Source organism: Schistocerca serialis, chromosome 2 (genome assembly GCF_023864345.2).
Source record: "Schistocerca serialis cubense isolate TAMUIC-IGC-003099 chromosome 2, iqSchSeri2.2, whole genome shotgun sequence".
NCBI classification, from domain to species: Eukaryota; Metazoa; Arthropoda; class Insecta; order Orthoptera; family Acrididae; genus Schistocerca; species Schistocerca serialis.
Window position 1 is genome coordinate 27,010,030 of NC_064639.1, and position 144,179 is coordinate 27,154,208.

Consider the following 144,179-nt stretch of genomic DNA (forward strand, 5'->3'; position numbering starts at 1 on the left):
TCTCCCAGGAAAGGATCAATGCACAGACTCTAAGAAGACTCACTCTTCTTGCACTTAAGTCGGCATTGTGCCTTATGTATTTAATTCCGATGCGATTTCTGTGTTTCATCGTCAATGTGAAGGTCCAAGGAATACATTGAACCTGCAGTGGTGTATCGGAAACTAGTACTGGTCTCACAGGAAAGGATCAAAGCACAGACTCTAAGAAGTCTCACTTTTCTTGCACTTAAGTCGGCATTGTGCCTTTTGTATTTAATTCCGATGCGATTTCTGTGTTTCATCGTCAATGTGAAGGTCCAAGGAATACATTGAACCTGCAGTGGTGTATCGGAAACTAATACTGGTCTCACAGGAAAGGATCAATGCACAGACTCTAACAAGTCTCACTTTTCTTGCACTTAAGTCGGCATTGTGCCTTTTGTATTTAATTCCTATGCGATTTCTGTGTTTCATCGTCAATGTGAAGGTCCAAGGAATACATTGAACCTGCAGTGGTGTATCGGAAACTAATACTGGTCTCACAGGAAAAGATCAATGCACAGACTCTAAGAAGTCTCACTTTTCTTGCACTTAAGTCGGCATTGTGCCTTTTGTATTTAATTCCTATGCGATTTCTGTGTTTCATCGTCAATGTGAAGGTCCAAGGAATACATTGAACCTGCAGTGGTGTATCGAAAACTAGTACTGGTCTCACAGGAAAGGATCAATGCACAGACTCTAAGAAGACTCACTCTTCTTGCACTTAAGTCGGCATTGTGCCTTTTGTATTTAATTCCTATGCGATTTCTGTGTTTCATCGTCAATGTGAAGGTCCAAGGAATACATTGAACCTGCAGTGGTGTATCGGAAACTAATACTGGTCTCACAGGAAAAGATCAATGCACAGACTCTAAGAAGTCTCACTTTTCTTGCACTTAAGTCGGCATTGTGCCTTTTGTATTTAATTCCGATGCGATTTCTGTGTTTCATCGTCAATGTGAAGGTCCAAGGAATACATTGAACCTGCAGTGGTGTATCGTAAACTAGTACTGGTCTCACAGGAAAGGATCAATGCACAGACTCTAACAAGTCTCACTTTTCTTGCACTTAAGTCGGCATTGTGCCTTTTGTATTTAATTCCTATGCGATTTCTGTGTTTCATCGTCAATGTGATGGTCCAAGGAATACATTGAACCTGCAGTGGTGTATCGGAAACTAATACTGGTCTCACAGGAAAAGATCAATGCACAGACTCTAAGAAGTCTCACTTTTCTTGCACTTAAGTCGGCATTGTGCCTTTTGTATTTAATTCCGATGCGATTTCTGTGTTTCATCGTCAATGTGAAGGTCCAAGGAATACATTGAACCTGCAGTGGTGTATCGGAAACTAATACTGGTCTCACAGGAAAGGTTCAATGCACAGACTCTAACAAGTCTCACTTTTCTTGCACTTAAGTCGGCATTGTGCCTTTTGTATTTAATTCCTATGCGATTTCTGTGTTTCATCGTCAATGTGAAGGTCCAAGGAATACATTGAACCTGCAGTGGTGTATCGGAAACTAATACTGGTCTCACAGGAAAAGATCAATGCACAGACTCTAAGAAGTCTCACTTTTCTTGCACTTAAGTCGGCATTGTGCCTTTTGTATTTAATTCCTATGCGATTTCTGTGTTTCATCGTCAATGTGAAGGTCCAAGGAATACATTGAACCTGCAGTGGTGCATCGAAAACTAGTACTGGTCTCACAGGAAAGGATCAATGCACAGACTCTAAGAAGACTCACTCTTCTTGCACTTAAGTCGGCATTGTGCCTTTTGTATTTAATTCCTATGCGATTTCTGTGTTTCATCGTCAATGTGAAGGTCCAAGGAATACATTGAACCTGCAGTGGTGTATCGGAAACTAATACTGGTCTCACAGGAAAAGATCAATGCACAGACTCTAAGAAGTCTCACTTTTCTTGCACTTAAGTCGGCATTGTGCCTTTTGTATTTAATTCCTATGCGATTTCTGTGTTTCATCCTCAATGTGAAGGTCCAAGGAATACATTGAACCTGCAGTGGTGTATCGAAAACTAGTACTGGTCTCACAGGAAAGGATCAATGCACACACTCTAACAAGTCTCACTCTTCTTGCACTTAAGTCGGCATTGTGCCTTTTGTATTTAATTCCTATGCGATTTCTGTGTTTGATCGTCAATGTGAAGGGGTAAGGAATACATTGAACCTGCAGTAGTGTATCGGAAACTAATACTGGTCTCACAGGAAAGGATCAATGCACAAACTCTAAGATGTCTCACTCTTCTTGCACTTAAGTCGGCATTGTGCCTTTTGTATTTCATTCCGATTCGATATCTGTGTTTCATCGTCAATGTGAAGGTCCAAGGAATACATTGAACCTGCAGTGGTGTATCGCAAACTAATACTGGTCTCACAGGAAAAGATCAATGCACAGACTCTAAGAAGTCTCACTTTTCTTGCACTTAAGTCGGCATTGTGCCTTTTGTATTTAATTCCTATGCGATTTCTGTGTTTCATCGTCAATGTGAAGGTCCAAGGAATACATTGAACCTGCAGTGGTGTATCGGAAACTAATACTGGTCTCACAGGAAAAGATCAATGCACAGACTCTAAGAAGTCTCACTTTTCTTGCACTTAAGTCGGCATTGTGCCTTTTGTATTTAATTCCTATGCGATTTCTGTGTTTCATCGTCAATGTGAAGGTCCAAGGAATACATTGAACCTGCAGTGGTGTATCGAAAACTAGTACTGGTCTCACAGGAAAGGATCAATGCACAGACTCTAAGAAGACTCACTCTTCTTGCACTTAAGTCGGCATTTTGCCTTATGTATTTAATTCCGATGCGATTTCTGTGTTTCATCGTCAATGTGAAGGTCCAAGGAATACATTGAACCTGCAGTGGTGTATCGGAAACTAGTACTGGTCTCACAGGAAAGGATCAAAGCACAGACTCTAAGAAGTCTCACTTTTCTTGCACTTAAGTCGGCATTGTGCCTTTTGTATTTAATTCCGATGCGATTTCTGTGTTTCATCGTCAATGTGAAGGTCCAAGGAATACATTGAACCTGCAGTGGTGTATCGGAAACTAATACTGGTCTCACAGGAAAGGATCAATGCACAGACTCTAAGAAGACTCACTCTTCTTGCACTTAAGTCGGCATTGTGCCTTATGTATTTAATTCCGATGCGATTTCTGTGTTTCATCGTCAATGTGAAGGTCCAAGGAATACATTGAACCTGCAGTGGTGTATCGAAAACAAGTACTGGTCTCACAGGAAAGGATCAATGCACAGACTCTAAGAAGACTCACTCTTCTTGCACTTAAGTCGGCATTGTGCCTTATGTATTTAATTCCGATGCGATTTCTGTGTTTCATCGTCAATGTGAAGATCCAAGGAATACATTGAACCTGCAGTGGTGTATCGGAAACTAATACTGATCTCACAGGAAAGGATCAATGCACAGACTCTAACAAGTCTCACTTTTCTTGCACTTAAGTCGGCATTGTGCCTTTTGTATTTAATTCCTATGCGATTTCTGTGTTTCATCGTCAATGTGAAGGTCCAAGGAATCTATTGAACCTGCAGTGGTGTATCGGAAACTAATACTGGTCTCACAGGAAAAGATCAATGCACAGACTCTAAGAAGTCTCACTTTTCTTGCACTTAAGTCGGCATTGTGCCTTTTGTATTTAATTCCTATGCGATTTCTGTGTTTCATCGTCAATGTGAAGGTCCAAGGAATACATTGAACCTGCAGTGGTGTATCGAAAACTAGTACTGGTCTCACAGGAAAGGATCAATGCACAGACTCTAAGAAGACTCACTCTTCTTGCACTTAAGTCGGCAATGTGCCTCATGTATTTAATTCCGATGCGATTTCTGTGTTTCATCGTCAATGTGAAGGTCCAAGGAATACATTAAACCTGCAGTGGTGTATCGGAAACTAGTACTGGTCTCACAGGAAAGGATCAAAGCACAGACTCTAAGAAGTCTCACTTTTCTTGCACTTAAGTCGGCATTGTGCCTTTTGTATTTAATTCCGATGCGATTTCTGTGTTTCATCGTCAATGAGAAGGTCCAAGGAATACATTGAACCTGCAGTGGTGTATCGGAAACTAATACTGGTCTCACAGGAAAGGATCAATGCACAGACTCTAAGAAGACTCACTCTTCTTGCACTTAAGTCGGCATTGTGCCTTTTGTATTTAATTCCGATGCGATTTCTGTGTTTCATCGTCAATGTGAAGGTCCAAGGAATACATTGAACCTGCAGTGGTGTATCGGAAACTAATACTGGTCTCACAGGAAAAGATCAATGCACAGACTCTAAGAAGTCTCACTTTTCTTGCACTTAAGTCGGCATTGTGCCTTTTGTATTTAATTCCTATGCGATTTCTGTGTTTCATCGTCAATGTGAAGGTCCAAGGAATACATTGAACCTGCAGTGGTGTATCGGAAACTAATACTGGTCTCACAGGAAAAGATCAATGCACAGACTCTAAGAAGTCTCACTTTTCTTGCACTTAAGTCGGCATTGTGCCTTATGTATTTAATTCCGATGCGATTTCTGTGTTTCATCGTCAATGTGAAGGTCCAAGGAATACATTGAACCTGCAGTGGTGTATCGGAAACTAGTACTGGTCTCACAGGAAAAGATCAATGCACAGACTCTAAGAAGTCTCACTTTTCTTGCACTTAAGTCGGCATTGTGCCTTTTGTATTTAATTCCGATGCGATTTCTGTGTTTCATCGTCAATGTGAAGGTCCAAGGAATACATTGAACCTGCAGTGGTGTATCGAAAACTAGTACTGGTCTCACAGGAAAGGATCAATGCACAGACTCTAAGAAGACTCACTCTTCTTGCACTTAAGTCGGAATTGTGCCTTATGTATTTAATTCCGATGCGATTTCTGTGTTTCATCGTCAATGTGAAGGTCCAAGGAATACATTGAACCTGCAGTGGTGTATCGGAAACTAGTACTGGTCTCACAGGAAATTATCAAAGCACAGACTCTAAGAAGTCTCACTTTTCTTGCACTTAAGTCGGCATTGTGCCTTTTGTATTTAATTCCGATGCGATTTCTGTGTTTCATCGTCAATGTGAAGGTCCAAGGAATACATTGAACCTGCAGTGGTGTATCGAAAACTAGTACTGGTCTCACAGGAAAGGATCAATGCACAGACTCTTAGAAGACTCACTCTTCTTGCACTTAAGTCGGCATTGTGCCTTATGTATTTAATTCCGATGCGATTTCTGTGTTTCATCGTCAATGTGAAGGTCCAAGGAATACATTGAACCTGCAGTGGTGTATCGGAAACTAGTACTGGTCTCACAGGAAAAGATCAATGCACAGACTCTAAGAAGTCTCACTTTTCTTGCACTTAAGTCGGCATTGTGCCTTTTGTATTTAATTCCTATGCGATTTCTGTGTTTCATCGTCAATGTGAAGGTCCAAGGAATACATTGAACCTGCAGTGGTGTATCGAAAACTAGTACTGGTCTCACAGGAAAGGATCAATGCACAGACTCTAAGAAGACTCACTCTTCTTGCACTTAAGTCGGCATTGTGCCTTTTGTATTTAATTCCTATGCGATTTCTGTGTTTCATCGTCAATGTGAAGGTCCAAGGAATACCTTGAACCTGCAGTGGTGTATCGGAAACTAATACTGGTCTCACAGGAAAAGATCAATGCACAGACTCTAAGAAGTCTCACTTTTCTTGCACTTAAGTCGGCATTGTGCCTTTTGTATTTAATTCCTATGCGATTTCTGTGTTTCATCGTCAATGTGAAGGTCCAAGGAATACATTGAACCTGCAGTGGTGTATCGAAAACTAGTACTGGTCTCACAGGAAAGGATCAATGCACAGACTCTAAGAAGACTCACTCTTCTTGCACTTAAGTCGGCATTGTGCCTTATGTATTTAATTCCGATGCGATTTCTGTGTTTCATCGTCAATGTGAAGGTCCAAGGAATACATTGAACCTGCAGTGGTGTATCGGAAACTAATACTGGTCTCACAGGAAAGGTTCAATGCACAGACTCTAAGAAGTCTCACTCTTCTTGCACTTAAGTCGGCATTGTGCCTTTTGTATTTAATTCCGATGCGATTTCTATGTTTCATCGTCAATGTGAAGGTTCAAGGAATTCATTGAACCTGCAGTGGTATATCGGAAACTAATTCTGGTCTCACAGGAAAGGATCAAAGCACAGACTCTAAGAAGTCTCACTCTTCTTACACTTAAGGCGGCATTGAGCCTTTTTTATTTAATTCCGATCTAATTTCAGTGTTTCATCGTCAATGTGTATGTCCAAGGATTGCATTGAACCTGCAGTGGTGTATCGCAAACTAATACTGGTCTCACAGGGAGTGCACAAAACACCGACTGTAAGATGAGTCTCTATTCTTGTACATATGGAGGCATTGTGCCTTTTGTATTTAATTCCGATGCGATTTCTGTGTTTCATCGTCAATGTGAAGGTCCAAGGAATACATTGAACCTGCAGTGGTGTATCGGAAACTAATACTGGTCTGACAGGAAAGGATCAATGCACAGACTCTAAGAAGTCTCACTCTTCTCGCACTTAAGTCGGCATTGTGACTTTTGTATTTAATTCCGATGCGATTTCTGTGTTTCATCGTCAATGTGAAGGTCCAAGGAATACATTGAACCTGCAGTGGTGTATCGCAAACTAATACTTTTCTCACAGTTAGTGCTCAAAACACCGACTGTAAGAAGAGTCTCTATTCTTGTACTTATGGAGGCATTGTGCCTTTTGTATTTAATTCCGATGCGATTTCTGTGTTTCATCGTCAATGTGAAGGTCCAAGGAATTCATTGAACCTGCACGGGTGTATCGCAAACTAATACTGGTCTCACAGGGAGTGCTCAAAACACCGACGGTAAGAAGAGTCTCTATTCTTGTACTTATGGAGGCATTCTGCCTTTTGTATTTAATTCCGATGCGATTTCTGTGTTTCATCGTCAATGTGAAGGTCCAAGGAATACATTGAACCTGAAGTGGTGTATCGGAAACTAATACTGGTCTGACAGGAAAGGATCAATGCACAGACTCTAAGATGTCTCACTCCTCTTGCACTTAAGGCGGCATTGAGCCTTTTTTATTTAATTCCGATCTAATTTCAGTGTTTCATCGTCAATGTGTATGTCAAAGCAATACATTGAACCTGCAGTGGTGTATCGAAACTAATACTGCTCTCACAGGGAGTGCTCAAACAACCGACTGTAAGAAGAGTCTCTATTCTTGTACTAATGGAGGCACTGGGCCTTTTGTATTTAGTTCCGATGCGATTTCTGTGTTTCATCGTCAATGTGAAGGTCCAAGGAATACATTGAACCTGCTGTGGTGTATCGCAATCTAATACTGGTCTTACAGGGAGTGCTCAAAACACCGACTGTAAGAAGAGTCTCCATTCTTGTACTTATGGAGGCATTGTGCCTTTTGTTTTTAATTCCGATGCGATTTCTGTGTTTCATCGCTAATGTGAAGGTCCAAGGAATACATTGAACCTGCAGTGGTGTATCGGAAACTAATACTGGTTTCACAGGAAAGGATCAATGCACAGACTCTAGGAAGTCTCACTCTTCTTGCAATTAAGTCGGCATTGTGCCTTTTGTATTTAATTCCTATGCGATTTCTGTGTTTCATCGTCAATGTGAAGGTCCAAGGAATACATTGAACCTGCAGTGGTGTATCGGAAACTAAAACTGGTCTCACAGGAATGGATCAATGCACAGACTCTAAGAAGTCTCACTCTTCTTGCACTTAAGTCGGCATTGTGCCTTTTGTATTTAATTCCGATGCGATATCTGTGTTTCATGGTCAATGTAAAGGTCCAAGGAATACATTGAACCTGCAGTGGTGTATTGGAAACTAATACTGGTCTCACAGGAAAGGATCAATGCACAGACTCTAAGAAGTCTCACTCTTCTTGCACTTAAGTCGGCATTGTGCCTTTTGTATTTAATTCCGATGCGATTTCTGTGTTTCATCGTCAATGTGAAGGTCCAAGGAATTAATTGAACCTGCAGCGGTGTATCGCAAGCTAATTCTGGTCTCACATTAAAGGATCAATGCACAGACTCTAAGAAGTCTCACTCTTCTAGCACTTAAGTCGGCATTGTGCCTTTTGTACTTAATTCCTATGCGATTTCTGTGTTTCATCGTCAATGTGAAGGTCCAAGGAATACATTGAACCTGCAGTGGTGTATCGGAAACTAATACTGGTCTCACAGGAAAAGATCAATGCACAGACTCTAAGAAGTCTCACTTTTCTTGCACTTAAGTCGGCATTGTGCCTTTTGTATTTAATTCCTATGCGATTTCTGTGTTTCATCGTCAATGTGAAGGTCCAAGGAATACATTGAACCTGCAGTGGTGTATCGAAAACTAGTACTGGTCTCACAGGAAAGGATCAATTCACAGACTCTAAGAAGTCTCACTCTTCTTGCACTTAAGTCGGCATTGTGCCTTATGTATTTAATTCCGATGCGATTTCTGTGTTTCATCGTCAATGTGAAGGTCCAAGGAATACATAGAACCAGCAGTGGTGTATCGCAAACTAATACTGGTCTCACAGGAAAGGATCAAAGCACAGACTCTAAGAAGTCTCACTCCTCTTGCACTTATGGCGGGATTGTGCCTTTTTTATTTAATTCCGATGCGATTTCTGTGTTTCATCGTCAATGTGAAGGTCCAAGGAATACATTGAACCTGCAGTGGTGTATCGAAACTAATACTGCTCTCACAGGGAGTGCTCAAACAACCGACTGTAAGAAGAGTCTCTATTCTTGTACTAATGGAGGCATTGGGCCTTTTGTATTTAGTTCCGATGCGATTTCTGTGTTTCATCGTCAATGTGAAGGTCCAAGGAATACATTGAACCTGCAGTGGTGTATCGGAAACTAATACTGGTCTCACAGGAAAGGATCAAAGCACAGACTCTAAGAAGTCTCACTCTTCTTGCACTTAAGTGGGCATTGTGCCTTTTTTATTTAATTCCGATGCGATTTCTGTGTTTCATCGTCAATGTGAAGGTCCAAGGAACACATTGTACCTGCAGTGGTGTATCGGAAACTAATACTGGTCTCACAGGAAAAGATCAAAGCACAGACTCTAAGAAGTCTCACTCTTCTTGCACTTAAGGCGGCATTATGTCTTTTTTATTTAATTCCGATCTAATTTCAGTGTTTCATCGTCAATGTGTATGTCCAAGGAATACATTGAACCTGCAGTGGTGTATCGCAAATTAATACTGGTCTTACAGGGAGTGCTCAGAACACCGACTGTAAGAAGAGTCTCTATTCTTGTACTTATGGAGGCATTGTGCTTTTTGTTTTTAATTCCGATGCGATTTCTGTGTTTCATCGCTAATGTGAAGGTCCAAGGAATACATTGAACTTGCAGTGGTGTATCGGAAACTAATACTGGTCTCACAGGAAAGGATCAATGCACAGACTCTAGGAAGTCTCACTCTTCTTGCAATTAAGTCGGCATTGTGCCTTTTGTATTTAATTCCTATGCGATTTCTGTGTTTCATCGTCAATGTGAAGGTCCAAGGAATACATTGAACCTGCAGTGGTGTATCGGAAACTAAAACTGGTCTCACAGGAATGGATCAATGCACAGACTCTAAGAAGTCTCACTCTTCTTACACTTAAGGCGGAATAGAGCCTTTTTTATTTAATTCCGATCTAATTTCAGTGTTTCATCGTCAATGTGTATGTCCAAGGAATACATTGAACCTGCAGTGGTGTATCGCAAACTAATACTGGTCTCACAGGGAGTGCACAAAACACCGACTGTAAGATGAGTCTCTATTCTTGTACTTATGGAGGCATTGTGCCTTTTGTATTTAATTCCGATGCGATTTCTGTGTTTCATCGTCAATGTGAAGGTCCAAGGAATACATTGAACCTGCAGTGGTGTATCGGAAACTAATACTGGTCTGACAGGAAAGGATCAATGCACAGACTGTAAGAAGTCTCACTCTTCTTGCACTTAAGTCGGCATTGTGACTTTTGTATTTAATTCCGATGCGATTTCTGTGTTTCATCGTCAATGTGAAGGTCCAAGGAATACATTGAACCTGCAGTGGTGTATCGCAAACTAATACTTTTCTCACAGGGAGTGCTCAAAACACCGACTGTAAGAAGAGTCTCTATTCTTGTACTTATGGAGGCATTGTGCCTTTTGTATTTAATTCCGATGCGATTTCTGTGTTTCATCGTCAATGTGAAGGTCCAAGGAATTCATTGAACCTGCAGTGGTGTATCGCAAACTAATACTGGTCTCACAGGGAGTGCTCAAAACACCGACTGTAAGAAGAGTCTCTATTCTTGTACTTATGGAGGCATTGTGCCTTTTGTATTTAATTCCGATGCGATCTCTGTGTTTCATCGTCAATGTGAAGGTCCAAGGATTACATTGAAATAGCAGTGGTGTATCGGAAACTAATACTGGTCTCACAGGAAAGACTCAAAGCACAGACTATAAGAAGTCTCACTCTTCTTGCACTTAAGGCGGCATTGAGCCTTTTTTATTTAATTCCGATCTAATTGCAGTGTTTCATCGTCAATGTGTATGTCCAAGGAATACATTGAACCTGCAGTGGTGTATCGCAAACTAATACTGGTCTCACAGGAAAGGATCAATGCACATACTCTAAGAAGTCTCACTCTTCTTGCACTTATGGCGGGATTGGGACTTTTGTATTTATCTCCGATGTGATTTCTGTGTTTCATCGTCAATGTGAAGGTTCAAAGAATACATTGAACCTGCTGTGGTGTATCGGAAACTAATACTGGTCTCACAGGAAAGGATCAAAGCACAGACTCTAAGAAGTCTAACTCTTCTTGCACTTAAGGCGGCATTGAGCCTTTTTTATTTAAATCCGAACTAATTTCAGTGTTTCATCGTCAATGTGTATGTCCAAGCAATACATTGAACCTGCAGTGGTGTATCGAAACTAATACTGCTCTCACAGGGAGTGCTCAAACAACCGACTGTAAGAAGAGTCTCTATTCTTGTACTAATGGAGGCATTGGGGCGTTTGTATTTAATTCCGATGCGATTTCTGTGTTTCATCGTCAATGTGAAGGTCCAAGGAATACATAGAACCAGCAGTGGTGTATCGGAAACTAATACTGGTCTCACAGGAAAGGATCAATGCACAGACTCTAAGAAGTCTCACTCTTCTTGCACTTAAGTGGGCATTGTGCCTTTTTTATTTAATTCCGATGCGATTTCTGTGTTTCATCGTCAATGTGAAGGTCCAAGGAATACATTGTACCTGCAGTGGTGAATCGGAATCTAATACTGGTCTCACAGGAAAAGATCAAAGCACAGACTCTAAGAAGTCTCACTCTCCTTGCACTTAAGTGGGCATTGTGCCTTTTTTATTTAATTCCGATGCGATTTCTGTGTTTCATCGTCAATGTGAAGGTCCAAGAAATACATTGTACCTGCAGTGGTGAATCGGAAACTAATACTGGTCTCACAGGAAAAGATCAAAGCACAGACTCTAAGAAGTCTCACTCTTCTTGCACTTAAGTGGGCATTGTGCCTTTTTTATTTAACTCCGATGCGATTTCTGTGTTTCATCGTCAATGTGAAGGTCCAAGGAACACATTGTACCTGCAGTGGTGAATCGGAAACTAATACTGGTCTCACAGGAAAAGATCAAAGCACAGACTCTAAGAAGTCTCACTCTTCTTGCACTTAAGGCGGCATTATGTCTTTTTTATTTAATTCCGATCTAATTTCAGTGTTTCATCGTCAATGTGTATGTCCAAGGAATACATCGAACCTGCAGTGGTGTATCGCAAACTAATACTGGTCTTACAGGGAGTGCTCAAAACACCGACTGTAAGAAGAGTCCCTATTCTTGTACTTATGGAGGCATTGGGCTTTTTGTTTTTAATTCCGATGCGATTTCTGTGTTTCATCGCTAATGTGAAGGTCCAAGGAATACATTGAACCTGCAGTGGTGTATCGGAAACTAATACTGGTCTCACAGGAAAGGATCAATGCACAGACTCTAAGAAGTCTCACTCTTCTTGCACTTAAGTCGGCATTGTGCCTTTTGTATTTAATTCCGATTCGATATCTGTGTTTCATCGTCAATGTGAAGGTCCAAGGAATACATTGAACCTGCAGTGGTGTATCGCAAACTAATACTGGTCTCACAGGGAGTGCTCAAAACACCGACTGTAAGAAGAGTCTCTATTCTTGTACTTATGGAGGCATTGTGCCTTTTCTATTTAATTCCGATGCGATTTCTGTGTTTCATCGTCAATGTGAAGGTCCAAGGAATTCATTGAACCTGCAGTGGTGTATCGCAAACTAATACTGGTCTCACAGGGAGTGCTCAAAACACCGACTGTAAGAAGAGTCTCTATTCTTGTACTTATGGAGGCATTGTGCCTTTTGTATTTAATTCCGATGCGATCTCTGTGTTTCATCGTCAATGTGAAGGTCCAAGGTTTACATTGAAATTGCAGTGGTGTATCGGAAACTAATACTGGTCTCACAGGAAAGGATCAATGCACAGACTCTAGGAAGTCTCACTCTTCTTGCAATTAAGTCGGCATTGTGCCTTTTGTATTTAATTCCTATGCGATTTCTGTGTTTCATCGTCAATGTGAAGGTCCAAGGAATACATTGAACCTGCAGTGGTGTATCGGAAACTAAAACTGGTCTCACAGGAATGGATCAATGCACAGACTCTAAGAAGTCTCACTCTTCTTGCACTTAAGTCGGCATTGTTCCTTTTGTATTTAATTCCGATGCGATATCTGTGTTTCATTGTCAATGTAAAGGTCCAAGGAATACATTGAACCTGCAGTGCTGTATCGGAAACTAATTCTGGTCTCACAGGTAAGGATCAAAGCACAGACTCTAAGAAGTCTCACTCTTCTTACACTTAAGGCGGCATAGAGCCTTTTTTATTTAATTCCGATCTAATTTCAGTGTTTCATCGTCAATGTGTATGTCCAAGGAATACATTGAACCTGCAGTGGTGTATCGCAAACTAATACTGGTCTCACAGGGAGTGCACAAAACACCGACTGTAAGATGAGTCTCTATTCTTGTACTTATGGAGGCATTGTGCCTTTTGTATTTAATTCCGATGCGATTTCTGTGTTTCATCGTCAATGTGAAGTTCCAAGGAATACATTGAACCTGCAGTGGTGTATCGGAAACTAATACTGGTCTGACAGGAAAGGATCAATGCACAGACTGTAAGAAGTCTCACTCTTCTTGCACTTAAGTCGGCATTGTGACTTTTGTATTTAATTCCGATGCGATTTCTGTGTTTCATCGTCAATGTGAAGGTCCAAGGAATACATTGAACCTGCAGTGGTGTATCGCAAACTAATACTTTTCTCACAGGGAGTGCTCAAACAACCGACTGTAAGAAGAGTCTCTATTCTTGTACTAATGGAGGCATTGGGGCGTTTGTATTTAATTCCGATGCGATTTCTGTGTTTCATCGTCAATGTGAAGGTCCAAGGAATACATAGAACCAGCAGTGGTGTATCGGAAACTAATACTGGTCTCACAGGAAAGGATCAATGCACAGACTCTAAGAAGTCTCACTCTTCTTGCACTTAAGTGGGCATTGTGCCTTTTTTATTTAATTCCGATGCGATTTCTGTGTTTCATCGTCAATGTGAAGGTCCAAGGAATACATTGTACCTGCAGTGGTGAATCGGAATCTAATACTGGTCTCACAGGAAAAGATCAAAGCACAGACTCTAAGAAGTCTCACTCTTCTTGCACTTAAGTGGGCATTGTGCTTTTTTATTTAATTCCGATGCGATTTCTGTGTTTCATCGTCAATGTGAAGGTCCAAGAAATACATTGTACCTGCAGTGGTGAATCGGAAACTAATACTGGTCTCACAGGAAAAGATCAAAGCACAGACTCTAAGAAGTCTCACTCTTCTTGCACTTAAGTGGGCATTGTGCCTTTTTTATTTAATTCCGATGCGATTTCTGTGTTTCATCGTCAATGTGAAGGTCCAAGGAACACATTGTACCTGCAGTGGTGAATCGGAAACTAATACTGGTCTCACAGGAAAAGATCAAAGCACAGACTCTAAGAAGTCTCACTCTTCTTGCACTTAAGGCGGCATTATGTCTTTTTTATTTAATTCCGATCTAATTTCAGTGTTTCATCGTCAATGTGTATGTCCAAGGAATACATCGAACCTGCAGTGGTGTATCGCAAACTAATACTGGTCTTACAGGGAGTGCTCAAAACACCGACTGTAAGAAGAGTCTCTATTCTTGTACTTATGGAGGCATTGGGCTTTTTGTTTTTAATTCCGATGCGATTTCTGTGTTTCATCGCTAATGTGAAGGTCCAAGGAATACATTGAACCTGCAGTGGTGTATCGGAAACTAATACTGGTCTCACAGGAAAGGATCAATGCACAGACTCTAAGAAGTCTCACTCTTCTTGCACTTAAGTCGGCATTGTGCCTTTTGTATTTAATTCCGATTCGATATCTGTGTTTCATCGTCAATGTGAAGGTCCAAGGAATACATTGAACCTGCAGTGGTGTATCGCAAACTAATACTGGTCTCACAGGGAGTGCTCAAAACACCGACTGTAAGAAGAGTCTCTATTCTTGTACTTATGGAGGCATTGTGCCTTTTCTATTTAATTCCGATGCGATTTCTGTGTTTCATCGTCAATGTGAAGGTCCAAGGAATTCATTGAACCTGCAGTGGTGTATCGCAAACTAATACTGGTCTCACAGGGAGTGCTCAAAACACCGACTGTAAGAAGAGTCTCTATTCTTGTACTTATGGAGGCATTGTGCCTTTTGTATTTAATTCCGATGCGATCTCTGTGTTTCATCGTCAATGTGAAGGTCCAAGGTTTACATTGAAATTGCAGTGGTGTATCGGAAACTAATACTGGTCTCACAGGAAAGAATCAAAGCACAGACTATAAGAAGTCTCACTCTTCTTGCACTTAAGGCGGCATTGAGACTTTTTTATTTAATTCCGATCTAATGTCAGTGTTTCATCGTCAATGTGTATGTCCAAGGAATACATTGAACCTGCAGTGGTGTATCGCAAACCAATACTGGTCTCACAGGGAGTGCTCAAAACACCGACTGTAAGAAGAGTCTCTATTCTTGTACTTATGGAGGCATTGTGCCTTTTGTATTTAATTCCGATGCGATTTCTGGGTTTCATCGTCAATGTGAAGGTCCAAGGATAACATTGAAATTGCAGTGGTGTATCGGAAACTAATACTGGTCTCACAGGAAAGAATCAAAGCACAGACAATAAGAAGTCTCACTCTTCTTGCACTTAAGGCGGCATTGAGCCTTTTTTATTTAATTCCGATCTAATTTCAGTGTTTCATCGTCAATGTGTATGTCCAAGGAATACATTGAACCTGCAGTGGTGTATCGCAAACTAATACTGGTCTCACAGGGAGTGCTCAAAACACCGACTGTAAGAAGAGTCTCTATTCTTGTACTTATGGAGGCATTGTGCCTTTTGTATTTAATTCCGATGCGATCTCTGTGTTTCATCGTCAATGTGAAGGTCCAAGGTTTACATTGAAATTGCAGTGGTGTATCGGACACTAATACTGGTCTCACAGGAAAGGATCAAAGCACAGACTATAAGAAGTCTCACTCTTCTTGCACTTAAGGCGGCATTGAGACTTTTTTATTTAATTCCGATCTAATGTCAGTGTTTCATCGTCAATGTGTATGTCCAAGGAATACATTGAACCTGCAGTGGTGTATCGCAAACCAATACTGGTCTCACAGGGAGTGCTCAAAACACCGACTGTAAGAAGAGTCTCTATTCTTGTACTTATGGAGGCATTGTGCCTTTTGTATTTAATTCCGATGCGATTTCTGGGTTTCATCGTCAATGTGAAGGTCCAAGGATAACATTGAAATTGCAGTGGTGTATCGGAAACTAATACTGGTCTCACAGGAAAGAATCAAAGCACAGACAATAAGAAGTCTCACTCTTCTTGCACTTAAGGCGGCATTGAGCCTTTTTTATTTAATTCCGATCTAATTTCAGTGTTTCATCGTCAATGTGTATGTCCAAGGAATACATTGAACCTGCAGTGGTGTATCGCAAACTAATACTGGTCTCACAGGGAGTGCTCAAAACACCGACTGTAAGAAGAGTCTCTATTCTTGTACTTATGGAGGCATTGTGCCTTTTGTATTTAATTCCGATGCGATCTCTGTGTTTCATCGTCAATGTGAAGGTCCAAGGTTTACATTGAAATTGCAGTGGTGTATCGGACACTAATACTGGTCTCACAGGAAAGGATCAAAGCACAGACTATAAGAAGTCTCACTCTTCTTGCACTTAAGGCGGCATTGAGACTTTTTTATTTAATTCCGATCTAATGTCAGTGTTTCATCGTCAATGTGTATGTCCAAGGAATACATTGAACCTGCAGTGGTGTATCGCAAACCAATACTGGTCTCACAGGGAGTGCTCAAAACACCGACTGTAAGAAGAGTCTCTATTCTTGTACTTATGGAGGCATTGTGCCTTTTGTATTTAATTCCGATGCGATTTCTGGGTTTCATCGTCAATGTGAAGGTCCAAGGATAACATTGAAATTGCAGTGGTGTATCGGAAACTAATACTGGTCTCACAGGAAAGGATCAATGCACAGACTCTAAGAAGTCTCACTCTTCTTGCACTTAAGTCGGCATTGTGCCTTTTGTATTTAATTCCGATTCGATATCTGTGTTTCATCGTCAATGTGAAGGTCCAAGGAATACATTGAACCTGCAGTGGTGTATCGCAAACTAATACTGGTCTCACAGGGAGTGCTCAAAACACCGACTGTAAGAAGAGTCTCTATTCTTGTACTTATGGAGGCATTGCGCCTTTTCTATTTAATTCCGATGCGATTTCTGTGTTTCATCGTCAATGTGAAGGTCCAAGGAATTCATTGAACCTGCAGTGGTGTATCGCAAACTAATACTGGTCTCACAGGGAGTGCTCAAAACACCGACTGTAAGAAGAGTCTCTATTCTTGTACTTATGGAGGCATTGTGCCTTTTGTATTTAATTCCGATGCGATCTCTGTGTTTCATCGTCAATGTGAAGGTCCAAGGTTTACATTGAAATTGCAGTGGTGTATCGGAAACTAATACTGGTCTCACAGGAAAGAATCAAAGCACAGACTATAAGAAGTCTCACTCTTCTTGCACTTAAGGCGGCATTGAGACTTTTTTATTTAATTCCGATCTAATGTCAGTGTTTCATCGTCAATGTGTATGTCCAAGGAATACATTGAACCTGCAGTGGTGTATCGCAAACCAATACTGGTCTCACAGGGAGTGCTCAAAACACCGACTGTAAGAAGAGTCTCTATTCTTGTACTTATGGAGGCATTGTGCCTTTTGTATTTAATTCCGATGCGATTTCTGGGTTTCATCGTCAATGTGAAGGTCCAAGGATAACATTGAAATTGCAGTGGTGTATCGGAAACTAATACTGGTCTCACAGGAAAGAATAAAAGCACAGACAATAAGAAGTCTCACTCTTCTTGCACTTAAGGCGGCATTGAGCCTTTTTTATTTAATTCCGATCTAATTTCAGTGTTTCATCGTCAATGTGTATGTCCAAGGAATACATTGAACCTGCAGTGGTGTATCGCAAACTAATACTGGTCTCACAGGGAGTGCTCAAAACACCGACTGTAAGAAGAGTCTCTATTCTTGTACTTATGGAGGCATTGTGCCTTTTGTATTTAATTCCGATGCGATCTCTGTGTTTCATCGTCAATGTGAAGGTCCAAGGTTTACATTGAAATTGCAGTGGTGTATCGGAAACTAATACTGGTCTCACAGGAAAGGATCAATGCACAGACTCTAAGAAGTCTCACTCTTCTTGCACTTAAGTCGGCATTGTGCCTTTTGTATTTAATTCCGATTCGATATCTGTGTTTCATCGTCAATGTGAAGGTCCAAGGAATACATTGAACCTGCAGTGGTGTATCGCAAACCAATACTGGTCTCACAGGGAGTGCTCAAAACACCGACTGTAAGAAGAGTCTCTATTCTTGTACTTATGGAGGCATTGTGCCTTTTCTATTTAATTCCGATGCGATTTCTGTGTTTCATCGTCAATGTGAAGGTCCAAGGAATTCATTGAACCTGCAGTGGTGTATCGCAAACTAATACTGGTCTCACAGGGAGTGCTCAAAACACCGACTGTAAGAAGAGTCTCTATTCTTGTACTTATGGAGGCATTGTGCCTTTTGTATTTAATTCCGATGCGATCTCTGTGTTTCATCGTCAATGTGAAGGTCCAAGGTTTACATTGAAATTGCAGTGGTGTATCGGAAACTAATACTGGTCTCACAGGAAAGAATCAAAGCACAGACTATAAGAAGTCTCACTCTTCTTGCACTTAAGGCGGCATTGAGACTTTTTTATTTAATTCCGATCTAATGTCAGTGTTTCATCGTCAATGTGTATGTCCAAGGAATACATTGAACCTGCAGTGGTGTATCGCAAACCAATACTGGTCTCACAGGGAGTGCTCAAAACACCGACTGTAAGAAGAGTCTCTATTCTTGTACTTATGGAGGCATTGTGCCTTTTGTATTTAATTCCGATGCGATTTCTGGGTTTCATCGTCAATGTGAAGGTCCAAGGATAACATTGAAATTGCAGTGGTGTATCGGAAACTAATACTGGTCTCACAGGAAAGAATCAAAGCACAGACAATAAGAAGTCTCACTCTTCTTGCACTTAAGGCGGCATTGAGCCTTTTTTATTTAATTCCGATCTAATTTCAGTGTTTCATCGTCAATGTGTATGTCCAAGGAATACATTGAACCTGCAGTGGTGTATCGCAAACTAATACTGGTCTCACAGGGAGTGCTCAAAACACCGACTGTAAGAAGAGTCTCTATTCTTGTACTTATGGAGGCATTGTGCCTTTTGTATTTAATTCCGATGCGATCTCTGTGTTTCATCGTCAATGTGAAGGTCCAAGGTTTACATTGAAATTGCAGTGGTGTATCGGAAACTAATACTGGTCTCACAGGAAAGGATCAAAGCACAGACTATAAGAAGTCTCACTCTTCTTGCACTTAAGGCGGCATTGAGACTTTTTTATTTAATTCCGATCTAATGTCAGTGTTTCATCGTCAATGTGTATGTCCAAGGAATACATTGAACCTGCAGTGGTGTATCGCAAACCAATACTGGTCTCACAGGGAGTGCTCAAAACACCGACTGTAAGAAGAGTCTCTATTCTTGTACTTATGGAGGCATTGTGCCTTTTGTATTTAATTCCGATGCGATTTCTGGGTTTCATCGTCAATGTGAAGGTCCAAGGATAACATTGAAATTGCAGTGGTGTATCGGAAACTAATACTGGTCTCACAGGGAGTGCTCAAAACAGCGACTGTAAGAATAGTCTCTATTCTTGTACTTATGGAGGCATTGTGCCTTTCGTATTTAATTCCGATGCGATCTCTGTGTTTCATCGTCAATGTGAAGGTCCACGGATTACATTGAAATTGCAGTGGTGTATCGGAAACTAATACTGGTCTCACAGGAAAAGATCAAAGCACAGACTCTAAGAAGTCTCACTCTTCTAGCACTTAAGGCGGCATTGAGCCTTTATTATTTAATTCCGATCTAATGTCAGTGTTTCATCGTCAATGTGTATGTCCAAGGAATACATTGAACCTGCAGTGGTGTATCGCAAACCAATACTGGTCACACAGGGAGTGCTCAAAACACCGACTGTAAGAAGAGTCTCTATTCTTGTACTTATGGAGGCATTGTGCCTTTTGTATTTAATTCCGATGCGATTTCTGTGTTTCATCGTCAATGTGAAGGTCCAAGGAAAACATACAACCAGCAGTGGTGTATCGAAAACTAATACTGGTCTCACAGAAAAGGATCAATGCACATACTCTAAGAAGTCTAACTCTTCTTGCACTTATGGCGGGATTGGGCCTTTTGTATTTATCTCCGATGTGATTTCTGTGTTTCATCGTCAATGTGAAGGTACAAGGAATACATTGAACCTCCAGTGGTGTATCGAAAACTAGTACTGGTCTCACAGGAAAGGATCAATGCACAGACTCTAAGAAGTCTCACTCTTCTTGTACTTAAGTCGGCATTGTGCCTTATGTATTTAATTCCGATGCGATTTCGGTGTTTCATCGTCAATGTGAAGGTCCAAGGAATACATTGAACCTGCAGTGGTGTATCGGAAACTAATACTGGTCTCAAAGGAAAGGTTCAATGCACAGACTCTAAGAAGTCTCACTCTTCTTGCACTTAAGGCGGCATTGTGCCTTTTGTATTTAATTCCGATGCGATTTCTGGGTTTCATCGTCAATGTGAAGGTCCAAGGATAACATTGAAATTGCAGTGGTGTATCGGAAACTAATACTGGTCTCACAGGGAGTGCTCAAAACAGCGACTGTAAGAAGAGTCTCTATTCTTGTACTTATGGAGGCATTGTGCCTTTTGTATTTAATTCCGATGCGATCTCTGTGTTTCATCGTCAATGTGAAGGTCCACGGATTACATTGGAAATTGCAGTGGTGTATCGGAAACTAATACTGGTCTCACAGGAAAAGATCAAAGCACAGACTCTAAGAAGTCTCACTCTTCTAGCACTTAAAACGGCATGGAGCCTTTATTATTTAATTCCGATCTAATGTCAGTGTTTCATCGTCAATGTGTATGTCCAAGCAATACATTGAACCTGCAGTGGTGTATCGAAACTAATACTGCTCTCACAGGGAGTGCTCAAACAACCGACTGTAAGAAGAGTCTCTATTCTTGTACTTATGGAGGCATTGTGCCTTTTGTATTTAATTCCGATGCTATTTCTGTGTTTCATCGTCAATGTGAAGGTCCAAGGAATACATAGAACCAGCAGTGGTGTATCGGAAACTAATACTGGTCTCGCAGGAAAGGATCAATGCACAGACTCTAGGAAGTCTCACTCTTCTTGCAATTAAGTCGGCATTGTGCCTTTTGTATTTAATTGCTATGCGATTTCTGTGTTTCATCGTCAATGTGCAGGTCCAAAGAATACATTGAACCTGCAGTGGTGTATCGGAAACTAAAACTGGTCTCACAGTAATGGATCAATGCACAGACTCTAAGAAGTCTCACTCTTCTTGCACTTAAGTCGGCATTGTGCCTTTTGTATTTATTTCCGATGCGATATCTGTGTTTCATCGTCAATGTAAAGGTCCATGGAATACATTGAACCTGCAGTGGTGTATTGGAAACTAATACTGGTCTCACAGGAAAGGATCAATGCACAGACTCTAAGAAGTCTCACTCTTCTTGCACTTAAGTCGGCATTGTGCATTTTGTATTTAATTCCGATGCGATTTCTGTGTTTCATCGTCAATGTGAAGGTCCAAGGAATTAATTGAAGCTGCAGTGGTGTATCGCAAACTAATTCTGGTCTCACATTAAAGGATCAATGCACAGACTCTAAGAAGTCTCACTCTTCTAGCACTTAAGTCGGCATTGTGCCTTTTGTATTTAATTCCTATGCGATTTCTGTGTTTGATCGTCAATGTGAAGGGGTAAGGAATACATTGAACCTGCAGTGGTGTATCGGAAACTAATACTGGTCTCACAGGAAAGGATCAATGCACAGACTCTAAGAAGTCTCACTCTTCTAGCACTTAAGTCGGCATTGTGCCTTTTGTACTTAATTCCTATGCGATTTCTGTGTTTGATCGTCAATGTGAAGGGGTAAGGAATACATTGAACCTGCAGTGGTGTATCGGAAACTAATACTGGTCTCACAGGAAAGGATCAATGCACAGACTCTAACAAGTCTCACTTTTCTTGCACTTAAGTCGGCATTGTGCCTTTTGTATTTAATTCCGATGCGATTTCTGTGTTTCATCGTCAATGTGAAGGTACAAGGATTACATTGAACCTGCAGTGGTGTATCGAAAACTAGTACTGGTCTCACAGGAAAGGATCAAAGCACAGACTCTAAGAAGTCTCACTCTTCTTGCACTTAAGGCGACATTGTGCCTTATGTATTTAATTCCGATGCGATTTCGGTGTTTCATCGTCAATGTGAAGGTCCAAGGAATACATTGAACCTGCAGTGGTGTATCGGAAACTAATACTGGTCTCACAGGAAAGGTTCAATGCACAGACTCTAAGAAGTCTCACTCTTCTTGCACTTAAGGCGGCATTGTGCCTTTTGTATTTAATTCCGATGCGATTTCTATGTTTCATCGTCAATGTGAAGGTCCAAGGAATACATTGAACTTGCAGTGGTGTATCGGAAACTAATACTGGTCTCACAGGAAAGGATCAAAGCACAGACTCTAAGAAGGCTAACTCTTCTTGCACTTGAGGCGGCATTGTGCCTTATGTATTTAATTGCGATGCGATTTCGGTGTTTCATCGTCAATGTGAAGGTCCAACGAATACATTGAACCTGCAGTGGTGTATCGGAAACTAATACTGGTCTCACAGGAAAGGATCAATGCACAGACTCTAACAAGTCTCACTTTTCTTGCACTTAAGTCGGCATTGTGCCTTTTGTATTTAATTCCGATGCGATTTCTGTGTTTCATCGTCAATGTGAAGGTACAAGGAATACATTGAACCTGCAGTGGTGTATCGGAAACTAATACTGGTCTGACAGGAAAGGATCAATGCACAGACTCTAAGAGGTCTCACTCTTCTTGCACTTAATTCGGCATTGTGACTTTTGTATTTAATTCCGATGCGATTTCTGTGTTTCATCGTCAATGTGAAGGTCCAAGGAATACATTGAACCTGCGGTGGTGTATCGCAAACTAATACTGGTCTCACAGGAAAGGTTCAATGCACAGACTCTAAGAAGTCTCACTCTTCTTGCACTTAAGGCGGCATTGTGCCTTATGTATTTAATTCCGATGCGATTTCGGTGTTTCATCGTCAATGTGAAGGTCCAAGGAATACATTGAACCTGCAGTGGTGTATCGGAAACTAATACTGGTCTCACAGGAAAGGTTCAATGCACAGACTCTAAGAAGTCTCACTCTTCTTGCACTTAAGTCGGCATTGTGCCTTTTGTATTTAATTCCGATGCGATTTCTATGTTTCATCGTCAATGTGAAGGTCCAAGGAATACATTGAACTTGCAGTGGTGTATCGGAAACTAATACTGGTCTCACAGGAAAGGATCAAAGCACAGACTCTAAGAAGTCTCACTCTTCTTACACTTAAGGCGGCATTGAGCCTGTTTTATTTAATTCCGATCTAATTTCAGTGTTTCATCGTCAATGTGAAGGTCCAAGGAATACATTGAACCTGCAGTGGTGTATCGGAAACTAATACTGGTCTCACAGGAAAGGATCAAAGCACAGACTCTAAGAAGGCTCACTCTTCTTGCACTTAAGTCGGCATTGTGCCTTATGTATTTAATTCCGATGCGATTTCGGTGTTTCATCGTCAATGTGAAGGTCCAAGGAATACATTGAACCTGCAGTGGTGTATCGGAAACTAATACTGGTCTCACAGGAAAGGTTCAATGCACAGACTCTATGAAGTCTCACTCTTCTTGCACTTAAGGCGGCATTGTGCCTTTTGTATTTAATTCCGATACGATTTCTGTGTTTCATCGTCAATGTGAAGGTCCAAGGAATACATTGAACCTGCAGTGGTGTATCGAAAACTAGTACTGGTCTCACAGGAAAGGATCAATGCACAGACTCTAAGAAGGCTCACTCTTCTTGCACTTAAGTCGGCATTGTGCCTTTTGTATTTAATTCCGATGCGATTTCGGTGTTTCATCGTCAATGTGAAGGTCCAAGGAATACATTGAACCTGCAGTGGTGTATCGGAAACTAATACTGGTCTCACAGGAAAGGATCAATGCACAGACTCTAACAAGTCTCACTTTTCTTGCACTTAAGTCGGCATTGTGCCTTTTGTATTTAATTCCGATGCGATTTCTGTGTTTCATCGTCAATGTGAAGGTACAAGGAATACATTGAACCTGCAGTGGTGTATCGGAAACTAATACTGGTCTCACAGGAAAGGATCAATGCACAGACTCTAACAAGTCTCACTTTTCTTGCACTTAAGTCGGCATTGTGCCTTTTGTATTTAATTCCGATGCGATTTCTGTGTTTCATCGTCAATGTGAAGGTACAAGGAATACATTGAACCTGCAGTGGTGTATCGGAAACTAATACTGGTCTCACAGGAAAGGATCATAGCACAGACTCTAAGAAGGCTCACTCTTCTTGCACTTAAGTCGGCATTGTGCCTTATGTATTTAATTCCGATGCGATTTCGGTGTTTCATCGTCAATGTGAAGGTCCAAGGAATACATTGAACCTGCAGTGGTGTATCGGAAACTAATACTGGTCTCACAGGAAAGGTTCAATGCACAGACTCTAAGAAGGCTCACTCTTCTTGCACTTAAGTCGGCATTGTGCCTTATGTATTTAATTCCGATGCGATTTCTGTGTTTCATCGTCAATGTGAAGGTCCAAGGAATACATTGAACCTGCAGTGGTGTATCGGAAACTAATACTGGTCTCACAGGAAAGGATCAATGCACAGACTCTAACAAGTCTCATTTTTCTTGCACTTAAGTCGGCATTGTGCCTTTTGTATTTAATTCCGATGCGATTTCTGTGTTTCATCGTCAATGTGAAGGTACAAGGAATACATTGAACCTGCAGTGGTGTATCGGAAACTAATACTGGTCTCACAGGAAAGGATCAAAGCACAGACTCTAAGAAGTCTCACTCTTCTTGCACTTAAGGCGGCATTGTGCCTTTTGTATTTAATTCCGATGCGATTTCGGTGTTTCATCGTCAATGTGAAAGTCCAAGGAATACATTGAACCTGCAGTGGTGTATCGGAAACTAATACTGGTCTCACAGGAAAGGTTCAATGCACAGACTCTAAGAAGGCTCACTCTTCTTGCACTTAAGTCGGCATTGTGCCTTTTGTATTTAATTCCGATGCGATTTCGGTGTTTCATCGTCAATGTGAAGGTCCAAGGAATACATTGAACCTGCAGTGGTGTATCGGAAACTAATACTGGTCTCACAGGAAAGGATCAATGCACAGACTCTAACAAGTCTCACTTTTCTTGCACTTAAGTCGGCATTGTGCCTTTTGTATTTAATTCCGATGCGATTTCGGTGTTTCATCGTCAATGTGAAGGTCCAAGGAATACATTGAACCTGCAGTGGTGTATCGGAAACTAATACTGGTCTCACAGGAAAGGATCAAAGCACAGACTCTAAGAAGGCTCACTCTTCTTGCACTTAAGTCGGCATTGTGCCTTATGTATTTAATTCCGATGCGATTTCTGTGTTTCATCGTCAATGTGAAGGTCCAAGGAATACATTGAACCTGCAGTGGTGTATCGGAAACTAATACTGGTCTCACAGGAAAGGATCAAAGCACAGACTCTAAGAAGGCTCACTCTTCTTGCACTTAAGTCGGCATTGTGCCTTATGTATTTAATTCCGATGCGATTTCGGTGTTTCATCGTCAATGTGAAGGTCCAAGGAATACATTGAACCTGCAGTGGTGTATCGGAAACTAATACTGGTCTCACAGGAAAGGATCAATGCACAGACTCTAACAAGTCTCACTTTTCTTGCACTTAAGTCGGCATTGTGCCTTTTGTATTTAATTCCGATGCGATTTCGGTGTTTCATCGTCAATGTGAAGGTCCAAGGAATACATTGAACCTGCAGTGGTGTATCGGAAACTAATACTGGTCTCACAGGAAAGGATCAATGCACAGACTCTAACAAGTCTCACTTTTCTTGCACTTAAGTCGGCATTGTGCCTTTTGTATTTAATTCCGATGCGATTTCGGTGTTTCATCGTCAATGTGAAGGTCCAAGGAATACATTGAACCTGCAGTGGTGTATCGGAAACTAATACTGGTCTCACAGGAAAGGATCAAAGCACAGACTCTAAGAAGGCTCACTCTTCTTGCACTTAAGTCGGCATTGTGCCTTATGTATTTAATTCCGATGCGATTTCGGTGTTTCATCGTCAATGTGAAGGTCCAAGGAATACATTGAACCTGCAGTGGTGTATCGGAAACTAATACTGGTCTCACAGGAAAGGATCAAAGCACAGACTCTAAGAAGTCTCACTCTTCTTGCACTTAAGTCGGCATTGTGCATTATGTATTTAATTCCGATGCGATTTCGGTGTTTCATCGTCAATGTGAAGGTCCAAGGAATACATTGAACCTGCAGTGGTGTATCGGAAACTAATACTGGTCTCACAGGAAAGGATCAAAGCACAGACTCTAAGAAGGCTCACTCTTCTTGCACTTAAGTCGGCATTGTGCCTTTTGTATTTAATTCCGATGCGATTTCGGTGTTTCATCGTCAATGTGAAGGTCCAAGGAATACGTTGAACCTGCAGTGGTGTATCGGAAACTAATACTGGTCTCACAGGAAAGGATCAATGCACAGACTCTAAGAAGTCTCACTTTTCTTGCACTTAAGTCGGCATTGTGCCTTTTGTATTTAATTCCGATGCGATTTCGGTGTTTCATCGTCAATGTGAAGGTCCAAGGAATACATTGAACCTGCAGTGGTGTATCGGAAACTAATACTGGTCTCACAGGAAAGGATCAAAGCACAGACTCTAAGAAGTCTCACTCTTCTTGCACTTAAGTCGGCATTGTGCCTTATGTATTTAATTCCGATGCGATTTCGGTGTTTCATCGTCAATGTGAAGGTCCAAGGAATACATTGAACCTGCAGTGGTGTATCGGAAACTAATACTGGTCTCACAGGAAAGGATCAAAGCACAGACTCTAAGAAGTCTCACTCTTCTTGCACTTAAGTCGGCATTGTGCCTTATGTATTTAATTCCGATGCGATTTCGGTGTTTCATCGTCAATGTGAAGGTCCAAGGAATACATTGAACCTGCAGTGGTGTATCGGAAACTAATACTGGTCTCACAGGAAAGGATCAATGCACAGACTCTAACAAGTCTCACTTTTCTTGCACTTAAGTCGGCATTGTGCCTTTTGTATTTAATTCCGATGCGATTTCGGTGTTTCATCGTCAATGTGAAGGTCCAAGGAATACATTGAACCTGCAGTGGTGTATCGGAAACTAATACTGGTCTCACAGGAAAGGATCAATGCACAGACTCTAACAAGTCTCACTTTTCTTGCACTTAAGTCGGCATTGTGCCTTTTGTATTTAATTCCGATGCGATTTCGGTGTTTCATCGTCAATGTGAAGGTCCAAGGAATACATTGAACCTGCAGTGGTGTATCGGAAACTAATACTGGTCTCACAGGAAAGGATCAAAGCACAGACTCTAAGAAGTCTCACTTTTCTTACACTTAAGTCGGCATTGTGCTTTTTGTATTTAATTCCGATGCGATTTCGGTGTTTCATCGTCAATGTGAAGGTCAAAGGAATACATTGAACATGTAGTGGTGTATCGGAAACTAATACTGGTCTCACAGGAAAGGATCAATGCACAGACTCTAACAAGTCTCACTCTTCTTGCACTTAAGTCGGCATTGTGCCTTTTGTATTTAATTCCGATGCGATTTCGGTGTTTCATCGTCAATGTGAAGTCCAAGGAATACATTGAACCTGCAGTGGTGTATCGGAAACTAATACTGGTCTCACAGGAAAGGATCAATGCACAGACTCTAACAAGTCTCACTTTTCTTGCACTTAAGTCGGCATTGTGCCTTTTGTATTTAATTCCGATGCGATTTCTGTGTTTCATCGTCAATGTGAAGGTCCAAGGAATACATTGAACCTGCAGTGGTGTATCGGAAACTAATACTGGTCTCACAGGAAAGGATCAAAGCACAGACTCTAAGAAGGCTCACTCTTCTTGCACTTAAGTCGGCATTGTGCCTTTTGTATTTAATTCCGATGCGATTTCTGTGTTTCATCGTCAATGTGAAGGTCCAAGGAATACATTGAACCTGCAGTGGTGTATCGGAAACTAATACTGGTCTCACAGGAAAGGATCAATGCACAGACTCTAACAAGTCTCACTTTTCTTGCACTTAAGTCGGCATTGTGCCTTTTGTATTTAATTCCGATGCGATTTCGGTGTTTCATCGTCAATGTGAAGGTCCAAGGAATACATTGAACCTGCAGTGGTGTATCGGAAACTAATACTGGTCTCACAGGAAAGGATCAAAGCACAGACTCTAAGAAGTCTCACTCTTCTTGCACTTAAGTCGGCATTGTGCCTTTTGTATTTAATTCCGATGCGATTTCGGTGTTTCATCGTCAATGTGAAGGTCCAAGGAATACATTGAACCTGCAGTGGTGTATCGGAAACTAATACTGGTCTCACAGGAAAGGATCAATGCACAGACTCTAACAAGTCTCACTTTTCTTGCACTTAAGTCGGCATTGTGCTTTTTGTATTTAATTCCGATGCGATTTCGGTGTTTCATCGTCAATGTGAAGGTCCAAGGAATACATTGAACCTGCAGTGGTGTATCGGAAACTAATACTGGTCTCACAGGAAAGGATCAATGCACAGACTCTAACAAGTCTCACTTTTCTTGCACTTAAGTCGGCATTGTGCCTTTTGTATTTAATTCCGATGCGATTTCGGTGTTTCATCGTCAATGTGAAGGTCCAAGGAATACATTGAACCTGCAGTGGTGTATCGGAAACTAATACTGGTCTCACAGGAAAGGATCAAAGCACAGACTCTAAGAAGTCTCACTCTTCTTGCACTTAAGTCGGCATTGTGCCTTTTGTAATTAATTCCGATGCGATTTCGGTGTTTCATCGTCAATGTGAAGGTCCAAGGAATACATTGAACCTGCAGTGGTGTATCGGAAACTAATACTGGTCTCACAGGAAAGGATCAAAGCACAGACTCTAAGAAGGCTCACTCTTCTTGCACTTAAGTCGGCATTGTGCCTTATGTATTTAATTCCGATGCGATTTCGGTGTTTCATCGTCAATGTGAAGGTCCAAGGAATACATTGAACCTGCAGTGGTGTATCGGAGACTAATACTGGTCTCACAGGAAAGGATCAATGCACAGACTCTAACAAGTCTCACTTTTCTTGCACTTAAGTCGGCATTGTGCCTTTTGTATTTAATTCCGATGCGATTTCGGTGTTTCATCGTCAATGTGAAGGTCCAAGGAATACATTGAACCTGCAGTGGTGTATCGGAAACTAATACTGGTCTCACAGGAAAGGATCAAAGCACAGACTCTAAGAAGTCTCACTCTTCTTGCACATAAGTCGGCATTGTGCCTTTTGTATTTAATTCCGATGCGATTTCGGTGTTTCATAGTCAATGTGTAGGTCCAAGGAATACATTGAACCTGCAGTGGTGTATCGGAAACTAATACTGGTCTCACAGGAAAGGATCAAAGCACAGACTCTAAGAAGTCTCACTCTTCTTGCACTTAAGTCGGCATTGTGCCTTTTGTATTTAATTCCGATGCGATTTCGGTGTTTCATCGTCAATGTGAAGGTCCAAGGAATACATTGAACCTGCAGTGGTGTATCGGAAACTAATACTGGTCTCACAGGAAAGGATCAATGCACAGACTCTAACAAGTCTCACTTTTCTTGCACTTAAGTCGGCATTGTGCCTTTTGTATTTAATTCCGATGCGATTTCTGTGTTTCATCGTTAATGTGAAGGTACAAGGAATACATTGAACCTGCAGTGGTGTATCGAAAACTAGTACTGGTCTCACAGGAAAGGATCAAAGCACAGACTCTAAGAAGGCTCACTCTTCTTGCACTTAAGTCGGCATTGTGCCTTATGTATTTAATTCCGATGCGATTTCGGTGTTTCATCGTCAATGTGAAGGTCCAAGGAATACATTGAACCTGCAGTGGTGTATCGGAAACTAATACTGGTCTCACACGAAAGGTTCAATGCACAGACTCTAAGAAGTCTCACTCTTCTTGCACTTAAGGCGGCATTGTGCCTTTTGTATTTAATTCCGATGCGATTTCTGTGTTTCATCGTCAATGTGAAGGTCCAAGGAATACATTGAACCTGCAGTGGTGTATCGAAAACTAGTACTGGTCTCACAGGAAAGGATCAAAGCACAGACTCTAAGAAGGCTCACTCTTCTTGCACTTAAGTCGGCATTGTGCCTTATGTATTTAATTCCGATGCGATTTCGGTGTTTCATCGTCAATGTGAAGGTCCAAGGAATACATTGAACCTGCAGTGGTGTATCGGAAACTAATACTGGTCTCACAGGAAAGGATCAAAGCACAGACTCTAAGAAGGCACACTCTTCTTGCACTTAAGTCGGCATTGTGCCTTATGTATTTAATTCCGATGCGATTTCGGTGTTTCATCGTCAATGTGAAGGTCCAAGGAATACATTGAACTTGCAGTGGTGTATCGGAAACTAATACTGGTCTCACAGGAAAGGATCAAAGCACAGACTCTAAGAAGGCTCACTCTTCTTGCACTTAAGTCGGCATTGTGCCTTATGTATTTAATTCCGATGCGATTTCGGTGTTTCATCGTCAATGTGAAGGTCCAAGGAATACATTGAACCTGCAGTGGTGTATCGGAAACTAATACTGGTCTCACAGGAAAGGTTCAATGCACAGACTCTAAGTAGTCTCACTTTTCTTGCACTTAAGTCGGCATTGTGCCTTTTGTATTTAATTCCGATGCGATTTCGGTGTTTCATCGTCAATGTGAGGGTCCAAGGAATACATTGAACCTGCAGTGGTGTATCGGAAACTAATACTGGTCTCACAGGAAAGGATCAATGCACAGACTCTAAGAAGGCTCACTCTTCTTGCACTTAAGGCGGCATTGTGCCTTATGTATTTAATTCCGATGCGATTTCGGTGTTTCATCGTCAATGTGAGGGTCCAAGGAATACATTGAACCTGCAGTGGTGTATCGGAAACTAATACTGGTCTCACAGGAAAGGATCAATGCACAGACTCTAACAAGTCTCACTTTTCTTGCACTTAAGTCGGCATTGTGCCTTTTGTATTTAATTCCGATGCGATTTCTGTGTTTCATCGTCAATGTGAAGGTACAAGGAATACATTGAACCTGCAGTGGTATATCGGAAACTAATACTGGTCTCACAGGGAGTGCACAAAACACCGACTGTAAGAAGAGTCTCTATTCTTGTACTTATGGAGGCATTGTGCCTTTTGTATTTAATTCCGATGCGATTTCTGTGTTTCATCGTCAATGTGAAGGTCCACGGAATACATTGAACCTGCAGTGGTGTATCGGAAACTAATACTGGTCTGACAGGAAAGGATCAATGCACAGACTCTAAGAAGTCTCACTCTTCTTGCACTTAATTCGGCATTGTGACTTTTGTATTTAATTCCGATGCGATTTCTGTGTTTCATCGTCAATGTGAAGGTCCAAGGAATACATTGAACCTGCAGTGGTGTATCGCAAACTAATACTGGTCTCACAGGAAAGGTTCAATGCACAGACTCTAAGAAGTCTCACTCTTCTTGCATTTAAGGCGGCATTGTGCCTTATGTATTTAATTCCGATGCGATTTCGGTGTTTCATCGTCAATGTGAAGGTCCAAGGAATACATTGAACCTGCAGTGGTGTATCGGAAACTAATACTGGTCTCACAGGAAAGGTTCAATGCACAGACTCTAAGAAGTCTCACTCTTCTTGCACTTAAGGCGGCATTGTGCCTTTTGTATTTAATTCCGATGCGATTTCTATGTTTCATCGTCAATGTGAAGGTCCAAGGAATACATTGAACTTGCAGTGGTGTATCGGAAACTAATACTGGTCTCACAGGAAAGGATCAAAGCACAGACTCTAAGAAGTCTCACTCTTCTTACACTTAAGGCGGCATTGAGCCTTTTTTATTTAATTCCGATCTAATTTCAGTGTTTCATCGTCAATGTGAAGGTCCAAGGAATACATTGAACCTGCAGTGGTGTATCGGAATCTAATACTGGTCTCACAGGAAAGGATCAAAGCACAGACTCTAAGAAGGCTCACTCTTCTTGCACTTAAGCCGGCATTGTGCCTTATGTATTTAATTCCGATGCGATTTCGGTGTTTCATCGTCAATGTGAAGGTCCAAGGAATACATTGAACCTGCAGTGGTGTATCGGAAACTAATACTGGTCTCACAGGAAAGGTTCAATGCACAGACTCTAAGAAGTCTCACTCTTCTTGCACTTAAGGCGGCATTGTGCCTTTTGTATTTAATTCCGATGCGATTTCTGTGTTTCATCGTCAATGTGAAGGTCCAAGGAATACATTGAACCTGCAGTGGTGTATCGGAAACTAATACTGGTCTCACAGGGAGTGCACAAAACACCGACTGTAAGAAGAGTCTCTATTCTTGTACTTATGGAGGCATTGTGCCTTATGTATTTAATTCCGATGCGATTTCTGTGTTTCATCGTCAATGTGAAGGTCCAAGGAATACATTGAACCTGCAGTGGTGTATCGGAAACTAATACTGGTCTCACAGGAAAGGATCAAAACACAGACTCTAAGAAGGCTCACTCTTCTTGCACTTAAGTCGGCATTGTGCCTTATGTATTTAATTCCGATGCGATTTCGGTGTTTCATCGTCAATGTGAAGGTCCAAGGAATACATTGAACCTGCAGTGGTGTATCGGAAACTAATACTGGTCTCACAGGAAAGGTTCAATGCACAGACTCTAAGAAGTCTCACTCTTCTTGCACTTAAGGTGGCATTGTGCCTTTTGTATTTAATTCTGATGCGATTTCGGTGTTTCATCGTCAATGTGAAGGTCCACGGAATACATTGAACCTGCAGTGGTGTATCGGAAACTAATACTGGTCTCACAGGGAGTGCACAAAACACCGACTGTAAGAAGAGTCTCTATTCTTGTACTTATGGAGGCATTGTGCCTTATGTATTTAATTCCGATGCGATTTCTGTGTTTCATCGTCAATGTGAAGGTCCAAGGAATACATTGAACCTGCAGTGGTGTATCGGAAACTAATACTGGTCTCACAGGAAAGGATCAAAGCACAGACTCTAAGAAGGCTCACTCTTCTTGCACTTAAGTCGGCATTGTGCCTTATGTATTTAATTCCGATGCGATTTCGGTGTTTCATCGTCAATGTGAAGGTCCAAGGAATACATTGAACCTGCAGTGGTGTATCGGAAACTAATACTGGTCTCACAGGAAAGGATCAATGCACAGACTCTAACAAGTCTCACTTTTCTTGCACTTAAGTCGGCATTGTGCCTTTTGTATTTAATTCCGATGCGATTTCTGTGTTTCATCGTCAATGTGAAGGTACAAGGAATACATTGAACCTGCAGTGGTGTATCGGAAACTAATACTGGTCTCACAGGGAGTGCACAAAACACCGACTGTAAGAAGAGTCTCTATTCTTGTACTTATGGAGGCATTGTGCCTTTTGTATTTAATTCCGATGCGATTTCGGTGTTTCATCGTCAATGTGAAGGTCCACGGAATACATTTAACCTGCAGTGGTGTATCGGAAACTAATACTGGTCTGACAGGAAAGGTTCAATGCACAGACTCTAAGAAGTCTCACTCTTCTTGCACTTAAGGCGGCATTGTGCCTTTTGTATTTAATTCCGATGCGATTTCTATGTTTCATCGTCAATGTGAAGGTCCAAGGAATACATTGAACTTGCAGTGGTGTATCGGAAACTAATACTGGTCTCACAGGAAAGGATCAAAGCACAGACTCTAAGAAGTCTCACTCTTCTTACACTTAAGGCGGCATTGAGCCTTTTTTATTTAATTCCGATCTAATTTCAGTGTTTCATCGTCAATGTGAAGGTCCAAGGAATACATTGAACCTGCAGTGGTGTATCGGAATCTAATACTGGTCTCACAGGAAAGGATCAAAGCACAGACTCTAAGAAGGCTCACTCTTCTTGCACTTAAGCCGGCATTGTGCCTTATGTATTTAATTCCGATGCGATTTCGGTGTTTCATCGTCAATGTGAAGGTCCAAGGAATACATTGAACCTGCAGTGGTGTATCGGAAACTAATACTGGTCTCACAGGAAAGGTTCAATGCACAGACTCTAAGAAGTCTCACTCTTCTTGCACTTAAGGCGGCATTGTGCCTTTTGTATTTAATTCCGATGCGATTTCTGTGTTTCATCGTCAATGTGAAGGTCCAAGGAATACATTGAACCTGCAGTGGTGTATCGGAAACTAATACTGGTCTCACAGGGAGTGCACAAAACACCGACTGTAAGAAGAGTCTCTATTCTTGTACTTATGGAGGCATTGTGCCTTATGTATTTAATTCCGATGCGATTTCTGTGTTTCATCGTCAATGTGAAGGTCCAAGGAATACATTGAACCTGCAGTGGTGTATCGGAAACTAATACTGGTCTCACAGGAAAGGATCAAAACACAGACTCTAAGAAGGCTCACTCTTCTTGCACTTAAGTCGGCATTGTGCCTTATGTATTTAATTCCGATGCGATTTCGGTGTTTCATCGTCAATGTGAAGGTCCAAGGAATACATTGAACCTGCAGTGGTGTATCGGAAACTAATACTGGTCTCACAGGAAAGGTTCAATGCACAGACTCTAAGAAGTCTCACTCTTCTTGCACTTAAGGTGGCATTGTGCCTTTTGTATTTAATTCTGATGCGATTTCGGTGTTTCATCGTCAATGTGAAGGTCCACGGAATACATTGAACCTGCAGTGGTGTATCGGAAACTAATACTGGTCTCACAGGGAGTGCACAAAACACCGACTGTAAGAAGAGTCTCTATTCTTGTACTTATGGAGGCATTGTGCCTTATGTATTTAATTCCGATGCGATTTCTGTGTTTCATCGTCAATGTGAAGGTCCAAGGAATACATTGAACCTGCAGTGGTGTATCGGAAACTAATACTGGTCTCACAGGAAAGGATCAAAGCACAGACTCTAAGAAGGCTCACTCTTCTTGCACTTAAGTCGGCATTGTGCCTTATGTATTTAATTCCGATGCGATTTCGGTGTTTCATCGTCAATGTGAAGGTCCAAGGAATACATTGAACCTGCAGTGGTGTATCGGAAACTAATACTGGTCTCACAGGAAAGGATCAATGCACAGACTCTAACAAGTCTCACTTTTCTTGCACTTAAGTCGGCATTGTGCCTTTTGTATTTAATTCCGATGCGATTTCTGTGTTTCATCGTCAATGTGAAGGTACAAGGAATACATTGAACCTGCAGTGGTGTATCGGAAACTAATACTGGTCTCACAGGGAGTGCACAAAACACCGACTGTAAGAAGAGTCTCTATTCTTGTACTTATGGAGGCATTGTGCCTTTTGTATTTAATTCCGATGCGATTTCTGTGTTTCATCGTCAATGTGAAGGTCCACGGAATACATTTAACCTGCAGTGGTGTATCGGAAACTAATACTGGTCTGACAGGAAAGGATCAATGCACAGACTCTAAGAAGTCTCACTCTTCTTGCACTTAATTCGGCATTGTGACTTTTGTATTTAATTCCGATGCGATTTCTGTGTTTCATCGTCAATGTGAAGGTCCAAGGAATACATTGAACCTGCAGTGGTGTATCGCAAACTAATACTGGTCTCACAGGAAAGGTTCAATGCACAGACTCTAAGAAGTCTCACTCTTCTTGCACTTAAGGCGGCATTGTGCCTTATGTATTTAATTCCGATGCGATTTCGGTGTTTCATCGTCAATGTGAAGGTCCAAGGAATACATTGAACCTGCAGTGGTGTATCGGAAACTAATACTGGTCTCACAGGAAAGGATCAATGCACAGACTCTAACAAGTCTCACTTTTCTTGCACTTAAGTCGGCATTGTGCCTTTTGTATTTAATTCCGATGCGATTTCTGTGTTTCATCGTCAATGTGAAGGTACAAGGAATACATTGAACCTGCAGTGGTGTATCGGAAACTAATACTGGTCTCACAGGAAAGGATCAATGCACAGACTCTAAGAAGGCTCACTTTTCTTGCACTTAAGTCGGCATTGTGCCTTATGTATTTAATTCCGATGCGATTTCGGTGTTTCATCGTCAATGTGAAGGTCCAAGGAATACATTGAACCTGCAGTGGTGTATCGGAAACTAATACTGGTCTCACAGGAAAGGATCAATGCACAGACTCTAACAAGTCTCACTTTTCTTGCACTTAAGTCGGCATTGTGCCTTTTGTATTTAATTCCGATGCGATTTCTGTGTTTCATCGTCAATGTGAAGGTACAAGGAATACATTGAACCTGCAGTGGTGTATCGGAAACTAATACTGGTCTCACAGGAAAGGTTCAATGCACAGACTCTAAGAAGTCTCACTCTTCTTGCACTTAAGTCGGCATTGTGCCTTATGTATTTAATTCCGATGCGATTTCGGTGTTTCATCGTCAATGTGAAGGTCCAAGGAATACATTGAACCTGCAGTGGTGTATCGGAAACTAATACTGGTCTCACAGGAAAGGTTCAATGCACAGACTCTAAGAAGTCTCACTCTTCTTGCACTTAAGTCGGCATTGTGCCTTTTGTATTTAATTCCGATGCGATTTCTGTGTTTCATCGTCAATGTGAAGGTACAAGGAATACATTGAACCTGCACTGGTGTATCGAAAACTAGTACTGGTCTCACAGGAAAGGATCAAAGCACAGACTCTAAGAAGGCTCACTCTTCTTGCACTTAAGTCGGCATTGTGCCTTATGTATTTAATTCCGATGCGATTTCGGTGTTTCATCGTCAATGTGAAGGTCCAAGGAATACATTGAACCTGCAGTGGTGTATCGGAAACTAATACTGGTCTCACAGGAAAGGTTCAATGCACAGACTCTAAGAAGTCTCACTCTTCTTGCACTTAAGGCGGCATTGTGCCTTTTGTATTTAATTCCGATGCGATTTCTGTGTTTCATCGTCAATGTGAAGGTCCAAGGAATACATTGAACCTGCAGTGGTGTATCGGAAACTAGTACTGGTCTCACAGGAAAGGATCAAAGCACAGACTCTAAGAAGGCTCACTCTTCTTGCACTTAAGTCGGCATTGTGCCTTTTGTATTTAATTCCGATGCGATTTCGGTGTTTCATCGTCAATGTGAAGGTCCAAGGAATACATTGAACTTGCAGTGGTGTATCGAAAACTAGTACTGGTCTCACAGGAAAGGATCAAAGCACAGACTCTAAGAAGGCTCACTCTTCTTGCACTTAAGTCGGCATTGTGCCTTATGTATTTAATTCCGATGCGATTTCGGTGTTTCATCGTCAATGTGAAGGTCCAAGGAATACATTGAACCTGCAGTGGTGTATCGGAAACTAATACTGGTCTCACAGGAAAGGATCAATGCACAGACTCTAACAAGTCTCACTTTTCTTGCACTTAAGTCGGCATTGTGCCTTTTGTATTTAATTCCGATGCGATTTCTGTGTTTCATCGTCAATGTGAAGGTACAAGGAATACATTGAACCTGCAGTGGTGTATCGAAAACTAGTACTGGTCTCACAGAAAAGGATCAAAGCACAGACTCTAAGAAGGCTCACTCTTCTTGCACTTAAGTCGGCATTGTGCCTTATGTATTTAATTCCGATGCGATTTCGGTGTTTCATCGTCAATGTGAAGGTCCAAGGAATACATTGAACCTGCAGTGGTGTATCGGAAACTAATACTGGTCTCACAGGAAAGGTTCAATGCACAGACTCTAAGAAGTCTCACTCTTCTTGCACTTAAGGCGGCATTGTGCCTTTTGTATTTAATTCCGATGCGATTTCTATGTTTCATCGTCAATGTGAAGGTCCAAGGAATACATTGAACTTGCAGTGGTGTATCGGAAACTAATACTGGTCTCAAAGGAAAGGATCAAAGCACAGACTCTAAGAAGTCTCACTCTTCTTACACTTAAGGCGGCATTGAGCCTTTTTTATTTAATTCCGATCTAATTTCAGTGTTTCATCGTCAATGTGTATGTCCAAGGAATACATTGAACCTGCAGTGGTGTATCGCAAACTAATACTGGTCTCACAGGGAGTGCACAAAACACCGACTGTAAGAAGAGTGTCTACTCTTGTACTTATGGAGGCATTGTGCCTTTTGTATTTAATTCCGATGCGATTTCTGTGTTTCATCGTCAATGTGAAGGTCCACGGAATACATTGAACCTGCAGTGGTGTATCGGAAACTAATACTGGTCTGACAGGAAAGGATCAATGCACAGACTCTGAGAAGTCTCACTCTTCTTGCACTTAATTCGGCATTGTGACTTTTGTATTTAATTCCGATGCGATTTCTGTGTTTCATCGTCAATGTGAAGGACCAAGGAATACATTGAACCTGCAGTGGTGTATCGCAAACTAATACTTTTCTCACAGGGAGTGCTCAAAGCACCGACTGTAAGAAGAGTCTCTATTCTTGTACTTATGGAGGCATTGTGCCTTTTGTGTTTAATTCCGATGAGATCTCTGTGTTTCATCGTCAATGTGAAGGTCCAAGGATTACATTGAAATAGCAGTGGTGTATCGGAAACTAATACTGGTCTCACAGGGAGTGCTCAAAACACCAACTGTAAGAAGAGTCTCTATTCTTGTACTTATGGAGGCATTGTGCCTTATGTATTTAATTCCGATGCGATTTCGGTGTTTCATCGTCAATGTGAAGGTCCAAGGAATACATTGAACCTGCAGTGGTGTATCGGAAACTAATACTGGTCTCACAGGAAAGGTTCAATGCACAGACTCTAAGACGTCTCACTCTTCTTGCACTTAAGTCGGCATTGTGCCTTTTGTATTTAATTCCTATGCGATTTCTGTGTTTGATCGTCAATGTGAAGGGGTAAGGAATACATTGAACCTGCAGTGGTGTATCGCAAACTAATACTGGTCTAACAGGAAAGAATCAAAGCACAGACTCTAAGAAGTCTCACTCTTCTTGCACTTATGTCGGCATTGAGCCTTTTGTATTTAATTCCGATGCGATTTCTGTGTTTCATCGTCAATCTGAAGGTCCAAGGAATTCATTGAACCTGCAGTGGTGTATCGCAAACTAATACTGGTCTCACAGGGAGTGCTCAAAACACTGACTGTAAGAAGAGTCTCTATTCTTGTACTTATGGAGGCATTGTGCCTTTTGTATTTAATTCCGATGCGATTTCTGTGTTTCATCGTCAATGTGAAGGTCCACAGATTACATTGAAATTGCAGTGGTGTATCGGAAACTAATACTGGTTTCACAGGTAAAGATCAAAGCACAGACTATAAGAATTCTCACTCTTCTAGCACTTAAGGCGGCATTGAGCCTTTTTTATTTAATTCCGATCTAATGTCAGTGTTTCATCGTCAATGTGTATGTCCAAGGAATACATTGAACCTGCAGTGGTGTATCGCAAACTAATACTGGTCTAACAGGAAAGAATCAAAGCACAGACTCTAAGAAGTCTCACTCTTCTTGCACTTATGTCGGCATTGAGCCTTTTGTATTTAATTCCGATGCGATTTCTGTGTTTCATCGTCAATCTGAAGGTCCAAGGAAAACATTGAAATTGCAGTGGTGTATCGGAAACTAACACTGGTCTCACAGGGAGTGCTCAAAACAGCGACTGTAAGAGGAGTCTCTATTCTTGTACTTATGGAGGCATTGTGCCTTTTGTATTTAATTCCGATGCGATCTCTGTGTTTCATCGTCAATGTGAAGGTCCACAGATTACATTGAAATTGCAGTGGTGTATCGGAAACTAATACTGGTTTCACAGGTAAAGATCAAAGCACAGACTATAAGAAGTCTCACTCTTCTAGCACTTAAGGCGGCATTGAGCCTTTTTTATTTAATTCCGATCTAATGTCAGTGTTTCATCGTCAATGTGTATGTCCAAGGAATACATTGAACCTGCAGTGGTGTATCGCAAACTAATACTGGTCTAACAGGAAAGAATCAAAACACAGACTCTAAGAAGTCTCACTCTTCTTGCACTTATGTCGGCATTGAGCCTTTTGTATTTAATTCCGATGCGATTTCTGTGTTTCATCGTCAATCTGAAGGTCCAAGGAATTCATTGAACCTGCAGTGGTGTATCGCAAACTAATACTGGTCTCACAGGGAGTGCTCAAAACACTGACTGTAAGAAGAGTCTCTATTCTTGTACCTATGGAGGCTTTGTGCCTTTTGTATTTAATTCCGATGCGATTTCTGTGTTTCATCGTCAATGTGAAGGTCCACAGATTACATTGAAATTGCAGTGGTGTATCGGAAACTAATACTGGTTTCACAGGTAAAGATCAAATCACAGACTATAAGAAGTCTCACTCTTCTAGCACTTAAGGCGGCATTGAGCCTTTTTTATTTAATTCCGATCTAATGTCAGTGTTTCATCGTCAATGTGTATGTCCAAGGAATACATTGAACCTGCAGTGGTGTATCGCAAACTAATACTGGTCTAACAGGAAAGAATCAAAGCACAGACTCTAAGAAGTCTCACTCTTCTTGCACTTATGTCGGCATTGAGCCTTTTGTATTTAATTCCGATGCGATTTCTGTGTTTCATCGTCAATCTGAAGGTCCAAGGAATTCATTGAACCTGCAGTGGTGTATCGCAAACTAATACTGGTCTCACAGGGAGTGCTCAAAACACTGACTGTAAGAAGAGTCTCTATTCTTGTACCTATGGAGGCTTTGTGCCTTTTGTATTTAATTCCGATGCGATTTCTGTGTTTCATCGTCAATGTGAAGGTCCACAGATTACATTGAAATTGCAGTGGTGTATCGGAAACTAATACTGGTTTCACAGGTAAAGATCAAATCACAGACTATAAGAAGTCTCACTCTTCTAGCACTTAAGGCGGCATTGAGCCTTTTTTATTTAATTCCGATCTAATGTCAGTGTTTCATCGTCAATGTGTATGTCCAAGGAATACATTGAACCTGCAGTGGTGTATCGCAAACTAATACTGGTCTAACAGGAAAGAATCAAAGCACAGACTCTAAGAAGTCTCACTCTTCTTGCACTTATGTCGGCATTGAGCCTTTTGTATTTAATTCCGATGCGATTTCTGTGTTTCATCGTCAATCTGAAGGTCCAAGGAATTCATTGAACCTGCAGTGGTGTATCGCAAACTAACACTGGTCTCACAGGGAGTGCTCAAAACAGCGACTGTAAGAGGAGTCTCTATTCTTGTACTTATGGAGGCATTGTGCCTTTTGTATTTAATTCCGATGCGATCTCTGTGTTTCATCGTCAATGTGAAGGTCCACAGATTACATTGAAATTGCAGTGGTGTATCGGAAACTAATACTGGTTTCACAGGTAAAGATCAAAGCACTGACTATAAGAAGTCTCACTCTTCTAGCACTTAAGGCGGCATTGAGCCTTTTTTATTTAATTCCGATCTAATGTCAGTGTTTCATCGTCAATGTGTATGTCCAAGGAATACATTGAACCTGCAGTGGTGTATCGCAAACTAATACTGGTCTAACAGGAAAGAATCAAAGCACAGACTCTAAGAAGTCTCACTCTTCTTGCACTTATGTCGGCATTGAGCCTTTTGTATTTAATTCCGATGCGATTTCTGTGTTTCATCGTCAATCTGAAGGTCCCAGGAATTCATTGAACCTGCAGTGGTGTATCGCAAACTAATACTGGTCTCACAGGGAGTGCTCAAAACACTGACTGTAAGAAGAGTCTCTATTCTTGTACTTATGGAGGCATTGTGCCTTTTGTATTTAATTCCGATGCGATTTCTGTGTTTCATCGTCAATGTGAAGGTCCACAGATTACATTGAAATTGCAGTGGTGTATCGGAATCTAATACTGGTTTCACAGGTAAAGATCAAAGCACTGACTATAAGAAGTCTCACTCTTCTAGCACTTAAGGCGGCATTGAGCCTTTTTTATTTAATTCCGATCTAATGTCAGTGTTTCATCGTCAATGTGTATGTCCAAGGAATACATTGAACCTACAGTGGTGTATCGCAAACTAATACTGGTCTAACAGGAAAGAATCAAAGCACAGACTCTAAGAAGTCTCACTCTTCTTGCACTTATGTCGGCATTGAGCCTTTTGTATTTAATTCCGATGCGATTTCTGTGTTTCATCGTCAATCTGAAGGTCCAAGGATAACATTGAAATTGCAGTGGTGTATCGGAAACTAACACTGGTCTCACACGGAGTGCTCAAAACAGCGACTGTAAGAGGAGTCTCTATTCTTGTACTTATGGAGGCATTGTGCCTTTTGTATTTAATTCCGATGCGATCTCTGTGTTTCATCGTCAATGTGAAGGTCCACAGATTACATTGAAATTGCAGAGGTGTATCGGAAACTAATACTGGTTTCACAGGTAAAGATCAAAGCACAGCCTATAAGAAGTCTCACTCTTCTAGCACTTAAGGCGGCATTGAGCCTTTTTTATTTAATTCCGATCTAATGTCAGTGTTTCATCGTCAATGTGTATGTCCAAGGAATACATTGAACCTGCAGTGGTGTATCGCAAACTAATACTGGTCTAACAGGAAAGAATCAAAGCACAGACTCTAAGAAGTCTCACTCTTCTTGCACTTATGTCGGCATTGAGCCTTTTGTATTTAATTCCGATGCGATTTCTGTGTTTCATCGTCAATCTGAAGGTCCAAGGAATTCATTGAACCTGCAGTGGTGTATCGCAAACTAATACTGGTCTCACAGGGAGTGCTCAAAACACTGACTGTAAGAAGAGTCTCTATTCTTGTACTTATGGAGCCATTGTGCCTTTTGTATTTAATTCCGATGCGATTTCTGTGTTTCATCGTCAATGTGAAGGTCCAAGGAATACATTGAAATTGCAGTGGTGTATCGGAAACTAATACTGGTCTCACAGGAAAGGATCTAAGCACAGACTATTAGAAGTCTCACTCTTCTTGCACTTAAGGCGGCATTGAGCCTTTTTTATATAATTCCGATCTAATTTCAGTGTCTCATCGTCAATGTGTATGTCCAAGCAATACACTGAAGCTGCAGTGGTGTATCGAAACTAATACTGCTCTCACAGGGAGTGCTCAAACAAGCGACTGTAAGAAGGGTCTCTATTCTTGTACTTATGGAGGCATTGGGCCTTTTGTATTTAATTCCGATGCGATTTCTGTGTTTCATCGTCAATGTGAAGGTCCAAGGAATACATAGAACCAGCAGTGGTGTATCGGAAACTAATACTGGTCTTGCAGGAAAGGATCAATGCACACACTCTAGGAAGTCTCACTCTTCTTGCAATTAAGTCGGCATTGTGCCTTTTGTATTTAATTCCTATGCGATTTCTGTGTTTCATCGTCAATGTGAAGGTCCAAGGAATACATTGAACCTGCAGTGGTGTATCGGAAACTAATACTGGTCTCACAGGAAAAGATCAATGCATAGACTCTAAGAAGTCTCACTTTTCTTGCACTTAAGTCGGCATTGTGCCTTTTGTATTTAATTCCTATGCGACGTCTGTGTTTCATCGTCAATGTGAAGGTCCAAGGAATACATTGAACCTGCAGTGGTGTATCGAAAACTAGTACTGGTCTCACAGGAAAGGATCAATGCACAGACTCTAAGAAGTCTCACTCTTCTTGCACTTAAGTCGGCATTGTGACTTTTGTATTTAATTCCGATGCGATTTCTGTGTTTCATCGTCAATGTGAAGGTCCAAGGAATACATTGAACCTGCAGTGGTGTATCGCAATCTAATACTTTTCTCACAGTGAGTGCTCAAAACACCGACTGTAAGAAGAGTCTCTATTCTTGTACTTATGGAGGCATTGTGCCTTTTGTATTTAATTCCGATGCGATTTCTGTGTTTCATCGTCAATGTGAAGGTCCAAGGAATACATTGAACCTGCAGTGGTGAATCGAAAACTAATACTGGTCTCACAGGAAAGGTTCAAAGCGATGACTCTAAGAAGTCTCACTCTTCTTGCACTTAAGGTGGCATTGAGCCTTTTTTATTTAATTCTGATCTAATTTCAGTGTTTCTTCGTCAATGTGTATGTCCAAGGAATACATTGAACCTGCAGTAATGTATCGCAATCTAATACTGGTCTCACAGGGAGTGCTCAAAACACCGACTGTAAGAAGAGTCTCTATTCTTGTACTTATGGAGGCATTGTGCCTTTTGTATTTAATTCCGATGCGATTTCTGTGTTTCATCGACAATGTGAAGGTCCAAGGAATACATTGAAATTGCAGTGGTGTATCGGAAACTAATACTGGTCTCACAGTAAAGGATCAAAGCACAGACTATTAGAAGTCTCACTCTTCTTGCACTTAAGGCGGCATTGAGCCTTTTTTATATAATTCCGATCTAATTTCAGTGTCTCATCGTCAATGTGTATGTCCAAGGAATACACTGAACCTGCAGTGGTGTATCGGAAACTAATACTGGTCTCACAGGGAGTGCTCAAAACACCGACTGTAAGAAGAGTCTCTATTCTTGTACTTATGGAGGCATTGTGCCTTTTGTATTTAATTCCGATGCGATTTCTGTGTTTCATCGTCAATGTGAAGGTCCAAGGAATACATTGTACCTGCAGTGGTGTATCAGAAACTAATACTGGTCTCACAGGAAAGGATCAAAGCACAGACTCTACGAAGTCTCACTCTTCTTGCACTTAAGTCGGCATTGTGCCTTTTTTATTTAATTCCGATGCGATTTCTGTGTTTCATCGTCAATGTGAAGGTCCAAGGAACACATTGTACCTGCAGTGGTGTATCGGAAACTAATACTGGTCTCACAGGAAATTATCAATGCACAGACTCTAAGAAGTCTCACTCTTCTTGCACTTATGGCGGGATTGGGCCTTTTGTATTTATCTCCGATGACATTTCTGTGTTTCATCGTCAATGTGAAGGTTCAAAGAATACATTGAACCTGCTGTGGTGTATCGGAAACTAATACTGGTCTCAAGGGAAAGGATCAAAGCACAGACTCTAAGAAGTCTAACTCTTCTTGCACTTAAGGCGGCATTGAGCCTTTTTTATTTAAATCCGATCTATTTTCAGTGTTTCATCGTCAATGTGTATGTCCAAGCAATACATTGAACCTGCAGTGGTGTATCGAAACTAATACTGCTCTCACAGGGAGAGCTCAAACTACCGACTGTAAGAAGAGTCTCTATTCTTGTACTTATGGAGGCATTGGGCCTTTTGTATTTAATTCCGATGCGATTTCTGTGTTTCATCGTCAATGTGAAGGTCCAAGGAATACATAGAACCAGCAGTGGTGTATCGGAAACTAATACTGGTCTCACAGGAAATTATCAATGCACAGACTCTAGGAAGTCTCACTCTTATTGCATTTAAGTCGGCATTGTGCCTTTTTTATTTAATTCCGATGCGATTTCTGTGTTTCATCGTCAATGTGAAGGTCCAAGGAACACATTGTACCTGCAGTGGTGTATCGGAAACTAATACTGGTCTCACAGGAAAAGATCAAAGCACAGACTCTAAGAAGTCTCACTCTTCTTGCACTTAAGGCGGCATTATGTCTTTTTTATTTAATTCCGATCTAATTTCAGTGTTTCATCGTCAATGTGTATGTCCAAGGAATACATTGAACCTGCAGTGGTGTATCGCAAACTAATACTGGTCTTACAGGAAGTGCACAAAACACCGACTGTAAGAAGAGTCTCTATTCTTGTACTTATGGAGGCATTGTGCCTTTTGTTTTTAATTCTGATGCGATTTCTGTGTTTCATCGCTAATGCGAAGGTCCAAGGAATACATTGAACCTGCAGTGGTGTATCGGAAACTAATACTGGTCTCGCTGGAAAGGATCAATGCACAGACTCTAGGAAGTCTCACTCTTCTTGCAATTAAGTCGGCATTGTGCCTTTTGTATTTAATTCCTATGCGATTTCTGTGTTTCATCGTCAATGTGAAGGTCTAAGGAATACATTGATCCTGCAGTGGTGTATCGGAAACTAATACTGGTCTCACAGGAATGGATCAATGCACAGACTCTAAGAAGTCTCACTCTTCTTGCACTTAAGTCGGCATTGTGCCTTTTGTATTTAATTCCGATGCGATATCTGTGTTTCATGGTCAATGTAAAGGTCCAAGGAATACATTGAACCTGCAGTGGTGTATTGGAAACTAATACTGGTCTCACAGAAAAGGATCAATGCACAGACTCTAAGAAATCTCACTCTTCTTGCACTTAAGTCGGCATTGTGCCTTTTGTATTGAATTCCGATGCGATTTCTGTGTTTCATCGTCAATGTGAAGGTCCAAGGAATTAATTGAACCTGCAGTGGTGTATCGCAAACTAATTCTGGTCTCACATTAAAGGATCAATGCACAGACTCTAAGAAGTCTCACTCTTCTAGCACTTAAGTCGGCATTGTGCCTTTTGTATTTAATTCCTATGCGATTTCTGTGTTTGATCGTCAATGTGAAGGGGTAAGGAATACATTGAACCTGCAGTGGTGTATCGCAAACTAATACTGGTCTCACAGGAAAGGATCAATGCACAGACTCTAAGAAGTCTCACTCTTCTTGCACTTAAGTCGGCATTGTGCCTTTTGTATTTAATTCCTATGCGATTTCTGTGTTTGATCGTCAATGTGAAGGGGTAAGGAATACATTGAACCTGCAGTGGTGTATCGCAAACTAATACTGGTCTCACAGGAAAGGATCAATGCACAGACTCTAACAAGTCTCACTCTTCTTGCACTTAAGTCGGCATTGTGCCTTTTGTACTTAATTCCTATGCGATTTCTGTGTTTCATCGTCAATGTGAAGGTCCAAGGAATACATTGAACCTAGCAGTTGTGTATCGGAAACTGATACTGGTCTCACAGGAAAAGATCAATGCACAGACTCTAAGAAGTCTCACTTTTCTTGCACTTAAGTCGGCATTGTGCCTTTTGTATTTAATTCCTATGCGATTTCTGTGTTTCATCGTCAATGTGAAGGTCCAAGGAATACATTGAACCTTCAGTGGTGTATCGCAAACTAATACTGGTCTCACAGGAAAGGATCAATGCACAGACTCTAAGAAGTCTCACTCTTCTAGCACTTAAGTCGGCATTGTGCCTTTTGTATTTAATTCCTATGCGATTTCTGTGTTTGATCGTCAATGTGAAGGGGTAAGGAATACATTGAACCTGCAGTGGTGTATCGCAAACTAATACTGGTCTCACAGGAAAGGATCAATGCACAGACTCTAACAAGTCTCACTCTTCTAGCACTTAAGTCGGCATTGTGCCTTTTGTATTTAATTCCTATGCGATTTCTGTGTTTGATCGTCAATGTGAAGGGGTAAGGAATACATTGAACCTGCAGTGGTGTATCGCAAACTAATACTGGTCTCACAGGAAAGGATCAATGCACAGACTCTAACAAGTCTCACTCTTCTTGCACTTAAGTCGGCATTGTGCCTTTTGACTTAATTCCTATGCGATTTCTGTGTTTCATCGTCAATGTGAAGGTCCAAGGAATACATTGAACCTAGCAGTTGTGTATCGGAAACTAATACTGGTCTCACAGGAAAGGATCAATGCACAGACTCTAAGAAGTCTCACTCTTCTAGCACTTAAGTCGGCATTGTGCCTTTTGTATTTAATTCCTATGCGATTTCTGTGTTTGATCGTCAATGTGAAGGGGTAAGGAATACATTGAACCTGCAGTGGTGTATCGCAAACTAATACTGGTCTCACAGGAAAGGATCAATGCACAGACTCTAACAAGTCTCACTCTTCTTGCACTTAAGTCGGCATTGTGCCTTTTGTACTTAATTCCTATGCGATTTCTGTGTTTCATCGTCAATGTGAAGGTCCAAGGAATACATTGAACCTAGCAGTTGTGTATCCGAAACTAATACTGGTCTCACAGGAAAAGATCAATGCACAGACTCTATTAAGTCTCACTTTTCTTGCACTTAAGTCGGCATTGTGCCTTTTGTACTTAATTCCTATGCGATTTCTGTGTTTGATCGTCAATTTGAAGGTCCAAGGAATACATTGAACCTAGCAGTTGTGTATCGGAAACTAATACTGGTCTCACAGGAAAGGATCAATGCACAGACTCTAAGAAGTCTCACTCTTCTAGCACTTAAGTCGGCATTGTGCCTTTTGTATTTAATTCCTATGCGATTTCTGTGTTTGATCGTCAATGTGAAGGGGTAAGGAATACATTGAACCTGCAGTGGTGTATCGCAAACTAATACTGGTCTCACAGGAAAGGATCAATGCACAGACTCTAAGAAGTCTCACTCTTCTAGCACTTAAGTCGGCATTGTGCCTTTTGTACTTAATTCCTATGCGATTTCTGTGTTTCATCGTCAATGTGAAGGTCCAAGGAATACATTGAACCTAGCAGTTGTGTATCGGAAACTAATACTGGTCTCACAGGAAAAGATCAATGCACAGACTCTAAGAAGTCTCACTCTTCTAGCACTTAAGTCGGCATTGTGCCTTTTGTATTTAATTCCTATGCGATTTCTGTGTTTGATCGTCAATGTGAAGGGGTAAGGAATACATTGAACCTGCAGTGGTGTATCGCAAACTAATACTGGTCTCACAGGAAAGGATCAATGCACAGACTCTAACAAGTCTCACTCTTCTTGCACTTAATTCGGCATTGTGCCTTTTGTACTTAATTCCTATGCGATTTCTGTGTTTCATCGTCAATGTGAAGGTCCAAGGAATACATTGAACCTAGCAGTTGTGTATCGGAAACTAATACTGGTCTCACAGGAAAAGATCAATGCACAGACTCTAAGAAGTCTCACTCTTCTAGCACTTAAGTCGGCATTGTGCCTTTTGTATTTAATTCCTATGCGATTTCTGTGTTTGATCGTCAATGTGAAGGGGTAAGGAATACATTGAACCTGCAGTGGTGTATCGCAAACTAATACTGGTCTCACAGGAAAGGATCAATGCACAGACTCTAACAAGTCTCACTCTTCTTGCACTTAAGTCGGCATTGTGCCTTTTGTACTTAATTCCTATGCGATTTCTGTGTTTGATCGTCAATGTGAAGGGGTAAGGAATACATTGAACCTGCAGTGGTGTATCGCAAACTAATACTGGTCTCACAGGAAAGGATCAATGCACAGACTCTAACAAGTCTCACTCTTCTAGCACTTAAGTCGGCATTGTGCCTTTTGTATTTAATTCCTATGCGATTTCTGTGTTTCATCGTCAATGTGAAGGTCCAAGGAATACATTGAACCTAGCAGTTGTGTATCGGAAACTAATACTGGTCTCACAGGAAAAGATCAATGCACAGACTCTAAGAAGTCTCACTTTTCTTGCACTTAAGTCGGCATTGTGCCTTTTGTATTTAATTCCTATGCGATTTCTGTGTTTGATCGTCAATGTGAAGGGGTAAGGAATACATTGAACCTGCAGTGGTGTATCGCAAACTAATACTGGTCTCACAGGAAAGGATCAATGCACAGACTCTAAGAAGTCTCACTCTTCTAGCACTTAAGTCGGCATTGTGCCTTTTGTATTTAATTCCTATGCGATTTCTGTGTTTGATCGTCAATGTGAAGGGGTAAGGAATACATTGAACCTGCAGTGGTGTATCGCAAACTAATACTGGTCTCACAGGAAAGGATCAATGCACAGACTCAAAGAAGTCTCACTCTTCTAGCACTTAAGTCGGCATTGTGCCTTTTGTATTTAATTCCTATGCGATTTCTGTGTTTGATCGTCAATGTGAAGGGGTAAGGAATACATTGAACCTAGCAGTGGTGTATCGCAAACTAATACTGGTCGCACAGGAAAGGATCAATGCACAGACTCTAAGAAGTCTCACTCTTCTAGCACTTAAGTCGGCATTGTGCCTTTTGTATTTAATTCCTATGCGATTTCTGTGTTTGATCGTCAATGTGAAGGGGTAAGGAATACATTGAACCTGCAGTGGTGTATCGCAAACTAATACTGGTCTCACAGGAAAGGATCAATGCACAGACTCTAAGAAGTCTCACTCTTCTAGCACTTAAGTCGGCATTGTGCCTTTTGTATTTAATTCCTATGCGATTTCTGTGTTTGATCGTCAATGTGAAGGGGTAAGGAATACATTGAACCTGCAGTGGTGTATCGCAAACTAATACTGGTCTCACAGGAAAGGATCAATGCACAGACTCTAACAAGTCTCACTCTTCTTGCACTTAAGTCGGCATTGTGCCTTTTGTACTTAATTCCTATGCGATTTCTGTGTTTCATCGTCAATGTGAAGGTCCAAGGAATACATTGAACCTAGCAGTTGTGTATCGGAAACTAATACTGGTCTCACAGGAAAAGATCAATGCACAGACTCTAAGAAGTCTCACTCTTCTAGCACTTAAGTCGGCATTGTGCCTTTTGTATTTAATTCCTATGCGATTTCTGTGTTTGATCGTCAATGTGAAGGGGTAAGGAATACATTGAACCTGCAGTGGTGTATCGCAAACTAATACTGGTCTCACAGGAAAGGATCAATGCACAGACTCTAACAAGTCTCACTCTTCTAGCACTTAAGTCGGCATTGTGCCTTTTGTATTTAATTCCTATGCGATTTCTGTGTTTCATCGTCAATGTGAAGGTCCAAGGAATACATTGAACCTAGCAGTTGTGTATCGGAAACTAATACTGGTCTCACAGGAAAAGATCAATGCACAGACTCTAAGAAGTCTCACTCTTCTAGCACTTAAGTCGGCATTGTGCCTTTTGTATTTAATTCCTATGCGATTTCTGTGTTTGATCGTCAGTGTGAAGGGGTAAGGAATACATTGAACCTGCAGTGGTGTATCGCAAACTAATACTGGTCTCACAGGAAAGGATCAATGCACAGACTCTAAGAAGTCTCACTCTTCTAGCACTTAAGTCGGCATTGTGCCTTTTGTATTTAATTCCTATGCGATTTCTGTGTTTCATCGTCAATGTGAAGGTCCAAGGAATACATTGAACCTAGCAGTTGTGTATCGGAAACTAATACTGGTCTCACAGGAAAAGATCAATGCACAGACTCTAAGAAGTCTCACTCTTCTAGCACTTAAGTCGGCATTGTGCCTTTTGTATTTAATTCCTATGCGATTTCTGTGTTTGATCGTCAATGTGAAGGGGTAAGGAATACATTGAACCTGCAGTGGTGTATCGCAAACTAATACTGGTCTCACAGGAAAGGATCAATGCACAGACTCTAACAAGTCTCACTCTTCTTGCACTTTAGTCGGCATTGTGCCTTTTGTACTTAATTCCTATGCGATTTCTGTGTTTCATCGTCAATGTGAAGGTCCAAGGAATACATTGAACCTAGCAGTTGTGTATCGGAAACTAATACTGGTCTCACAGGAAAAGATCAATGCACAGACTCCAACAAGTCTCACTTTTCTTGCACTTAAGTCGGCATTGTGCCTTTTGTATTTAATTCCTATGCGATTTCTGTGTTTGATCGTCAATGTGAAGGGGTAAGGAATACATTGAACCTGCAGTGGTGTATCGCAAACTAATACTGGTCTCACAGGAAAGGATCAATGCACAGACTCTAACAAGTCTCACTCTTCTTGCACTTAAGTCGGCATTGTGCCTTTTGTACTTAATTCCTATGCGATTTCTGTGTTTCATCGTCAATGTGAAGGTCCAAGGAATACATTGAACCTAGCAGTTGTGTATCGGAAACTAATACTGGTCTCACAGGAAAAGATCAATGCACAGACTCTAAGAAGTCTCACTTTTCTTGCACTTAAGTCGGCATTGTGCCTTTTGTATTTAATTCCTATGCGATTTCTGTGTTTCATCGTCAATGTGAAGGTCCAAGGAATACATTGAACCTAGCAGTTGTGTATCGCAAACTAATACTGGTCTCACAGGAAAAGATCAATGCACAGACTCTAACAAGTCTCACTTTTCTTGCACTTAAGTCGGCATTGTGCCTTTTGTATTTAATTCCTATGCGATTTCTGTGTTTCATCGTCAATGTGAAAGTCCAAGGAATACATTGAACCTAGCAGTTGTGTATCGGAAACTAATACTGGTCTCACAGGAAAAGATCAATGCACAGACTCTAAGAAGTCTCACTTTTCTTGCACTTAAGTCGGCATTGTGCCTTTTGTATTTAATTCCTATGCGATTTCTGTGTTTCATCGTCAATGTGAAGGTCCAAGGAATACATTGAACCTAGCAGTTGTGTATCGCAAACTAATTCTGGTCTCACATTAAAGGATCAATGCACAGACTCTAAGAAGTCTCACTCTTCTAGCACTTAAGTCGGCATTGTGCCTTTTGTACTTAATTCTTATGCGATTTCTGTGTTTCATCGTCAATGTGAAGGTCCAAGGAATACATTGAACCTAGCAGTTGGGTATCGGAAACTAATACTGGTCTCACAGGAAAAGATCAATGCACAGACTCTAAGAAGTCTCACTCTTCTAGCACTTAAGTCGGCATTGTGCCTTTTGTATTTAATTCCTATGCGATTTCTGTGTTTGATCGTCAATGTGAAGGGGTAAGGAATACATTGAACCTGCAGTGGTGTATCGCAAACTAATACTGGTCTCACAGGAAAGGATCAATGCACAGACTCTAACAAGTCTCACTCTTCTAGCACTTAAGTCGGCATTGTGCCTTTTGTATTTAATTCCTATGCGATTTCTGTGTTTCATCGTCAATGTGAAGGTCCAAGGAATACATTGAACCTAGCAGTTGTGTATCGGAAACTAATACTGGTCTCACAGGAAAAGATCAATGCACAGACTCTAACAAGTCTCACTTTTCTTGCACTTAAGTCGGCATTGTGCCTTTTGTATTTAATTCCTATGCGATTTCTGTGTTTCATCGTCAATGTGAAGGGGTAAGGAATACATTGAACCTGCAGTGGTGTATCGCAAACTAATACTGGTCTCACAGGAAAGGATCAATGCACAGACTCTAAGAAGTCTCACTCTTCTAGCACTTAAGTCGGCATTGTGCCTTTTGTATTTAATTCCTATGCGATTTCTGTGTTTGATCGTCAATGTGAAGGGGTAAGGAATACATTGAACCTGCAGTGGTGTATCGCAAACTAATACTGGTCTCACAGGAAAGGATCAATGCACAGACTCAAAGAAGTCTCACTCTTCTAGCACTTAAGTCGGCATTGTGCCTTTTGTATTTAATTCCTATGCGATTTCTGTGTTTGATCGTCAATGTGAAGGGGTAAGGAATACATTGAACCTGCAGTGGTGTATCGCAAACTAATACTGGTCTCACAGGAAAGGATCAATGCACAGACTCTAAGAAGTCTCACTCTTCTAGCACTTAAGTCGGCATTGTGCCTTTTGTATTTAATTCCTATGCGATTTCTGTGTTTGATCGTCAATGTGAAGGGGTAAGGAATACATTGAACCTGCAGTGGTGTATCGCAAACTAATACTGGTCTCACAGCAAAGGATCAATGCACAGACTCTAACAAGTCTCACTCTTCTTGCACTTAAGTCGGCATTGTGCCTTTTGTATTTAATTCCTATGCGATTTCTGTGTTTCATCGTCAATGTGAAGGTCCAAGGAATACATTGAACCTAGCAGTTGTGTATCGGAAACTAATACTGGTCTCACAGGAAAAGATCAATGCACAGACTCTAAGAAGTCTCACTTTTCTTGCACTTAAGTCGGCATTGTGCCTTTTGTATTTAATTCCTATGCGATTTCTGTGTTTCATCGTCAATGTGAAGGTCCAAGGAATACATTGAACCTGCAGTGGTGTATCTAAAACTAGTACTGGTCTCACAGGAAAGGATCAATGCACAGACTGTAAGAAGTCTCACTCTTCTTGCACTTAAGTCGGCATTGTGCCTTATGTATTTAATTCCGATGCGATTTCTGTGTTTCATCGTCAATGTGAAGGTCCAAGGAATACATTGAACCTGCAGTGGTGTATCGGAAACTAATACTGGTCTCACAGGAAAGGTTCAATGCACAGACTCTAAGAAGTCTCACACTTCTTGCACATAAGTCGGCATTGTGCCTTTTGTATTTAATTCCGATGCGATTTCTATGTTTCATCGTCAATGTGAAGGTCCAAGGAATACATTGAACCTTCAGTGGTGTATCGGAAACTAATACTGGTCTCACAGGAAAGGATCAAAGCACAGACTCTAAGAAGTCTCACTCTTCTTACACTTAAGGCGGCATTGAGCCTTTTTTATTTAATTCCGATCTAATTTCAGTGTTTCATCGTCAATGTGCATGTCCAAGGAATACATTGAACCTGCAGTGGTGTATTGCAAACTAATACTGGTCTCACAGGAAAGGATCAATGCACAGACTCTAAGAAGTCTCACTCTTCTAGCACTTAAGTCGGCATTGTGCCTTTTGTATTTAATTCCTATGCGATTTCTGTGTTTGATCGTCAATGTGAAGGGGTAAGGAATACATTGAACCTGCAGTGGTGTATTGCAAATTAATACTGGTCTCACAGGAAAGGATCAATGCACAGACTCTAAGAAGTCTCACTCTTCTAGCACTTAAGTCGGCATTGTGCCTTTTGTATTTAATTCCTATGCGATTTCTGTGTTTGATCGTCAATGTGAAGGGGTAAGGAATACATTGAACCTGCAGTGGTGTATCGCAAACTAATACTGGTCTCACAGGAAAGGATCAATGCACAGACTCTAACAAGTCTCACTCTTCTAGCACTTAAGTCGGCATTGTGCCTTTTGTATTTAATTCCTATGCGATTTCTGTGTTTCATCGTCAATGTGAAGGTCCAAGGAATACATTGAACCTAGCAGTTGTGTATCGGAAACTAATACTGGTCTCACAGGAAAAGATCAATGCACAGACTCTAAGAAGTCACACTCTTCTAGCACTTAAGTCGGCATTGTGCCTTTTGTATTTAATTCCTATGCGATTTCTGTGTTTGATCGTCAGTGTGAATGGGTAAGGAATACATTGAACCTGCAGTGGTGTATCGCAAACTAATACTGGTCTCACAGGAAAGGATCAATGCACGGACTCTAACAAGTCTCACTCTTCTAGCACTTAAGTCGGCATTGTGCCTTTTGTATTTAATTCCTATGCGATTTCTGTGTTTCATCGTCAATGTGAAGGTCCAAGGAATACATTGAACCTAGCAGTTGTGTATCGGAAACTAATACTGGTCTCACAGGAAAAGATCAATGCACAGACTCTAAGAAGTCTCACTTTTCTTGCACTTAAGTCGGCATTGTGCCTTTTGTATTTAATTCCTATGCGATTTCTGTGTTTGATCGTCAATGTGAAGGGGGTAAGGAATACATTGAACCTGCAGTGGTGTATCGCAAACTAATACTGGTCTCACAGGAAAGGATCAATGCACAGACTCTAAGAAGTTTCACTCTTCTAGCACTTAAGTCGGCATTGTGCCTTTTGTATTTAATTCCTATGCGATTTCTGTGTTTGATCGTCAATGTGAAGGGGTAAGGAATACATTGAACCTGCAGTGGTGTATCGCAAACTAATACTGGTCTCACAGGAAAGGATCAATGCACAGACTCTAAGAAGTCTCACTCTTCTAGCACTTAAGTTGGCATTGTGCCTTTTCTATTTAATTCCTATGCGATTTCTGTGTTTGATCGTCAATGTGAAGGGGTAAGGAATACATTGAACCTGCAGTGGTGTATCGCAAACTAATACTGGTCTCACAGGAAAGGATCAATGCACAGACTCTAACAAGTCTCACTCTTCTAGCACTTCAGTCGGCATTGTGCCTTTTGTATTTAATTCCTATGCGATTTCTGTGTTTCATCGTCAATGTGAAGGTCCAAGGAATACATTGAACCTAGCAGTTGTGTATCGGAAACTAATACTGGTCTCACAGGAAAGGATCAATGCACAGACTCTAAGAAGTTTCACTCTTCTAGCACTTAAGTCGGCATTGTGCCTTTTGTATTTAATTCCTATGCGATTTCTGTGTTTGATCGTCAATGTGAAGGGGTAAGGAATACATTGAACCTGCAGTGGTGTATCGAAAACTAGTACTGGTCTCACAGGAAAGGATCAATGCACAGACTGTAAGAAGTCTCACTCTTCTTGCACTTAAGTCGGCATTGTGCCTTATGTATTTAATTCCGATGCGATTTCTGTGTTTCATCGTCAATGTGAAGGTCCAAGGAATACATTGAACCTGCAGTGGTGTATCGGAAACTAATACTGGTCTCACAGGAAAGGTTCAATGCACAGACTCTAAGAAGTCTCACACTTCTTGCACTTAAGTCGGCATTGTGCCTTTTGTATTTAATTCCGATGCGATTTCTATGTTTCATCGTCAATGTGAAGGTCCAAGGAATACATTGAACCTGCAGTGGTGTATCGGAAACTAATACTGGTCTCACAGGAAAGGATCAAAGCACAGACTCTAAGAAGTCTCACTCTTCTTACACTTAAGGCGGCATTGAGCCTTTTTTATTTAATTCCGATCTAATTTCAGTGTTTCATCGTCAATGTGCATGTCCAAGGAATACATTGAACCTGCAGTGGTGTATCGCAAACTAATACTGGTCTCACAGGGAGTGCACAAAACACCGACTGTAAGAAGAGTCTCTATTCTAGTACTTATGGAGGCATTGTGCCTTTTGTATTTAATTCCGATGCGATTTCTGTGTTTCATCGTCAATGTGAAGGTCCAAGGAATACATTGAACCTAGCAGTTGTGTATCGGAAACTAATACTGGTCCCACAGGAATGGATCAATGCACAGACTCTAACAAGTCTCACTCTTCTTGCACTTAAGTCGGCATTGTGCCTTTTGTACTTAATTCCTATGCGATTTCTGTGTTTCATCGTCAATGTGAAGGTCCAAGGAATACATTGAACCTAGCAGTTGTGTATCGGAAACTAATACTGGCCCCACAGGAAAAGATCAATGCACAGACTCTAAGAAGTCTCACTTTTCTTGCACTTAAGTCGGCATTGTGCCTTTTGTATTTAATTCCTATGCGATTTCTGTGTTTCATCGTCAATGTGAAGGTCCAAGGAATACATTGAACCTGCAGTGGTGTATCGAAAACTAGTACTGGTCTCACAGGAAAGGATCAATGCACAGACTGTAAGAAGTCTCACTCTTCTTGCACTTAAGTCGGCATTGTGCCTTATGTATTTAATTCCGATGCGATTTCTGTGTTTCATCGTCAATGTGAAGGTCCAAGGAATACATTGAACCTGCAGTGGTGTATCGGAAACTAATACTGGTCTCACAGGAAAGGTTCAATTCACAGACTCTAAGAAGTCTCACTCTTCTTGCACTTAAGTCGGCATTGTGCCTTTTGTATTTAATTCCGATGCGATTTCTATGTTTCATCGTCAATGTGAAGCTCCAAGGAATACATTGAACCTGCAGTGGTGTATCGCAAACTAATACTGGTCCCACAGGAAAGGTTCAAAGCGATGACTCTAAGAAGTCTCACTCTTCTTGCACTTAAGGTGGCATTGAGCCTTTTTTATTTAATTCTGATCTAATTTCAGTGTTTCTTCGTCAATGTGTATGTCCAAGGAATACATTGAACCTGCAGTAATGTATCGCAATCTAATACTGGTCTCACAGGGAGTGCTCAAAACACCGACTGTAAGAAGAGTCTCTATTCTTGTACTTATGGAGGCATTGTGCCTTTTGTATTTAATTCCGATGCGATTTCTGTGTTTCATCGTCAATGTAAAGGTCCAAATAATACATAGAACCTGCAGTGGTGTATCGGAAACTAATACTGGTCTCACAGGAAAGGATCAATGCACAGACTCTAAGAAGTCTCACTCTTCTTGCACTTAAGTCGGCATTGTGCCTTTTGTATTTAATTTCGATGCGATTTCTGTGTTTCATCGTCAATGTGAAGGTCCAAGGAATACATTGAACCTGCAGTGGTGTATCGCAAACTAATACTGGTCTCACAGGGAGTGCTCAAAACACCAACTGTAAGAGGAGTCTCTATTCTTGTACTTATGGAGGCATTGTGCCTTTTGTATTTAATTCCGATGCGATTTCTGCGTTTCATCGTCAATGTGAAGGTCCAAGGAATACATAGAACCTGCAATGGTGTATCGGAAACTAACACTGGTCTCACAGGAAAGGATCAAAGCACAGACTATAAGAAGTCTCACTCATCTTGCACTTAAGGCGGCATTGAGCCTTTTTTATTTAATTCCAATCTAATTTCAGTGTTTCATCGTCAATGTGTATGTCCAAGGAATACATTGAACCTGCAGTGGTGTATCGCAAACTAATACTGGTCTCACAGGGAGTGCTCAAAACACCGACTGTAAGAAGAGTCTCTATTCTTGTACTTATGGAGGCATTGTGCCTTTTGTATTTAATTCCGATGCGATCTCTGTGTTTTATCGTCAATGTGAAGGTCCAAGGATTACATTGAAATTACAGTGGTGTATCGCAAACTAATACTGGTCTCACAGGAAAGGATCAATGCACAGACTCTAAGATGTCTCACTCTTCTTGCACTTAAGTCGGCATTGTGCCTTTTGTATTTAATTCCGATGCGATTTCTTTGTTTCATCGTCAATGTGAAGGTCCAAGGAATACATTGAACCTGCAGTGGTGTATCGCAAACTAATACTGGTCTCACAGGAAAGGATCAAAGAACAGACTCTAAGAAGTCTCACTCTTCTAGCACTTAAGGCGGCATTGAGCCTTTTTTATTTAATTCCCATCTAATTTCAGTGTTTCATCGTCAATGTGTATTTCCTAGAAATACATTGAACCTGCGGTGGTGTATCGCAAACTAATACCGGTCTCACAGGGTGTGCTCAAAACACCGACTGTAAGAAGAGTATCTATTCTTGCACTTATGGAGGCATTGTGCCTTTTGTATTTAATTCTGATGCGATTTCTGTGTTTCATCGTCAATGTGAAGGTCAAAGGATTACATTGAAATTGCAGTGGTGTATCGGAAACTAATACTGGTCTCACAGGAAAGGATCAAAGCACGGACTATAAGAAGTCTCACTCTTCTTGCACTTAAGGCGGCATTGAGCCTTTTTTATTTAATTCCGATCTAATTTCAGTGTTTCATCGTCAATGTGTATGTCCAAGGAATACATTGAACCTGCAGTGGTGTATCGCAAACTAATACTGGTCTCACAGGGAGTGCTCAAAGCACCGACTGTAAGAAGAGTCTCTATTCCTGTACTTATGGAGGCATTGTGCCTTTTGTATTTATTTCCGATGCGATTTCTGTGTTTCATCGTCAATGTGAAGGTCCAAGGAATACATAGAACCTGCAGTGGTGTATCGGAAACTATTACTGGTCTCACAGGAAAAGATCAAAGCACAGACTATAATAAGTCTCACTCTTCTTGCACTTAAGTCGGAATTGAGCATTTTGTATTTAATTCCGATGCGATATCTGTGTTTCATCGTCAATCTGAAGGTCCAAGGAATGCATTGAACCTGCAGTGGTGTATCGCAAACTAATACTGGTCTCACAGGGAGTGCTCAAAACACCGACTGTAAGAAGAGTCTCTATTCTTGTACTTATGGAGGCATTGTGCCTTTTGTATTTAATTCCGATGCGATTTATGTGTTTCATCGTCAATGTGAAGGTCCAAGAATTACATAGACCCTGCAGTGGTGTATCGGAAACTAATACAGGTCTCACAGGAAAGGATCAATGCACAGACTCTAACAAGTCTCACTCTTCTTGCACTTAAGTCGGCATTGTGCCTTTTGTATTTAATTCCGATGCGATTTCTGTGTTTCATCGTCAATGCGATGGTCCAAGGAATACAATGAACCTGCAGTGGTGTATCGCAAACTAATACTTTTCTCACAGGGAGTGCTCAAACACCGACTGTAAGAAGAGTCTCTATTCTTGTACTTATGGAGGCAATGTGCCCTTTGTACTTAATTCCGATGCGATTTCTGTGTTTCATCGTCAATGTGAAGGTCCAAGGAATACATAGAACCTGCAGTGGTGTATCAGAAACTAATACTGGTCTCACAGGAAAGGATCAATGCACAGACTCTAAGAAGTCTCACTCTTCTTGCACTTAAGTCGGCATTGTGCCTTTTGGATTTAATTCCGATGCGATTTCTGTGTTTCATCGTCAATGTGAAGGGCCAAGGAATACATTGAACCTGCAGTGGTGTATCGCAAACTAATACTGGTCTCACAGGACAGGTTCAAAGCGATGACTCTAAGAAGTCTCACTTTTCTTGCACTTAAAGTGGCATTGAGCCTTTTTTATTTAATTCCGATCTAATTTCAGTGATTCATCGTCAATGTGTATGTCCAAGGAATACATTGAACCTGCAGTGGTGTATCGCAAACTAATACTGGTCTCACAGGGAGTGCTCAAAACACCGACTGTAAGAAGAGTCTCTATTCTTGTACTTATGGATGCATTGTGCCTTTTGTACTTAATTCCGATGCGATTTATGTGTTTCATCGTCAATGTGAAGGTCCAAGGATTACATAGACCCTGCAGTGGTGTATCGGAAACTAATACTGGTCTCACAGGAAAAGATCAAAGCACAGACTATAAGAAGTCTCACTCTTCTTGCACTTAAGGCGGCATTGAGCCTTTTTTATTTAATTCCGATCTAATTTCAGTGTTTCATCGTCAATGTGTATGTCCAAGGAATACATTGAACCTGCAGTGGTGTATCGCAAACTAATACTGGTCTCACAGGGAGTGCTCAAAACACCGACTGTAAGAAGAGTCTCTATTCTTGCACTTATGGAGGCATTGTGCCTTTTGTATTTAATTCCGATGCGATTTCTGTGTTTCATCGTCAATCTGAAGGTCCAAGGAATGCATTGAACCTGCAGTGGTGTATCGCAAACTAATACTGGTCTCACAGGGAGTGCTGAAAACACCGACTGTAAGAAGAGTCTCTATTCTTGTACTTATGGAGACATTGTGCCTTTTGTATTTCATTCGTATGCGATTTCTGTGTTTCATCGACAATGTGAAGGTCCAAGGAATACATAGAACCTGCAGTGGTGTATCGGAAACTAATACTGGTCTCACAGGAAAGGAACAAAGCACAGACTATAAGAAGTCTCACTCTTCTTGCACTTAAGTCGGCATTGTGCCTTTTGGATTTAATTCCGATGCGATTTCTGTGTTTCATCGTCAATGTGAAGGTCCAAGGAATACATTGAACCTGCAGTGGTGTATCGCAAACTAATACTGGTCTCACAGGAAAGGTTCAAAGCGATGACTCTAAGAAGTCTCACTCTTCTTGCACTTAAGGTGGCATTGAGCCTTTTTTATTTAATTCCGATCTAATTTCAGTGTTTCATCGTCAATGTGTATGTCCAAGGAATACATTGAACCTGCAGTGGTGTATCGCAATCTAATACTGGTCTCACAGGGAGTGCTCAAAACACCGACTGTAAGAAGAGTCTCTATTCTTGTACTTATGGAGGCATTGTGCCTTTTGTATTTATTTCCGATGCGATTTCTGTGTTTCATCGTCAATGTGAAGGTCCAAGGAATACATAGAACCTGCAGTGGTGTATCGGAAACTAATACTGGTCTCACAGGAAAGGATCAAAGCACAGACTATAATAAGTCTCACTCTTCTTGCACTTAAGTCGGCATTGAGCATTTTGTATTTAATTCCGATGCGATATCTGTGTTTCATCGTCAATCTGAAGGTCCAAGGAATGCATTGAACCTGCAGTGGTGTATCGCAAACTAATACTGGTCTCACAGGGAGTGCTCAAAACACCGACTGTAAGAAGAGTCTCTATTCTTGTACTTATGGAGGCATTGTGCCTTTTGTATTTAATTCCGATGCGATCTCTGTATTTCATCGTCAATATATATAAATGACCTAGTAAATAGTGTCGGAAGTTCCATGCGGCTTTCCGCGGATGATGCTGTAGTATACCGAGAAGTTGCAGCATTAGAAAACTGTAGCGAAATGCAGGAAGATCTGCAGCGGATAGGCACTTGGTGCAGGGAGTGGCAACTGTCCCTAAACATAGACAAACGTAATGTATTGCGAATACATAGAAAGAAGGATCCTTTATTGTATGATTATATGATAGCAGAACAAACACTGGTAGGAGTTACTTCTGTAAAATATCTGGGAGTATGCGTGCGGAACGATTTGAAGTGGAATTATCATATAAAATTAATTGTTGGTAAGGCGGGTTCTAGGTTGAGATTCATTGGGAGAGTGCTTAGAAATTGTAGTCCATCAACAAAGGAGAAGGCTTACAAAACACTCGTTCGAACTATACTTGAGTATCGCTGATCAGTGTGGGATCCGTACCAGATCGGGTTGACGGAGGAGGTAGAGAAGATCCAAAGAAGAGTGGCGCGTTTCGGCCCAGGGTTATTTGGTAACCGTGATAGCGTTACGGAGATGTTTAATAAACTCAAGTGGCAGGCTCTGCAAGAGAGGCGCTCTGCATCGTGTTGTAGCTTGCTCGCCAGTTTTCGAGAGGGTGCGTTTCTGGATGAGGTATCGAATATATTGCTTCCACCTACTTATACCTCCCGAGGAGATCACGAATGTGAAATTAGAGAGATTAGAGCGCGCACAGAGGCTTTCAGACAGCCATTCTTCCCGCGAACCATTCGCGACTGGAACAGGAAAAGGAGGTAATGACAGTGGCACGTAAAGTGCCCTCCGCCACACACCGTTGGGTGACTTGTGGAGTATAAATGTAGATGTAGATGTAGGCCGGCATTGTGCCTTTTGTATTCAATCCCGATACAATTTCTGTGTTTCATCGTTAAAGAGAATTTCCAAGGGTTGCAGAAAACCTGTAGTGGTCCATCGTAATCGAACACTGGCATCCCAGGAAATTTTCATAGCACAGACTCTTTGAGGCGTTCCTCCTACTGGACAGAAGTCGGCATTCTGCCTTTTGTATTCAATTCCGATGTAATTTCTGTGTTTCATCGTGAATGTGATGGTTGAAGGGTTGCAGAAAACCTGTACTGGTGCACCAGAATCGAACACTAGCATCCAGGTATTTTATAGCACCGACGCCTTGGGGGGTTATTCCCCCTCGATAGACGTCGGCATTGTGATTTTTGTATTCAATCCCGATGCAATTGCTATGTTTCATCGTCATTGTGAATTTCCAAGGGTTGCGAAAAACCTGTAGTGGTGCATCGGAATCGAACACTGGTATCCCAGGAAATTTTCATAGCACCGACTCTTTGAGGAGTTACTCCTCGTGGACAGAGGTCGGCATTGTGCCCTTTGTATTCAATCCCGATGCAATTCCTGTGTTTCATCGTCAATATGAAGGTCCAAGGGTTGCAGATAAACAGTGGTGGTGCATCGGAATCGTACACTGGCATCCAAGAAAATTTTCATAGCACCGACTTTTTGAAGCGTTGCTCCTCGTGGACAGAGGTCGGCATTGTGTTTTTGCATTCAATCCCGATGCAATTTCTGTGTTTCATCGTCTATGTGTATTTCCAATGGTTGCAGAAAACCTATAGTGCTGCATCGGAATCGAACACTGGCATCCCAGGAAATCTTCATAGCACCGATACTTTGAGGCGTTACTCCTCCTGAACAGAAGTCGGCTATCTGCCTTTTGTATTCATACCAATGTAATTTCTGTGTTTCATCGTGAATGAGAAGGTCCAAGGGTTGCAGTAAACCTGTACTGGTGCATCAGAATCGAACAATGGCATCCCAGATAATTTTATAGCACCAACTCCTTGAGGCGTTAATCCACCTGGACAGACGTCGGCATTGTGCCTTTTGTATTCAATCCCGATGCAACTTCTGGGTTTCATCGTCATTGTGAGGGTCCAAGGTTTGCAGATTTTCAGTTTTGGTGCATCGGAATCGTACACTGGCATCCGAGGAAATTTTCATAGCATCGACTCTTTGAGGCGATACTCCTCGTGGACAGATTTCGGCATTGCGCCTTTGGTATTCATTCCCGATGCAATTTATGTTTTTTATTGTCAATGTGAATTTCCTAGGGTTGCAGAAAACCAGTAGTGGTGCATCGGAATCGAACACTGGCATCCAAGGAAATTTTCGTAGCACCGACTCTTTGAGGTGTTACTCCTCGTGGACAGAGGTCGGCATTTTCCCTTTTGTATTCAATCCAGATGCAATTTTTGTGTTTCATCGTCAATGTGAATTTCCAAGTGTTTGAAGAAAACCAGTTGTGGTGCATCGGAATCGAACAGTAGCATCCCAGGAAAATTTCATAACACCGACTATTTGAGGCGTTACTGCTCCTGGACAGAAGTCGGCATTCTGTCTTTTGTATTCAATACCGATGTAATTTCTGTGTTTCATCGTGAATGTGAAGGTAGAAGGGTTGCAGAAAACCTGTACTGGTGCATCAGAATCTAACACTGGCATCCCAGGTAATTTTATAGCACCGAATCCTTGGGCGTTACTTCCCCTGGACACTTGTCGGCATTGTGCCTTTTGTATTCAATCCCGATGCAATTTCGGGGTTTCATCGTCAATGTGAAGGTACAAGGTTTGCAGTGCATCGGAATCGTACACTAGCATCCAAGGAAATTTTCAATGCATCGACATTTTGAGGCGTTTCTCCTTGTGTACAGAGGTCAGCTTTGGGCCTTTTGTATTCAATCCAAATGCAATTTCTGTGTTTCATCGTCAATGTGAATTTCCAAGGGTTGCAGAAAACCTGTAGTGGTGCATCGGAGTGTGTGTGTGTGTGTGTGTGTGTGTGTGTGTGTGTGTGTGTGTGTGTGTGTTGGGGCTTATGGGCCCTCAACATCGAGGTCATCAGCGCCCTGACACCCATTAAAAGGAACGAATGTGGACAGACCTAATAAAACTGAAAAACACACTCAAAGAAAGCAGGAAATGAAGGAAAAGACTACATAAGAAAGTAAAACCGAAGGGAAAACTTAGCAATAAGAATGCCACAGGAAATTGTCATTGGCTGGCCAGTTACATAAAATATGGGCGAGCTTTTCACACAGAAAACATGTTAAAATCCTGTCCCTAACATCTTTGTAAAATCATGTGACATGGCACAGAACTTTAAAACTTAAACCACATTGGTCCGAGTGTTGCCTAAAAGAGATGGCAGTTCCGCCGGCAAGTCAGCCGCGGCCCGCTGGTCAGAAAATAAAACGCAATCCAATAAAACGTGGCGCACAGTGACCTGGACGCCGCAAGCACCACACATTGGAGGGTCCTCTCGCCGGAGCAGGAAGCCATGCGTCATAGGGCTGTGACCTATCCGGAGCCGCGTGAGGAGAACCTCGTCCCGTCGATGGGGCTGGAAGGAAGTACACCACACACGCGTTGTGGGCTTGACTATACGGAGCTTATTGTCAGTCACTTCCAGCCACTCATCCTCCCACCGATGCATGACTCGTGAGCTCAACAGCGAGGTGAGTGCGTGCAAGGGGATAGCACACTGAGATACTTGTAGTTCGGGACACGCCTCCTTGGCTGCGAGATCCGCCCTTTCATTCCCAGCAATGCCGACATGCCCCGGAACCCAGCAGAAACCTACAACCTTCCCCAGTCACTGTAGTCGGATGAGGGCATCCTGTATGGTCTGGACTATTTGTTCCGCTGGATACAAACGTTGCAATGAGTGAAGGGCACTGAGTGAATCGGAACAGACAAGAAATTTAGGAGAGGAAGAAAGTCTCATCTGCTCCAGTGCCCACAAGATCGCAGACAATTCTGCATCAAAGACAGTAAAAGTCGGAGGCAGTCGGACCTTGAGGACACGATCCGGAGAAACAACTGAGCAACCCACGGAATCCCCTTGTTTCGACCCATCCATAAAAACCGCTACATAGTCGTGGTGCTCCGATAATATGGCAGAAAATGCTGCATTAAAAACGGTGGCAGGAGTGCAATCTCTCTTGTACTGCAATAAATCTAAAATCACACGGGGCCTCTTCAGTAACCAGGGTGGCAGGCGGTTAAAACCCAGGATTTGGGGTTATACAGACTCCACACCAAGGGACTCAAGCACACGTTGCACTCGGATCACAAACGGCAACGTAGCCCGGGGGCGGCAGGAAAAAAGGCGGTCCAAAGGTGGATGGGCCACAAGATGGTGAGCAGGCGAGCTGGGAGCTGCAAGAAACTAACAAGCTTGGCGCACCAGCAGGAGCTGCCGCCGGATGGTAAGTGGCGGTTCGCCAGCCTCAGCACAGACGCTGGGTACGGGACTGGTCCGATAAGCACCCGTGGCCAGTCGAATCCCAGCATGGTGAACAGCGTCAAGGATCCGCAAATAAGACGGCCTCGCTCACCCATATACTGTGCACCCATAGTCCAGCCGTGAGCGCACGAAAGCTCGATAAAACTGAAGGAGACGCGCCCTGTCCGCTCCCCAAGACCTGTGGCAGAGGCACTTGAGGATGTTCAGTGCCTTCAGGGTTCTGGCTTTCAAATCACGTAGGTGTGGCAACCATGACAACCTGGAGTCAAAAATTAGGCCCAGAAACCGCACTGTGTCTCTAAAATGTAGGACAGTATCCCCCATATGCAAGGCAGGCAACGTAAAAAGACGACGAGAACGATTAAAATGAACACAAACACACTTATCGGCAGAAAACCTAAAACCCGTCTTTGCAGCCCACTCCTCTAACCGCCGCACTGTTAGTTGCAATTGACGGCTCGCGGATGCAACACTAGAGGAGGAACAGAAAACAGCAAAGTCGTCCACAAACAAGGAGCACTGTACTGGTTTCCTCACTGTAGACGTTATACTGTTGATGGCTATGGCAAAGAGGGTAACGCTTAATACACTGCCCTGGGGGACACCGTTCTCTGGCTCAAAGCGATCAGACAGTGTGTTACCAACGCGGGTACGAAAAAACCGCTGAGACAGGAAAGACCGAATGAAAATCGGGAGGCGGCCACGAAAGCCCCATTGATGCATTTAAATCGGCGAAGAGCCGCACGCCTGTCCCGGATGGCTGAACGGCACTCTTCTGTCCACCAGGGCACAAGGCGCCGCTTAAGAGTGCCAGAAGACTGTGGTATGGACAGGTCAGCAGCATGGTGGATCACAAGCATGATGTGATCCACCCATTCCTGTACGCTGTTGTGGCGGTCAAAGACAGCCAACCGAGTGAACAATGGCCAGTTAGCCCTGCCAATCATCCACGATGGTGGCCGCTGCTCCAGCAATACACCATCCAGGAGATGAATGCGGATAGGGAAGTGATCACTGGAATGTAGGTCGTCAATGACCTCCCAGTGAACGGAGTCAGTGAGGGTTGGAGAGCAGAAAGATAGGTCAATGGCTGAGAATGACCCTGTAGCACTAGAGAAGTGAGTCTGAGTACCTGTGTGGAGGATGCACAACACTTGAGATGTGAGGAGGCTCTCCAAAATTCGACCCCGAGCGCAAAGAGAAGTGGAGCCCCACAGGACATGATCGACATTGAAGTCTCCCAGGAGGAGAAACGGGCGGGGGAGTTGGTCGATAAGGTCTGTGAGAGCCTCTAAGTTCACTGCATCCAGAGGGGGTAAATAAAGGGAGCAAACGGTAAGCCTCCGACGGGAATGAATTTCAACTGCAACTGTTTGCAGGTCAGTATCCAGTGGGAGAGCAGAGGAGTGGTGCTCATTATTGACAAACACGGCGACTTCGCCTTTGGCCCTGTCTCCAGTCAGGTCATCTCGGTGATATAACGTATAGCCATTTAGTACAGGAGCATCAGATGGTTTGAAATGCGTTTCCTGTAAACACAAGCACAGGGGGCGTTGCCGTGCTAGGAGGTTCAGTTCCTCGACGTGTGCCCAGAATCCATTCATGTTCCACTCTATAATGGGAGCCATCTATCAGGGTGGGAGTACCTTCGTTCTCACTTTTTGTCGGGGAAGAGAGCCCACAACAGGTGGAGGCTCAGTTTTGGGGCGAGATGATTGCCCCAGTCTGACATCAACCTCCATCGCCTCAGAAGAGGAGTCGAGAGAGACGTCAGAGAGAATGACATCAACATCAGCAGACTGTAGAACTTGTCTCCTTTAGTGGGCGAGTCTTCACCTTTGTCTTTGGCTTCGATTTTCTGGCCTGAGGTGGCATTGGAGCCAAAACCTCAGAAGCAGTAGGGGGTGTAGCAGCACTGGGCAGTGCACAAAACTGGACCCGGGAAGGGGCAGGAAGTTCCATGATGTCAGCTACCACAGCCTGGTCAGAAGGCCGGCGGGGAGCAGCAGGCTTCACAGGAACGGCAGCAGCACACGTACATTGACAAACGCAGGTACTAGTGCTGACAGTAGCAACCTCCGTTTGTGTAGCGGCATCGGTTTTCAAGACTAGCTGTTTGAGAACGGAAGAAAAGGAAGCAGCGAACGTGGGCGGCTGCAGGGACTTGTAAATTTTCTTCGCCTGGCCATACGGGATGCGTTTTGTAGTCTTAAGTTCCTGGATCTTCCGTTCCTCAAGGAAAACTCTGCATTCCCTACTCCACACAGGCTGATCCCCAGAGCAGTTGACACACTTGGGAGGAAAGGAGCAACTAACCCCCTCATGGGCGGCGTTACCACAATTCCCGCAAGTGGCTTCCCCTCTACAGCCGAGAGTAGTGTGTCCAAAGTGTTGGCATTTAAAACACCGCATGGGGTTGGGGTAATAAGGCAGTACACTGAGACGTAGGAAACCTGCCTTCACATGCTCTGGCAATTTGGTGCTGTTAAATGTAAGGATAAATGAGTTAGTCCTTATGAGAGTACCATCCACCCGTTTCATAACGTGTTGCACGTCGACAATTCCTTCCCAGGACCATTCAGCCTTCAGTTCGTCTTGGGGAATGTCAACGAGATCTCTGCAAGTCACGACACCCTTGCTGTTGTTCAAGGTGTAGTGAAATTCAGTCTCTATCGCAAACTCCCCAAGAAATTATGCCTTCTGAAGGTTCTGGACTTGCTGGAAGCTAGATGTTTCAACCAACAAGGTGCCATTTCGCAAGCGCTTTACAGATTTTAATGTGCCAGCAATATCTTCTAAGCCCTTCTGTATATAAATTGGCGAAACTTTTTCAAAATTCCCATCTTTTCTTCTAATTATGAGAAAGACATTCTGCGAAGCACCATGCGTTCTGTTACTATTACCTGAATCAGGAGGACTGGCTACACGAGCGCTCTTGTGAGATTGGGTGTTAGAACCTACCAGCGGCCCACCCTTTCCGCTGGGAGGAGAAGAAGAAAACTTCGAGGGTTCCATCTCAGTCCCACGAGCAGCTAGGGAACTAGGAGTCCATCTAGACAGCGCCCCGCATACCTAGGTAAGCCTTATACAACTGAGGTGCGGCAGGCTCCCCAGAGGTTGCCCGCTAACGACTGTTCCACCTCAACATCCATGCATTTCGCGGCGCGCAGCATACCTTGAGATTGAGGTTTTTTTATAGAGGTTTATTCCATCCTCGTGATCCGGGCGGTCAAGCCAAGATCCCCATTCCCTGAAACACACATCGTTCCACCGCCGCGAAATATGGTGGTCGCTGAAGTATGCTCAGAGCTTACGGTGACAGGAGACTGGCGGCGCTTACCAGTCCCCAGCTCAGGAACCCCGGGATCGCCAATCCCGTACCCAGCAAAGGAATGCTGAGCCCCTGGGGGCTGGTGCATCGGAATCGAACACTGGTATCCCAGGAAATTTTCATAGCACCGACTCTTTGAGGAGTTACTCCTCGTGGACAGCGGTCGGCATTGTGCCTTTTGTATTCAATCCCCATGCAATTCCCGTGATTCATCGTCAGTTCGATTCCGATGCACCACTACATGGTTTCTGCAACCCTTGGAAATTCAAACACTGGTATCCCAGGAAATATTCATAGCACTGACTTTTTGTGGCGTTACTCCTCGTGGACAGAGGTCGGAATTGTGTTTTTTTGTATTCAATCCCGATGCAATCTCTGTGTTTCATCATGAATGTGAAGGTTGAAGGGTTGCAGAAAACCTGTACTTGTGCATCAGAATCGAACACTGGCATCCCAGGTAATTTAATGCACCGAATCTTTGGGGGTTACTCCCCTGGACACACGTCGGCATTGTGCGTCTTGTATTCAATCCCGATGCAATTTCTGGGTATCATCGTCAATGTGAAGGTACAAGGGTTGCAGAAAACCTGTAGTGGTGCATCGTAATCGTACACTGGCATCCCAGGAAATTTTTATAACACTGACTCTTTGAGGCGTTAATCCTCGTGGACAGAAGTCGGCATTGTGGCTTTTGTATTCAGTCCCAATGCAAATTCTGTGTTTCATCGTCAATGTGAATTTCCAAGGGTTGCAGAAAACCAATAATGGTGCATCGCAATCGAACACTGGCATGTCAGTAAATTTTCGTAACACTGTCTCTATGAGGCGTTACACACATAGACAGAGTTGGCATTGTGAATTTTGTATTCATTCCCGATGTAATTTCTGTGTTTCATCGTCAATGTGAATTTCCAAGGGTTGCAGAAATCCTGCAGTGGTGCATCAGCATCGAACAGTGGCATGTCAGGAAATTTTCATAACACCATCTCTTTGAGGCGTTACACCCCCTACACAGAAGTCGTCATTGTGAATTATGTATTCAATCCCAATGCAATCTCTGTGTTTCATCATGAATGTGAAGGTTGAAGGGTTGCAAAAAACCTGTAGTGGTGCATCGGAATCGAACACTGGCATTCCAGGATATATTCATAGCACCGACTTTTTGAGGCGTTACTCCTCATGGACAGAGGTCGCCATTACGCCTTTTGTATTCAATACCGATGCAAATTCTGTGTTTCATCGTCAATGTGAATTTCCAAGGGTTGCAGAAAACCAGTAATCGTGCATCGCAATCGAACACTGGCATGTCAGGAAATTTTCATAACACTGCTCTATGAGGCGTTACACGCCTAGACAGAGTCAGCATTGTGAATTTTGTATTCATTCCCCGATTTATTTCTGTGTTTACTCGTCAATGTGCAGGTCCATGGGTTCAAGAAAGCCTCTAATGGTGCATCGGAATCTCACAATGGTCTCCTAGGATAGGTTCAAAGTACCGAACCTATGAGTCGTTACTGAATCTGGACAGAAAAAGGCTTCTGCCTTTCGTATTCATACCTGATGAAATTTCTTTGTTTCATTGACAATGTGAACGTACAAGGGTTGCAGAAAACCGGTACTGGTGCATCGGATTCGAACACTGGCATCCCAGGAAATTTTCATATCCCTGACTCTTTCAGGCGTTTGTCCCCATGACAGAAGTCGGAATTGTTCCTTTTGTATTTAATCATGATGTAATTTCTGTGTTTCATCGTCTATGGTTAAGACCAAGAGTTGCAGAAAGCCTTTAGTGGTGCACCGGAATCGAACACTGGCATCCCAGGGAATTTTCATAGCACCGACATTTTGAGGCGTTACTCGTCGTTGACAGAAGTCGGCATTGGGCCTTTTGTATTCAATCCCGATGTAGTTTCTGTACTTCATCGTCAATGTGAAGGTCCATGGGTTGCAGAAAACCTGTAGTGGTGCATCGGTATCGAACACTGGCATCCCAGGAAATTTTCATAGCACCGACTTTGTAAAGCGTTACTCCTCTTTGACAGAAGTCGGCATTGTGACATTTGTATTCAATCCCGATGCAATTTCTGTGTCTCATCGTCAATATGAACGTCCAAACATTGCAGAAAACCTGTAGTGGTGCATCGCAATCGTACACTGGCCCCCCCATTAAGGTTCTAAATACCGACTTTTTGAGGTGTTACACCCCCTAGACATAAGTCGGCATTGTGCGTTTTGTATTCAATCCCGATGAAGTATCTGTGTTTCCTCATCATTGTGAAGGTCGAAGGGTTGTAGAAAACCTGTAGTGGTGAATCGGAATCGAACACTGGCATCCCAGGAAATTTTCATAGCTCCGACTCTTTGAGGCGTTACTCCTCCTTGGACGAAGTCGGCATTGTGCCTTTTGTACTCAATCCTGATGCAATTTCTGTATTTCATCGTCAATGTGAATATCCAAAGGATGCAGAAAACCTGTAGTGGTGCATCGGAATCGAACACTGCATTTTAGTAAATTGTCAAATCACCGTGTCTTTGAGGCATTACACCTTCTAGACAGAAGTAGGCATTGTGCCATTTGTATTCAATCCCGATGCAATTTCTGTGTCTCATCGTCAATGTGAAGGTCCAAACGATGCAGACAACCTCTAGTGTTTCATCGGAATCAAACACTGGCGTCCCACGAAAGGTTCTAAGGACTGACTGTTTGAGGCGTTACTCCCCCTAGACAGAAGTCAGCATTGTGCATCTTGTATTCAATCCCGATGCAATTTCTGTGTTTAATCGACAATGTGAATTTCCAAGGGATATAGAAAAACAGCGGTGGAGCATCGGAATCGTACACTGGCAAGTCAGGATATTTTCATGGCACCATCTGTTTGAGGAGTTACACCCCCTAGACAGAAGTCGGCATTGTGAAGTTTGTATTCAATCCCGATGCAATTTCTGTATTTCATCGTCTATGAGAATTTTTAAGGGTTGCAGAATACCTGCAGTGGTGCATCGGAATCGAACACTTGCATCCCAGGAAATTATCATAGCACCGACTTTTTGAGGCGTTACTCTCCCGGACAGAAGTCGGCATTGTGCCTTTTGTATTCAATCCCGATGCTATATCTGTGACTCATCGTCAATGTGATGATCTGAGGGTTACAGTAAACCTGCAGTGGTGCATCGGAATCTACTACTGGACTACCAGGCAATTTTCCAACACAGACTGTTCAAAGCGTTACTCATCCTGGACAGAAGTCGCCAATTTGCCTTTTGTATTCAATCCCCGATCAATTTTAGTATTTCATCGTCATTGTGAAGGTCCAATGGTTACAGTAAACTTGCAGTGGTTCATCGGGTTCTGCAATTTGAGGAGGAGGATATTAGTGTTTAACGTCCCGTCGACAACGAGGTCATTAGAGACGGAGCGCAAGCTCGGGTGATGGAAGAATGGGGAAGGAAATCGGCCGTGCCCTTTCAAAGGAACCATCCCGGCATTTGCCTGAAGCCTGCAATTTGACTCCCAGAAAAGGTTCCAAATTTAGACTCTTTGAAACATCAGTTCCCCTGGGCAGATGTCGGCATTGTACATTTTGTTTTCAATCCCAATTCAATTACTGTGTTTCATCGTAAAAGTGAAGGTCCAAGGGTTACAACATACCTGCAGTGGTGCATCGGGACGTACTACAGGATTCCCAGGAGAGTATCAAAGCATTGACTCTCTGAGGCGTTACTCCCTCTGGACAGAAGTCGGCCCTATGCCGTTTGTATTCAATCCCGATGCAGTTTCTGTGTGTCATCGTCAATGTGAAGGTCCAAGAGTTGCTGAAATCCTGTAGTGGTGCTTCGGGATCGGACACTGGCCTCCCAGGAAAGCTAATAAGCACCGACTCTTTGAGGCATTACTACCCCTGGACACAAGTCGCCATTAAGCCTTTTGTATTCAATCCCGGTGCTATTTCTTATTTAATCGTCAGTAAGAAGGTCCAAGGGTTGCAGAAAACCTATACTGTTGCATCGGAATCGAACAGTGGCATCCCAGGAAAATTTCATAGCACCGACTCTTTGAGGCGTTTCCCCCCCCCCCCCCCCCCCCTGAACTGAAGTCGCCATTGTGCCTTTTGTAATCAATCCCGATGCAATTTCTGTGTTTCATCGTCAATGTTAGTGCCCAAGGGCTGCCGAAAACCTCTATTGGTGCATCGGAATCAAACACTGTCCTCCCAGGAAAGATTCTTAGCATCGAATCTTTAAAGCGTTACTCCCCCTGGACAGAAGTCGGGATTGTGCCTTTTGTATTGAATCCCGATGCAATTTCTGTGTTTCATCGTCAGTGTAAAGGTCCAAGGGAAGCAGAAAACAGGAAGTGGTGCATCGGAATCGAACACTGGCGTCCAAGGAAAGGTTCTAAGCACCGACTCTCTGAGCCATTACTCCCCCTGGACAGAAGTCGTCATTGTGCCTTTTGTATTCAATCCCTATGCAATTTCTGAGTTTCATCGTCTATGTGAAGGTCCAAGGGTTGTAGAAAACCTGTAGTGGTGCATCGGAATCGAACACTGGCATCCCAGGAAATTTTCATAACACCGACTCTTTTAGGCGTTACTCCTCCTGGACAGAAGTCGGCATTGTGCGTTTTGTATTCAATCCCGATGCAATTGATGTGTTTCAGGCTGGTGTGTGGGATTGAAGGGACCAGACTGCTATGGTCATCGGTCCCTTTTTCCAAAACCTCCAACACCCATACAGAATAAAGCCGAAGCATGAAGATGACGACAGACGACATAGGAGAAGAAGACAGAGACAGAGACCAGACAAAAGGAAGTAAAAATCACACAGCATGTGACAGTGGTTGGCCGACCATAGAGACAAAAAAAGGAAAAGCCGCCCGCCAAGAAACACAGTAAAAAACTTAGCTAAAATCGTACACCAAAGGCCAGTCTCAACACAACAAAGACAAACACTTAGATCAAGTAATATGAGCCCCCAGCAGGAATAAAACGCAGTACTAAGCCTGCCATGGCAGTGTCATATGTTGGAAGTGCAGGGAGCGTATCAGGCAGCGCAAACGTCTGCCTGAGCGCAGTTAAAAAGAGGACACGCCAACGAAATGTAAAACGCCAACAAAGCGGATCCGCAGCGAAAGAGATTCGTCATCATGGTGCAGTAAATCGCTGTGTGTTAAGTGTTAGTGACCAATGCGGGGCCGACAAATGACAACTGAGACCCTGTGATTGGCTCGTATGGATGACTGCCACACATTCGTCATCTCCTTGATAGGTTGGTTGGTTTGTGGGATTAAAGGGACCAGACTGCAACGGTCATTGGTCCCTTGTTCCAAAACTAAAAAACTACCACACAGAGTAAAAGACTGATAACAGAGACAACAAACAACACAGGACAAGAAATACTCCGACAAGGATCAGACAAAACAAATGAAAACACACAGAGTGTGACGGTGGTTGGCCGACCATAGAGAAAAAAAGAGGAAAAGCCAACCACCAAGAACACATTAAAAACTCAGTTTAAAATCAGAGGCTAAAAGCCAGAATCAACACTAAAAATCATAAACACTCAGATTAAACCATAAAAACCCCCTGCCCGAATAAAACGCAAAACTAAGTCCGCTATGGGAGAGTCGTCAGTTAAAAGCGCAGGGAGTGTATCGGGCAGCGCAAAAGTCTGCCTGAGCACAGTTAAAAGGGCTCACTCCAACAGAATATGGACCACCGTGAACGACACCCCACAACGACAAAGATGTGGATCCTCACGACACAGTAAATAACTGTGCGTCAGTCGGGTGTGGCCAATGCAGAGCCGACAAAAGACGACTGAGTCCCTGCGGTTGGCTCGCATAGATGACCGCCACACAGTCGTCGTCTCCTTGATACGACGGAGTTTGTTTGGCACGGGCAGGTTGCACCGTTCAGTGTACCATAAATCGAAAATTTTTGCAGCGTAAGACTGCCCTCAAATCAGTCTCTGGGAGGCCAACATCCAGAGATGGTTGACTGGTGGCCTCTTTCGCCAGGCGGTCAACATGTTCATTGCCTGGGATACCGACATGACCGGGGGTCCACACAAAGACCACGGAGCGGCCGCAACGGGAAAGAGTATGGAGGGACTCTTGGATAGCCATCACCAGACGAGAACGAGGGAAACAATGGTCGAGATCTCGTAAACCGCTCAGGGAATCGCTACAGATCACGAAGGACTCACCTGAGCAGGGCTCGAAGAAATGGCGACCAGCTCAGCAGTGTAAACGCTGCAGCCAGCCAGCAAGGAACGTTGTTCGGAATGGTCCCCTAGAGTTAGCACATAACCGACACGACCAGCAACCATCGAACCGTCAGTGTAAACAACGTCCGAGCCTTGATACGTGGCCAGGATGGAATAAAAGCGGCGGCGGAGGCCTCTGGAGGGACTGAGTCCTTCGGGCCCTGTGCCAAGTCGAGCTGAAGGCAAGGGCGAGGAACACACCATGGAGGTGTACGCAAAGTGGCCCGGAAAGGAGGTGGAACAGTGAAAACCCGAAGCCCGGAGAGAAGTTCTTTGACACGGACCGCGATCGTACAACCTGACCGGGGCCGACGTTCTCGCAGATGGACGACCGATTGTGGGAACAGGAGACGATAGTTTGGATGCCCGGGAAAGCTAAAAACATGGGCAGCATAAGCCGCCAGCAAATGTTGGCGCCTCAATCGCAGTGGCGGGACACCTGCATCCACAAGTATGCTGTCTACAGGGCTGGTCCGGAAGGCACCAGTGGCCAGCCGTATCCCGCTGTGTAGTATTGGGTCCAGCACCCGCAACGCAGATGGGGATGCTGCGCCATAAGCCAGGCTCCCATAATCCAGACGGGACTGGAATACCGCCTGGTTGAGCCGCAACAGGGTAGATCGGTCGGCGCCCCAGCGCGTGTGGCTCAATCATCTCAGAGCATTTTGATGCCGTCAACACGCCTGTTTAAGCTGCCGAATATGAGGCAGCCAAGTCATCCGGGCATCAAAAACTACAACCAAAAACCTGTGGGTCTCCACCACAGCAATGAGTTCGTCGGCAAGATAAAGCCCCCGCTCAGGATGGACTGTTCGGCGCTGGCAGGAATGCATAACGCGGGTCTTGGCAGGCGAAAACTGAAAACCATGCGCTACAGCCCAAGACTGCGCCTAGCGGATAGCGCCCTGTAGCTGACGTTCAACAGCTGCAATGCCAGTAGAGCTGTAGTAAAGGAAGAAGTCGTCAGCGTACAGGGAAGCGGAGACAGAATTTCCCACCGCTGCAGCTAGCCCGTTTATTGCGATTAAAAACAGGCGAACACTGAGGACAGATCCCTATGGTACCCCATTCTCCTGGACTCTGGAGGAACTATGAGAGGCCGCGACTTGCACGCGGAAGGTACAATACGACAGAAAATTTCGGATAAAGAGTGGCAGAGGGCCCCGAAGACCCCATCCATGAAGCGTCGAAAGTATGTGATGACGCCATGTCGTATCATACGCCTTCCGCATGTCGAAAAAGACAGCGACTAGGTGCTGATGGCGGGCAAAGGCAGTACGGATGGCCGACTCCAGGCTCACCAGATTGTCGGCGGCGGAGCGGCCTTCACGGAACCCATCCTGACACGGAGCCAGAAGGCCCCAAGACTCCAGTACCCAATTCAAGCGCCGGCTCACCATCCGTTCAAGAAGCTTGCAAAGAACGTTGGTGAGGCTAATGGGGCGGTAGCTGTCCACCTCCAAAGGGCTCTTGCCCGGTTTCAAAACGGGGATGACAATGCTTTCCCGCCACTCGACCCAGAGACGGTTGTAAAGGTCGAGGAGGCGTCGCTTGCAGTCCACTGAAAGGTGTTTCAGCATCTGACAGTGAATGCGATCCGGCCCAGGAGCGGTATCAGGGCAAGCGGCAAGGGCACTGTGAAATTCCCACTCACTGAATGGAGCATTGTAGGATTCAGAGTGGTAGGTGCGAAAAGAAAGGCTCCTACGTTCCATCCGCTCGTCAATGGAGCGGAAGGCCAGTGGGTAATTGGAAGAAGCGGAATTAAGAGCAAAATGCTCTGCCAAGCTGTTGGCAATTTCGTCGGAGTCTATACAAACTGTTCCATTCAGTGAGAGCGCAGGGACGCAGACAGGGGTCCGATAGCCATAGAGGCGTCGGATCTTGGCCCAGACCTGCGATGGCGAGACCTGGAGGCCAAAGGTGGACACTTACCACTCGCAGCACTCCTGCTTGCTTTGGCAGATAAGGCGGCGGGCCCGCACACACAGCCGTTTGAAGGTGATGAGGTGTTCGATGGAGGGATGTCGCTTGTTACGCTGGAGCGCCCGCCGGCGATCTTTAATCGCTTCAGCTATCTCAGGCGACCACCAAGGCACAGTCCGCCGCCGAGGGGACCCAGAAGAACGGGGAATGGCATATTCGGCTGCAGTAACGATGCCGGTGGTGACCGATTGAACCACCGCATCAATGTCATCACTAGAGAGACGCTCTATCGCGGCAGTGGAGGTCCTAGTCAGCCTTATTCATGGCCCACCTGCAAGGCCGCCCAGAAGACTGACGCTGTGGCAGTGACAGAAAGATCAGAAAGTGGTCACTACCACACAGGTCGTCATGCACGCTCGAGTCGACAGACGGTAAGATGCTAGGGCTGCAGATCGAAAGGTCGATGGCGGAGTATGTGCCATGCACCACGCTGAAGTGTGTGAAGGAACCATCATTTAAAAGCGAAAGATCGAGCTGTGTCAATAAATGCTCAATGGTGGCGCCCCGACCTGTCGCCACCGACCCACCCCACAGAGGGTTATGGGCGTTGAAGTCGCCCAGTAACAGGGAAGGGGGCGGCAATTGGGCTATCAGTGCAGCCAGGACATGCTGCGCAACATCATCATCCGGTGGAAGGTAAAGACTGCAGATGGTGACAGACTGTGGCGTCCACCACACCCGAACAGCGACAGCCTCTAAATGTGTTTGTAGAGGGACAGACTCGCTGTGAAGAGAGTTAAGGACATATATGCAGACGCCACCAGACACCCTTTCATAAGCTGCCCGGTTCTTGTAATAACCCCGATAGCCACGGAGGGCGGGGGTTCGCATTGCTGGAAACCGAGTTTCCTGAAGAGCACTGTAGAAGAAAGGGTGAATGGTGCTGATAAGTTGTCGGAGCTCGGCTAAATGGTGGAAAAAGCGCTGCAGTTCCACTGGAGTATGAAATTGTCCATTGCTGAGAAGACATGAAGGGACTAGGAAGGCAATTTACGCCGCTTGTTCACTCGCTGCCACAGATTCAGAACCTGTACGAGTGACATCCATGGTGTCTGAGGGACCGGCGAGATCCAGGTCTTCAGCAGACGCCAGAATCTCGACCTCGTCCTCAGACACTGAGCTTGTTGGAAGCGGTGGGACGGGGGCCACCGCAATGTCGGGATTCTTGAGAACCTTTCTCGTTTTCAGCTTACTCCGGTCTGACTTCGGTCGTTCAGGCTGGGAGAGCTTCACTGGGTCAGTCTCAGGGACGGACGACGACCGTGAGGCCCTACGACCAGGGACCGGTGGTCGTTTGAGCCACTTGCAGCTGTCTGCCTTTGTACCGGTCGGAACTTGCGAAGGGAGGTCTCCAAGGGACCCCTTCCTGGCAACAGGAACCGAAGAAATCTTACGCTTCTCCGGTGGGATGGGGGAACTAGTGTCCCTGATGGTTGGAAAGGGGGGGGGCGCGTTGCTCCTAAAGTAGATGGAGCAGGAGCAACATGGAGTGTAGTGCCCTCCACCAGCAAGGGGGCAGGTGTGATTCTCTGGCTCTGAGAGCTAACTTTGTGTGGTGCAGCTATAGTAACTGTAACAGGAGCGACAGTGACGGCATAAGTGGACGTCATTCGTACTGGATACAGTCGTTCAGACTTACGCTTAGCCTCAGTGTAGGTCAGCCTATCCGGGGTCTTGTATTCCATTATTTTCCGCTCCTTCTGGAGAATCTTACAGTCCGGCGAGCAAGGGGAATGGTGCTCCCCGCAGTTGACACAGATGGGAGGCGGGGCACATGGAGTATCAGGATGGGATGGTCGACCACAATCGCGACATATGAGGCTGGAAGCACAGCGAGAAGACACAGGACCGAACTTCCAACACTTGAGGCACCGCATCGGGGGAGGGATATAGGGCTTGACATCACAATGGTATACCATCACCTTGACTTTCTCAGGTAACGTGTCATCCTCGAAGGCCAAGATGAAGGCACCGGTGGCAACTTGGTGATCCCTCGGACCCTCGGTGGACGCGCCGGACGAAATGGACACCTCATCGCTCTAAGTTGGCGTGCAGCTCGTCATCGTACTGTAAAAGGATATCTCTGTGAAAAATAATTCCCTGGACCATTTTAAGCTTTTATGTGGGGTGATAGTAACAGAAACATCCCCCAGCTTCGTACAAGCGAGCAAGGCTCGTGACTGGGCAGAGGATGCTGTTTTTATTAAGACTGACCCTGACCGCTTTTTTGACAAGCCCTCCACCTCCCCGAACTTGTCCTCTAAATGTTCGACAAAGAACTGAGGCTTCACAGACACAAACGATTCCCCGTCAGCTCTGGTACAGATGAGATACCGGGGCGAATACCTTTCGCTCTCATTCATAGCCTTTCGTTCCTCCCATGGTGTGGTCAGGGAGGGGAACGATTTGGGATCATACACATTAGCCTTACAGTGAGCTTTGGAATACTGAGAGACTGCTGACGGCTGGCCGCCAGCGAGAGATGATGTACCACGCTTCATTGCGGGTCATCCGCCCTGATGCCACCTACTCCGACCAAGGGCCCTCGCCACGGGCGCCACCCAGCCACAGCAAAGGCCACCTGGCAGGATGGCCATTGCGGGGAGTCCTGATGCCCCAGAGAGATGGGCATCTACTCCTTGGCATAAGTGGGGAGTTAACAGCGCAGGCATCAGTAGAGCGATCCCTGTGTTGTCAGGGGGCTACAACCAAGAGGGTACATGGCAGCCGCACCACAACGGACAGGCTACCGTGCTGGATTTTAGGTGACACGTCGTCCATGGTTTTCATCTGTGTAGAAACTGGCACCGCTCATCGCATGGCGGAAAGTGCACGCAGGAACGGATCCGTGCCCAAGAGATGGAGAGCCGGCAGGACTGCAATGCAACGACGAATACGCTGGCGAAAGATCTCAACGCAAGATGGACACAATGCACCAAGTAAGGCGCCCTTCCCCCAATCGGCTCGCTCTTCGGAAAAATTTTGAGAGATGGAGGTAAAACCCAACAGGGGACCATCAAATATGGCAGAAAAGTTTGAGACTATTTTTAGTCGCCTCTTACGACAGGCAGGAATACCGCGGGCCTATTCTTATCCCCAAAACCGCAGGGGGGCACAGGCTGTTTAATGCGTTACTACCCCTAGGCAACTGTCGGAATTATGCCTTTTGTATTCAATCCCGATGCAATTTCGGTGTTTCATGGCCAATGTGAAAGTCCAAGAGTTCCGAAAAACCTGTAGTGGTGCAACCAAATCGTACATTGGTCTAGCAGGAAAGGTTCTAAGCACCGACTCTTTGAGGCGTTACTCCCCTTGGACAGAAGTCGGCATTGTGCTTTTCGTCTAACTTCCCGATGCAATTTGTGTGTTTCATCGTCAATGTGAGGTCCAAGGGTTGCAGAAAACCTGTAGTGCTTAATCGGAATCGAACACTTGCAACCCAGGAATTTTCATAGCACCGACATTTTGGGGCTTTACTCCCCCTGCACAGAAGACAGCATTGTGCATTTTGTATTCAATCCTGTTGCAATTTCTGAGTCTCATCCGCAATGTAGAAGCCCATAGGGCATCAGTAAACCTGCCGTGGTGCATCAGTATCTAAATCGTCTCCCAGGAAAGTTTCAAACACAGAGTGTTTGGGGCGTTACACCCCCTGGACAGAAGTCAGCATTGTGACTTATGTATTCATTCTCGAAGCAATTTCTGTGTTGCATCACCAATGTGGAAGTCCGAGGGCTGCCGACCACGTGTACTGGTGCATAGGAATTGAACACTGGCCTCCCAGGAAAGGTTCTAAGCATCGACACTTTGAGGCGTTTCTCCCCCTGGACAAAGGTCGGCATTGTGCCGTTTGTATTCAATCCCGAAGCAATTCCTGTGTTTGATCGTCAATGTGAAGGTCCAAGGGTCGCAGAAAACCTGTAGTGCTGCATCGGAATCGAACACTGGCATCCCTGGAATGTTTCATATCACCGACTTTTTGAGGCATTACTCCTCCTGGACAGAAGTCGGCATTGTGCCTCTTGTATGCAATCCCGATGCAATTTCTGTGTTTCATCGTCAATGTGAACGTCCAAGGGTTGCAGTAAACCTGTAGTGTTGCATCGAAATCGGACACGGGTCTCGCAGATCAGGTTCTACGCACAGACTCTCTGAGGCATTATTCCCTCTGGACAGAAGTCGGCATTGTGCCTTTTGTGTTCAATCCCGATGCAAATTTTGTGTTTCATCGTCAATGGGATGGACCAAGGGTTACAGAAAACCTGTAGTGGTGCATGGGAATCTGACGTTGGCCCCCAGGAGAGGTTCTAAGCACCGACTATTTGAGTCGTTATTCTGCGTGGAGAGAAATCGGCATTGTGCCTTTTGTATTCAATCCTGATGCAATTTTTGTGTTTCCTCGTCAATGTGAAGGTTCAAGGGCTGCAGAAAGGATTTAGTGGTGTATCGGAATCGGATACTGGCCTTCCAGGATAGGTTGTTTGTTGTGTCTAGACAAGACAGTCTAGACACAATGAGAGGAAGCCGAAAGGCACGCGTTTAGCAAAAGCTGGATGGCGTGAGGTCTGAAACAGAATACGTAATGAATGCTATAAAGAAAAGTACGTAGCTTCTGGAATACTTAACTTTAATCCATTCTTGTTGTATACATCGCTATTGACGATATAAGTGAGACTCCATAGATACATGCAATGTTACTAATGGCGCCTTGTTAGGTCGTAGGCATACACTTAGCTGAAGGCTATTCTAACCATCTGCTCTGCAATTGAGCGAGGCTTCGTCAGTGTGCATCGCTAGCTATGTCGTCCGTACAACTGGGGCGAGTGCTAGTCCGTATCTCGAGACCTGCCTTGTGGTGGCGCTCGGTCCGTGATCACACAGTGGCGACACGCGCGTCCGACATGTACTAATGGACCGCGGCCGATTTAAAGCTACCACCTAGCAAGTGTGGTGTCTGGCGGTGACACCATATTGTTAGCACCGACTCCTTGAGGCATTATTCCCCTGGACAGAAGGGGGCATTGTGCTTTTTGTATTCAATCCTGATGCAGTTTTTGTATTTCATCGTCAATGTGAAGGTCCAAGGGTTGTAGAAACCTGTAGTGGTGCACTGGAATCGGACACTGGCCCCCCACAATATGTTCTAAGCACCGGCTATTTGAGGCGTTATTCCGCCTGGACAGAATTCGGCATTGTGCCTTTTGTATTCAATCACCATGCAATTTTTGTGTGTCATCGTCAATGTGAAGGACCAAGGGTTGCAGATAACCTGTAGTGGTACATCGGATTCGAACACTGGCATTCCAGGAAATTTTCATAGCACCGACTATTTGAGGCATTACTCCTCCTGGACAGAAGTCGTCTTGTGCATTTTGTATTCAATCCTGATGCAAATTTTGTGTTTCATCGTCAATTTGAAGGTCTAAGAATTTCTGAAAGCCAGTAGTGGTGCATCGGAATCGAACACTGGAATTACAGGAAATTTTCATAGCACCGACATTTGAGGCATTACTCCTCCTGGATAAAAGTCGGCATTGTGGCTTTTGTATTCAATTCGGAAGCAATTTTTGTCTTTCATCGTCAATGTGAAGGTCCAAGTGTTGCATAAAACCTGTAGTGGTGCATCGGAATCGCACACTGGCCCCCCAGTATAGATTCGAAGCACCGACTATTTGAGGTGTTATTCCCCCTGAAGTCGGGATTGTGCCTTTTGTATTCAATCCCAATGCACATTCTGTGTCTCATCGTCAATTCAACGTGAAGGTCCATGCGTTGCATAATCCCGATGCAATTTTTGTCTTTCATCATCAAAGTGAAGGTCCAAGGGATGTGTAAAACCTGTGGTGTGGCATCGGAATCGGACACTGGCCTCCCAGGATAGGTTCTAAGCACCGACTCGTTGAGGCGTTATTCCCCCTGGACAGAAGTCGGCATTGTGCCTTTTGTATTGTAACCCGATGCAATTTTTGTCTTTCATCGTCAATGTGAAGGTCCAAGGATTGCAGAAATCCTGTAGTACTGCATCGGAATCGAACACTGGAATGTCAGGAAATATTTATATCACCATCTCTATGAGGTATTACAACCTCTGGACAGACGTCGGCATTGTGACTTTCGTATTCCATTCCAATGCAAATTCTGTGTCTCATCGTCAATTCAACGTGAAGGTCCATGCATTGCATAAAACGTGTAGTGGTGCATCGGAATCGGACACTGGCCTCCCAGAAAATTTTCATACCACCGACTGTTTGAGACGTCACTCCTCGTGGACAGAAGTCCGCATTGTGCCGTTTGCATTCAATCCCGATGTAATTTCTGTTTTTCATCGTTAATATGGAAGTCCAAGGGTTGCAGGAATCCTGTAGTGGTGCATAGGAATCGGACACTCGCATCCCAGTAAATTTTCATAGCACCGACTCTTTGAGGCGTTACTCCCGCTGGACAGAAGGCGGCATTGTGCCTTTTGTATTCATACCAATGTAATTTCTGTGTTTCATCGTGAATGAGAAGGTTGAAGGGATACAGGAAAAGGCAGTGGTGCATCTAAATCTACTATTGCACTCCCAGGAAAGGAACAAAGCACAGACTTTTTGAGACTTTCTCCCTATACAGAGGTCGGCAACGTGCCCTTTGCATTCAGTACCGATGCAAATTCTGTATTTTATCGTCAATGTGAATGTTCGAGTGTTACATTAACCTGCAACGGTGCATCGGTATCTACTACTGGAGTCCCAGAAGAGGTTTTAAGCACAGACTGTTTTAAGCGTTACTCTCAATGGACAGATGTCTGCATTGTGCCTCTTGTTTTCAATCCCGACGCAGTCTCTCTGTTTCATTGTCAATGTGAAGGTCCGAGGGTTACAGTTAACCTGCAGTGGTGCATCTGATTCTAATACCGTACTCTTTAACAAATAAAATGAAAAATAAAATAATAATAATAATAATTTTTAATAATAATAATTTTTGTTGTTTGGATAAGTAATTGAGAGATTAAAGTTTGTTTCGCGTTTAAGACTGGAATTGAGTTGCTTAATGTTTCATATAGTCTTACGTAGCATTGTTCTTTGAGGTCACACAATAAACTAAATGTAATTTACGCCGCAAATTTATCGAGCTTCGCACGTCCGAAGATGTACTCAACGTAGCCAGGGCTCATTATATATTTTCTTAGACAAAGTCTGATATCTGACCTCAGCTTCATTCATGACAATGGGGTGGCTAAAACTACTAAAAAAGAGAAAAATATACGATTATATAAAACATGTATTTGTTTTAACAAATACATTACGATATTAATGACACTTACGTAAAATTCTAGTTAAATAATTGCTGATAATTCACAAATGAGAGCAACTTATTAATTCTGCTCCTCTGTTCTTCAAATAAGTATGAATATGGAGCTACACAAAATATTACGTCCTTCTAGGGCAATGAATGACATAAGAGTGAGTTGATGCCTACTGGCTGCGAAAAGAGAGCGGTGTTAATTCCTTTGTTTTGCGTTCTCTTGTTTTAAGAAATCGATACATATAATCTAAGTTCAGTAAATTAAATATCGTCTGTGCTCGATGCACTAGCAGTGGGGTCTCTTCACTGCACTGCCAGTGTGTTGAGGTCCAATCCCCTCCGGCCCCTTTTTTTATGTCCCCTGTTGAGTCATAGCACTAAGTGTGCAGAAATCGTAACACAAAACTCCCATTCTTAGATGTAACAAAGACAAAGAAACCTCTTCTCTGAGTAGGAACTGAACAGTGATAAAACTTAACAATTGTTTTTGAATCACACAAATACTTTGGAAGTCGAACATGAGTAACTCTGAACAAAATGTTTTGAAAAAAAAACTCCTCATGTAATATAGAAGTTTCAGAAGCAAGGTAATAGTAAATAATAACAACAACCCAAGTGACTTTTAATTTTCTTCTGTTCGTTCTCGTTCAAGGTGTTGTAGTGGTTACACATATTTAACCGACACCCATTCTTTCAAAAATGATCTTTCGCATGTTGCCGTTGTGCTTCTTGTGGTTGCGATAAGTGCTGATTTTTGCGTATTCACACTCCATGTAAACGCGGAATTCTATCTCGTTGTCCGAGCCAAGTTTGTTGATGACATAACTAACATATTTTCCCAGTAACCAGCTAATGGCGTTGGTTTTTAATTTCGGAAAGTATGTCATGTCTGGTCTCAGGAGGAGCGATGGCGTTATATATTCCGTCGAGGATCTGGTGAGAAAGGCAATTTGTTGCCTGATCCAATTCCAGTTATTCACATTGCCGCCACTGGTGAATCTGTGGATGAGTGTATCCACCAGATTGCGTTTTCCACAGAGGTGTGTCTGGTTTAAACCGATCCCATTTAGTCTCTCGTTGGTGCTGATGACATTGTTAACTGTTTCGTACCATGCAGAAATAGCGTCTGTAGATAGCCCGGCATAGTTGATGTTCCGCCATACAGCTTCCCAGTCACAATTAGGGAATTTCTTTTCAATTTTGTTTCTCCCCTCATTTAACTTCCTTTCAAGTATGATGTCCCACGCTGTGATACATGTGTTGCTTCTGATTTCGTCACTAAGATAACTTGCTTCGAGGAAAAAGTTTCTCACATACGGCAGATGGGCATTAATCCTTCGCCCATAAATCGGTGCTTGCCGGCTATGGGGTGTCACAGCCTCAAAGGGTTTTGCTTTTATACATTGCGGAAGTTCTCTGAGTATATGGAAAGTCCGTTTGAGGAACAGAGCAGATGCTTCATTTCAAATATCCACAAAACCGAGGTCCCCGTTTCTGACATCCAGTATAATGGTAGTCGCACCAACCCTGAATATGTCTCCTCGCCATAAATAATTGGTAACAGTGGACATGATCCCTTTCGCTACTAGTTTGGGAATTGGAAATACGCAAGCAGTGGAATACGCTTTAGACAAAATGCAGTAGTTGATGAATCTCACTTTTTGCACCTGGTCCATAGTTCGATGGATGTTCTCCATTACAGCACCATGAACTTTCCTCCTAGTTTTCGTCCAGTTAAAAGCAGCCATCCTCATCAGACATGCCATTAAGGTTATTCTCAAAGTTTTATGTTTGTTGCCTTTTTTTGGTCATGCCAGTCGGAGGTGATTTAGGCCCCGCAGATTCAATACCTTACTTTTGTTTTCATTTGTTGTCGCTCCCGATGCTAGACAATACTTTTGGATTTCTCTTTCCAGTGTAACTGTCTCCTCCTTATTCCTTATTACAACACCCATGTCATCAGCATAAGCTCGTATGACAGTTTTCTCGCCATTCAATGTTATGCCTGTTAATATTGCGTGGACAGTGCTGAGAAAGGGCTCTAATGATACGGAAAACAAAAACATAGATAAGGGACTGCCCTGTGGAACCCCTCGCCCTATCTGTATGTGTTTAGATGTTTGGCCATTGATTGCTATTTTCGCATTTATACCTGTTGTAATACAGGGTGTTACAAAAACGTACTGCAAAACTTTCAGGAAACATTCCTCACACACAAATAAAGAAAAGATGTTATGTAAACATGTGCCCAGAAACGCTTAATTTCCATGTTAGAGCTCATTTTAGTTTCGTCAGTATGTACTGTACTTTCTGGATTGACCGCCAGTTGGCCCCATTGAAGGACGGTAATGTTGACTTCGGTGCTTGTGTTGACATGCGACTCATTGCTCTACAGTACTAGCACTAAGCACATCAGTACGTAGCATCAACATGTTAGTTTTCATCACGAACATGGTTTTGCAGTCAGTGCAATGTTTACAAATGCGGAGTTGCGCAGATGCCCATTTGATGTATGGATTAGCACGGGGCAATAGCCGTGGTGCGGTACGTTTGTATCGAGACAGATTTCCAGAACGAAGGTGTCCCGACAGGAAGACGTTCGAAGCAATTGATCGGCGTCTTAGGGAGCACGGAACATTCCAGCCTATGACTCGCGACTGGGGAAGACCCAGAACGACAAGGACACCTGCAATGGACGAGGCAATTCTTCGTGCAGTTGATGATAACCCTAATGTCAGAGTCAGAGAAGTTGCTGCTGTACAAGGTAACATTGACCACGTCACTGTATGGAGAGTGCTACGGGAGAACCAGCTGTTTCCGTACCATGTACAGCGTGTGCAGGCACTATCAGCAGCTGATTGGCCTCCACGGGTAACTTCTGCGAATGGTTCATTCAACAATGTGTCAATCCTCATTTCAGTGCAAATGTTCTCTTTACGGATGAGGCTTCATTCCACCGTGATCAAATTGTATATTTTCACAATCAGCATGTGTGGGCTGACGAGAATCCGCACGCAATTGTGCAATCACGTCATCAACAGACATTTTCTGTGAACGTTTGGGCAGGAATTGTTGGTGATGTCTTGATTGGGCCCCATGTTCTTCCACCTATGCTCAATGGAGCACGTTATCATGATTTCATATGGGATACTCTACCTGTGCAGCTAGAACATGTGCCTTTACAAGTACGACACAACATGTGGTTTATGCACGATGGAGCTCCTGCACATTTCAGTCTAAGTGTCCGTACGCTTCTCAACAACAGATTCAGTGACCGATGGATTGGTAGAGGCGGACCAATTCCATGGCCTCCACGCTCTCCTGACCTCAACCCTTTCGACTTTCATTTATGGGGGCATTTAAAAAGCTCTTGTCTACGCAACCCCGGTACAAAATGTAGACTCTTCGTGCTCGTATTGTGGACGGCTGTGATACAATACGCCATTCTCCAGGGCTGCATCAGCGCGTCAGGGATTTCACGCGACGGAGGCTGGATGCATGTATCCTCGCCAACGGAGGACATTTTGAACATTTCCTGTAAAATAAGTGTTTAAAGTCACGCTGGTACGTTCTGTTGCTGTGTGTTTCCATTCCATGATTAATGTCATTTGATGCTACGTACTGATATGCTTGATGCTAGTACTGTATAGCAATGAGTCGCATGTCAACACAAGCACCAAAGTCTACATTACCTTCCTTCAATTTGGCCAACTGGCGGTGAATCGAGGAAGTGCAGTACATACTGACGAAACTAAAATGAGCTCTAACATGGAAATTAAGCCTTTCCAGGCCCATGTCCACATAACATCTTTTCTTTCTTTGTGAATGAGGAATGATTCCTGAAAGTTTTGCCGTACCTTTTCTAACACCCTGTATTTCTTAGCATGTTGACGCTCTCAGGGTGGAAGCCATTCTTGACAGTGTCGTAAAGCGGTATTTTTGACTAACGTGGTAGAAAGCTTTGTTGAAATTTATGAAGATTGAAGCACATTTTACACTTGTTACTGAGGTAATTGCAAAGACGTCTCTGTATGCAGATAGCCTTTCGAATATCGTTTTGGCTGGAGAACAAGATTGATGATGACTCAATATTTTGTTGGAAAAGCCAGAGAGTCTTTTGTTGATAATATGCGAAATTATTTTGTAATTAGAATTTCGTAGCGAAAGAGGCCGAAAATTGTTTAAGTTAGTTTTGCCTTTACTCTTAGGAATCAGTACTATTTTACTTTCCTTAAACTCTGCACGGACCACTTTTCCATTTAAGACGTCATTCGCCATGGAAGTTGTGGTGTCACCGCCAGACACCACACTTGCTAGGTGGTAGCTTAAATCGGCCGCGGTCCATTTAGTACATGTCGGACCCGCGTGTCGCCACTGTGTAATCGCAGACCTAGCGCCACCACCAAGGCAGGTCTCGTGATACGAGAGAGCACTCGCCCCAGTTGTACGAGATCCTAGCTACCGCCCAGTTGTACGAGATCCTAGCTACCGCCCAGTTGTACGAGATCCTAGCTACCGCCCAGTTGTACGAGAACCTAGCTATCGCCCAGTTGTACGAGAACCTAGCTACCGCCCAGTTGTACGAGAACCTAGCTACCGCCCAGTTGTACGAGAACCTAGCTACCGACCAGATGTACGAAGCATTTCTCTCTCATTAGCCGAGAGACAGAATAGCCATCAGCTAAGTTAATGGCTACGAACTAGCAAGGCGCCATTTGTATCAGTGCCTATAGCTTACGAGTATTCAAGAGAGATGTATTCCAAGGACTAATAAAAAGATAAGTAATAAGCATCTACATACTTTTCTTCTTATTCATTTATAAGTTCTCATGTTCCAGACTTCACGCCCGTCTGCTTTAGCCATGCGTGCCCTATCGGCTACAGCGTTAGTGTAGCTTGCATTTTCAGCCATCTAAACTTCACGGTGTCGGCCCAGATACCGACACAACATTTATTGGCGACGAGCAAAAGAGTTTGTATTAATTCGTTTGCAACATTGGCGACGATTTAAAGTGTTCTGATTGCTTACATTTAATTGTGTCATGGCTTCGCCACATTCTCCAGATGTACTGTCCGAATTTTATCGCTTGCAGAATCAGCAGACGCAGGCGTTACTGGATGCCCTTGGACAGCTCGTCCAGGGTCAACGTGCGCTGCACACCGATGCGGCCGCCGCCGCTTCTTCGCTACCGCTGCCACTAAACGCTGTTGCACCTCCCTTTCGACCATACGTGGCGGCCGATGAGACCTGGCAAGAGTGGTCTCGCCAGTTCAACTTCCACCTTGCTGCCTACAGAATTCAAGGTAATGAGCGGCAGCCGTTTTTGCTTTCTTGTGTCGGTGTGTCCACATACCGTGTGATAGTGAAATTGTTTCCCCGACGAGACGTAGCAACTCTGTCCTACGAGGAAATTTTGTCTGCATTAGATGCCTATTTCAAAGAAACAGTTAATGTGGTTGCAAAACGGTATACGTTCTTTCGTACAAAACGTACGGCCGGTCAAACTAATAAGGAGTGGGTAGCAACATTGCAAGGACTTACTAGGGACTGTGCTTTTGAATGTGACTGTGGTCTTTCTTATTCAGATACAATGGTGCGTGATGCAATTGCACAGAACGTTTCTGATGTTCGCATAAGGGAGCAAATTTTGAAACTAGTTAATCCCTCCCTTCAACAAGTGATAGACATATTGGATAGACAGGACACACTTGACTGTGCTCAGGAATCTTTTGAAACTTCGCCAGCTGTGTGTAACATTAACCGGCCAGCTGGACGCGCTGCGCGGCCCGGTCAACTGCCATCGCACAAACAAACGCAGCTGCCGCCGCGCGCTAAGCCACGTGTGCCGCGCCAGCCCACAAATGTAGTGAAATCATGCCCGCGGTGTGCTACTAGACATTCGCGTGAACATTGCCCGTCACGCCAAGCTATTTGCTTTTTCTGCAATAAGAAAGGACATGTTCAAAGTGTTTGCTAGAAAAAGCTCAGATCAGACAATCACAATCATTCCAGGCCCTTTGCTTCGCGCCGGAATCGAACCAAGGACACTCAGGCTCGTGGACCTTTGCCTATGGACATTCATGTCGTTAATTCCACTTCGTCCAGTGACACTTTCTCTAACAGTAACTGTGTTCGTCCCACAAAAACTGTGCGTCGACGTCGCCGGAAATCACGTCATTTAGCAAGTGATTCTGTACCAGTGTCTATTCAACTTGCACAAAACAGTCGCTCTTGTCGTCAGCAGAACAATAAACTTTTTGTGGACTTAGACTTTGAAGGCAAAGTGATACCATTCCAGCTCGATACCGGAGCTGCAGTTTCATTGCTCAATCATGACACGTACAAACAACTGGGCAAACCTCCGTTGCGTTCCGCAAATGTTAAGCTAACTACATATTCCGGACAGACAATTCCTGTGTTAGGACAGTGCAGCCTTCTTGCAACATACAAGGGACAAACAAAACTTGTGTCATTTTACGTTCTTCGTTCTTCTTCTGCTGTGAACTTGTTTGGTCTCGATTTATTTCAGTTGTTTAACATGTCTATTGTAAATCAGGTCCTATCAGTGAATCAGACTGTGCCTACAGACAGTGTTTCTCGGCTGTGTGACGAATTTGCAGACATTTTTGCACCGGGCTTAGGTTGCGCTAAAAACTATGAAGCACATTTAGAACTGAAGGTAAACGCGCAACCGAAATTTTTCAGGGCGCGCAATGTTCCCCACGCATTGCGTGATGAGGTCGCCAGAACGTTACACGATCTCGAATCACAGGGTGTAATTGAACGTGTGCAAGCTTCTCTCTGGGCCTCACCCTTAGTAATTTTGCCAAAACCTTCCGGAAAATTGAGACTTTGCGTGGACTTCAAGGCCACAGTGAATCCACAGCTAGTGACTGCTACTTTTCCTTTGCCCCGCCCGGAAGATCTTTTTGCTAAACTGTGCCCGGGAAAATATTTTTCCAAGTTGGACCTCGCCGATGCGTACTTGCAAATACCGGTGGACGACGAATCCCAGCGCGTATTGGTGGTTAACACGCATCTTGGATTGTACCGCTTCAAAAGACTGCCTTTCGGGTGTGCATCCGCCCCTGCCTTGTTTCAGCAATATTTACAAACTATTTGTGCGTCGGTCCCTACTGCAGCAAACTATCTGGACGATATAGTGATCTCCGGACAGACAGAAGAAGATCATCTTGCGAACTTACGAACATTATTTCAGGTCTTGCGGCAAAATGGTCTCCGCTTGAGGAAGGACAAATGTGTGTTTTTTGCTCGTGACTTACCATACCTGGGACATGTCATTAATGCCCAAGGCATACATCCGAGTCCAGAGCACCTCCGTGCCATACAAGAATTGCCTTCCCCTCAAAATGTGAAACAGCTACAGAGTGTGTTGGGTAAAATCAACTATTATCATCGCTTTCTGCGCAATGCCTCTTCCATTTCAGCTCCACTTCATCGCTTACGCCGTGAAGGTGTTCCGTTCGTCTGGACGACGGAATGCGAACGCGCCTTTCGCCAGTTGAAATCGGCGTTGCTTTCTAATACTTGCCTTACGCCATTCGATCCCCAGAAACCCCTTTTGTTGATGGTAGATGCATCGGATTTCGGGATCGGTGCTGTGCTTGCGCACAAAGTTGGCTCCCATGATCGCCCTATTGCCTTTGCGTCCAAATTGCTCTCGTCTGCGCAAAGAAATTATTCACAGATAGAGAAAGAAGCTTTGGCTCTCGTGTTTGGTGTTACTAAGTTCCATGATTTCTTGTATGGTCGTCACTTTACCATCATCACAGACCACAAACCTTTGACATCGCTTTTTCATCCGACCAAGCCTGTACCTCCACGTACAGCGCAGAAATTCATTCGCTGGTCTATTTTCCTCTCGCAGTACCGCTACGATATCTTGTATCGGTCCACTGCTAAGCACGGAAACGCCGATGCGTTGTCCCGTTTGCCTGTTGCTGAGGATAAAGCATTCGATTCTTCCGAACTTGCTTGCATGTTCATTGATTCGGAAACCGATGAAGTGGTCGAATCGTTTCCGATTGATTTTCGTCGTGTCGCAACAGCCACAGCTGCTGACCCTGTCCTTGCTACTGTTTTACGTTTGGTTGCTACGCAATGGCCTTTGTCAAAGTCTCGGATCGAGGATCCGTTGGTTCGCCGATTTTTTGCTCACAAGGAGAGACTTTTCGTTCGACGTGGTGTTTTGTTGTTGCGTTCTGATAATTATCAGTCCAGAGTCGTGGTCCCACGTTCGTTACAGTCCTCTGTTTTACGGCTTCTTCACCAAGGACATTGGGGTATAGTGCGAACGAAACAACTTGCTCGTCAGCACTGTACTTGGTTCGGAATCGATGCTGCGATTACAAATATGTGTTCTTCGTGCCCGGCGTGTGCCGAACAACAGTCCGCACCGCCGCGGAAAGTCTTTGCATGGCCAAAAGCCACTTCCCCTTGGCAACACTTGCACATTGATTTTGCTGGTCCATTCTGGAATGCTCGATGGTTGGTTCTGGTCGACGCCTTCAGTAATTTTCCTTTTGTTGTCCGGATGTCTTCCACGACGTCCTCCGCCACCATCCAAGCGTTGTCTGCTATCTTTTGCATTGAAGGTCTTCCGCAGACTATTGTTTCCGACAATGGCCCACAATTCATGTCCGCAGAATTTCAGTCATTCTGCCAGGCCAATGGTATTCAACATCTGACATCCGCGCCGTTTTCGCCTCAGTCCAACGGTGCCGCTGAACGATTGGTCCGGACTTTCAAGTCACAGATGTTGAAATTGAAAGAGTCGCATTCTCAGGAGGACGCATTGTTGCTCTTTTTGTCTTCGTATCGCTCTCAGCCCCGAGATGGTCGCTCGCCGACTGAGTTGCTCCACGGTCGTCCTCATCGCACCTTGATGTCTTTGCTGCATCCGCCGCATCAGGTTCCTGTGCAGCGGCAGACTCCTGCTTTTGCTCCAGGCGACGTTGTATTTTATCGCAACTATCGAGGTTCACGGCGTTGGCTCGCAGGGCGCATTCTTCGCTGCCTCGGCCGCGCGATGTATTTGGTTTTGGGGGCCTCTGGTGAGGTGCGTCGGCATCTCAATCAGCTGCGCCTCTGTCGTCGCTCGGGTTCTGCCGCTCCCCGTCTGCTTTCAGCGACGGTGCCGTCCGGTCAGCGCCCTGGGGACCCATCTACTGGCTCGCCTCATCCCCAGGTGTTACCGACGATGCCTTCCATTTTGCCCCATGGCGACGCGCCGCCGCCGCCGCAGCAGCAGCAGCAGCCGCCGCCGCCGCCGCCGCCGCTTGTTCTCCCGCCGGCGCCGCCCGCATTCGACGCTTCGTTGCAGCCGCCACGCGCCTCCCAGGGTCACGCGCCGCCGATCGCTTCCCGTGACCAGCTGTCCTCCGCCATGGAACTCCCGCCCGCTCCGGACCACATGACGTCCTCGCGCGTCGGCTACCCCGACGCAATGGAGGTCGACCCTTCGGTCCCTCCTGTCTCTTTACGGGCGCATACACCGCATGTTGACGTGCACCCTGGACTAGTTTTTCAGGCGTTTCCTAGCTCCCCTCGGACCGTATGGCCGGGTGCGGGTGGCACAGCCTCGCCTGTTGTTAGGCTCCCCACCTCATCGCATACGTCAACATGTGGTCCTCCCCACGGCGGGCGGAAGCCTTATCACACGACCGTTCGCCGATTTGCGGGGGAGGAATGTGGTGTCACCGCCAGACACCACACTTGCTAGGTGGTAGCTTAAATCGGCCGCGGTCCATTTAGTACATGTCGGACCCGCGTGTCGCCACTGTGTAATCGCAGACCTAGCGCCACCACCAAGGCAGGTCTCGTGATACGAGAGAGCACTCGCCCCAGTTGTACGAGATCCTAGCTACCGCCCAGTTGTACGAGATCCTAGCTACCGCCCAGTTGTACGAGATCCTAGCTACCGACCAGATGTACGAAGCATTTCTCTCTCATTAGCCGAGAGACAGAATAGCCATCAGCTAAGTTAATGGCTACGAACTAGCAAGGCGCCATTTGTATCAGTGCCTATAGCTTACGAGTATTCAAGAGAGATTACTTATCTTTTTATTAGTCCTTGGAATACATAAGCATCTACATACTTTTCTTCTTATTCATTTATAAGTTCTCATGTTCCAGACTTCACGCCCGTCTGCTTTAGCCGTGCGTGCCCTATCGGCTACAGCGTTAGTGTAGCTTGCATTTTCAGCCATCTAAACTTCACGGTGTCGGCCCAGATACCGACACAACAGAAGTAATCTTGTCCCCAATTATAGACCAGCAGCGGGCATAAAACACCACAGGGAGGCCATCAAGTCCCAGAGATTTTTTGAGAGGTGAGTTACGCACTGCTTCATGCACTCCATCTTTAGTAATAGGTGACAGGATGTCAGCGTTTTCTGTTACCGACAACTGTGGACCTAAAATAGTGAGAAAGTCCTCGAGAGCTGCATAGTCCACAGTGGTAGGGGTATATAAGTTGTCATAGTACGTGTGGACTCCGTCCAGTATTTCTTTGTGGCATGTGAGCCTAGTACCACTATGCGTCTGAACTTCATCAATAAAAGTTTGACGTCTTTTTTTAGCATGTCGGACCAAGTGATACAGAGAAGCTGTTTTATCTGCTACTACTGATGTGGCTTTCGATTTAATTTTTAGTACCTCCATCTGTTGCTGTTTAATGCTTAATAACTTGGCTTTTATTTTTTTATATCATTCAGACGAATTACGTCATCATGTGCCTGTTGATATAAGTCTCTTAATACATTATAATAAAACTCCATTGTATTCCTCAACTCCTTGTGCCTAGCTACACTATACTAAATGACAACTTTCCGCAGCTTCGGTTTAGTCCTCCCAGTCCACCAGTCAACGACTGTTGGGTGCTTGTCAGCTGTGCGGAGGCATCTCGTCCACGCTACTCTTATTGCCTGTTCCAATTCTTCGTCTGTTAAAACAGAGATATTCAAATTCCATTAGCCTCTGAATCGACAGCTTGGCTGTACACTTATATTATAGCAAGTTAAAAGAGTACTGTGATCGCTAAAATACACGGGAACAGTTTCAACGTTTAATAAAAAAAATGTGCAAAGTTGGTGACACGTAAATTCTATCTAGTCTGCTGCGGGAGTGGCTGGTTATATACGTGAACTCGACTGACGTCGGGTTCTGAAGTTCCCACACATCCTTAAGTTGTAGATAACTAACTTTTTTTAACTGTGGCGAGTAGTTGAAATTGGGTTGTTGATCATTCTGGTTTAAGACACAGTTAAAATCTCCACCTAGTATAAGAGAACACGGATTTTTCCTCTATAAATAAATTAGTTCATCTTGAAAAAACTTCGCACGATCCAATTTATGGGAATATTCTGATGGGGCGTAAAGGTTAAGCACAGTCACATCGAAAATTTTTATGCCTACGGCTCTTCCTGATTCTAGTCGTTCGATTTCAGTCTCTGGAATGCCGTCCCTTATAAGAACGGCTGTACCGATATTGGCTTCCGTAGAAACACTAACAATTTCAAAAAAGCCTGGGATCCGAAATTCCGTTATCGCAACTTCTTGTAGCAACGCGATATCTGTCCCAGACTGGTACAAGAATTCTTTTAGTGCTGCCAATTTCAAGGGTGACTGTATTTTATTAATGTTAATGGTAGTGATGCTATAAGCTTCATCACAGACATGCCAGAAGAAGCTATTTGGGATGAGGATCGGTATGATCATAGCAGCAACGTGCTTCGTTCCAAGTCACGATCTTTACAAGCTGTGTGCCCATTACAAGTACTAACTTCGTAGAAAAGTTTTTTACTGCTTTTAAACAAGGTGCTTGAAAAGAAAATTATCCTGAAATTCTGACAATGCATTGCTATAAGTCATTGTGTTCATTCTCTTTCTCCTCGTCAGTGTTGGCCCTGATGACTTCATATTTATTATTCTTTTTGTTGGTGTCTTTCTTCTCTGGTGTGGCTTTCGCACGATGGCGCATGACAGCAAAACCTGGTTTCGGTCGCAGCCTCCGACGGTGGCCGTCTGGCGCAACGGCGGTGGCTTGCGAGTCGTCGATATTTGGCTCCGGCGTGTTGTCTGTTGTGTTGTCTTGCTGGCGAGGCGGTGATGCTTGTTTATTTCCTCCTTCGGCGCGGTGTTGCGCTTCGGAGTCACCACGTTGTTTACTTGGTACTTCCTCGTACCGTTCGCACTGTATGGGCTGCGCACTTGATGCGGTTATTGCCGCTGTGACCTAAGGCTCAGGGTCACATTTCTGTTAAAGGTAACTACCCGCTGCGTCACTATCTTTTTCGTGGCCGCATAATTCCTTATGCGTAAGTGGGAGCCACATAGACCTGCCTTTCTTCTCCTTTTTCACTTCCAACAAATCTTCAGGACTTGGCTTCTGCTTCCTGGCAACGGGTGTTTCACAGGAAGAGAGTCCTCATCAACATTTTTTCAGTGTCCTCTAGAGGACGCTTTTTGGTGGGAATCTCGCTGTCACGGGACGGAATTTCAGCAGTTAAAGCAGATTTGAAAATGTTGCACTCAATGTTAATGAATTTCAGTCTTTAAGAGGTAGTAACAGGATTCACGGCAGCCGCCGGCTCAGTTGTATTACTGGCTGGCAACAAATCGTTGAGTGTTAATTTCCATCGTTGCGTAAGGTTATTTCTTAGCACAAAAATACGGCGAGGGCAGTCCTGACGGAGGTGGCTCTAGCTCTGAGCACTATGGGACTGAAATTCTGAGGTCATTAGTCCCCTAGAACTTAGAACTAGTTAAACGTAACTAACCTAAGGACACCACACACATCCATGCCCGAGGCCGGATTCAAACCTGCGACCGTAGTGGTCACGCGGTTCCAGGCTGAAGCGCCTAGAACCGCACGGCCACACCGGCCGGCTGAAGGAGGTGACCAGACTCGTTACTTACATGACATGTAGGGGTTTGCCCTGAGTAAATAACATGCGCCTTGTACCCGTCAACAAAGATGTGGGAGAGAATGTTTGCCTTCACTTTCATCTCCACGGAGCGAATGCCATTAAAGCACTGCAGCTTGAAATGCGAAGCCCACCTTTCGTTGACTATTTGCCTCACAACCCCATACTTTGAAAGGACATCTTTAATTTTCGAGTTGTCTACTTCTATAGGAATATTCACAAACCTAACATTTCTAATTACAGACTCATAATTCCTGAGTTTTACAGTACTTTTAGTACCATCGCGGTCTATAAATTCCGTTTCATAACCAAATATTTCCAGAAAGCGGTCTACACTCACGGGATCGTTGAACAAAAATTCAGTATTCATCAGAGTCTAGCTGCATGGTACGAACAGATTCAGAATTAAGGCCATGTACGTCGGTAATCCAGACATCTATTTCAAGTGCTCAGGGCTGTACTCGACGGATGTACTTGTCGAAAGTGTTTTTTCTCACGGAGTTTGCCATGGTGTTCCGCAGCGAAAAAATTTCGGACAACGCCGAAATCCCAACGGCACTACGTAGAAAGACGACACGAACGAAGACCAAGACCTCTATTTATAACACTTAATTCACGTGAAAAACGCCAATAAACAATCACGAAACACGAAAACACTGGCGCAAACACTGAACGTTCACGGAGCAAACTTGAGGAGCGTGCGACCGCGGCCACAGCTAAAGCCAGACTGATACTACTGATGCTTGTTGCTACAAGTGTCTCGCTATTGTACAAGATAGACCTTAACATTCATTTCACAGTTCGTATTCATTTGTGCTGTTACTTTGTAAAAAATTGTTGGGAGTATAGTCAAATGTTCTCTTTCACTTCAAATTGTTATTACACATGTTCACTCAATGAATAAAAATAATTAATGTTTTTGTGCATATTCAGAGATATGTGAACGTATTCTCTGTAGAATGTCGCTTGTTAGAAATGGTTTATACTGTGCTAAAGTCTTTGCACTTTAAAATAAACATCACATGTCACACGTTCAGTTTACGTTGAGACGAAAGTTCTTGAAGAAATAAGTTGGAGATCAACAATCCCGCAATGAAGCGTGCTTTGGAAGACTTAGTTAAAATGTGGTTTCGTCTTGGTAGGAATACATGGTGTCAGTGGTTCCATACTGATCAGTCCGTTTTGCGTCTACTCAATAACCTCCATATTTCGTCTTCCGAAAGGCATATATCGTCTCCTGGATATTGTGTCGTCGTTTCGTCGAAAAGTGTGCCGTGGTTTTGCAACTCACGTCACCTATATTGTCCCATCACGAGCGCAGTGAACCGTTTTTTAACAATTTGCACACAACTTGTTCGTACATTGTTCGTTGCAAAACAGAATGTTCGTTCACAACAGAGAGCACAAAACATAACAAATTACACTTCACATTGAGTACAGTGTTCTATTACATATTTACATAGATATAAAAAATTTTCTGTGAAACATGTACCAATACATTGACATTACATTGTTTGGTAACACATATACACATTTTACATTTTTCAGTTGCATTAAACTAGATATTTACAAATACATATAGGTCAGACATAGAAAAAATTATCTTATAGGTTCAGTGTTTTTTTTTTTTTAAAATAACGTTTTCCTTTTAAGTATATTTTCCTTTATATCAGTACTACAGAATCAGTGTTCTTCCTCACTAAATGTTTCCTGCAATATAAACTTTCATAGTAGATTAGAAAACATCTTGGAGATGATCTGTCCTGAAAAGTCATCATTACAATAAGACACGAAACGTCACATCCACAATCAGTTCGTAATTAGCACATGCACAAAGTAACATTTATAAATAAAATGAAGTATATAACTTTGCTCAATTAATCTCATTTGTCATTTCCTGTACAGTGTTTTTTGTGCATGTTGTGTTCATGTGGATAGTGGTGTGAGCGTGAATAGCAAATCAAGTGCCTATCATACCAATTCATACGAGGGCAATCCACAAAGTACATTACGTTTTGGAATTAAAAATAAATAAAATATTGGAATTTTTTTATTATATACAGATGAAAGCCATACTTAAATACAACTTTTCTACATAGTTTCCATAAAAATTAAGGCACTTATCGTAGCGATGGACGAGCTTGGAAATTCCTTCGTCGTAAAATTCGGTTGCCTGAGCCTTCAACCACGTGGCGACTCTCTTTTGGGACAGAAAAGGTGTGATTTTTGTGGAGTTCCTGGAAAGAGGCACCACAATAAACACTCAAAGGTATTGCCAAACTATGCACAACCTCAGAAGAGCAATACAAAACAAGCGCATGGGAAAGTTGGGCTCAAAGATGTTGCTGATTCACGACAACGCCCGGGCCCACACCGCAAATGCCACTCGTGAAGTTCTGGAATCTTTTAAGTGGGAGTTGTTTCCTCATCCGCCGTACAGTCCCGACCGGGCACCGAGTGACTTCCACTTATTCCCAGCAGTTAAGAAGTGGTTGGCAATGCAGCGTTTTGATGACGACGCACAGCTTCAAGAAGAGGTAACCACGTGGTTGAAGGCGAATTTTACGACGAAGTAATTTCCAAGCTCGTCCATCGCTACGATAAGTGCCCTAATTTAAATGGCAACTATGTAGAAAAGTAGTATTTAAGTGTGGCTATCATCTGTATATAATTAAAAAACATTCCAATACTTTATTTATTTTTAATTCCAAAACGTAATGTACTTTGTGGATAGCCCTCGTATATCAGGTTCAGGGCAGAAACTGTCTCCGGTCATTTAGTCTGTCAGCTTGTCTGCAGGGTATTATTAAATATAATCAGTAGCTGTACTTTGCATGAAAATTGTTAGTTCTTCCTGTGTCTTACCTTCTTGACGCTGCTGTCGTTGTTGGTGCCGTAAAATGTAGATATTTAAGATTATACCTTATGTATTCTTCTTCCAGCTTGATGTACCAGGTGTGACTTACCTTGTTGTTGTATCAGCATACTCTGCTAAGGGCTAAAGGCTATAGGTTAAAGGTTTTCAAATCTTTGTGAGGGTACAAACCTAAAATTCTCTTATTCATGACGTTTTGTAGAAGATATGCTCCAGATTGTGGTACATCAATGATTGTGTAAGGACCTTCATATAATGGAAGCCACTTAACATTACGTTTTAGAGGTATGACGATTTGTAGTGAGTCTGAAGTAAAACTTGCATGTCAGGTGTAAAGTTTTGCCTTCTTTTAAGATTAGCACCTTAGTTCTTATTTCTAATGTCAGCTTGTTCAGTAATTGCGATGAGTACATACCTTACCTTTTCGTCGTGTGAAGGTTGGTGTCAGAAAATTTTGGTAGTGGGTTGCTCCATTCATTAGTTTCCTTTGTGTCAAACATGATTTCTCAGGGAGTATAGGGTGTGTTGTATATATCTAAATTGTTGTGTATTTCCTCAAAAAGTGCTAGGCAATGTAAGCAGTTTGTGTACTGTGTTGAGGTATATGTTCTCATGAATCTGTTTAATTCTCTAAAAATTCTCCGGTTGTGCCCTCACAGGTAAGATAGTTTGGTTGATAGCTGTTAGAATGGAAGTATCAGGTTAGTATTAGATGCGTCTTTTCACTACATGCAAAGGGCTACAATATGGAGTGTTGATGGTTCTATAATACTCCATGTAATCATTTTCTTTAGTTCTTCCCAAACCGCAGGTCGCAGAGCTAGAGGTATGACTTATATATGTATACGATTGAAGTCAAGCCTCACCAAATTTATTACCATAAGTCATACCTCTACTATGTGTTGATCTTACCTGGCTTAAGTGAAAACACCATTTTTCTTAAGTAAAATATGTTTAAGCTCGGATCTCTCCTCTTCATTAACAGCATAACATTATGATAACTTGTACTTAAACAAATTAATTCTATCATTCACTACCTCACAGTGTTATACAGGTTTTGTGTGGAATCTACGCCAGTCTTGTGTATAATCTGTATCTTGTAGCCAGAACAGTGCTTGTTATGGTCTACTAGTCGAGTGTCCAAGTTCAAAACTATGTCTTTGCCTTCATACTTAAAATAACAAATGCCTTTGGAGAAGTCTATTGTGCAGTCCTTCTTGCAAAGAAAATCAATGCCCAATATACAATTGACAGCAAGGTTTTGGACAACTAGGAAAGGCCATTGTAGGATTCTATTTCGCATATTAACAGTCACTAATACCTGCTTGTTAACCCTACCTAACATATTATATAATGCAGTTAATATTAAACAGTTTTGAAATGGGAACTCTGGTATCATAGAAGTTTCCTTCATCATAGTATAAAAATTGTGAGAAATCACACCGACAGCAGCTCCTGTATCAATAATTAAGCATAGTCATTTATAATTTTTTTAAGGGGACCTTTCATACTACTAACATAAACTGACACAATATTTTTAGCGCAACGCAATCTGACTTTCAACAACCCCTACAAATGAATGGCTCTGACTAACATTAACCTATACCTTCCACAAATCAATTACCTCACAAAAATCGTCGTTACTCGAACTACTGCAATACAGCGAGCGCCACTACTGCCAGCTAAATAAAAGATTCCAACTACTGAAGGGACTAACTACTGATAGGCGTAGTTAGCAAATGAAAGATTTTGTTAAAGAACAAACAATGTATTTACCTTAATAGTGTTCAAAAGTCATAATATATATATATATATATCAGTTCATGACATCCAGTCTTACAAATTTACTGTCTCTGATGGACACACGTCCAGATCATCCGGTCTCAAAACTCCGGCATCTCTCTCCCCACATCCACCACTGCTGGCGGCTCACCTCCAACTGCGCAACGCTACGCGCTGTTAACAGCCAACTGCCCACTACAATAGAGAATATTTCAACAGTGCCAACCACCCACAGACTGCACACAGCACAGCCAGTGATTTTCATACAGAGCGCTACGTGGCGTTACCAACATAAAAACCTAAACAGCATACTTACATTAGGTATAGCTCCTGCAATGCCTGAGGAAGAAGACAGTACAAATCTTTTCTTTACACTGTGACATTGTGTGTTGTCATTTATCAGATCATCAGCTAAGTTTCCACTTTCATTAAAACTTAAGAATAGTGTAGGAAACTCTTGTTGTTTAAAAATATAATTTTTCTTGTTTCACAGTTTCACTAGCAAGTTTGTATTCAAACATAGTTTCTATATTTGAAGTTGGCCCCCAAACGTTCCTCAGTGACGACATGGTGCTCAGTAATGACTGGTTCTAGTTTACCTGGATTGTCTGGTCATTGGTAAGTATAGTTTTAGTTTCATTAGATACCTCAATAATATTTACTTTAGGATATTTTCTTTGCCTATCGCCTGTCTGCTTTCTGTTGACTGATGTCATTTGTTGGTTTGTGTTGCGTGTTTGTGCACAATTCCCTTGTGACATCTGAATATGATTCTGTGGTGGCGGTGTTTCATCGTCAATGTAAGAGTACAAGGGTTACAGTAAACCTGCAGTGGTGCATCGAAATCTAATACTGGACTCCCAGGAAAGGATCAAAGCAAAGACTATTTGAGCGTTATTACCCTGGACAGAAGTCGGCATTGTGCCTTTTGTATCCAGTCCCGAAGCAATTTCTCTCTTTCATCGTTAATGTGAAGGTACAAGGGTTACAGTAAAATTGCAGTGGTACATCTTAATGTACTACTGGACTCCCGGGAAAGGCTCAGAGCAAATACCGTTTTAAGCGTTTCTCCCACTAGGTAGAAGTCAGCATTGTGCCTTTTGTATTGAATCCCGATGCAATTTCTGAGTTTCGTAGTCAATGTGAAGGTCCTAGGGTTACAGTAAACATGCAGTGGTGCATCGGAATCTTAATACTGGTCTCCCAGGAGAGCTTCCAACACTGACTGTTTGAAGCTTTACGCCCCGTGGGGAGAAGTCGGCACTGAGCATTTGTATTCAATCCCAAAGCAAATTCTGTGTTGCATCGTCAATGTGAGGATCCAAGGGTTACAGCAAGCCTACCCTGGTGCATCAGAATCTACTACTGGACTCTGAGGAAATGTTCAAATACAGTCTGTTTGAAGCCCTGTCCAACCTGGACTTATGTCGGCATTCTGCATTTATTATCCATCCCTATGCAATTTCTATGTTTCATCGTAAATGGTAAGGTCCAAAGGTTATAAAAAAAGCCTGCCGTGGTACGCTGAAATCTATTACTGGTCTCCGAGGATAAATTTCTACAGAGACTGTTTGACGCGTTACTCCCCATGGACACAAGTCGGCATTCTTCCTTTTGTATTCAATCCCGATGCAATTTCCGTTTCGACGTCAACGATAATGTCCATTTTTTACAGTAAACCTGCCGTGCTGCGTCGGAATATAATACTGGTCTCCATGGAAAGGTTTAAAGCACATACCGTTTGAAGCGTTACTTATCCTCGGCAGAAGTCTTCATTGTGCATTTTGTATTCGATACCGGTGCAACTTCGGTGTTTCATCGTCACTGTGAATGTCCAAGGGTTACAGTAAACATTCAGTGGTGCATCGGAATCTACTAATGGACTTCCAGTAGAGGTCCAAGGTACAGACAGTTTGAAGCGTTACTCTCCCTGCACAGAAGTCGGCAGTAAACCTGTTGTCGTGCATCGAAATCTACTAGTGAATCCCTGGAAAGGTTCAAAGCACAGACTTTTTGAGGCGTTAATCCCTCTGCACAGATGTCGACATTGTGCATTCTGTATTCAAAACCGATGCAATTTCTGTTTTTCATCGTAAATGTGATGATCGAAGGCATAAACTATACCTGCAGTGGTGCATCGGAATTTAGTACTAGACTCCCAGGATAGGTTCAAAGCAAAGACTGGCTGAAGAGTTACTTCCCCACGACAGAAGTCTGCATTGTGCCTTTTGTATTCTCTCCCGATTCAATTTCTGTGTTTTATCGTCAATGTGGTGGTCCGAAAGGTTACAGTTAACCTGGAGTCGGCACTGTCCTTTTTTTAATTCAATACCGATGCAATATCCCTGTTTCGTCGTCAATGTGGAGGTAAACGGGATACAGTAAAAATGCAGTGGTGCATCGGAATTAAATTCTGGGCTCCCAGAAAATTTTAAAGGCACAATCCATTTGAAGTGTTTCTCTCTCTGGACAGAAATCGGCATTGTGCCTTTTTTATTCAATCCCGATGCAATAACTGTGTTTCATCGTCAAGGTGAAGGTCGAACAGTTAAAGAAAATCTGCCGTCGTACATCGGAATCCAATACTGGTCTCCCAGCGAAATTTCTAACGCAGATTGTTTAAAGCATTACTCCCCCCGGACAGAAGTCGGCATAGTGCCTTTTGCATTTAATACCGATGTTCCGTGTTTCTTCGTCAATGTGAATGTTCAAGAGTTACAGTAAACATGCACTGGTACATTGGAATATACTACTGGTCTCCCAGGAAAGGTTCAAAGCAGAGACTGTTTGAAGCGTTACTCCCCCTGGACAGAAGTCGGCGTTGTGACTTTTCAATTCAATCCCGATGCAATTTCTGTGTTTCATCGTAAATGTGAATGTGTTAGGGTTAGATTAAACCCACCGTGGTGCATCGGAATCCTTTACTGGACTCCCAAGAATGTTCCAAATCACAGACTGTTGGAATTGTTACTCACCCTGGACATAAGTCGGAGTTGTGTCTTTTGTATTCTGTCCCGATGCAGGTTCTGTGTTTCATCGTGAATGTGAAGGACCAAGTGTAGTGTCCCATTTGCAATATTCACCCTTATCGAGGTGAAACATAAATAAAAATGACTGTATGTGACCGAAAATCAACTGCAAACATCTATTTATCTGCGAAAGGTAATAACACTAACTGTAAACATATACATTATATATTGATAAATGCAGAAAAGACATTTTTAGTGTATGAGATTATAATGTGTAAGTAATTAAAAGAAGTATTATCATCTCTGTAAGAGTATAAAACACAATGCAATGTTCATTCTTCTGTCTAGTCTGTTTTGTTCTGTTCATTCTGGTGTTAGCTGGAATAAGATACGTAAGCTATTGTGCTGCGCTAGCATATGTTTCTGTCGTAACGTAATTGCAAATATTTAATGGTGTAAACTGTGTCCTAGTAAGAATATATTAGTATAAAGTGATCTCCGTGTATTACTTCAAGAACCTACGCCACATTTATCTTATGAAAAGAATATTTAGAGAAAATTTTTTAGCATGTTTCCAGCTGCTGCAGAGCGAGTAACAGTGATCTCTGACTATTAACAATTAGCCGCCATTACGAGGTACATTTAAAAATATTTTTTCACAGCGCAATGTCTGATAGCCGGAGCGGAAGAAATTATGTTAAAATATTCAGTGACATTAATTGAAGGAATCCAGTGAAATACTTTTATTAAAACTTGTCTATTTACTGTGATAGTAATAATTTCAGAGCTGAGTAATACTACGCTATTGCATTTACAGTAATTTGTAGGGAGCCTGGCGCTCGGTAAAACCAGATACAATACATACTTGGCAACCTACGAAATTCATTATTTTGCTTATTATATATCTTTTGTATTTTTTCTTTTTGAAAGCTAAACGTAATAAATAACTTCACTAAAAATCAGTAACAGGTCACGATGAATCAAAGGACAAACAAATTTACTAGGAGTGTTTCCTCAAAATAATTACATTACATTATTTTTTTAAGAGATATAATACAAGGTGTACAGTAAACCTGCAGTGGTGCATCACAATTTGTGGTGTCACCGCCAGACACCACACGTGCTAGGTGGTAGCCTTCAAATCGGCCGTGGTCCGTTAGTATACGTCGGACCCACGTGTCGCCACTATCAGTGATTGCAGACCGAGCGCCGCCACACGGCAGGTCTAGAGAGACTTCCTAGCACTTGCCTCAGTTGTACAGCTGACTTTGCTAGCGATGGTTCACTGCCTACTTACGTTCTCATTTGCCGAGACGATAGTTTCGCATAGCTTTCAGCTACGTCATTTGCTACGACCTAGCAAGGCGCCTGGCAGTTACTATTGATATTGTGAATCATGTACTGTCAAGACAGACTTTCATCATTAATGGATTAAAGTTAAATATTCCACCAGCTACGTCCGTTTTTATAAATTCTAATTTCCTTGTCCTGTTCCAGACCTCATGCCTGCCTGCGTGAGCTAAAACGCATGCCTTCCAACCTCCTCTAGTAACACGGTGTTGGCTCTCCTGCCAACCACAACATTGACGACGAGACAAAACCGCGTTCTTATCGAAATTGCCCTTATTTACTTGTGTGATGGCTTCGTCACAATCTCCAGATGTACTGTCCGAATTTTATCGCTTACAGAATCAGCAAACGCAGGCCTTACTGGATGCCCTTGGACAGCTCGTCCAGGGTCAATGTGTGATGCAAAATGATGCGGCAGCCGCCGCTCCATCGCTCACGCAGCTACAACACGCTGTTGCACCAACTTTTCGACCTTTTGATGCTGCCCTGGAAAGATGGACGGAGGGGTCACGCCAATTTGGATTCCATCTCGCCACCTACAGAATTCAAGGTAACGAGCGGCAGCCTTTTCTCTTATGATCGGTAAGCGTACAAACGTACCGTGTGATAGTCAAGTTATTTCCCCGTCGCGACGTAGCAACTCTGTCCTACGAAGAAATTTTGTCTGCATTAGATGCATGTTTCAAGGAATCAGTCAATGTAGTTGCGAAAAGGTATACCTTCTTTCGTACAAAACGTATGGCAGGTCAGACTAATCAGGAGTGGGTTGCAACCTTTCAAGGCCTTACTAGGGATTGTGCTTTTGAGTGTCAATGTGGACTCCCTTATTCAGATACTATGGTACGTGATGCAATTGCACAGAACGTTTCTGATGTTCGTATAAGGGAACACATTTTGAAACTAGTCAATCCCTCCCTTCAACAAGTGATGTACATATTGGATCGGCAGGACACACTTGACTTTGCTCAGGAATCATTTCAAACTTCACCAGCCATGTGTCAGGTTAACCGGCCCGCCGGGCGAGCTGCACGGAGCAGTAAACAGCCCTCGCGCCTCGCCGCACCGCGGCCGCCAGGCTCTCAGCCACATGTGTCGCGCCGGCAAGCAAATGCAGTGCTCAAATCCTGCCCGTGGTGTGCACTAGACATTTGCGTGAGAATTGCCTGTCACGCCAAGCTATTTGCTTTTTTTTTTATTCCGATTTTGGCCGTCTAGGGACCGCGTTAAACAACTATTTTTCAATGTACATTTCTCCTATTGCGCTCCTCCTCTTTTCTCTTCTGCCAATATGTCTTCATCCTCTCTCTGTGCTGCTCCCTTCGGTCTTCTGTCCGCACTGTTCCTCCAGTTCTTCTCTTCTTCACTTCAAATCCTTCAAAATGTTGAATTTTGTCTCTCATTAAGTCTCTGTTGGTTATATCATCTTCTCCTATACCCATCTCCTCTAAGTCTGCTTTGACTTCTTTGAACCAGGTAATTTGGGTTCTGGGGCTCTTGTCAAAAAACATGAATATTTTCTTTGTCAGCCTTTCATCATTCATTCTTTTCAAATGGGTGTAAAAGCTTACTCTTCTCTTCCTCATAGTATCTCCCACTTTCTCAATTTTATTGTAATAAAGAAGGACATGTTCAGAGTGTTTGCCATAAAAAGCTGTGATTGGAAGCTCAAAACTATTCCTGGCCATTTGCTCCGCGCTGGAATCAGAATCGAATCAAGGATACTCAGGCTCGCGAAACTTCTCCCATGGAAATTCATGTAGTTCATTCCACTCCGTCCAGTGCCACTCTCTCTAACAGTGACTGTGTTCGTCCCAGAAATAGTGTTCGTCAACATCGCCAGAACTCCCTTTAAGTCGCAAGTGATTTTGTACCAGTGTCAGTTCACGTTGCATGAGACAGTCGCTCTTTTCGTCAGCAGGACAATAAACTTTTTGTAGACTTGGACATTAACAGCAGAGTGATACCTTTCCAGCTTGATACCGGAGCTGCAGTTTCGCTGATCAATCAAGACACTTACAAACTGCTGGACACACCTCCGAGGCATGCTGCAAATGTTAACTAGCTATACAGGTCAAGGAATCCCTGTGTTAGGATAGTGCAGCCTTCTTGCAACATACAAAGAACAAACAAAACTTGTCTCATTTTACGTCCTTCGTTCTTCTTCTGCAGTGAACTTGTTTGGTTTCGATTTATTTCAGTTGTTTAACTTGTCTATAGTAAATCAGGTCCTATCAGTGAACCAGACTGTGCCTTCAGACAGTGTTTCTCGTCTATGTGAAGGATTTGCAGGAAGTTTTGCACCGGGCCTCATCTGCGCTAAGAACTATAAAGCGCATTTGGAACTGAAAGTACACGCGCAACCGAAATTTTTCAGAGCGCGCAATGTTCAAATGGTTCAAATGGCTCTGAGCACTATGGAACTTAACATCTATGGTCATCAGTCCCCTAGAACTTAGAACTACTTAAACCTAACTAACCTAAGGACATCACACAACACCCAGTCATCACCAGGCATCGAAAATCCCTGACCCCGCTGGGAATCGAACCCGGGAACCAGGGCGTGGGAAACGAGAACGCTGCCACACGACCACGAGCTGCGGACACGCGCAATGTTCTACACGCATTGCATGATGAGGTCGAAAAAACATTACACGAGTTGGAATCACAAGGTGTAATTGAATGTGTGCAGGGCATCACCCTTAGTAATTTTGCCAAAACCTTCCGGAAAATTGAGATTTTGTGTGGACTTCAAGGCAACAGTGAATCCACAACTAGTGATCGCAACTTTGCCTTTACCCCACCCGGAAGATCTCTTTGACAAACTGTGCCCGGGTAAAAATTTTCTCGAATTTGGACCTCGCAAATGCGTTCTTGCAAATACCGGTGGACGAAGAATCCCAGCGCGATTTGGTAGTTAATATGCATCTTGGGTTGTATAAATTCGAACGACTGCCATTCGGGTGTGCATCCGCCCCTGCATTGTTTCAGCAATATCTACAAACTGTTTGTGCGTCGGTCCCTACTGCAGCACATTATCTGGACGATATTGTGATCTCTGGAAATACGGAAGAAGAACATTTGGCCAATCTCAGAACATTATTTCAGGTCTTGCGACAAAATGGTCTTCGCTTGTGGAAGGACAAATATGTGTTTTTTGCTCGTGAGTTACCCTATTTGGGACATGTAATCAATGCCCAAGGCATACATCCCAGTCCCGAGCACCTCCGTGCCATACAAGACTTGCCTTCGCCGCAGAATTTGAAGCAGATACAGAGTGTGATGAGAAAAATAAATTACTATAACAGATATGTGCCACATGCCTCTTCCATTTCAGCTCCACTTCATCGCTTACGCCGTAAAGGTGTTCCGTTCGTCTGGACGACAGAATGCGAACGCGCCTTTCGCCAGTTGAAACCGGTGCTGCTTTCCAATACTTGCCTTACGCCATTCGATTCCCAGAAGCCCCTTTTGTTGATGGTGGATGCAGCGGATTTCGGGATCGGTGTTATGCTTGCGCACAAAGATGGATCGCACGATCGCCCTATTGCCTTTGCGTCCAAATTGCTCTCGTCGGCGCAAAGAAACTATTCACAGATCGAGGAAGAAGCATTGGCTCTTGTATTTGGTGTTACAAAGTTTCATGGCTCCTTGTATGGTCGTCACTTTACCATAATCACAGACCACAAACCTTTGACATCGCTTTTTCATCTGAACAAGCCTGTACCTCCAAGTACAGCGCAGAAACTCATTCGCTGGTCTATTTTCCTCTCGCAGTACCGCTACGATATCTTGTATCGGTCCACTGCTAAGCACGGAAACGCCGATGCGTTGTCCCATTTGCCTGTTGCTGAGGATAGGGCATTCGATTCATCCGAACTTGCTTGCATGTTCATTGATGCGGCAACCGATGACTTGGTCGAATCGTTTCGGATTGATTTTCGTCGTGTAGCTACATCCACAGCTGCCTACTCTGTCCTTGCTAACGTCCTGCGTTTTGTTGCTACGCAGTGGCCCTTGTCAAAGTCATGGATCGGGAACCCGTTGGTTCGCCGATTTTTTGCTCACAAGGGGAGACTTTTTGTTCAACGTGGTGTTTTGCTGTTGCGTTCTGATAATCATTAGGCCAGGGTCGTGGTACCACGTCCGTTACAGTCCTCTGTCTTAAAGCTTCTCCACCAAAGACATTGGGGTATAGTGAGAACGAAATAACTTGCTCGTCAGCACTGTACTTGGTTCGGAATCGATGACGCGATTACGAATATGTGCTCTTCTTGGATGGTGTGTGCCGAACAACAATCAGCACCACCGTGGAAATTCTTTGCATGGCCAAAAGCCACTTCCCCTTGGCAACGCTTACACATCGATTTTGCTGGTTCATTCTGGAATGCTCGATGGTTGGTAGTGATAGATTCATTCAGTAATTTTCCTTTTGTTGGCCAGATGTCTTCCACGACATCGTCTGCAACCATCCAAGCGTTGTCTGCTATCTTTTGCATTGAAGCTCTTCCACAGACAATTGTTTCCGACAATGGCCCACAATTCATGTCCGCAGAATTTCAGTCATTCTGCAAGGCCAATGGTATTCAACATCTGACGTCCGCGCCGTTTCCGCCACAGTCAAATGGTGCCGCTGAACGATTGGTCCGGACTTTCAAGTCACAGATGTTGAAGTTGCAAGAGTCGCATTCTCGGGAGGACGCGTTATTGCTCTTTTTGTCTTCGTATCACTCTCAGCCCCGAGATGGTCGCTCGCCAGCTGAGTTGCTCCACGGTCGCCCTCATCGAACCTTGATGTCTTTGCTACATCCGCCGCATCAGGTTCCTGTGCTGCGGCAGACACCTGCTTTTGCCCCAGGCGACGTTGTCTACTACCGCCACTACCGAGGTTCACGGCGTTGGCTCGAAGGGCGCATTCTTCGCTGCCTCGGACGCGCTATGTATCTGGTTTTGCGGGCCTCTGGTGAGGTGCGCCGCCATCTCAACAAGCTGCGCCTCTGTCGCCGCACAGGATATGCCGCTCCCCGTCTGCTTTCAGTGACGGTGCCGTCTGGTCAGCGCCCTGGGGACCCATCTACTGGCTCGCCTCAGCCCCAAGTGTTACCGACGCTGCCTTCCATTTTGCCCCATGGCGACGCGCCGCCACCGCCGCCGCCACCGCCGCCGCCACCACCGCCGCCGCCGACGCCTGTTCTCCCGCCGGCGACGCCCGCAGTGGACGCGTCACTGCAACCGCCAGGCGCCTCCCTGGGCCACGCGCCGCCGATCGCTTCCCGTGACCAGTTATCCTCTGACATGGAATTCTAGCCCGCTCCTGACCATGTGTCGTCTTCGCCCGTCGGGTGCCCCGGCCCGATGGAAGTCGACCCTTCGGCCCCTCCTGTCTCTCTGCAGGCACATACACCGCATGTTGGCGTGCACCCTGGAGCAGGTTTCCAGGCGTTTCCTAGCTCCCCGCGGTCCACATGTCAAGGTGCGGGTGACAGCATCGCCTGTTGTTAGGCTCCCCACCTCGTCACATACGTCAACATGGGATCCTCCCCACGGCGGGCGGAAGCCTTATGCCACCACTGTACGCCGATTTGCTGAGGAGGAATGTGGTGTCACCGCCAGACACCACACTTGCTAGGTGGTAGCCTTTAAATCGGCCGCGGTCCGTTTGTATACGTCTGGCCCGCGTGTCGCCACTATAAGTGATTGCAGACCGAGCGCCGCCACACGGCAGGTCTAGAGAGACTTCCTAGCATTCGCCCCAGTTGTGCAGCCGACTTTGCTAGCGATGGTTCACTGCCTACTTACGTTCTCATTAGCCGAGAGGATAGTTTAGCATAGCCTTCAGCTACGTCATTTGCTACGACCTAGCAAGGCGCTATTATCAGTTACTATTGATATTATGGATCATGTACCGTCAAGACCGACATTCACCATTAATGGATTAAAGTTACGTATTCCACCAGCTACATCTGTTTTGCTAAATTCTAATTTCCTTGTCCTGTTCCAGACCTCACACCTGCCTGCGTGAGCTAAAACGCGTGCCTTCCGGCCTCCGCTAGTAACACGGTGTTGGGTCTCATGCCAACCACAACACAATCTACTACAGGACCCCCAGGAAAGGTTCAAAGCACAGACTGTTTGAAGCGTTACGCAACCTGGACATAAGTCGGCATGGTGATTTTGTAGTCAATCCCGATGCAATTTCTGTGTTTCATCGTCAATGTGAACGTCCAGGGGTCACAGTACACATTCATTGGTGCAATGGAATCTAATACTGGACTCCCGGGAACGGTGTCAAGCGCAGACAGTTTAAAGCGTTACTCCCTATGGACATAAGTCGGCATTGTGCCTTTTATATTCAATCCCGATGCAATTTCTATGTTTCGTCGCTATTGTGAAGGTCCAAGGGTTACAGTGAGCCTGTAGTGATGCATCGGAATCTACTGCTGGACTCCCAGCAGTGGTTCCAAGCACAGACCGTTTGAAGCGTTACTCCATTGCCCACCCCATCTCGATAAAGCGTGTAGACCCACTATGGAATTGTGGTATGCCCACAAAGCCGCACGCACTGCTATCATTCATCTTTCTTTTGATTTTGAATAGACCTACAGAATATGGGCCACTGTCTGTCAGATAATTTACCAACTCAGTCGATGGGTTAAGAAATATTTTCGGCTGTCTCTCATGTTAGAGTGAAATTCGTATGTTCCCATGCCTGGTCCCGAAGTGTCCCATTAATTTTGCCATAGTTGTAATATGCCATCTTTTATTGCCTTTTTCGTATTCGCCACAGTTTCATGCACCCTTCGTACTTACGTTTCACTGTCGTTCTTTAACCAGTAAAAGGCTCGCCTTTTTCTAATTGGCAAGTCAAGCACGGCTATTCCTAGAATTACTACCAAGGTATCATTCGGTGTAGCACTGCAGGCGCACATTAATCTTACTAACACTCCTCGTTGAACTCCTCTTACTACTGAGGCTAGCTTCGCTATCTGCAGTCTACAGGCCCAAACGCTCACACCACATTCCACGACTGATGCTAATATATATTGGTGGTAAACTCTGATTCCTAAATAGCCTATTTGCATTTTCTATAATTTTATTCATCAAGTTTGTACCTGTTCTGTCTGCTTTCTCTTAAGCGGTCTGGTAGCATTTGCAGTTACGTGTTATGTTGCAGCTATCATGCAACTTTTGTAGTATAGGCTCCAGTGCTACATCCCAAAACTCTGGACCACCCAGTGATCCTGTGGACAATCTTTTCTTATTCTCTTCGTTATTGTCTTTCCTGGGCATGTTAAAGATGCGCGTCAGAGGTGGCAATAATCTCTCAGGCAGTGGAACGGTGCTCCAGGACACTCAGTTCGAACATTATCGCTAGAGAGTACATAGAATGAGTATCTGTCGTTAGCGAAATCGCCTTATTAATTACGTCTTCAGTTGACGTGCCTCCTCTGAGCCCGCACTCGTGACGGCTTATCCCATGTAGCAGCCAATAACCTTGTAACGATGTGAATAATAGTTTTCAGATGTCTTATGGAAAACTTGCATTAGGCAGATTGGTATGTAGGATTCGGATATCCTTGTCTTGCCCTTTAGTAATTACTACCATTTCAGCAGTCTTGCACACTACACGGATCCTTCCTTGCAAGAGACATTTGTTGTATAGTTCGCACAAGTAACCATCTAATTGGTCACATAGAGCTTGTATTACTTCAGCAGGGATCTCTTCGGTCCTGGAGGTTTTCTTCTTCTTCAGCCTTAAAATTATTTGCCTAGCGTCTTCTTGTGCGAAGGGTTTCACAAATTTATTGTTTCTGTAGTCTTCCCATAACAGTTTTGTAAACTATGGTCACCTTATGTCTAGCTGTCATCTCCATCATCAGGAAGCAGTGTTTCCATTAGCAGGGCAGCTGACTGTTGCCAACTTCCTGTTACCGTCCATCATTTGTTTTGAGCGTGGGCTAAACTGCCAATGATCGTATTTTCTCGCAGATTATTTTATACGGTATACCCCAAGGATTGGTTTCTAAGTTGGCCTCCACGAACTGCTTTTATCGTTCCATTTTTGTTTCCTACATTTGTCTTCCGTAAAATGTTACTTAACGTATCTCTATCTATGCAACCTTTGGATTCTTTCTCCTTGGGGCGTGCTGTTCAGGTATAGCTTCCTGGCTCTTCCTGCTTCACATCTTAGTTTCTTCAGCACCTCAGTCCAGATGCGAGGCACTCCTTTAGAATGACCTGCGCCGGCAGGTATGGATGCCTCCATTGCTCTATGTATAGCCACTGTCAGTTCTTGCGGGATGAACTTCCCGGACGCTGAAACACCCTTCTTAGTTCTTCCCAGTTAGCCTTCATGATGATGTATTTGGGCCTTGTGCGTTTTGGATTTCCCTCCCAGTGGTGGTATAGTGTACGGTATTGTAACTTGACGTCATTCCATTGCCTTTCACACGGCGCGCCGCTTCTGTATAAGCTAAAGTGATGTCGATATTTTATGTTACTCCGAGACTTTATCTGATTACTTTCTTGGTTGTACTACTGTTGTTAAAGGGGAGAAATCGTATTTTAACTATACTGTGCTAATGGCATCAATAAAATTCCGCACATTTGATTGCTTTAACGTCCATGATTACCATGAAACGCCTGTTACATGTGGCTATGTGATCCAGTTGATATTCTCCTACTTTTTGATTTGGAGATATCTAAGTTTTGGCTTTTCTTAGTAGTTTGCGAAAATGTGCAGGAGATCCTTTTTAGGTGCAACATTTTACGCACATTATCAGACTTTCTCCATTTCTGTTTGTTCGTAAATGTGCTGGATATACGCCTACAATATTCTTAAAATACTTCTCGGTGACTTCAACGTCCAAGCTGGGAAGGAAAAGAAGTTTAACGTTGGTTTTAGGTGTATTGGTGACTTCAGAATCTAAAAGACCCCAAAACTGATTTACTTCCTGCAAATTTCTTCTGTTATCATTTATAGTGCATGGAAATTTGTAACACTATAGCTTTTATTCTTGCGCTTTGCTGTTAGCATGCATATTTTTCTGATGTAGACGTAAATTCTGTTATACTACCAACAATTTTTTGCTTACATAAATTACTGTTTCAAACACTGGCGTGTTTTCCACTATTTTTATTGTTGGGCTACCTTTCTAAATTCTAATGTTGTCTATCAATCACATTCTTATCTAAAAATGTTGTTTCCTCTACTGCCAACTTTTATATATGAGTCTTCTGTAGAAATAATTCCAATTTTTTCTTTTTCCCTATTTTCAGAAGAGAAGTTATCTTTAATGTTCCAAAGTAGTACTTGTTGAACTTAAAGAGATGGAGTACAATGGAAATCCTTCTAAGTTGGTCACTGCAAATTTTGGACTCTGCAGAACCTTAGATCCTAATGCATTGCAAGACGTAATGGTAGATTCCTCATCAAAGTAACTTCCTGGGGTATTGCATCCATTGTCCGAATTTTTCATTTTATGTGAAAAATGTTATGTCGTTCTATTGTAGAGCTGTCTGATATTTTTTAGTCCTCAAGTCAATTAGAATTTGCTAAACTTGTATATTTATCGTTGTTATGTGTTAATTTTTGTGTACCGAAGTATGGAAAGACAAACGAAAACAATATTTTTAATGTAACTTTCATTTTACTTACGTTTGTGCCTGTTGTGCTTCTATTAATGTAGACTATGTTTTTCTTTTATTGTGGGCGCAACCTGGTAGCCAATGTACAACTAACTTCTTCTCCTGTGACTCTGATATAACCAAAATGCTCTTATACTCGCTACTATCGTATTCCACTTGACGCGATACGATGAACTACTTTTCAGATTCCTTTTGAAGGAAATTTTCTTTCATCAGTTAATGGGTAAACCTTATTTTTAATGTCATGTGAAATAATGTGTACGCAGTGTTCTTTCCTTTTTTGTCTTATGACAAATTTCATAATGACTGTTTCTTCAAACTGATAATGCGTTTTACCAAGCTAAGTGCGAGCTAGACTGACATTTCTGCATCATCATCGTAGACCTCTACGAAGCCTTTCGGTCTTACATTCTAAAATTACGGTCTTGGAAACATGGAAGTGGTGGTGATTATTTGCTTGACGTATTCCAATCTCTGTCTTCCTCTATAGTTTTTGCCCTCTACATCTCCCTCTAGTACCATGGAAGTCATTCCCTCATGTCTTAGCAGATGTCCTATCATCCTGTCCCTTCTCCTTATCAGTGTTTTCCACATACTCCTTTCCTCTCCGATTCTGCGTAGAGCCTCCTCATTCCTTACCTTATCAGTCCACCTAATTTTCAACATTCGTCTATAGCACCACATCTCAAATGCTTCGATTCTGTTCTGTTCCAGTTTTCCCATAGTCCATGTTTCACTACCATACAATTCTGTACTCCAGACGTACATCCTCAGAAATTTCTTCCTCAAATTAAGGCCGGTATTTGATATTAGTAGATTTCTCTTGGCCAGAAATGCCTTTTTTGCCATAGCGAGTCTGCTTTTGATGTCCTCCTAGCTCCGTCCATCATTGGTTATTTTACTGCCTAGGTAGCAGAATTCCTTAACTTCATTGACTTCGTGACCATCAATGGTAATGTTAAGTTTCTCGCTGTTCTCATTTCTACTACTTCTCATTGCCTTCGTCTTTCTCCGATTTACTCTCAAACCATACTGTGTACTCATTAGACTGTTCATTCCGTTCAGCAGATCATTTAATTCTTCTTCATTTTCTTTCACTCAGGATAGCAATGTCATCAGCGAATCGTATCACTGATATCCTTGCACCTTGTATTTTAATTCCACTCCTGAACCTTTCTTTTATTTCCATCATTGCTTCCTCGATGTACAGATTGAAGAGTAGGGGCGAAAGGCTACAGCCTTGTCTTACACCGTTCTTAATACGAGCACTTCGTTCTTGATCGTCCACTCTTATAATTCGCTCTTGCTTGTTGTACATATTGTATATGACCCGTCTCTCCCTATAGCTTATCCCTACTTTTTTCAGAATCTCGAACAGCTTGCACCATTTTATATTGTCGAACGCTTTTTCCAGGTCGACAAATCCTATGAAAGTGTTCTGATTTTTCTTTAGTCTTGCTTCAATTATTAGCCGTAACGTCAGAATTGCCTCTCTCGTCCCTTTACTTCTCCTAAAGCCAAACTGATCGTCACCTAGCGCATTCCCAATTTTCTTTTCCATTCTTCTGTATATTATTCTTGTAAGCAGCTTCGATGCATGAGCTGTTAAGCTGATTGTGCGATAATTCTCGCACTTGTCAGCTCTTGCCATCTTCGGAATTGTGTGGATGATGCTTTTACGAAAGTCAGATGGTATGTCGCCAGACTCATGTATTCTACACACCAACGTGAAGAGTCGTTTTGTTGCCACTTCCCCCAATGATTTTAGAAATTCAGATGAAATGTTATCTATCCCTCCTGCCTTATTTCACCGTAAGTCCTCCAAAGCTCTTTTAAATTCCGATTCTAATACTGGATCCCCTATCTCTTCTAAATCGACACCTGTTTCTTCTTCTATCACATCAGACAAATCTCCACCCTCATAGAGGCTTTCAATGTATTCTTTCCACCTATCTGCTCTCTGCTCCGCATTTAACAGTGGAATTCCCGTTGCACTCTTAATGTTACCACCGTTGCTTTTAATGTCACCAAAGGTTGTTTTGACTTTCCTGTATGCTGAGTCTGTCCTTCCGACAATCATATCTTTTTCGATGTCTTCACATTTTTCCTGCAGCCATTTCATCTTAGCTTCCCTGCACTTCCGCCGGCCGAAGTGGCCGTGCGGTTAAAGGCGCTGCGGTCTGGAACCGCAAGACCGCTACGTCGCAGGTTCGAATCCTGCCTCGCGCATGGATGTTTGTGATGTCCTTAGAAATAGTTAAACCTAACTAACCTAAGTTCTAGGGGACTAATGACCTCAGAAGTTGAGTCCCATAGTGCTCAGAGCCAACCTGCACTCCCTATTTATTTCATTCCTCAACGACTTGTATTTCTCTATTCCTGATTTTCCCGGAACATTTTTGTACTTTCTCCTTTCATCAATGAACTGAAGTATTTCTTCTGTTACCCATGGTTTCTTCGCAGCTACCTTCTTTTGTACCTATGTTTTCCTTCCCAACTTCTGTGATGGCCCTTTTTAGGGATGTCCATTCCCCTTCAATTGTACTGCCTACTGCGCTATTCCTTATTGCTGTATCTATAGCGTTGGAGAACTTCAAACGTATCTCGTCATACCTTAGTACTTCCGTATCCCACTTCTTTGCGTATTGATTCTTCCTGACTAATGTCTTGAACTTCAGCCTACTCTTCATCACTACTATATTGTGATCTGAGTCTATATCTGCTCCTGGGCACGCCTTACAATCCAGTATCTGATTTCGGAATCTCTGTCTGACCATGATGTAATCTAATTGAAATCTTCCTGTATCTCCCGGTCTTTTCCAAGTATACCTCCTCCTCTTGTGATCTTTGAACAGGGTATTCGCTATTACTAGCTGAAACTTGTTACAGAAATCAATTAGTCTTTCTCCTATTTCATTCCTTGTCCCAAGCCCATATTCTCCTGTAACCTTTTCTCCTACTCTTTCCCGTACAACTGCATTCCAGTCGCCCATGACTATTAGATTTTCGTCCCCCTTTACATACTGCATTACCCTTTCAATATCCTCATACACTTTCTCTATCTGTTCATCTTCAGCTTGCGAAGTCGGCATGTATACCTGAACTATCGTTGTCGGTGTTGGTCTGCTGTCGAATCTGATTAGAACAACCCGGTCACTGAACTGTTCACAGTAACACACCCTCTGCCCTACTTTCCTATTCATAACGAATCCTACACCTGTTATACCATTTTCTGCTGCTGTTGATATTACCCGATAGTCATCTGACCAGAAATCCTTGTCTTCCTTCCACTTCACTTCACTGACCCCTACTATATCTAGATTGAGCCTTTGCATTTCCCCTAGTTTCCCTACCACGTTCAAGCTTCTGACATTCAACGCCCCGATTCGTAGAAAGTTATCCTTTCGTTGATTATTCAATCTTTTTCTCATGGTAACCTCCCCCTTGGCAGTCCCCTCCTGGAAATCCGAATGGGGGACTATTCCGGAATCTTTTACCAATGGAGAGATCATCATGACACTTCTTCAATTACAGGCCACATGGATGTGGATACACGTTATGTGTCTTTAATGCAGTGGTTTCCATTACCTTCTGCATCCTCATGTCGTTGATCATTGCTGATTCTTCTGCCTTTAGGGGCAATTTTTCCACCCCTAGGACAAGAGAGTGCCCTGAACCTCTATCCGCTCCTCCGCCCTCTTTGACAAGGCCGTTGGCAGAATGCGGCTGACTTCTAATGCCGGAAGTCTTCGGCCGCCAATGCTGATTATTTATCAAAATTTAGGCAGTGGCGGGGATCGAACCCGGGACCAAAGAAGTTTTGTCTTAAATAATTACTGGTTCCTAGACAATGGTCTAGGGGTAGCGTCTTTGATTAATAATCAAAACACAATAGAAGTAAAAGATTAGGACACGATTTTAGACAGATAGTGTTCTGAACACTAAAATGGGCATTCGATCGTTCCTGGCTTTTTGCCAATGAAGCAATTATAATGAACTTACTGAGTACCTGGTATGGCCCACATATGTGTTTCTCCCAGTCATGCAAGCGTTCATCTCCACCTTCACCTCTCTCTGTCTATCTCCCCCTTACATCTCTCTCTGTCCATCACATTCTCTCCCCCCTCACCCCCATCCCATCTGTCTCCTGCTTCCCTTGACTCTGCTCCCTATCCACTTCCTCCATCCCCCAGTTGAGCGCTCCACAAACCAAACATCATCACCAACCTTATCCTCCATCCCCCAGTCTCGGCCTATTTCTTCCTCCCCATTCTCTCTGCACAACTCCTCCTTCCCCTGTTTGTGACAGCCTACTCCTCCCCCATTCACTCTCTGAAGTTACCGACCCCACCCCACTAGGAGGCTGGCAGTTCTTAACTCGACAGTATTTCTCTCCAGATCGTAAATGGTATTTGTACCAATTGTGGTTGAAATCGGGACAGTGATTTAGGAACTGCTGTGGACCATACATACATACATACATACATACATACATACATACATACACACACATAGGATGTCCGTAATTAAATTTTTAGTTTCAAAACGCCGTAGAATGAGAAACAATGCTCAGATTGACGCTATATTTGAACAACATATTATTGACACAGGGGGAAACATCATGGAGACGAATATTCCCACCAGATGGCGCTGTAAGGGTCTTAACATAACTGGAATCGGCTATCGTTGACAGATGAATCGCAATTCTGGGAGGGCTATGTGCTGTGCGTCTATTGGTAAGCAGATTCTGACGCTTACAGTGCCATCTATTGGTCAAATTTTCGTTAAATGTTTTTTATCCCATGACATTTCCCCGCTGCATCAATAATATGTTACTCAAATTTGATGTTATTCTGAGGAGTGACTCTCTCCTCCAGTTTCCTGATAGTCAATTTATGATCGTCTAAGGCTGTATAATCTGTATATGAAAATCGGAAAAAAGGACATGTTTCCACAAGAAGCTTGGAATTTAGAACCTGTAGATAATTATCTGAAAGCTTGTGACACTTCTCTTTATTTTAAACGAGTTACTCAACAAAAGAGGTACTGGTATAAATCCCCCTAATTTCATAACACATTGTCCTTCATATGTGATCAACATGACACTTGGACAAAATAGTTACAAGTCAAAAGACACCAATGAATTTGGCGGGTACGTTTAATCATAAGGTATCAAAAGACACTCTTTTCTATATACTCATGTATAGTGAGGAAAAACCTAGATGGGAGTCTCAACACAGAATACCTACTGAAAATATTTAAACAGAAAAACTGCATATCTTTGGTACCCAATTTTATTCATTATTATTTTCCTGAATATCCATTTTCATGTAGATTATACCAGAGTTTTGAATTTTTAAAACAGGTTAATATTTGGCTGGAAAATCAAAGAAAATCGACCAATTCAGCAGGTTGGCTGGCGTGAAATATAGCGTAGCTCCTGCCTCCTGAGTGACCTGTGTCTCTCTCACATTCTGATCGTCATCGGAGCGGCGGGGAGGCCGCGCCGTGCTGTCCAGCCACAGCTTCCTGGATAGCCTTAGCAGCTGGAGCTGGACCAGGAAACCGCTAGCTGGTGTCTCATTTTTGTTCTTCAATCAGCTTTGTTCCTCAAATACTAACTGTAAACGTTATTTCCTTGCCTTGTGGGGACAGCTGAATAGCTGTAGGTTTTATTTGCCTGGCCAATACTATTGTTATTTGTTTGAGCACATCTAGAAGAAAATGAGGTTATCTGTTATTAGCAACACCTAATGGAAGTAGCCGAACTTATGGTAAGTCTAAGAGGCAGTTTGTAACGGTAATGACAAGAGGCATTACACAAAGATGACGTATGTCTTAGACACGACGGATGCAACCGTTTCTGCCAATACCATTATCTCAAATCAGTGAACGACAGAACTCTGACTCTTTCGTGTGAGATAATTAACAACAGATTATTGTAGGAACTAACCGTGGGTTCAATGACACGCTGCTGTAATACCTTTTCTGTTTCTGCCTCTATCCTGCCTATGGTGTAGGTTAGGGCCTGACAATGAACTTGCTATGCTCCTGCCATATAAACTGATAAGAAGAATATCTAATCACATCTACGTACTTTGAAAATATTAATGAATGACGCTGCAGTACATTAAATGAATATATTTTGCACCTTTCTGTGCCTGCTTGACACAATGACGTCGGTTCTGTATTTCTTGCAAAGTACGAACATATCTTTGTTAATACAACAAAAGTATTGCATTAGCACAGTTCTCACTTCAAGTGTCTTCCGATCAAGTGACAGCTCACATCTGGTGAGAAATTTGGCAGTATTAATACCAACGAATTTTCATAACACGCTTTACCAAGGGCGGCGGGTTTGTCCATCCTAAAATAGAATCGAAAAAATTATTAAAATTCATTAAAAAATATGTTCCTGATACAGATCAAAAATAAATAAAGACATTCTGATGTTAAGTAGGCTCCACAACCTGGAAAAATCTCTTAGCACACTTAACAATAACAACACACCTTCAGTAACGTATACTACAAACGGGGTGTGGGGCTACTTTACGCTCACTTCGGAAAAGTATTTGAGAAACGCAAATTTGAAATTTACTCGCAACTTAGTATTTAAAGAGGTACAGATGCGTAAGTGATGTCCTGAACTTTAAGAAACATCAGGGAAATGACTTCCACAATTACAGCTTAAATTTTTGGGTTTAATTCACATTTTTTTAAAAAATTTTCAGTTAATCTGGTAGGACAATAAAATTTTGAAAAAATTTCGTTTTTATTTAAAAGTGTAAAGTAAATGACTGTTGTTGTTGTGGTGGTCTTCAGTTCTGAGACTGGTTTGATGCAGCTCTCCATGCTACTCCATCCTGTGCAAGCTTCTTCATCTTCCAGTACGTACTGCAACCCGCATCCTTCAGAATCTGCTTACTGTATTCATCTCTTGGTCTCCCTCTGCAATTTTTACCCTCCACGCTGCCCTCCAGTACTAAATTGGTGACCCCTCGATGCCTCAGAACATGTCCTACCAATAGGTCCCCTCTTGTCAAGTTGTGCCACAAACTCCTCTCCTCCCCAATTCTGTTCAGTACCACCTCATTAGTTATGTGATCACCCCATCTAATCTTGAGCATTCTTCTGTAGCACCACATTTCGAAAGCTTCTATTCTCTTCTTGTCCAATCTATTTATCGCCCATGTTTCATCTTCACACATGGCTACATTCTATACGAATACTTTCAGAAACGACTTTCTGTCATTTTAATCGCCACTCGATGTTAGCAAATTTCTCTTCTTCAGAAACACTTTCCTTGCCATTGCCAGTCTACTTTTTATATCCTCCCTACTTCGAACATCATCAGTTATTTTGCTCCCCAAATAGCAAAACTCCTTTACTCCTTTAAGTGTCTCATTTCCTAATCTAATTCCCTCAGCATCATCCGATTTAATTCGACTACATTCCATTATCCTCGTTTTGCTTTTGTTGATGTCCATCTTATATCCTCCTTTCAAGACCCTGTCCATTCCCTTCATCTGCTCTTCCAAGTCCTTTGCTGTCTCTGACAGAATTACAATGTCATCCGCGAACCTCAAAGTTTTTATTTCTTCTCTATGGATTTAATACCTACTACTAATTTTTCTTTTGCTCCCTTTACGGCTTGCTCAATATAAAGATTGAATAACATCGGGGAGAGCCTACAACCCTGTCTCTCTCCCTTCACAACCACTGTTTCCCTTTCATGTCCTTCGACTGTTATAACTGCCATCTGGTTTCTGTAGAAATTTTCAAATTCTGAAGGTGGCAGGGGTAAAACACAGGGAGCGAAAGGAGATTTACAGAGAGTATTCCAGTCAACATTGTCAAAAGCTTTCTCGAAGTCTACACAAGTCTAGTAAATGACTTTATAGAAATATTTCAAAAGGCGGTCATAAAGTGCCTCTTGTTCTCCCCCTCCCCCGCGTTTGGTCCATTATTAATTAGTATACCTTCGGTGGAAGACAAGTTCATCACTACTTGTTGCATCGACAAGAAAATCACTTTAACTACGATCTTCCCAACAACGCTTCGACTGAAAGGCGCGTAGGTACCTCGAATTTCAAAACTGGCTTACGGAACAACTTGATCTGACGGTATTTGATTCTGTTTGTGTAATGATTTGAGAACGAATCCTCTATGTGTCTTTCCGGTGAACTATTTTGGGCTTATACGGATGCTGTGTAGCAACCAGGGGGAATGAAGTGAGTCCTGACAAGACAGGAGGTGTCAGATGCGTTTGCATATCGATTCTGTGTTTGACTTATTACGGGTGGCGGGAATATTGAAACTAGAGGAAGGATCACTTCAAACTTGTGTCAGAAACGTAATCGTAAAATTTAGCTCAAGTTTGTACGTCGATACCCTCGTAAAACAATCACACGTCTGTGTAGTACGCGCAGAACTCTGTTGAATGCACTCAGTAGCTTGAACGAGTCAGGCCTGTGGATTTTCTGTTACATAAAGAACCAGGCTCATTAAACAGCTGTTTTCGACGTCAAATACTTTGCGCTGCAGAAGATGTAGTACCTCACTTTCCTCGGATGACATGCCGAGCATTTGTACTGAAATGAAATTGTTGGAACGTTGGAGAGAAAAGCCGTTTATTGGAGTGTTACTGCCTTGTGGACTCTAAGTACTCTGGCTAATTGGATAGCGTGAAGAGACGATGCCGGCTGGAACAGGGAAACCGCCACTGCTTGTGAGGACCAGGGAGAGCAGTGGTCTGCCCCTGTTTGCTGAGGACGCTCCGGTCCAGGGGAAGTGCCGTGGCGAAGGGACTGACGGAGGCGTGGATGACTTGGATAGACACACTACTTGGTGTCAGGACTGACAGCTTGTTCTACACGCGGAAACGTGTACATCAACGCAGGTGAGCAGGAGTACAGATCCTGTACATTTCGAATACAGTATTACTATTGCGTTGCTAGTCACAATCACGTCGATTAAATATCTAGGCGTAATATTTCCAGGTAACATGAAACGGAATGTGTACGTGAGATCGGTAGCAGGAAAGGCAAATGGTCGACTTCTGTTTATTCAGAGAAATGTAGCACTGTTTAGATGATCTATATGTGACACCGCAATCACAGCAGTTCTGCGATACACTCTTGAGATCTACTCGAGTGTGTAAGATCCCAACCATGCGTTAGAGATACTGTAGATTGGTAACTGGTACGGTCTTAACGAGGCGAATGTTGGAGACACGGTCCATGAACGGAGACGGGGATCACTGGAGGGGAAAGAAAGACTCTTCTCGCGAAACGCTGTTGCGAAACTTTAGACAAAAAGCCAAATATTGCTCGTCGCAATGTCAGGAGAATAAACGAGGGGAGATTTGGGCACAAAATCAAATATCTGGATAGGTTATACTGCCAACTGTGCAGTGTGCGGTCTGGCGGTACCCTGCAATAGAAGCACAGTATTCAGTCTCCTTGGTCACTCCTCATAGATTGTGACCGGATGTTGTTTCAATTTTTTACAGCCGGAGAGTAAATGTTAGGAACATATGTTGGGCACATCTGGGCTCATGCCAAGAACTTGGACGCTGTAGATAAACTGACTGGCCCCAAAATCTTGGAAGAGTTTGAGATCATTACTGATGAAGTAACTAATTATTAGTCTCACAAAGACGATCGTCCCAAGGCACAAAATGCCAGTGCAATAAAATAATATTCTACCCACGCACCCCGACAACAGGATCAGTATCTCTTCAGCTTGATGACACGGCAAGCCATATCTCAGGCAACCTTGCTATTACCTCGCATTAAGCAGTTCACGCCACACGAAATTATCTCCTGCTTCCTCGGCGACTACACTGCACAATAAGTTTGAATTATCACAATTTGGAAACCTAGTAAATCTCTCCCACTGCAATGCCAAAGTTTCAAATTTGGCGCAAATGTGGGTACAAACCTGCTCAGTAATGGTGCAAAAGCGCGTCGCCCTGTGACGTCATCATCGGGCTCGACGGTGCTTCAAACAGCAAAGTGCTGACGCATGCAGGAAGAAGGCCGCAGCTGAGAAGTTCCAGTGAGCTGTCAGTAGGATTTATGATGTCGCGTTGGCACCAAATTTCACCACAATTTTGCCCAATGCCACCGTGAGGAGAGCGACACACCCTCTCTTATCCACAACTGTCCATTCACAAATGTTCTACTATTGGCGAGTCTGCGACACCCACAGCTGAGATTCCCCGGTTTCCTAAGGAGTGGTCGGCAAAATATTTCAGACACACCGACACTTAGAATCCCCACAAAAAGGCCCCGGTGGGTGGCATAAAGGCGTCAATGAAACCACCCCCTTGTTCTGTGACTTACCGGGGTGATTCTGCCTGCCTGTATTGGGGATCAGTTAGGTATCAGTGAAGAACTGCCAGGACAGTTACGTCCTCGGCAGCAACGTTACGATCGACGAGAAACTGTAGAGTTTCCGTGGGCGATGCGCTTTCATTCAATACATTCCGACAAAGCCGGCCAAGAACGGCAACGAGATCTTCGCCATGTGCGACCCCGAGGTGCTCTACACTTCTTGCGTGGAGGTGTACGCTGGAAAGCAACTTGACGGAGCGTTCCGCAAGACCAACTCCCCATCTCATGCGATTGCATGCCTCATAGCCAAGTTATGAGGATCGGGAAGAAACCTAACGACGGACAACTGGTACACTAGCGTTCCACTGGCCACTACGTTCCTACACAAGCACGAGATGACCCTGATTGGAACGGTTAGGGAAAACAAGAGATAAATCCTTCAGGTATTCACTGGGACCACTGGCCGCCCATTCTCCAGCAGCATGACCGGGTTCAGTGCCCAGACCACACTGGCGTCCTACACTCCAAAAATGTGATTCTTCTCTCCATCTTTCCCCGTGATGATCATATAGATGAACCGACTGTGGACAGTAAGAAGCCTTAGGTGATTACCAGCTACAATTAGGCCAAGGCGGTGACGACACAGTCGTTCAGTTGTGCGGAACTTCCGACGTGAGTCGCACGTGCAGAAGATGGCCACTCACGATCTTCTTCTCGATACTTAGCTTCCCTGGAATCAATGGGCAAGTGGTTCACTTCTGCAACTAGCATCAGAAAACCCTTACACGACGACAATTCCTCAAAATCCAAGCCCTCGCCCTTTTTCATTGTAAAATGTTATCAACATACTAATTTTTTTCATTGTACATTGTTCTAAAGCTGTGTGAACAAGAAACGAAACGTAAAGCAAAATGTATTAGAGGTCTTACACGGAAAATCACTGAGGCAGGACAGTTGTAGGCATGGAGGTGTACTGCGCCCTCCCTTTGTGTTTTGTTTTAGGATGCTCCTTTCTAACGGAGGGTACAACAACAGAATTATCGATGTGTGTTTCTTGTTTTCCGAACACCATAGTTGAACATTACAAAATTCCCTTTTGAGTAAAATTCACCTTTCCTGTACAATCACAGTTCTCACGCCAACGTGTAGTTATCATTTAATATCTTACTTCCGATTGACATAGTCCTTCAGATTAATAAACAAATTAACAGTAATTAATGACAGTCATAATAAGCATAATAACTACAGTTTTGTTTCAAAAATTATTTTTAAACTACTTGCTAATTTCGTAGTCCACAAGAAGCTGACGCCTTTCGCCGACAGTCGCAACCACTTGCATCTAGCTGCTGCATCGCAGTGTGTCATGCGGTAACCGTGACTCATGGTCTGAAGCCGTCTTCTCGCTACCGTCACGTACTTAACAAGGGTGCGGTACAAAGCACTAAGTCTCATGGTCATTATAGTTTTCTTTTCTTTTAATTTTTTAAAATAGAACTGCTCTTACAGAGTATGATGATTCAGTTAATTGCGCAACTGGCGAAAATAACAACAGGATACAGATAGCGATACTTTCAATGTAAATGACGACGTTCCTAGAGAATTCATATAAAAAATTACCCTGATGCCTTCAGCGTAAAATATTGCCATCAGAAATAAAAAGTAACTGAGTGAAGCCAGTTTAATTTCATTACGCCATTATTGCATAATCAGATAGATCTAATCGTAAATTACTGAAAGACATTAATTGGTTGAATGTAAGCGACATCTCGGTAGTGTATGAAAGCTATTAATCATGTGGACAAATACTGTTTGTTACTCAATGTGCATCCTGTGTGTCTGACCAATAATACTATCACCGTTATAGTTCAGCTGCAATTTAAGTGAATCATATCAACAATAAATGGCGCTGTACAATTACCAACACTATTCTGTATTCTAATCTGCAACGAAACTTGTGGGAAGATTACTACATAAATTTTCGTACACAATTTTTCATAACTTGGCACAGCAGTGCACTTTAGAAACTTCTACTTGCCTAGGGTGACATGAAACAGCAATCTTTATATACCTTCCACTTGTTCTCCTGCAGGACGACAGCAGAAATTGTTATGAAAATTTTGCACTTCATGTTTTGCCCATCGACCGCAGTAAAGTATTTTGTCGTTATGTAGTCAAAAGACAATCCAGTCACTTGTACAGACTCTCTTATGCGTTTGGTACAAGCGTTCAACTTAATATCTCCGAAATGCAAATTCTAATGAGGATAGCTGTAATTAAGGCTATCTTCACTTCTAGTCGTCGTTTGTGGAATGATTAGTACAAATTTTGAAGTACAGTACGTTTTTTACATAAAAGGCAAATTGGAAGTATTGTTGCTTTTAATCAGAAATTGCAATATATTTAAAATGTATGTATGACTGATTATTTTCTGATCACATAAAGTTCTGAACAAAAATATTAAGTTTGATGACTTTACCTGATACTATTCCTAAGCCGTGACGTCAGCTCCTAGGTGATGATGTAGGCGTATAACATTCTCAAAGGAAGCACATCAGGTAAGTGAGATGAAACACGTGGTTACCACACAAAAATGAAGTTTCCGAATCAACAGCTTCTGATATCCAGTGCCTACTCGATTACATGTAAAGATCGAATAGAAAGTCATTTACATTGCAGAAGCCACGGCACACGCAACAATGAAAGACAGTTGATGATCGCTAAGTTCGTATCCGCGGAAACGCATCCCTTGAGTCGCTTTAAGATGACGGAGCGTGTCGGAAGTGATCATGTCGCTGTGCCCGAGGTAAAGAGGAGGCCGTAGTACGCGCCGTGGCTCGAGTACGGAAAGGTAAGTGATGTGTTGCACACGGTTTCAGTAAGAGACGTAGGAGTGGAAAGCGCACAGTTTAGAAGCTACAGAATTCGGATGCGGTGTCCACCGCTCCACTTTCATAAAACGACTTTAATATTGACTCAGTGACTTTGGAACTTACATTCAACGATATTACTTACAATAAGAGACATGCAAAAATGCTGAGATACTGTGTAGTTATTATTTCTTTGCTGGAAATGGGGGTCGATATTGTGTGGTTTTGTGTTCTACGCATTTCATAAATAGATGAAATGAAACAGACGTGACTTGTCATTATCAAAATTCCTCCATGACTGATACAAAATCGTAGCTACAGTAATCAAACCGTTGCACTTCGAAATGTGTATCTATATTGCGTTTCATTAAGAATCTGTTGAGCTGACATGGCCTTAAAGCGTGTGCGACTCTCCCGTTGGATGTTCCTGTTGGTAATTCGTTGCCCTACGTCGTAGCAAGCCTGGTGATAGATTTTCAATTGATACTGCGTACTATCTGATGTTGGTATTTTCCGACAGTTTCTTAATTTCCGAATTTTGAATAAAAAATTGCCGCGAGTGAGAGAAAATACTCGCCAACTTAATTTATGAAGCACAGGAAGTTAGGAAAGAGCAATGTGATTCTTTATCCACATCAGATTAATTATTCGCCGTGTCCACTTCCTGTAATTCATCATGGGAACTCTTACCAATAAAAAGGCCTTGGACAGAGGAAGTGAACCTTTATCTTTTGTTGTACATCTCACACGCCACACTACCGTTGCTTATATGCTTGACTTGAAATTTTTGTTTTTTGACAGCAAACGCTGGTTGTATGCAATATCATTTGCCTAACGTCAGTAATATTACAATGCTAGCAGCAAATATGAGCTACAAAAAAGTGACACCATAAAAAATATTTCTCAACTTCAGTTTTATAGTTGAAATCAAGAACGCGATACTTCCAAAAATACGCAATATTATAAAATCTGAACGTAATAGGTATCTATGAGCACACTTAAGCATTCGAATTGTAGTTCACGATTTGCTGGAAAATTTTACGATCTGGCATTCTGATGAAGTTTTTTGTCGATTTTTCACATAACCTAATTGAAATGTTGAAAATATTTTTTTTTTTCGTGGTAACTGAAATTTCACTTCCATAAAGTAACAAAGTAACCATCATCACTTTGGCCCCTAAACTGCAAAACGAAACCACCGCGAATTTTTACAATGTTCTGTTACAGACGGTTCGATTATTTATTTTATTTTCAACATTATTTTCGATATCGTCCCCTTAAGTAAAAGATGCATTTCATTAGGTGTTTATAGCAGGTGTATATTACTCTGATGTGTATGGGATGTTATATTTTGAGTAGTTTGTGGGATATTTGCTACACATGGATAGAAATAAGTAATTACATGCAGTCGAGAGGATAGTATATGATCAATTGAAATTTATTTTCTTTTTAACCCGATATTCATTTATCAAAACAGGGCTAATATTTTTCTGCACTTCACCTGTTTGTATGTAGGGCCTATACTAATTCTGAGGTGTACATATTCTCCTGATTTTGGCTCTTGTCCAGAAGTTTTATCATCATTCTTATATCTCTTACATTTATGCAGTTATGCGGTGGATTGGGCTAGGAAACAATCTTATTCACTGCAATTACATCGTCCTCCAGGAAACAGCTGACGAAGAGAAGGAAGTATGAGTTCTTCCAACATTTCGCAGTAATAAGCACTACAAAGCGGACGCTCAAGTTCCCTCAGCATGCCGCAGCCATTTGCTGATATCCAGCCCGAAACTGTGATAGACGCCCGGCCACACCTTTGGCTCTGCTGGACATAATTACGGTCGTATCTGGTTCCACGTGGTCGATACACATGGACAGAGCTATTTGGAGCAGTTGGTAAGTATAACTAGTTCCCAGTATGAAAGCGGCATCCTTCTGTAGGCCAGTACGAAATTTAACCTGGCAGCCCTATGTTGCTCTTTCAGCATTTCCTTAACAGACGATTTCCGTCCATACTTTCCTTCCTCGTTGAGCCGACGACGTATGGTCGACCTGCTCACTGTTAGCTGCAGGATGTTTTTAATTTCTCTGCTGCTCCTGAAAGGGTCCTCATCACTGCAGCGGAGTATACTCCTGTCTTCATTCTCTGTGGTAGTCCGTGGGCGTCCAGAGCGACGACGATGGTTTAAGTGGCCATCATCTTCCATCCTCTTCACCCAGAGATGAGTAGTGGATTTTCTGTATTCCAGAACAAGGAGAATGGCACTGATACAGTAGCAGTCTTCATAAAGCGCTAGGATACGACCTTTATTATCAAACTCACTGAGCTGTGTCATGTCGCCTTGACAGAAGTAAGAACCGACTCACAAGCCAACAGGAAACGATGTGCCACACAGGACGCAGGGCACTCGCACGAGCACCGAATTCAGATCCATTCAAGATTTCAAGCTTTCAATACTGTGACACACAGATTATATTCACGATTTCATTGGAACGTTTAGAGCAATATCATTAAATCATGTTGCGTACGATCCAATTGTAACCGATAGGTGGGTTCAGTTTATGGGTATATCTGCCAAAATCACTAGTCTGAAATACGCAGCTGTTGACTTACCACATGTTGTTGTTGTTGTGGTCTTCAGTCCTGAGACTGGTTTGATGCAGCTCTCCATGCTACTCTATCCTGTGCAAGCTTTTTCATCTCCCAGTACCTACTGCAACCTACATCCTTCTGAATCTGCTTAGTGTATTCATCTCTTGGTCTCCCTCTACGATTTTTACCCTCCACGCTGCCCTCCAATACTAAATTGGTGATCCCTTGATGCCTCAGAACATGTCCTACCAACCGATCCCTTCTTCTGGTCAAGTTGTGCCACAAACTTCTCTTCTCCCCAATCCTATTCAATACTTTCTCATTAGTTATGTGATCTACCCATCTAATCTTCAGCATTCTTCTGTAGCACCACATTTCGAAAGCTTCTATTCTCTTCTTGTCCAAACTGTTTATCGTCCATGTTTCACTTCCATACATGGCTACACTCCATACGAATACTTTCAGAAATGACTTCCTGACACTTAAATCAATACTGGATGTTAACAAATTTCTCTTCCTCAGAAACGCCTTCCTTGCCATTGCCAGCCTACATTTTATATCCTCTCTACTTCGACCATCATCAGTTATTTTGCTCCCCAAATAGCAAAACTCCTTTACTACTTTAAGTGCCTCATTTCCTAATCTAATTCCCTCAGCATCACCCGACTTAATTAGACTACATTCCATTATCCTTGTTTTGCTTTTGTTGATGTTCATCTTATATCCTCCTTTCAAGACACTGTCCATTCCATTCAACTGCTCTTCCAAGTCCTTTGCTGTCTCTGACAGAATTACAATGTCATCGGCGAACCTCAAAGTTTTTATTTCTTCTCCACGAATTTTAATACCTACCCCGAATTTTTCTTTTGTTTCCTTTACTGCTTGCTCAATATACAGATTGAACAACATCGGGGAGAGGCTACAACCCTGTCTTACTCCCTTCCCAACCACTGCTTCCCTTTCATGTCCCTCGACTCTTATAACTGCCATCTGGTTTCTGTACAAATAGTGAATAGCGTTTCGCTCCCTGTATTTTACCCCTGCCATCTTTAGAATTTGAAAGAGAGTATTCCAGTCAACATTGTCAAAAGCTTTCTCTAAGTCTACAAATGCTAGAAACGTAGGTTTGCCTTTCCTTAATCTTTCTTCTAAGATAAGTCGTAAGGTCAGTATTGCCTCACGTGTTCCAGTGTTTCTACGGAATCCAAACTGATCTTCCCCGAGGTTGGCTTCTACTAGTTTTTCCATTCGTCTGTAAAGAATTCGTGTTAGTATTTTGCAGCTGTGACTTACCACATATGTCGTAAAAAACAAGAGCTTGAACCATGATATAATTTGTCATCTAACACAGCTCCTTAAAATAGTTCTATCTGTTTAGCAAAATTCAGGTTAAACAGAAATATGTTTTAGTCGTAACTATTACTTCGAAGAAACGAACATATTTTAGTACTGAAGACTGAAGTAAACTGTGGCGTTCAGTTTATATGAGGTATTGCATACATTGCTGTATGTCACTTAGAACGCTCGTTGTGGGGAGCAGGGGGAAACAGTCTCCACAAACTTCCGATTTGTAAGTCTCACAAGGTGAGGGTCTGATATGTGCGCTACCGATTTTGATCAAATATTGTATGGACGTTCTAGCTGTCTGCTAGACTCTCCCTAGCTTTTGAAAAAATCGAGGCCAAAATTGAGGACGGACAATGGTATTTTCAATGCTGTACACAAAAAGAGCGTCTACAAATACAACGTTTTATTAGTACGTTACTGGTTCTATCTGGTATGTGGTGGCGAAGTGGTAAAGAGCAAGAGTACGAATACAAAGGTCTCAGATTCGATCCCTGGTCAGTCCAACGATTTTTATCTCCCATTTTACACTTATTTCCCCTTGGGTAGTGTTTGTCGATGTGAAAAATGCCGAGTTGCACGGTGGTCCGAAAGCCACGTTAAACTGTAGGTAACCCTACTATCTGGCTAGGTAAGTCAACTGAAAGGTCAGAGGAAAGCAATGGCATACATCTCCAACTGGACCGTGCTCATTAAAGCACTGAGTTCCAAAGTTAATGATCTATGGGTTACTGACATTAGTGCTCGGCCGGTTACTTACGTTTACTGGTATCAAACTACAGCACGAGAACACACAGTCACCGTTCGAGTTGTCAAGGTGGTATACGACGATGCTGTAGGCCACAGTTACAATCTTGTTCATGGCTATGTCTCAGTCGAATACCCCTTTGTTCCTTTCTGTGTATTTTAAGATATACTTTTATACACTTGGTACGCATCCACATTGATATCTGATAGAGCTATATTTAGCAACATGAATCAGATATATTCTGATATATTGCTCGGAAAACATATGTCAGTGCAGCGAGATTTCGTTTGAGTGTTGCGCATGGCGCAAGAAATATTTGTGTTTTGCTTGCTTCTGTGATAGGTTTCACCCCACTGAATGCGCGCAAGTTCATGAATAGACTATCAATAATTGGAATTACGCATTAATACACTTAAAAGATGTATTTTTGTATTATATAACCCGATGAAAATAACTATAAATAGATTATAAGCCTACTTGCTTATTACTCGCGCTTCTAGATGCTTTCCTCAAAAAATTAAAAGAAAAAGAAAAAGAGAGAAAGAGAGAGAAAACAAATTTATTTTAAATATCACCTCGATGACGCAATGTTCGTCTCGTGATGTAAAGCAAGGACAGTTGATAGGTAATATCTCGTGGTAGTAGCGATATGTATGGCTACAGGGTTCTCTCTGTTACTGAATTCTGTTCTGGTTGTTTGCAGAGGGAAAAAAGTGGTAAGAACACCTATTCAGTGCACCATTTGCAGCGCGATCTGGGGGGGTTCCACTCGTGGACTGTGCGGCTGGTCCCGGCGGAGGTTCGAGTCCTCCCCGGGCATTTGTGTGTGTGTTTGCCCTTAGGATAATTTATGTTAAGTAGTGTGTAAGCTTAGGGACTGATGACCTTAGCAGTGAGTCCCATAAGATTTCACACACATTTTTGCAGTGCACCATTTAAATACTCAGACTTTCTTGGTTATTTTGTTATTGTTATTCGTCACCTCACAACAACTTTCCTATCACTCATTGCTGCCGATGCACGTAACGAATGGATCAGGATGAATGGAATGTGGGATGTTTCGTCACGGAGAATATACACACTTATCTCGGCGTCTTGTGTTCAGTTGTTGTTGTTGTTGTTGTTGTTGTTTTTGTTGTTGAGGTCTTCAGTCCTGAGACTGGTTTCATGCAGCTCTCCATGCTACTCTATCCTCTGCAAGCTTCTTCATCTCCCAGTACCTACTGCAACCTACATCCTTCTGAATCTGCTTGGTGTATTCATCTCTTGGTCTCCCTCTACGATTTTTACCCTCCACGCTGCCGTCCAATACTAAATTGGTGATCCCTTGATGCCTCAGAACACGTCCTACCAACCGATCCCTTCTTCTACTCAAGTTGTGCCACAAACTTCTCTTCTCCCCAATCCTATTCAATACCTCCTCATTAGTTACGTGATCTACCCACCATATCTTCAGCATTCTTCTGTAGCACCACATTTCAAAAGCTACAATTCTCTTCTTGTCCATACTAGTTATCGTCCATGTTTCACTTCCATACATGGCTACACTCCATACAAATACTTTGAGAAACGACTTCATGACACTTAAATCAATACTCGATGTTAACAAATTTCTCTTCTTCAGAAACGCTTTCCTAGGCATTGCCAATCTACTTTTTATATCCTCTCTACTTCGACCATCATCAGTTAGTTTGCTCCCGAAATAGCAAAACTCCTTCACTACTTTCAGTGTCTCATTTCCTAATCTAATATCCTCCTTTCAAGACACTGTCCATTCCGTTCAACTGCTCTTCCAAGTCGTTTGCTGTCCCTGACAGAATTACAATGTCATCGGCGAACCTCAAAGTTTTTATTTCTTCTCCATGGATTTTGATACCTACTCCGAATTTTTCTTTTGTTTCCTTTACTGCTTGCTCAATATACAGATTGAATAACATTGGGGAGAGGCTACAACCCTGTCGCACTCCCTTCCCAACCACTGCTTCCCTTTCATGCCACTCGATTCTTATAACTGCCATCTGGTTTCTGTACAAATTGTAAATAGCCTTTCGCTCCCTGTATTTTACTCCTGCCACCTTTAGAATTTGAAGAGAGTATTCCAGCCAACATTTCAAAAGCTTTCTCTAAGTCTACAAATTCTAGAAACGTAGGTATGCCTTTCCTTAATCTAGCTTCTAAGATGAGCCGTAGGGTCAGTATTGCCTCACGTGTTCCAATATTTCTACGGAATCCAAACTGATCTTCCCCAAGGTCGGCTTCTACTAGTTTTTCCATTCGTCTGTAAAGAATTCGCGTTAGTATTTTGCAGCCGTGACTTACTAAACTGACAGTTCGGTAATTTTCACATCTGTCAACACCTGCTTTCTTTGGGATTGGGATTATTATATTCTTCTTGAAGTCTGAGGGCATTTCGCCTGTCTCATACATCTTGCTCACCAGATGGTAGAGTTTTGTCAGGACTATCTCTCACAACGCCGTCAGTAGTTGTAATGGAATGTTGTCTACTCCCGGAGCCTTGTTTCGACTCAGGTCTTTCAGTGCTCTGTCGAACTCTTCACGCAGTATCATATCTCCCATTTCATCTTCATCTACATCCTCTTCCATTTCCATAATATTGTTCTCAAGTACATCGCCCTTGTATAGACTCTCTACATACTCCTTCCACCTTTCTGCTTTCCCTTCTTTGCTTAGAACTGGGTTTCCATCAGAGCTCTTGATATTCATACAAGTGGCTCTCTTTTCTCCAAAGGTCTCTTTAATTTTCCTGTAGGCAGTATCTATCTTACCCCTAGTGACATAAGCCCCTACATCCCATTTTGCACTTCCTGTCGACCTCATTTTTGAGACGTTTGTATTCCCTTTTGCCTGCTTCATTTACTGTGTTTTATATTTTCTCCTTTCATCAATTAAATTCAATATTTCTTCTGTTACCCAAGGATTTCTACTAGCCCTCGTCTTTTTACCTACTTGATCCTCTGCTGCCTTCACTACTTCATCCCTCAAAGCTACCCATTCTTCTTCTACTGTATTTCTTTCCCCCATTCCTGCCATTTGTTCCCTTACGCTCTCCCTGAAACTCTGTACAACCTCTTGTTTAGTCAGTTTATCCAGGTCGTATCTCCTTAAATTCCCACCCTTTTGCAGTTTCTTCAGTTTTAATCTACAGTTCCTAACGAATAGATTGTGGTCAGAGTCCACATCTGCCCTTGGACATGTCTTACAATTTAAAACTTCGTTCCTAAATATGTCTTACCATTATATAATCTATCTGATACCTTTTAGTATCTCCAGGGTTCTTCCATGTATACAACCTTCTTTCATGATTCTTGAACCAAGTGTTAGCTATGATTAAGTTATGCTCTGCACAAACTTCTACCAGGCAGCTTCCTCTTTCATTTCTGAGCCCCAATCTATATTCACCTTCTATGTTTCCTTCTCTCCCTTTTCCTACTACCGAATTCCAGTCACCCATGACTATTAAATTTTCGTCTCCCTTCACTATCTGAATAATTTCTTTTATTTCATCATACATTTCTTCAATTTCTTCGTCATCTGCAGGGCTAGTTGGCAAATAAACTTGTACTACTGTAGTAGGCGTGGGCTTCGTGTCTATCTTGGCCACAATAATGCGTTCACTATGCTGTTTGTAGTAGCTTACCCGCATTCCTATTTTCCTATTCTTTATTAAACCTACTCCTGCATTACCCCTATTCGACTTTGTATTTATAGCCCTGTATTCGCCAGACAAAAGGTCTTGTTCCTCCTGCCACCAAACTTCACTAATTCCCACTATATCTAACTTTAACCTATCCATTTCCCTTTTTAAATTTTCTAACCTACCTGCCCGATTATGGGATCTGACATTCCACGCTGCAATCCGTAGAACACGAGTTTTCTTTCTCCTGATAACGACGTCCTCCTGAGTAGTCCCCGCCCGGAGATCCGAATGGGGGGCTATTCTACCTCCGGAATGTTTTACCCAAGAGGACCGCATCATCATTAACCATACAGTAAAGCTGCATGCCCTCGGGAAAAATTACGGCTATAGTTTCCCCTTGCTTTCAACCGTACGCAGTACCAGCACAGCAAGGCCGTTTTGGTTAGTGTTACAAGGCCAGATCAGTCAATCATCCAGACTGTTGCCCCTGCAACTACTGAAAAGGCTGCTGCCCCTCTTCAGGAACCACACGTTTGTCTGCCCTCTCAACAGATACCTCTCCGTTGTGGTTGCACCTACGGTAAGGCTATCTGTATCGCTGAGGCACACAAGCCTCCCCACCAACGGCAACGTCCATGGTTCATGGGGGGTTGTGTTCAGGGTAATTCGAAAATCTCAGTAAGAGAAGACAACAATGGGATGCCGGTGATTCAGGCAATAATACCCAACTATTTCTGTCGACTTAACACCATGAGGACAGACAAATTGGCTTCTCAATGTATTTTGATTATACTTCGTTAGCCTTCTTGTGAGCACATTCTAATACCTCGTGGGAGCAGGCATAATATTTAGCTTTTTGAACACCGAGCAATAACATACAAAGGTAGTAGATGGAAGTATACATAGTAACAATCAGACTTATGGGTGTGGATCCAGTTCACCATTAGAAGACTAAACAAGAGCAATGAATACGCTGGTTAGTATACATTATTTGTATAAATCTGAAGATGAAAAAGCGCAGATCTGCACAGTGCCACATCTGCACTTTAGTTTCTGTCTTAATGAGCATAACTTTTAGTTTCTTGATTATTACGTGGCACAGAATAGTTAGTTAACTTTGTTTCTTATAGCTTCCATTCCCACCAACATTTTTCTAGATTCTCATGCAATTCATGAAATTCTACTTGTATGATCACAAGACTGCAAATAGATGCAATCGATTTCAAGGTGCAACGTGTTTGTTATCTTACTTTTTCTGACAGGTGGCCCAAATTGATTTTTAAAGACTTTTTATTGTACTGAAATAATCTTTTGTCACAAAGTACCAGGGTAAGTGTTTTATTCGGATATATTTTGTGGGAAACTGTAATTGTGATGGAAGTTTACACACCTTAATGTTAGACACAGCTGGTAGGAGAAAACGCTGCATATTAACCAAACCTCGCGCCTCCTCTCCGTATCCTCCTATGACACTAGCACGGGATTCTCCTCACACACTGCTACAGAGCTGTTCCTAGCACAACCGAGAATTGGCAACATTGTCACAAAAATTTGGCAACACTGTGACAGTGCATTCATTTCTACGTATAGTACTAAATTGACTTGCTCAATTCACTTGATATTCACTTTCCATTTGAATGACTCGTGCTGTATAGCCCCTAGACAGTGAGACAGAAAATTCAATTTTTTGGCTAAGAAAATGCTATTCTTCATGTAAATGACAACTTTTACTATCTTTCACGATGCGTTCTGAGGCTGAGCGACCAATACCATGATGAGAGTGGGCTGCTGGCAGCAGTGTGTCCGTGGCCCCGTGCCTCCGCCCGTATCTCGGCTCGCAACGGCTCAATGAGTCGTCAGTTCGAACTGTGGCAGGGATCAGCTGGTGAGAGCTTTTTTTCTGATTTATTTTATTGAGCTACGAACTTCCAGAAAAAATTCTGTGACGAAATCGTAAGAAAACCTGTACTACACATCAAGTCCTCTTGGTAGCTCGACACAGCAAGTTGTGTTAATGGTCATAGAGCTTGGCTTTCTGACTGCCGAGTTGCTTCACATTACCAGCATCTTCAATTTCATCTCTGAAGAAATTCGATTCGACTGTCAACGATACTAATTTCAATATTGGTCTTCACTTAAGACACATGCCTGGAAAGGAAATGAACCTCTTGATTTCTATAGGGTCTATATGCTAAATTTCCACAGTAGCCATTGGGAACTCCCTGCAAACATTTGCGCTCTGTGCCTTGACTAACACATATGAATCCATGACAAAAATAAATTATTTGAAGAATCTCCTGTGAAAGGAAGAAGAACAGGATGTGATGCTTTAATTATAGAACACTATATCAGGAATAATGAAATTAATTCAGTGCCGCATTGATGTATTGCATACCAGTGTAATAAAATACTCATCAAATAAAAACGGTTTTGTGGCCCCATTGCTATCGAGTGTGAAACACAAAACATAGATTTTATGGCTCAAATGGTTGAAATGGCTCTGAGCACTATGGGACGTAACTTCTGAGGTCATCAGTCCCCTAGGACTTAGAACTACTTAAACCTAACTAACCTAAGGACACCACACACATCCATGGCCGAGGCAGGATTCGAACCTGCGACCGTACCGGTCGCGCGGTTCCAGACTGAAGCGCCTAGAACCGCTCGGCCACACCCGCCGGCTACAGATTTTATGGATCACCACTCAACAGCATTAAAGCACGTTACACTGTCGAGAGTGCGGAGTGGAGCCGATGTTGAGATGTTGTCGGCAGAAGGCGAGGCAATGCAGAGCCTCAGCCTCAGCCCCCCCCCCCCCGCCCCCCACCCGGTACGCAGAAAACGGGTCTATGAGAACTCAGGAACCTGGCCGGCCATCTGCCTCTGACAACCACATGCGTCTAAGAAATCTCTCGCTAAAATAGTGTTGAATCAAACTGTTATTGACAATGTGACAGAAAGCGAAATATATTGTACATTCGCTTGAATTGCACTCATAACTTTAGCACCAAGAGGAAAGGAGCGATAAAAGGATTGTCGACATATGCTTCTTCTTGCCAGATGTCGTATTGGCTAGTCTCGTGTTTTACCTCAAGACTACGGTTGTAGTCAAGACTGATGCACTCAGACTGCAGTCAAGACTTCCTAGAGGATGTGCCGTAGTCTACAGTGTTTCCAGATCGAGCATACTGCTGGACATAGAATTCTGAGGGGAGCACGACTGTATTGTCCACCTTACATGAACGACTCAGCGGTCAGTTTTTTTACCTAAGGCAGCATCTACAACACATATTGCACGCTGAAGACCCAGAAGAATGAAAAAAAAATAGTTTATGAGAGCAACGTTAACTATAGTGTATAAGCGTTCATAGTATTATATACGTGTGTGTAAACGCCGTCCAATGCCCACTCAAGGAAGACAAGGATAAACAGTCTAGCTTCAATATTATAAATACGCCTTAGTTTGTGAATGAACTCAGACTTAGATTGATAATCATTTTGAATATTTAGCAATACTGTACCCATTGGTGTTAAACTCGTTTTCAACCAATGATTCCCACAGCTACAGGAACACCACTTGTGATACCTCTTAGACAAAATACTTACGCAGTGCTATCAGATGGAAAGATCAACCTGACACAAACTGTGGGAAGTTTGTTTTACAACCTTCGTACCTGGATAAAGAGCTTTTCATGTTTGAGATATCTGTGAAAGTTGCTGCATAAGACGATTTAAGAAGAAACTATATTCGTTCAGCTACGACAATTTTTAAAGAAATCGTCTTAACGGCACTAAATCGTGGTTTGTGAATCGTTTACCAGCCGCACTCTGCCACATTTCGCTGGTTGGAGGGCAAAAAGCTTGCTGACAAGTTTCACAGAAAGAAAAGGGGGACGAAATCTCTCTCACTGGAAGGTCATGTTTTATTTAAATGATTAACAAATCAATTAAAAGGAACAGTTAGGTTGTCAGTATAAGCACATTACTGTTGTCAGTATAATGTCGCACTGCCCACGGCCTGTAATGATAAAGGGCCCCTTTAGATCAGGCATATTGTATACAGAAGTGGAAGAGAGAGCACCACTGAATTCTACAATCCGTATGCATTGCATACACACAGAAATTACTGTTACAGTGTCCTAATGGAGCCCAACGAGTGAATTGCATATTTTTCCGTTGAGAAAGGGCACTGGGAAACAGTCTTCGCTCCAATAGTTTACTTAAACTGGTGTCACTCTGAGCTAGAATTTATGGTCAGCGACTAAGTGTAAGGACAATGAGTCGGATGCGGTTTTGCAACTGTGAAATACTTTCCTACATTACAGAAGCGAATATTAAATTTGAACTATTATTGTGAAAATTTTGAACTTGGATAGCTTAGAATGAGAATCTTTCTGTTTATTGAAAAGGAAAACAACTGATTATCTAAAACATTCTGTGTCCTACACAACTTGAAACAGGTCACGTCGACAAAATCATATGGAAGAACTGACAGCGACGTATATCGGAAGGCAGTAAGATCCCTTGGCTTTTGGTTTGGCAGTATTCGACAACTATTTCTAGGCGCAAGTAAATGAAGAAAGACAGCGCATTTTTGTTATCAACTGACGTCTTCATCAATTACTTTAGTTTTAATGTAATCTACGAGTAATTGCTGATGTTTGATATTAACATGAAAAGAATTCTGTTGACAGGGAAAGATACTTGTGCTTGAAGATCATTTAATCTGTTTTGGTCATTATAGAAGTAGTTGCCCAAGAACATGTGTTCCAGCGGCGGTATGAAGAAAATGATAGTAATAATGACGGTAATAATCGAATTATCCGGTAACTTCACACTTCACAGTGGATTTTCTCGAACTAAGAAATTTTATGAATTAGTGAAAAATTTCAAAATGGCTTCACATCGATGCAATGATGCCTAGAAGATTCTTTACATCCTGCTGACATGAGAATAGAATAATCTCGACGTCAGAATCTTGCTTATACTTAACCATTTAACAGACTCAAATTCTTTTCCACCGGTACTAATTTTGTAATCTAAGCACGTCATCCGTTACAGCACACTCCTGGGGCTGGAAAATCTGGCCACAATGGTCTGGTGGAACGAACTATTACAGGTTCAGACATTTACTTTTAAGAGAGACAGATTTACTTTACCTCTGGTAACCTCAAGAGAAAGATGTTATAATCCATAATCCGCATTAAACATCAAATTCCTTCATTACCAATTGGGCAGAGCCGGTTTACGTTGGGCAATGACATAGGTGGAAGACATGGTAAACAGAAATAATGTCGCCAGCGTAAACTTACTTACATTAGAAAGTTTTCTTTTATTTCATGAACCGATAGCCATTTAAAGGAACAGGTCTCTTATTTTACTTGTACTTGATTGAACTACAGACGTTGAAAAATTTGATGCTGGACTGTGGTTTGAATTCGTATCTCCTCTCTCGAGGATCTAAATCTCTCGGAACAGTAAGGTTCAATCATTTCATTCCTTCTCCCAAGACTGCAATCTTCTCTAGGTCTCCTCCAAAGATAAGTATGTGGGTCCGAATCCTGATCCAGTACAAAACTATTCATAATTTCATTTCAAGCCTTATCACGAGCATACCGGCCTGCTAGTGAAAATTAACATGCATTTTTAATGTCTGTTCACGTTTTGCCAACATTCGCAATAAGTGTCGTTATTTCTGGTCAACCACGCACAAATCATACTGTTGGTGAGTAACCAATTGATACTTAATCTACATTCGTGGATGACAAAGAAGGCGTGCGGTTCGACTGTCGCTCAGGCACAAAAAATTTTATCCTAATTTTAGATTCAAACACCTAGCAGCTGGTAATAAAAACCGATACATAACATTTGATTTTACTTAGTTAACAATCCAATTACGTGTTGGGTTCGTATCTCCGTCACACGACTTCAAATCATGCGCTTCATCTTTAAATGCATGCACACTTTGTTACTTCAGAATGGAGGTATATCAGACATCTTTCGTGGTTAGCTAACAGGGACGAAGGGGTCTTGATAGGAGTCCCAGTTTATTACAAAACTTGTCGTCTTTTATTTTCAAGTTTAGATTTGGTTACTGGTATTGGCAAAAATGGCGGTAATTCATGACTCTTCATGGCTAGTCGTCAATAT